At 47.0% G+C, this 144,179-nt stretch overlaps 1 protein-coding gene across 2 annotated transcripts; it reads right to left on the bottom strand.

Annotated features, from left to right (window-relative positions):
* Positions 1–27,265: 27,265 nt before the first annotated feature.
* Positions 27,266–113,940, bottom strand: CHST7 (carbohydrate sulfotransferase 7). 2 transcript variants are annotated; one of them, XM_086934197.1, is made up of 2 exons: positions 111,836–113,940; positions 27,266–43,348 (listed from the first exon to the last, which is right to left on the bottom strand). In XM_086934197.1, the coding sequence occupies exon 1, from the start codon at positions 113,457–113,459 to the stop codon at positions 112,128–112,130; it is 1,332 nt and encodes a 443-aa protein (XP_086790323.1). In that variant the 5' UTR covers positions 113,460–113,940; the 3' UTR covers positions 27,266–43,348; positions 111,836–112,127. The 2 variants fall into 2 exon arrangements, with proteins under 2 accessions (XP_086790323.1, XP_086790322.1); XM_086934196.1 differs by having other exon boundaries at positions 111,836–112,102.
* Between the last annotated feature and the right edge of the window lie 30,239 nt (positions 113,941–144,179).

Genomic DNA, 144,179 nt, shown 5'->3' with positions numbered 1-144,179 from the left:
GGGACAGTGCTATCTGGAGCAGCCCATTCACCTCCGAAGTAATTACCCTCAAGTCAGGTAAATATCTTTCCTTCCATAGCAAGCAAGTGAAGCAAGCCTAGTACATTTATTTTAAATAGAAGGATCTCACAGTGTTCTAACATCTCTTCCTGTGATACCAATGCGCATTGGTTATGCTAATTAGTCCCCCCACTTGTTTTTTTAAGACTTGTGCCCTGAGGGGGGGTTTAGGACACATGTCAGGCTTTTGTTTTAAAAACTGAATTAAAACTGAATGATGTGGCCTACTTTATTTCAGTGCAATGTTGTCTGACAGACTTTGTGGTGATCAAATGGATCTCGCTTCAGCTGCAGAGTGAACTGGCAGCATTGCAATGCATGTAAATGCAGTGGCAACTGGCACAGTCAAGCACAGTGGGGCGGCCACTGGGAAGTCAACAGACGATGGAATAGGTCAAATTAAATAAATAAATAAAACCTATTCATTCCCTCCTTCCCTACTCTTCTGCCACACCACACTTGCCTGCACCAGCCATGACTGATGTGTGCCACTCCAGGGAGTGAGGTCTAGGCAGAGAGTAGAAAAGACTGTTAGAGGCTGAAAGTGTTTATGGAGGATGCCCAAAAGAAGTGCTTAATTAATAATAATTTTTAAAAGAACAGGTGCCAAAGCTTTTATTACGTCACTTCTGCCAGGACTGGCTCTTGCCAGGGCGGCTGTATACCGGGACTGCTGAGTCTTGAATGAACCAACACACACCTCCTTCTTCCTCCACCCTTTTATTTCTGCCTCTGTCTCATTCTTGCAGGTTGTTTTTCATCTCTGCTTTATCCCTTTGTCTCTGTTTTCATACCTTCCTTGTCCCTTTTCTTTCCCCCTATTCTGCATTGCTCTCTCTTGCTCAAAGTTGGATGCTGAAAAAAATTCGTGGTCCCTATAAGTTAGTACCAGGGGCCACCACCTACTACCTCCGATATAAAGGAAGCACTGCCCACATCTGGAGTCAGGTCAAGAATGGACTAGTTGGAAGCACTGTTCGTAAGTTCGCCCCACGACGTTAATCATGTTGTCATTTGTGTTCATCGCCTTTATGCATTACTATATAATTGTATGCCACATTAAATGCAGACATTATTCAGTCAGGCAACAAGTTGCGCTTTACAGAGATGCTAATATAAGAAATAAATGTAAGGCGTGAGTTGCGTACATTGCTAGAAATTCTTCAGTTTGACACAGGCATGGAAATGCTGCTGAAAATTCCCATCATCAAACTCTCTCTTTTGCCTTTCCGCAAGATTGGAGAAACCCTACTTTTCAAGCACGTTGTTGCGGGATCACGATGAAGCATTTATTGGAGAGCAAAATGCGACAGCTTCAAATTGTGCGAACTAGCCACGCTTGCAATTCACATAGCTGCCCATTTGCTACTAGCACAAAATAAGCATGGCACATCAGTATATTTAAATGTTAAAATAAAACATATTGAATATTTAGGTTCAGGGCCGCATGCTCAAAGGATATCAACCTCGTCACAGATAAGAATGGCCTTCTTCATAGTTCTCACTTACTGTTATTTGCCTTCTGAGGCTCCCAGCACCATTTCCACTTGAATTCCATTCACTTAGTGCAAATAAAATTGTAGTTGCTCAATTGATTACACTCTCTCATGTGAGGGAACCTCAGCTGCTGAACCCCACAGTAGCATGAGCCAACTGCCCTTCATTTGTCCCCTATGCCATTTGTTTTCAGCCTATTATAAAGAAAGATCCGTCTTAAAAGTGTTTTGTTTGAGCACAATGTATTAAACAAGCATGAAAATTGCTACATTAAATGTGCACTTTTGTAATTTTGAAAGAAAACCTGGAATGTAAGGCATGCCCATACTTACGTAATTTAAAGAGAAACTATGCTTCCTTTCTGTGAAAGGCGGACCATCCCGGCACAGTTAATTCCCAGAGCTGAAATGTTTCGCTTTCGGTTTCACAGCACAGGAGACTCCCAGCCTCCCACTGCAGCTGAAGCATTTCAGCTCTTGAAATTGGTTTTCTTTTGAAATCACAAAAGTATGGGCACATTGTGCCCCATAGATTGGGAAAAAGTGAAAGGTTAGATTTTATGGTGGAGTTACCGATGGGCGTGACATGTCCTGGTGAATTACAGTGTATTTCATTTTTCACCATTGCAAGGCTGCCTGTTCCCATAGGACAGAATAGGGAGTTTGTTTATACCATCTTATAAACATAACTACCCCTAGGAACAAGGTGGAAAAATAAAGTTTAGTATGTCTGGACTAAGAATGTTAAAATGCATCTTTTAGTGAAGATGATTTTTACATTTAGTTTTTGACAATACAACTTTTAGAAAGTAGGTATTTTTAGCTTGGCCATTCTGTGTGTGTCTGTTGGGGTTGCGATTGACTGTCTAACTTTGGGCTCGAGGTTGAGCTTGCCCTCTGTTCAAGAAGTCTCAGGACCAGCAAAGACTTCAAGTTCGGCTGCCCTTATCACTGAGGACTGTGTGTTTTGCGCTGCAACGGAAGAAAAAAGAAATAATTGATGGACGGAATGCTGGACAATGCAAACCTTCCCCCCCAGTCACAAGGATCTGGGTTTAATCCATCATTCTTTTGCTCACCACATCACCCCAGTTTGGACCCAGCCATATGCAAATCTGTCTTGACCCTTAGTGGGCAAAAGAACAATGGATTTAACCCAAATCTCTTGACTGGGGGAAGAATGTTTGAATCATCCAGCATTCCGTCCCTCATTTATTGCAGATACACAACAGAAGAAAAGGCAACCCGACGCCGCTGCTGACTCTCTGTCCTGAAGGCCCTGCTGAGGGTACCACCGCACAGAAACCCTGGTCTCACTGATGACCCCACCGGACGCCACCACCAAGCTGCTGCTTGCACTGCGACCTGTGGGCCCACACTCCGCACCGCCTCGCTTCACACCTTTGACCTGGTAACCCCAACGACGACGCTTCACCCCAACATTGACACTGTTGCTTGACACGTGGTTCGAGGGCACGGGCCTTATCCCGCACCTCAGCCTTGGCCTACTGACACCGGTGCTAACGACTCCAGTTCGTCAGCAGACGACAGTAATTCAGCTACGACACCACTGCTTGCAACGCGACCTGCCAGCACTGCGACGAGCACCGCTGCACTTTGCACTGCAGCACCCGACGCCTGCAGACGCCAGCGCTCCTGACTTCAACCTTGTGGAGTTCTATCTGCAAAACGTGTGACTTCAAGGGCCCGACGACTCCTGCACCGACCTCCGGAACCAACGCCTGCAGACACCATGCTTTCGGAGCTCAACAAGAGGTCACAGACACCCTGAATTTCTAAAGGTTCTGTTTTGCGGGTGTTCCTAACACCGTAGCTGGCCCTCGACGCTGCGGTCGGCCAAAACTGTTTGGAATTTGTTGTTCACAATGCCGTGATAGCCCCAGACAGAGCTATCGACTTCAATGAACTTTATTTCAAGTTTATTATTATAATAACTGAAGATTTCTAAGTACTGTATTGTGGATTTTTATCGTTTTTAGTCTTATCTTAAGTATATAAAAATACTCGATATTTTTCTAAACTGGTGTGGTGTCCTTTTGTGGTGCTTACACTGTGTTTCTGTTGGTTATGTGCAAATGGTTTACACTCGTCCTCTAAGATAAGCCCTACAGTTTGTGCCAAGCTACTATGGGGGTGAGCAGGGGATATTTAGGAGTAAAACTCTCTTATCCTGACTAGAAGGGAAGGGTCCCTACTAGGACAAGGTGCAAACCATTGCCAACTAGAGATCCCCGTTTCTAACAGTGACATTTTCATAATTTCAGTGTAATTATGATTGACATTCAACGACTATGAGTGACACTTTCTCGCAAGCAAAAATCAACCAATGAAGATGAGGGAAACATATAAATATCAGAAATTACACCCATTTGAGCAACTCAATCTAAGAAAGTCTTAAAACTGCTGCAGAGCACCAGAAATGGAAGGACACTTACCCACATGACAAACAGACTGAATTTACAGCAAATACAAACCAGGCCTATTGGCATTCCCAATCCTTACTTATAGTATCACAGCCAAATCAGACTGAAAGCTCTGAATTGCCCCTTTACTTACCACTGGGCTAGCCTTTAAAATGCTGTAGACACTTCATATATGTTGCTTTCCTGTGCAGCCAGCCATTTTCCTTCCAGGACCCAGTTATCAATAGTGGAGTGAGACCTCTAGAAGAGGTCGACAAGGCTCCGGCTGGCTGGTGAGCGCACTTAAAAACGTGTGCGCTACGCCGTCAGTGGCAGCCTTGTTCTAACGAGACAAACACTATGCCCTGGGCTCCCAAAACAAACAAACAATCACAACCATAAGAGGCAAAAGAATCTCAAGGTATCCCCAAAGACTCTGGCAGCTCAAAGTCCACCATGTCCAGAATATGCAGACCCAGTTCTTGGAGTTAATCCCCTTTAGGCAATTTACCTCTATGAGTTTATGGTGCTAGCTCCTCTGCCTCCTCTTCTTGGTCCAATTACATCAGTGAAATCCCGCAGGGGCCAGACCTAGGCCTCACGTGAGAGCACAGCCACCCTGATCACTAGAAACAGGACAGGACGCACATGAAAAATAGACTGCTATACTACAGATTAAATTTAGGAATAGAATCTAGAATCCTCCACCCTCCCGACCCTGCGTACAGCTGTGAAAAGACACATGGCTACAGACGGAGACATGAAAAGTTGGACAGTGGGTGATAGGATTATGAAAGCCAAGGGGAAAAGCAAGGCTGTATGAATAAAGAAAGGACTACATTCTGGAAAAATCAATAAATGTAAACTGAATTGAAGGCAAAAGGGTTCCCTGTCTCACGGGTGAGGTTGCTTTGTTGAGACCGTGTAGGAGAAGATGAGAAGGTAAGGGTAGTTCACACATCGTGACACCATTGAGCAAGTGCAAAGGTCCCAGCTACCACTTACCTGACTTGGTCCTCTGAGCAGTCAAGGTCCTTTCAAACCCAGCTCCACGCTGCCGATGCACTCCTCATGAAAGCTTTCCTCCCTCTCTCTTCTCGTTTCTGTTTTATTGCCCGTTTATAACCTTTCTGCTCCTTCTATGCCGTTCTGTCACTTCTGCTTTGTTGCGCATTTCTAAACTTTGTGCTCGATCTGTGTTGCTCTACCACTTCTGCTTTCATGTTCATTTTTAGGTCTCGCCTAGCGACGCAGCGCATGCTCTGTCGTCTTCGCGAGATCTATTTTCATCGGTTTTATGGCAGAAGGGGGACAGGAGATGTGCACACGCCCGGACAGGCAATGTGCACGTGTACGGCTCCTGTCACGCTTTCACTTTCCTACTGCATGCGCCCGGACAACACTGAGCACAGCACCCACTTTAGGGACACTGCGCTTGGTTTATTAATTTATTTTTATAAACTGTAATACCGAGCGCGGTGCCCACTTTTGAAGCACCTGGCTAATTTTTTTCAAGTTCAAGACTAAGCGCGTCGTAAGTAGTCTCCAGCCGCCAGGCAGGTGAAGGACGAACAGGCATCTGCAAGAGCGGCCCCTCTGTTATCAACTAAGTGTGAGACTTGCCTCCCTCTTCAGATAAACGGAGATTAGCAACCATTGTAGGATTTCCTCATTAAAGCTCAGGGTGCAGGGGCAGGCAGCTGCAGTCTTGATACACATGCAGCAGCGCCGGGCTCCTGTAGTCCCACCACCCCTCCCAGTCTCTTTCAGAGTGAATCTGACCTTACCCCAGCCCTACCCCGCCCATTTCCACTAGATTCGGTCGTTGGCATATCATTAGGGCCACGCCGGTAACTTTTCATGATGCCGCCGCGCTTCATTAGGGCCCGCGCCAGTAACTTTTCATGATGCAGCCGCGCTTTAATTAGGGCACGTGCTGGTAAGTAATAGTGTACTCCACTGCACAGCACTGCAAGAATAGATACTTCATCTGTGGCATGATAAAGTCGCTTGACAGGAGTAGAAATGGGCAGTGCTTTAATTTTGCTTAAGGTTGATGATTGAGCGTTTGGATCAAATTTCAGCTTTGCGTGTTGAGTAAATGCATTTAAACTGGGCTTTTATGTCGGTGACTATGGACTGTGCTTTTGCTCAGCGTAACATTATAGGCAGAGATAGCAATTCTAGGCCAATAGGCAGCAATGAAGGACCACATTATGCAGTAGGGTTTACTAGATTCTGCGGCATGAAACACAAATTATGTGGCATAATGCTGCACATTGTGAGGCAGTTTGTTTTGCTATTTTGAATCAAATGCATACTGCCTGGGTAAAAGATATACATTGGTAGGAGTAGTTTAACAAGTTAACACAGAAATTAACTACTATAAAATGACCACTCAGCCTTTCCAGAGGGCCTGCCACTGCGCAGCGCCACTGTGGGTAGTAAGGCGCAATGTGTTTCATTCCATGTTACCTCTCTGTACATTCTGTAGCAACGGTGGGCGGAACAATTGGAGTTGGGCACGAGCCCTTCCAAATACTTTCACTGGCTAGGACTGTTCAATGCAAAACGAAAGCACCATAATGCGAAGGAACAATCATAACTGAACTGTCTCCTCCCAAGGAGCACAGGACATCTCGAGTTCTGTAAAAAAAGAAGATCTTCGTACAGGGTTGTTTTCAGTTCACCCATTACCCTCCTGTCTCCTCCCCAGAACACAGACACCAATGGCTTGTGCTCCCCCCTTAACACTTCACCCATGTGTAAACCTCTGGCTGAGGGTTCCAGCTGGAGTGACTCCTCCCCCCACACTCGCTCCACTACTGCAGCATACGGCGCTATGTAGCCAGAATAGTACCAAGTAAATCCCATCCACCTTCAGTGGGGTGCTCCGTCCCTACCTACACCCCTTTCAAAGGCCAAGGGTGTAAAGTCACTGCAGGGGGAGGTGGGGATGGGCGGGCTAACCACAGCTCAAGTCTCAGACACCAGGATGAAGGGGGCGGTGGGCAGTAGGAGCCACCCTGGAGGGGGTGGCCCAGCGGGGGAAGAGCTCACGTGCAGCACTCATAAGAAATTAAACTGACAGGGTGTCTCTCATAGGGCCGTGGCCACTGTAATTGAGGGTGAAGCTTAAAACAAAGCTAAAAATCCGTGCTTAGCATAATATGCCACCCCACTGGTATTTTGCTCCATCTGTCCATTGATCCAGATATATCACACAAATAACATCGTACCTACAACAAGCCAGGACTATTGGCTTTGTCAATGGCCGTAAGTTGCATATAATAAATAAGCAGCAACTATGACTTTGCAGTAAATAATACTAAAAATATGACTGGCTCTTGTGGGCAAGTTTGTGGTAAGATTAGAGGAGCTAACCTTCAAGCTGAGCAAACTGGTTCGAGCCTCACGGCTCAACATCCTGTGTTTCAAAAATGATATAACCTGCGTTGTGGAATGTAACTGGTGCTCATGTAAAGCGCTCTAAGTTTGCGCTATATAAAACTGAAAAATGAGTCGCTTTGAAGTTATATCAAAGGCAGTGACGAGTTGTATTATTGCAGAGTTGAGTTTTTTTTGGTCTCGTATTTTAAGCTATTGGCATTCTAAATGACAATGCCTTTTATTTATCTGTTTTTAAAACCAACTCATAGATAAAAGGTTTGTCATTTACAATGCAAGTAGCTCAAAGTCTCGCAAATGCAAGACCTATTGCATTGCAAATGCTTGTTAACTTTTCTTCTCGTTTTATGCCATTCTGCTATTTCTGCTTTATTCCACATTAGGGACTTCCCGATCTTTTTCTGCCCGCTTTATGGTCTCTTTTAGCCCCCCTTCTCCTGCGTGCCCCTTTAGCCTCCCTCCGCTTCTGCCGCGTGCCACCTGCCCAAGAGGCCAGTCCTGCTCTTTTCTGCTCCCACTACCCTCCTGCACCTCCTCCCACCACCCAGATCACACAGCACTCAACACACCTCACCCCGCAGACAAGACCCGGCCAACTAGCATGCATTCTCCTCAACTTGTGCTTGCTGTGGAAGCACATCTCATCACTACCCCCACACCAGATGTCCTATTCCTCACCAAAACATGGCTCAGACCCTGACATCGCCACCACTGTCCCGGAAGGAAATAAGATCTAACACGAGACTGCGCCAACTGACCAGGTGAGGGGCTATCAATCATCCACAAAGTATCATCCGCTGCACCACCACAAAGGACAACCATACCCCGGCCTCAGAACACCTGAACTTCCAGCTGTGACCAAACGAAAGATCCACCATCAAAGGAACCCTCATCTATAGCCCACCAGGACCAAGAACCAGGTTCAGCAACTTCTTCACCAATTTCATAGCACCCTTCGCCATCAACACCTCAGACTTCCTACTCCTCAGGATCCTAAACTTCCACCTGCACAGGCCTACCAACCAGAACTCAAACACTCAGCTTGAAGGCATCAGCCCCGACCAACTCATACGGGACCCTACTCACACTGCAGGACCCTCACTCGACCCTAATTTTACTTTCTGCAACAAGATCAAGTCCAGCCGCACCACACTACTCACCAGGTCCATTCACCACAGCATCCATTTCACAGTCTCCTCACCAGTCACACCCTCCTACAATCCCGAGCGGCCCTTGTTGCAGCTGGAACAAGGTCACAAACTGAATAAAATAACATCCTAGCCAACAACCAGCCAATTCCATCCTGCAACATAGCTTCAACGTAAGAAACTTCAACACCTGCACCAACACCATAGCAGCACTCAAGACCCCACAGAAGATCTAAGAACCACAAGAGGCCACTGCAAACATCTCAAAAGGATATGGTGCACCAGCAAGGATGACAGTGATAGAACTTCCTACATAGCGCCACTCAGCACATATCAACTACGTGAGACGGAGAGAAGAACCATAGTGGCTCGTATCGAAACCAGCTCCGACTGCATTAAAAACTCTTCACCGTTGTCAGGGAGTTCATCAACTCCCCTGCTGCAGAGAAAACTGTCATACTATCCCAAGACCTCTGCAACAGACTAGCCGATTTCTTTCACCTCAAGATCGACAAAATCTACAGAAACTTCAACCCCCCCCCCCCAACCTAAACCGTCAGACTTCACCAACCAACCAGACATCAGAAAACCCACACAGGCCCCACGACTGGAAGCACCTCTCTGATCAGGAAACACCACCACCATGCAAACTATCCATTTAGGGGCCCCACCACGTCTTCAACTTGGGAAGTCCCACAATCAGTTCAGCGCTCACCACCACCATCAAAGCCTCCATCGAAACAGCAACCCACACAAACGTGTGGAAACACGCAGAAGTCAGCACCTTTTCAAAAAACCTTCAGATAATCCCCACAAACTAAGCTACTAAAGACCCATCTGCCTACTCCCCTTTCTAGCAAAAGTGATGGAGAAAGTAATCAACCAGAAGCTCTACAAACACCTGGAACAGCACCAACTCCTGGACCACTCCCAAACCGGTTCCACAGCAACCATAGCACAGAACCAGCCCTGATAGCAGCTACTGACGACACCCGGACTATACTCGACGGGAAAGAGACTGCTGTTCTCATCCTCCTGGACCTCTCACTGGCATTCTACACAGTATCGTACTAGACCCTAATCTTTTGACTACACAACATCAATATCCAGGGTCCAGCGCTTAACTGGTTCACTCTCTTAGGGGAAGAACCCTCCGAGTGAAAGAACATCATTTGCGGCGTCCCTGAAGGCTCATCCCTCAGCCCCCCCTGTTCAACACATATATGACACCACTTACCAATACCGTTAGAAACCACGTCACCATAATAATTTACTACACAGATGACACCCTACTCATCCTCTCCCTCATCTTAAGATTCCAAAATCACCAGAACCAACTTCCTCCACTGCATGATAAGCGTCGTCACCTGGATGAAGGAAAATTGTCTGAAACTGAACACTGACAAAGCTGAGGTTTTGATCTTCTCCACAAAACCTTTCCCATGGGACCAGTCTTGGTTGCCTTCAGAACTTAGACCCATTCCCACTCCCACTGACCACGACAGAAGCCTTAACATTATCCTCGATAGCAAGCTTACCATGAAGCCCTACGCCGTCACCGCCTTCTGCTTCTATGTCCTTCACATGCTACGAAGATATTCAAGTGGCTCCCCTTGGACTCCAGCCGTACTGTCACTCAAGCCCTCGTCATCAGCTGGCTGGACTACAGCAATATACTCTATGCCGAGACCTCCACTCACTTTTCTACAGTCTCCAAACCATCCAAAACGCCGCTGCTAGACTAGTCCTTGACTTCCAATGCCGAACACACATCGCCACCTGCCTAAGAAGTCTCCACTGGCTGCCGCGTTCTAGAAGAGATGCCATTTCAAAATTCTCACCCATGTATTGAAGGCACTGCACAACTCCGGCCCAGCATACATCAACCACCGACTCCACTTACACCAACCCACCGGGAACCTATGCTGCGCCTTCCTCTCCCAGGCGGACACCCCTTGGATATGCCATGAAAGGACTGGAGACTGTTTCTTCTTCTACCTTGCAGCAACAGCCTGGAACAGCTTTCCCCTCCACATCCGGATCACTACCATCTTACTGGAATTCTGAAAGCAGACCTAGCTCTTTGACTAAAGCCCCGGTTTCCTTCCAGCGCCTAGATACCCTCCCGTGTAATTAGATGCGTTTTACAAGTCGACTTATTGATTGCTAGCATATCCTGGAAGGAGTCACCAGTATCCACTTTCCTGTATACGGTTTACTGAGGCAGCATACTTTGTCATTTATTTTTAAACATGCACACTGTATGACAAATGCCACGTCCAGAACGGATAATAAACGACTTAGAGGGTTTCTACACTGCATCACAAACTCAATAATGGTTCTACAGTACCTAATAATGGCTTCCCAACAACACTGACGAAATTCATCACTTCTGACATGCTGGCCTCCCTAAAAATTGTCAACAAAGGATCCTGAAGGAAGTCTGATTTATCTTCGGGTGTGGACAACAAAATGAAACATTCGAACACAGGGTAGGGAAAGAAAATATGCACTCAGATCAGTGGCGCTCAAAAAATATGAAAAGTTCTGGAGTGTTTTTGAATTGTAAAAAATACCTTCATAATCTCTAGTCTGCCTATATGCACTTTTCTTAAGCACTTCTGCACTTTATAATTACTCTTTGCACTTTATAATCATGTTACGGACACTCGATTATTGATTATTCATGTATAACCATATGCCATGTATTACATCAAATCTTTTAACAAATGTGTTCTGTAATGTTGATCTTGTTTTTATGAACTCTCAATAAAAATAATATTTAAAAAAATGAAACATCCATCAGTGATCAACATGTTAATACACAGTGAGCTTATGCTTTCGATCTGACAATACCACTATATGCGCTCATTACTCCCTGTATCACTTGCAGGCTGAAAAGCATGAAAGTCCAGGGACTTGAAGACAAGAATGGAATATCTAGCTAAGAGGAGTCCTGCTGGCTAGCAAGGATATTCGTATGCAGATGGCACTAGGAGCTCTCTGAGGGTCTCCTCTAGGCAGGACATTGACTGACAATCCATCCCTCACCATCAATTGACTATGGAGGTCCAGGTCTACTGCACACTTAGGGCCGTCAAGACAAAATCTGTATTCACCACCATTGCAGCAAACAGCAGTTTCAATAATTTTCAGCTTTTTACAGATAGCCTTCATTACAATGAGTCCTACTTTTTATTCATTCCAGTCCGAATTTACAAAGACGAAGAACCTCCAGATACAGACACCTATAAGCCTTAACTAATTTTTTACCATTATCCTTTCCCCCAAAGATTTTGGCAGGTGCTATACTGGGACAAGAAGGACAGGGGACTAGTATAAAGAAGATTATGTATAAGTAATCCAGGCATCACCGCTTCGTCTTTCTTTCACACCCCGTTTCTAATCTTAGGCACCTAATACCGCCACCAGGTTTTCAGTGTGGCGAGTTACATGGCATTGCCCGTTGGGACCGGCACCTAATACCGCCACGCCGTTTGAAGACCGTTGTTGGCCAGATGCCCCATCCTTTAACTAAAGATGATGTAATGTTATGTTATGTTATGTTATTGGGATTTGTATAGCGCTCGGCTGCCCCAGCAAAGGGGCGTCCCGGCGGCAGAAAAAGAAGAGAGCACCAGAGGAGAAGAGGTGCGGTTACTGAAAGAGGTGGGTTTTGATGGCTTTCCTGAAAGCCAGCAGGTCCTGCATGCCACGGATAGTTTCCGGGAGGCTGTTCCAGAGCTTGGCAGCGAGCAGGCTGAAGGATCGGCCGCCCATTCTAGCTAGATTGGTACGGGGAATGACCACCAGATGTTGTCCTTCTGAACAAAGTGACCTCCCAGGAATATACTCCGTCAGGAGGGGGCGCAACATCGGGGGGGAGGCGGTTTTAAGGATTTTGAAGGCAAGGCAGAGTGCCTTAAACTGAATCCTTTTTCCCACCGGGAGCCAGTGCAGTTTTTTCAGAGCTCCAGCCACTGAGGAGTGGCGGGGGAGACCTACCAACGCTCTGGCGGCAGCATTCTGCACTCTCTGAAGTCTGGTAGTTTCCGCCAGGTTAGCGCCCAGTAGGAGGGAGCTGGCATAATCCAGCCTAGAGAGGATCGTAGCTTGGACAATTACCTGGCGGGTGTGACAGTTGAAGAACTTCAGAATAGGTCTTAGATTGCGCAGGATGCCGAAGCAGGTGGCTGCGACTTTTTTGGTATGGTGAGTGAATTTCAATGCTGAGTCGACCCAGACTCCCAGGTTTTTTACACATTCCTTGGGCTTGGGAGGTTGGCCTAAAGTATCAGGCCACCAATTTTCGCCCCAGGATGCGGTGCTTTTCCCCAAGAGCAGTATCTCCATTTTCCCCGCATTAAGCTGGAGGAAATTCGCCGTCATCCAGTTGGTGATGTCAGTAAGGGTCTGCTTGAAGTGATGGGCCTCCAGACCGTTCTTACCATTGAGAGCTACCACCAACTGGGTATCATCTGCGTAAGATACTAACGTCAGACCACTCTGTTTAACCACTTCTGCTAGTGGTCAGACGTAAACATTGAACAGGGTGGGGCTCAGTGATGACCCCTGAGGCACCCCCTGTCCGATGTTGTGCTCTTTAGAGATGTAAGGGGGGGGTTGAGACTTTAAAGGATCTGTTGGCAAGAAAGTCTTTAAACCATCCCAGGGCCGTACCTGTGATTCCAACTTCCTCCAATCTCATCAAGAGGGCCTCGTGTGACACCGTGTCGAAGGCAGCACTGAGATCCAACAGGATCAGTGCTGCCGTTCCGCCTGTGTCAAGAATGGTACAGAGGTCCTCTGTAACACTAAGTAAGGCTGTCTCAGTGCTGTGACCAGCTCTAAACCCGTGTTGGGAGTCATCCAGAATGTTATTGGTTAGGAGGAAGTTGGTGAGGGTGGTGTTGACGTGTGCCTCTATGATTTTAGCTGGCCAGGGGAGAAGTGAGATGGGCCGAAAATGTTCAGGAAGGGTGGGGTCCAGAGTGGGCTTTTTCAAGATGGGGGATACCCATGCCTGCTTCCATTTAGAGGGAATTTTGGCCGTAGAAAGAGACAGGTTAATAATATTCCGTATCGGTTCCGTGACAAGCTCATTGGCTGCACAAAAGGTCTCGGGTTTTAGGGGGTCAGCCGGGGAGCCAGATTTTATTTTTTTACAGAATTTATGGAAACTCTCACGTTCTAGTGTGGGGAGGGAGGAAAGACAGGGTCTACTGGGGTCTAGAGTAACGGAAATCTGAGGGGAATAGGGGAAGGTCTTGTAAATTTTCTTTATTTTGTTGGTAAAGAAATTGGCCATGTTATTACATAGGTCTGGAGAGGTGGCGGCAGAAATGGTGGTTTTTTTTTGCAGTGAGGTCTTTTAGAATTTTAAAAACAGTTTTAGAGGCGTTGGTGCTACTGTTGATTTCGGTGGCACAATACGCCGCCCTTGTTCTACAGACATGACGATGATAGGTTTTTTGTAATTGAACATAATTATGCTTGAGGTTGGTGACATAATTTTTCCTCCATCCTCTTTCCGCCATTTTACATTCTTTTTTCAGAGTTGCTAATTCTGAATTGTACCAGGGGCTAGCCACATGGGCACGAGCCTTGACCCACTTAGCTGGGATCAGGGAGTCCAATGCTTGGGTTATCCAGTGGCAGAACTGGTCATATCCTAGGTCAATGTCGTCACTCAGGGGAGGGGGATTAGTCCTTAGGAGATTATGAAGCTCCTCCAAGCGGAGTTTTCTCCACGGACGCTTCTGGACTTGAGGGGTAGGTGCAGATGCGGGGGCGGGTTTGCAAGGCACTGTCATGATCACCAAATGGTGGTCTGTCCACGCCATAGGAATAGGTGTACCAGCAGTCCCATTCTCGATGTTGGAAAAGATGGGATCAAGGAGGTGTCCCGCTCTGTGGGTGGGGCCACTCACGAGTTGATTAAGCTGGAGGGCGGCAAGATCCGCAAGAAAGGTGGAGATTTTGGGCTCAGTGTCCCGGTCAAGGTGTAGGTTAAGGTCGCCTATGATCGTAAGATTGGAGGTTTTAGTGATGTTAGTGCCCAGGTACTGTAGGAGCGAGTTGATGAATGGAGTGTCCGCGCCAGGGGGTCTGTAAATCAAGAGGCCAGTTGCGCAAAATTGAGGGTTGGCTTTAATGGAAAATCTAGCACTTTCGCTGCCCCTAATGTCAGCTTTGATTAATTGGCAGGCGAGGTGCGATTTAGCTATGAGTGCAAGTCCACCCCCTCTTGAATTTCTATTCACGGTACATGTAGTGAACCCCATAGGAGTGGCCAGGTTGATGACCGAGTCCATGTCGTCATGGAGCCACGTCTCGTAATGAGGCCCACTTCAGACCAGATGAATAACCACACGTGTTTCTGGTGTGAGTGCCACATAATCCTACCGACTTCTATATTAGCCTGATAAATTAGAACGTATTGCTGACCATTGGGAGCTTACCTCCCCCACATTTTGAGGGGCTTTGGACAGGCCTGTTATTGTGACCTGGCCCGCTGCTCAGGTACCCCAGGTGCCCCAATTCTGCTGTTCGTCTCCGCCTCTGAGCCCTGAAGTAGGTGTGACCCACCCTGAGTTGGTCACCGCAACGCGTTTCGGCACGGCTGTCCCCTGACTCATACATCTACATCTTTTACCATCTGAGATATGCACACCTCCTAGGCTAACCTGTAGCTTCAAGTGCATTAGTCAACCATTGGCCATTTAGTATCTATGTCCATTCTGTAGTTGCAGCATATCAAGATTATCATTGTAAAGTTCTGGATATTGAGATGTATATTTAATACCAACCAACTCTTAGGAGCTTCTCGATGGAGTCAGTGGATGGCCATTGAACTACTTTGTTATGTGAACGAGTTTCCGTGAATCTGTGGTATGTATTCAAGGATTTAGTATGTGTCTGTTTTGCGCCTGGGTACTGTTTTCACCTATAGCATCTTCTATGCATAGGATGTGTTTGTTTTTTTATTGTGATATTTATTTAATGTCGTCCTAATGGGGAAAAATTTTGATACATGAAAATATTGAATAAAAATAATATTGTTATATAATACAGGTTTTTGAATGGTATGTGCTTCTGATTGTTTGTTCCCACGCGGCTCCCTAGTTTCTTCACTCTCAGGTGACTGGATTGACAGTTTCCCTTACTTTTTCATTTCCGACATACTGCTGATCCATTAAATAATTCAGGCAGTGGGTTGGTTTTTATTTAACTTTTTGAGTTAACGAATCTTAGGATACAACAAGCAGTGAGAAGGGCATTGATTAGAATTGCCTTACTCGGGCTGCTTCAAGATCTTCGGGTGGGGGCCTGAGACTGGAACGTACATTTATATGGGTCACCAGACGAAACATGGCCCGGAATGGGAGCTCTATGAACCCTCCAACAATGGCTGAGTGGCAGGCGGGAGTGAACTGGTACACCCAGCAGGAAATGCCTATTTATGCAGCTCATGACTGCCCGCAGAAACATGGGAAGATGTGGGTGCAATTGTGGGATTATCATGAGCTAGACTGGTCAGTGTGACTAATCTGCTATGTGATACAAGGGCACTAAATGGTGGAAATTGTTCAATTTTTTTTTGTGTGTCAGAAAAAAGAAAAATTGTTTATACGTTTTTGTTTTTAAATGGGTATTGATGCAAAACACATTCGACAGAAGTGATATTGCACCAGCAAAGAACAACAGGGTAAATAAGAACAGGAATCACAGCAGCGTAGCCCAGTACATCAGACTCACAAAGCTGTGCTCAACCCTAGAACCTGAAGACAGACAAAAGATAATGCTCTATTACTATCTGGTAATCTTCATTACTCCGGGTCCCGTTGTCCTCGTCCCATTCATAACAAAGTGGAGATGACCATCTCCAGACAGAAAAAAAACAAGAGGAATGCTGGGACCCCAATACTGCCCCTCCCACAGGGAGTACATAAGCAGTACTTACCCAGCATCCCGCCTGTACAACCAAGCCCAGACAGGAAGGCCGGCCGTCCGGGAGGGAGGGAGGTAGGGGCATATGAATGGGACGAGGACAACGGTACCCGGAGTAATGAAGATTACCGGTAAGTAATCGAGCATTACCCCCAAGTCCCATATGTCCTCGTCCCATTCATAACAAAGTGGAGAATACCAAAACAGAAATCTGGCAATCCGCACCCAAAAGCACACCCAGGAAAACACTACAAAAGCAGCAACCCAAGGGAGCACCGAGAAGGAGGGAAAGAGAGACCGCAGGAAACAACCTGCCCACAACCCAGAACAGGACAGCAGGGACAAGGACCGGAGACAAACAGAAGGCCAGGGCCCCAACAAGGAGGCCACAAACCAGAGAAACCGGAGACAGGGCAACCAGGACAAAGACCCAAAGGATACGCTTAAGCAACCCACCAGACAAGGCCGCCTAGCCCAGAACCATCGGGAAGGCACACAGGACCCAGCAGCCACACAGACACAGAGCAAACCGAGACAGCCCCAAAGAATGCCAAAGAAAGAAACGGCCAACAGAGCGCAGGCACAAGCACCCAGACCAACAAGGAAGGAGAAAAGCACAGGCCAGAAACCGGCCTACCTCACCAAACCGAAAGATCCGGCACCAGAGTCCAGAGGAGGAAAACCCACAAAACCCCGCAGAGGAGGCCCAGGAAGCAACAAGAGTCCAGGAGCCGAACAGGAGCGACAGCTGAACCAAACTGAAAGACAGGGAAGGGTAAAGACACCCTAAAACCCCAGGAGGCCAAAAAACCCCAAATGGAAGGAGGCCACCAACCAAACCAGGAAGGCCACCAAACCCAGAATAGCACGGGTAGAGGAGGCCAACCCAAAGACCACCGGCCAGAGACGCCCCCAGAATGAACCAGCCGATAGCCGACCAACAAAGGAGAGGCCAACAAGACCGGAAATCAACAACGAACAAGCCCAACAAGGGCGGGGATAGAGCCACCGGCCACAACCCCTAGAAAACCCCCAACCCTAATAGGGAGGGAATACAAGGCAGGACGGGAGTACAGAGCAACCGGGAAACCCCAGCAGCCCCCAAACCAGGCACAGAGGGCAGACAAAAAACAGGTGCCAACACGGCAGAGGACCACACAGGCACCCCACACCCAGGCCAAGAAAGCAGCAAGGGCAGGAGCAGCGGAAAAAAGACACGCCCCAGGGTGCACAGCATCCAGACTAAAAGACCACAAGACCCAAACCCAGCAACGCCGGAGAGGAGCCAGGAAAACAGCACAAACCAGGGCAACAAATGCCAAAGGAACCCGGAAGCCAGGACCAGAGCCCAGCAACCCAACCATGCAGGAGGACCCGCAGGCCCCACCAAACCCCAGAAGGATCCCACGCAGCACCCAGGCCAAAGCAAAGGGCAGGGGGGGGACAGGGAACCACCAGCACACCACCGCCGGAGCACACAGAAGGCCGGAAAAGAAACAGAGGAAACCGCCAAAGCGGAAGCTGGAGAAAGCAGAGAAGGCAGAGGGCCAAGCAACAGGAAAACTCCAGACAACCCGCAGCCAGGAGGGAGGGCCCCACAGAGGTAAGAGCACCACAGAACCGCACCCTAGCCAGAAAGGGGGGGGGCACCCAAACAGACCCACACTGGGAACAACGCCTGGGGAAGCAAGGAAGGCAGAAGCGAGCCAGGACACCAGAACCAGGAAACGCCCAGCAAATCACTACCAACAGCAGCCCGAATAGGGACAGCACAGCTAGAAAGCCCAGGAGGCACAGCCCAAGACCAACCCGAACCAGCAGGAAGCCCTCAGACCCAGAGCCACAGGACCCCTGAAGGACCCACCAGGACGTGGCCACAACAGCAGAGTACCCCGCCAGGACACAAAAGAGAGCCCAGGCAAGGAAGCAGAGCCCAAAAAGGAGTCCAACACGTAGGAGTAGAAAAGCCCCAGCAGACACCCAGCCAGGCACCCACCATGGGAACCAGACGAGACCAGTACAACCCAGGGAGCAATCACACCCAAGTGCAGACAGACCAAGAAGCCAACAGCACCCGGCAGCCCAGGGAGGCCAGGCAGGTACAAACCCGGCCCGACCACGCTCAATAACAGAGCAGACGAACGCAGGCTCAGACCAGGGAGCACGGCCACAGGCTACCGACCTGGAGAACTGCAGAACAGAAGAGGGGAAACAGGCGGCATGCCAGGACATGGCAGCAGCAAAAGACAGCAAGGCCCAGGCAGCAGCCGCACGAACCCCAGGGACCAAAAGGCGAACTGCCACCGGAAACACAAACGAGGGCCGGGGGGGGGGGTTAGGTTATGGGGTGAGGGGGTGACGCCAAGGAAAAGAAGAGCAGGCGCCCAACCACACCAGCCAGAAAAACCTCCGCCAGGCACCCCCAGGAGGTTCCAGCCAGGAACAAACCAGGCAGGAACTATGACAGAACCAGGAGGGGCGGTCAGGAAACACCAGAAGCAAGCGAAAGGCAAGCACAGGGAGAGCCGCCAGACCCCAGAAGCAACCCAAGCACACAGAAGGCCCTGGTACAAACACCCGAAGCCCCAGGCAGGAGCAAAGGAGAACAGAACAGCCGCACCCAAGGCAGCACGAGCCACCCAGGCGCAGACAGAGGGGGCAGAGCACCCCAGAGAGCACCAGGCACGACACCGGGAAGGAGCAAGAGGAACCAGGCGCAGCCCAGGGGTCGGGAGGAACAAAGCCAGGAGCCCCAAACGCCGCCCAACCATGCAGAAGCCAGAAAGTGGAGGGGAATAACCAGGACACACAAGCAGAGCAGAGGCCACAACACAACACAACAGCCAGCCCGCAGCGGAGGCAAGGCCACCAGAAAAAGGGCGGATGCAGCACACCCAAGGCCAGGTCACGACAGCCTCACCCGCGACACCCCGAGAAGAAGGGATGCAGAGGGGCAGCAAAGAAAAGTGGAGAAAACTGTGGCAGGCCAACAGGAACCCAGGGGAGTCAACAGGACTACCCCCCACCCTCCGCAGCTGCCCAAGGAGCAGGAACACCGACTCACCACCAGCTGGGGGCAGGGAGCTGCAGACGAGCCAGAAGCAGGGGGAACAGAATCACACCCCCAACAGACTGTCGCCGAAAAAGCGAGAGGCGACTACGACACAAGAGCAACAGAGGGCAAGGGGTAAGCAAACAGGAAGGGAGACACCAACAACACAGGGAACCCCAGGAGCAAGCACAGACAAAGCTAGCGAAAAAAGGAACCAGCCACCATAGAGGCGACAGGAACCCACGCCAATCCGAGGCAGGCCACCAAACAGAAAGAGTGAAAGCCAACAGCACAGAGAATCAGCAAACATACTCAACGGAGAGGAAAACCCTCCCAACAGTGCCCGAAAAGAAAACCCAGAAGCACAAGCGGACAGGAGCAGGGGCACCACCCGAAGAGGCGACCCAAAGGGAGGAGTCCCACGGTACGCCCTACCCCAGAGAACAGACGAGAGCAGGGGCCTGCACGTGGCAAGGCCGCAGGCCAGAAACAGAAACCCCAACCACGCAGACCAAGGAAGAGGAGCACAGAAACCTGTGCGGACGTCAAGCACCGAACCTGGAATGACAGTGCCCGACTATTTTTAAAACCAGGACAGCAGCGCTATCTATCAACGTCTGTGTGCTTTACATTAAGCACTCAGTGTTAGACGTCAAAGCCTAGACTCGGGCAGTTGGCACTACACGAACACTTGCAGTTTGTACATGTATTGATGCAGATACCACACAATAATGCAGAGAGTGTGTCCCAACCTAAACAGACCCTGGGCCAGCACCAGCCAGACATCCACGCTCCGTAGGCGAGGTGCGGGGGCTGAGAGCCCCAGAGAGCACCAGGACAGAGCAACCGCAGGCACACAGAAGCCCCCACCACCGAGCACGCACAGGAAGTACCAAGGCGCTCACAACCAGGGCAGCACACCCCGGGAACAGCGCGAGAGTACAGAGGCCTCAGCAGGCAACCAGAGAGGAGGAGAGCAGCCCCCATAAGAAGCCCCCACCGAGAGGAGCCAACAGAACGTGCACACACAGGGGCACTGTACCAACCCAAGGCACACTCGGCCAGGGCAACAAACCCCGGGAGCAGCGCAGGGTGCAATGTCAGCAGTAGGACACCCTAAAATAGGCGAGGACAGAAGTGGGAATGTAGCTCAGTGGCAGAGTGCATGCCTCACATGTATGAGGTCCCGGGTTCAAACCCTGGCATCCCCAGGAGTCCCTGTTGTGTATCTTGCCAAACACCAGAAGGCCAGCCCGCCATCATTCCAGGACCAGCACCAGCTTGCAAACAGAGGAGCCAGAAGAAAAAGGAGCTAAAATCATCCAGAGCGGGGGCCAACAGCACAACAATGCCCCCACCACCACCGGGAACAGGAACATCACATGCACACCCTGAGAAAGACTGGAAACGAACACTCTTCCGCAGCGCTCATCACCACACATTTGCTGGTCATGCAAGAAGGAAACAAAGACCCGCCAAGCAGGACTCACCCAGAGTGGGGGCCAACCCCAGGAACAAGGCCCCTACTCCAATCGTCAACACATCCAGAAGACCGGCAGGAGCCCATCCAGCGTGGCACGTCTCACCCGGCCAAGCTCGGGAAGACAAGGCTCAATTTTAGGAGGAGCCCTACACAGGCCATTTAAACAAGGCCTGAGAGAAGGAGGACCTTTGGTAATCTGCCAGGAAAAAGGGATCAAATAGTGGTCAGACCAAGTGACTGGCAGAGGGAGAGTCAGTACCAAGGGCAAACTAGAGCAAATAACATCTAACATGTGGCCACCACAATGAGTTGGGCAGACACATATTGTTGAAGTAAAGACGATTGTACCACAGCTAGAAAGTCATGCATGTCACTCCCATCCGTGTTAGCAATATGAATGTTAGTCTAAGAGAAGCAGAAAATGCGAATATCGCAGAGCCCTAGGCAAGATTCAGTTGGCAAGTAGGTTGGGGAAGGAAACAGCAGGTCCAGGAGGACGGTAAAGCAATTTCCCACCCAGACAGTAGTGAGGAGAAAGGTTGATGCAAAAATCGAGGGCTTCAATGTCAGGCGAATCAGTCAGTTCACTGTATTGACATTCCCACTCTTTTTTCACAACCAAAGCAACACCCCCGCCCCACCCTAATTTGCGATCAGCTCTAAATATCTTAAACCCGTTAGGGATAACCAGTTCAACAACAGGATTAGAGGAAGGAGTAAGCCAAGTTTCTGTTACAAAAAGAAGGTCCAAAGACTCATCTGTGAGCAGGTCAAAAATATCCTGATAATGCTTAGAAATGGAGCAGGCATTAAGAAGCACAGCCTTAACAGCACTGGACACATTCCCGCCCTCAGGCTCACCAGCAGAAACACAGCACCAACTCTGCCTTGGACGGAAAGGGGGATGAAGTGAAACCCAATCGAGGTCCAGCAAAGTTCATAGTGTCCAGACAGTCGAAGGTCAGTGGTTTCTTCTTGTAGAATCTTGTCCACGTAAATTCTCATGTCCTGTAGCCAGGTAACCCATTTTATACCCACAGGAGAGGGTTGGACAGATTCAGGGGACCCTCCTAGGGGAGGGGCAGGACAGAGGGGTGGCTACACCCACGCCCTTTGTCCAGTTTCGCGCCAGAGCAGGAGCCAATGGCTCCCAGAACTGGTTTGAGCTGGACTATGCACAGGGACACCAAATGTGCCCCCAGTGCAAATTTTCACGCACTCTGAGTGCACCCACCCAGCCCCAATGCACTAAACCCTGTCTGGGAGGTGGTCACACCTCCCTGGGACAGGATGCATATTGTGCTGCCTTCCTCTGCTCGAGCTTGGCTCAGCAGCAGGAGGGCAGAAATGTGTCTGACTGGCAGCATCCATTTTGTGCTGTCCGGGTCGAGAAGGCTGGCACCGGGTGGACCGGTGACCCGACGAAACTCGCTTCAGAAGGGTGGAATCAAACCTCCCACACCAGTTACTGGTGTGGAGGTATGATTCCAAGGTGTTTGATACCAAACACAATATGTTTATATGCAGCAGTTTGAGATAGCATTTACCGCGAGGTTATAATGCATCTCTACATTTATATCTGGCTGAGTCACAGATAACCCAGGAGAATGGTCTCCTAAGGCTCCAGAGGGGCTATGCTCATGCAGGGGCACCCTCTCACATAAAACTCAGCACCCTGCCTTCAAGATTGTTAAGGCCTGCTATAGGGGTGACTTATAAGTTTTAAGTGTAGTGACCATTAGATATAGTGAACCTATATCTAAAGTAAGCGTTGCAAGCACCATCTTACACAGGCTGCAGTAGCAGACCTAAAGTTCCATTTTACATGGCCTCTCATGGGTGGCATAATACCTGCTTCAACCCATGGGAGGCCTCTGGGGTACCTATGCCCTGGGTACATGGTTTACCATATACTAGGGACTTAAAAGGGTACCCCAGTATCCAATCTGGAGTGTACCAAAGTACATGTATGTCAATTAAAGGGAGAAAGCAGATAGGCTGGGGTCCTGATTAACAGGATCCCAGCCAGACTAGTCAAAAACAGTGAGACATCAAGCAAAAAGTGGGAGTAACCATAAGAAGCAGATCCTACTTTCCTACAATCACATTGCCTGGCAGGAGGTCAGAATTCTGTCTTGGCAGCAGCAGGCACGGAAAACAGCTGGCTGGTCAGCAGAGCACAGTGAAGCGGGGTGACCAGGTGGGTAACCTCTAAGGTCGCCACCTGGGTGCATGCCACATCACCCAGGGCATAAGAATTGTGTCAGGGGTGAGAAGGCACATTCTATTTGCAAGGCGGAGAGAAGGTGGAGAATCAGCTATGGTCCAGCTGAGTCAGAAGCCTATAAAATACTTCTGTCTAAATACAACGCGGACATCCTGGCGAGGAAGGCAACCTTTTATGAGGACAGTATTAAAGGGGCCGTGAACAAACAAAGGGAGACATTTGCAATCCTCAGGGAGCTAACGCAGCTGGAGGGGAAAATTCCTGCTACCGACCAATCGGACTGCGAAACCTTTCAGAAGTTCTTTCTCCAGAAAATGCAAGATATCATCAGGGATATTAGGGAGACCCCAGCGGATCCTCTTATGCCATCTTGCCCTGCTTTCCAGGAGCCGACAGGGATGCTGAATAGTATCCCAGGTTTAGATGAAAAGAGCCTGGTGGTCATTGCACGCCAAATAAAATCAGGATCTAGTACGGATCCATGCCCTCCGAGAATTTTTCAAGTGGCCTTGCCCGGCATTCAAAGTCAGCTGCTGAGCCTATTAAATGAGTCATTAGAAGTGGGCTATCTCCTGTCAAATTTGAAAGAAGCTAGGGTCACTCCACTCCTGAAAAAAGCAGGAGCGGATACCAAGATCTTAAAGAACTACTTGAATCTTTCCTTACGGGTCGGACCCAGAGAGTGCAGTTGGGAGATCAGCTTTCGGAGGCAGATGCTGTGGCCTGGGGGTGTACCCCAGGGGTCCGCACTATCCCCCCTGCTGTTCAACATCTACCTTCAACCTCTTGTGGAGTAGTTAATGCATAGGAACTGCCAAATCTTCAACTATGCCGACGATACCCAGCTACTGGTTCAGCTAGAGGACTCAAGGGAAGCGCAGGAATCGGTAAGGAATCTGCTTAGATTCACTGTAAATTGGATGACCAACAACCTCCTGAAAGTGAACGCTGAAGAAACTGAGGTACTGGTCCTGACCAATCAAGTAAACCCCTGGTGCGATTTGTTTTGTCCCCCAGAATTAGGTACTACACCTATTCCTGGAAAGGTGGTCAAAAGCCTGGGGTTGAAGATTGATGCAGACCTTTCCATGGCTCCCTAAGTCTCGGCAGTGGTTGGGTCTTGAACTGGGGTGCTCAGGCAACTCCGGAAGCTAGTACCCATTCTATCGGCCCCCACATTACAATCCATAGTGTCAGCCACAGTCATCTCGCGGCTGGACTATGGGAATGCCCTGTACCTAGGCCTTCATCAGAAGCTTTTGAAGAAACTACAGGTTGTTCAGAACGACGCAGCCAGACTGATCTACTCACTACCCAGGAATTCGCATGCAACCCCCTTGCTCTGGAAGTTGCACTGGCTGCCCGTTAAACTCAGAGTGCAGTTCAAATGTCTTTGCGTGTCCCATAAAGCCATTTTTGGTAATGCCCCGGAATATATCAAACAGCGTTTGAGGAAGCACATTCCAGGCAGAGCCCTGCGCTCGAGTAAAGCCTCCAACTTGTTCCAACCCAGATTTAAGTTAAAAACCAAAGGGGGCAGAGCCCTGTCCGTACTTCTCCCGCAAATCTGGAACAAGTTACCAGCCAGTCTGAAGGAGGACTCGCAATTACTGTCCTTTAGGAAGAACCTGAAGACCTATCTGTTTAAAAAGTCAACATCTACGCCCTAATCTGGGCCTGGGGCGGAGTGATTCAGGAGGCAGCAGGTTATGTACCTTTTCTGTGTAAGCGCTTAGAGACCAGTGGTGATTTGCGCTACAGAAAAATCTTTTAACATAACATAACATAACATTGATACCAAACTTGACATTTTAGGGGTATCATGATGGAGCTGCTGATCTCGAGAGTGCCTGGTTGGCAGCTCATGTTATCATATGGACCACGGATACTTTAGTAGTTTCCAATGGGGAACACCACTATAGAGACATATTGACTTGCACTTATATGTCCACACCTTTAATAAAATGCTCCCTGCCTCCTGTCCTGGGCTGAGGAGGCCTACCTTAGGGGTGCCTGACATATATTATAGGCTGTGCCTTTAACTGTGCCACACATGGTGAGGGCTGTCGGGTTCAAGCAGTTTACACTGTCCCTGCAGTCTTTAAAGGCGGGTCTGCTGTCAGTAGTTTGCCTCAGTCGCCCAGGGTGGCACAAAACAGTGCTGCAGCCCTGGGGAACCCTTTACCACCCATTTCCTGGGTACCCCTGGTACTATATACTAGGGACTTATAAGGGAGTAAAATCTTTAGCAATTTGGCATTATCGAATCAAACATAACAGTTTTGGGAGGGAGCACAGGCACTGGAGTCTGGACAGCAGAATCATAATCAGCATGCAGAGCAAAAAGTGGGGGGTGACTATACACAAAGGGGCACTTTCCTACAGTCAGTACCTACTTTTCTAAGTGCCCTGCAATCCATTGTATCAATAGACAACACGATAATGCATTTTGCCATTGGGTGAAATATTTCATGACATTGGTGAAAAGTAAATGCTGAAAACAACCATAGTTTGTCAAGGGCATAGAAGAAATACGGAACCACACCACGAATAAAGGTGACATGGCAAAGTCTTCTTCAATTGCAACAATATCCCCACATAACCAAACAAGTCAAAAATAAATAAACGGGATACAAAAAGTGAAAATAGATTAATACAAAAATCGTTCTGGTTAATCATCATCGCCAAGATGTTCTAAACTTCTCTAACCAAACATGTACTGAATATTGCCATTGTAGGTCAGTATCAGTGTAAACCAAGCCACCTATCTGGGTAAGCAATGGCCCAAAAGCAGCGAGCTCAGAACAATAAATGGGAACACACCTGCAGACCTGGAGTTAAGACATTAACAGAGCCAATACAAAAGCTGTTCAACAGTGACTTCCAACAACAGCCACAGGCCCACAACTGTACGGAGGTGGAGGAGAGGGCGGCACAGGGACTAATGTATGGAAGGGAAGTTTTTCTGGGAGAGTTCTACCCCGAGACCACTAAATACAGGAGACTAGCTCCCTTTGAGAAGGTGTGACCTAATTCTTACACGCAGCCAGTTTGTATTTCATATACTTGTTCCGCCGACAAATGACACAGTAAGAATGCAGTTCAGCTGTTGAAAAATGTTCAATGCGCCTCATACATAGCCTGCAATCCAAGCATTGAGGCATAGGCTGAGTGAGAACAATAAGCAGAAGAAAACGACAAATAAGCTACATGATTATTGGAAAAGTGAGGAACGAGGTCTCATTTTACTTGATTGCTGAACACAAGATTAGCAGCTTCCAGGCCATTGTTGTTTCACCCTCCAAGAGCAGTGAACTTCTACTACACTGGCAATTTTCTTTCACCCTCCAAGAGCAGTGAACTTCTACTACACTGGCAATTTTCTTTCACCCTCCAAGAGCAGTGAACTTCTACTACACTGGCAATTTTGTTTCACCCTCCAAGAGCTGTGAACTTCTACTACACTGGCAATTTTGTTTCACCCTCCAAGAGCTGTGAACTTCTACTACACTGGCAATTTCCTTGCTCACTGACCAGTGCTCCGTGACTGCTGGGTAAGAGGAGGGTTAACCATGAGGCCCCTTCCCTTTTTATACACTTCCAGGGTTAGAGCACAAACCATGTGGGTCCCTTTCTGCTGGAATACCCGGATCATGTGATTAGGTTAAGGCTGTCAAGGGGTCACTTCAGGAGACTGGTAAGCCCTGCGGATGTTCAGGAGTACCTTAATTTGTTATAGCAGAAAATGGCTTTATTTAGACACCTTGAGAAGTACTGAGAGGTGAAATTCAAACACCCACACAACACCATTTCCCACGGTAAACAATGATTTTCTAGGTATAAATCTTTCTAGTGCCTGCCCCCATTGCAACATTGGTGATCGCCCAAAGGGGTGAAGTCTTCGACATGTAAGTAAACTCACTTGAAAACTATACACACTACTACACTTGAGTTTAAACATATGTAAATATAACTATGCATGTATCAATGCTATTAACGGTTTAAATAATACACAGTCAACAGTATAAATTATTTTATTGAAAAATTGATTTAGTCTTACTACATACACATTGACTTATAGCATATGTACATTTGTTATTTACAAAAGTCATGAGGCAGATGGTTAACACGTCAGGGCTCCTTCAATACAAATTGAATAAATAAAATATGCTTAATCCGAAGGACAATACATAAATATATGCAAAGCAGAGTTAGTGTAATTCCATCTGTGTGTGTGTTAAGTCTCATTATATGGAAACCAAGCCAACTAATTACAATATAAAATATGTTAAGAGATGGTAAAGCTCTGACAACAAAATCCACTTTGATAACCATTTATGTGAAAAATTAGCTCCCTGTTCTTGAACGTTTGGCCAAATGTGTATGTATAGCTCGGAGTACAAATACTCCCCAATGCCTTCTAACCCTGCGGGGGTGTAGCACGTTTCCAGGAGGAGCTCGCTGGCTGTCACATCTCTGAAAATTACAATCCTTAAATGTACGCGCTCCGCCCACACCAGATGTTCGATCAAAGAACAGTTTATTTACAATTCATGTGTTACAACTGGCAACGCGTTTTGGCTGTCGTTCAGCCTTACTCACTTACATGGCATTTTGATGTTGCACCCCTTATTTTTGTGCAAAAAAACAAAGAAATCGAATCAGGGCTACACCTGTGTACAGATGTAGGTGCCATCTTGAAGTGGATAACTGTATAACAAAAGGTATATGTAAAACATTCAAATGTGCATATGACATGTTCTAAACATCACAAATATTGTGGATATGTACAGTGCAATCTTTGGTGCCTGAGTCTGACAGACCGAAACAAGGGTCACTTTGGTTGCCCATTAATGATAAAGTCTAGCATTTGTAAAACCTAATGGAGAAGTGTTAGACCCTAGTGTATCCCATCTTCCTGATAGTGGTACACTGATACCCAGAACAATCTAATGCAAAATATTGCTGAATGGTCCCATAAGAAAACCTGGGTAGGTGAAGTAAAAGCTAGTCAAGCCCAGATGGGCACCATGTGAACGAAGTGTCCTCCCTCCTATATGTTGATGTGTGTTGGTTACAATAGTCCTACACAATGACAGAATAAATCATGGTGGGCTAAGAAAAACTATAGATAACTGCCCGTTGGTCAAAACGTTAAAGTACGTTACTCCCAATTGATAGCATGCAACAGAAACCCTCAGCATCTTGATGGAATAAAATGTCTTCTCTAAATATGGGTGATTTCTACTCAATGCCCAGTGTCCCAGAGAAGACAGGGTAGAGTTCTGTAACCATGAACAGTTAGACTATCTCTCATGCAACGATCTCCATCACTGGTTCGAGAGTATTTACCTACGTGAAAGAACAAAAATAGATTAAAAATCTACATGCTCCTTGGTGTACATACACAAAAAGAATGTTCCGATATAATATGTCCCTATTCCCCCAAATGGACTGTCAGCTGCTCCTCTGTATGTAAACCCATGGGGTGTCTAGTCTCCAAGTCTATGACTCTTTCCTCCTTGGTAGAATGACTCTGTTGCCACCTCGCCTATTGAATTTCACCTATTCAATGGCACAGTATCTCAACAAATTTCTATCTCCAAAATGCATATTCAAAAAATGTCTAGCTAAAGGGTTATCATTATTATCGATCGCTGTCATGTGCTCCAAAATCGTCTTTGTAGCAGGATGAATGGTATTACCAATATATCTCCTCCCACACAGATAAACTAATACAGACACCACATTATTAGAGCTGCATGTGATGAATTGAGATATTACCTTTTAGCTGTTACTATATGGGAAAGGGTACGATTTAGTGATTTTACTATATTTGCAAGCCTTACATTTGCCACACGGAAAAGATCCCTTGAATTCATTAAAGGTGGTACTCTTGTTTCACACTCCTATTCATGTAAACTAATATGTCATTTAGAGAACTGCTTTTCCAGTCTGTGTTCCCAGGTTTGTCATTAATGACTGTGTCCAATATGTTATCACATTTCAGTATAATTCAATTCTTTTGAATAATCAGACCCAGTTTCATTGATTGTCATTTGTAGGTGGTAATGACGATGGTCTCATTTTCATCCTCTTTCATTTTGTCCTCATCTATGTTGTATAGTATTGCTTCACTATTGTCCTTATCTCTCTGAGCTGCCTTGTTTAGAATCCACATATGGTAATCGCTTTTCCTAAATTTAGGAAGCATGTTTTCTTTTTCTTTAAGTCAATTAACCTCTGTGTTACAGTTGCATATTGCCCTCAGCCGTTCACCATATGGAATACTCCATTTCAAAGGTTCTGAGTGACTCCTGAGAGCATGCAGCAAGTTATTGCCTACTGTTGGTTTCCGGTACAAGATGATTTTTAGTGTATAACCCTGTACTTCCACCAACACATCCAGGAAACTATCTCGTCGCTGCTTACTTCAAAAGTAAAATCTAAATTCAGGACATTATCTCTAAGTTGGTTTACAAAATCTGTATTAGATTCAATCGATCCCTGCCATATAATCAAGATATCATGAAAAGATATAATCAATGAACATAAATCATACAATGACATGTTTAATCTCTTCAATAGTCCCTGGTCCTCCCACCACCTAATAAAAAGATTGACAAAACTGGGGGCAAAACAAGTGTGCATCGCATTTCCTCCCATCATAAAGGAAGATATTATTTTTAAGACAAAATGTAATCATTTCCATAGGCATGTTAGTGTGTGGCAATTAATGTAGTGGCCTAGCTCTCAGAAAATACTTACACACTTGTATAGTATTGTTACAGATAGTACTGGTGTATATTCTACATTCATTGAGGATCATAAGAAGGAAGGCACTCTCCCAAATGATACCTTCAATTCTGGTAAGGAAATCTTTGTTGTCTTATGTAAGAAGGTAATGCCATGACACTTTCTCAAAAACTGATCCACATATTTCTAAGTGTTTTCCAGGGGTCCGTCCGCCCTTGGGAGAAACAATAGGTCTCCAAGGTGAATTTTTGCTGTCTTTGTGCACCTTAGGTAATAAGTATAGCACTGGTAAGCATGGAAATTCACATTTCAGATAGCTGAATTCCACGACCTAAGAAACAGAAAGAGAGCCAATCAGCCAATCATCGAGGTATGGATAGACTTGAATACCTTGAGAATGGAGAATACCCACCAGGGGGGACAAGATCTTTGTAAAAACCCTTGGCGAAGAGGAAAGGCTGAAAGGAAGCACCTGGAACTGGTAGTGCCGCAAGCCCACAGCAAAGCGCAGAAACTTCTGATCCGCCAGATGAATGGCAACATGCAGGTAGGCGTCCATCAGGTTGATGGAGGCGAGGAAACCCCTGATGCACCAGCTGTAGGATCAAATGCAGGGTCACTATCTTGAAGCGGCAATTAAGACTGTGCTGATTTACCCCCTTTAGGTCCAACATGGGGCGGAGGTCCGCTGTGTCCTTCTTCTGCACCAGAAAAGGGATGGAATAATATCCCCGCTCCAGAGGTGGAACCTCGATGACCGATGCCTTCTCCAAAAGAAGCAGGTTAAACGAACAGTAGCCCAACAGGTATTGTTTTAAAGACAATTATGCATGTATGCCGAAAGCATTACCGCAAAAGAAATAAGGAGAATTGATTCAAATTTAGATATTATGGTTGTTATTCATCATATATTTGAACAAACAATAGTAGGGAAGAAAAAACAGTTTAAGCAGCGTGGTATAGATTGAATCAAAAACAACCTAAAATTGCACTTGGTGCTAAAATATGTGCAAGTGACATAGATTTATTTATTTATTTATTTATTTCGATTTGTATAGCGCTATATAACCCAGGGGTCTCTAAGCGCTTGTCCAGTAAGCACCGCAGGAAACCAAAAAAAGACACTTCCCAGAAATTTATAGCCCTCCCCAGGCCTTCTGGAAAAGAACAGTCTTCAACCTCTTCCGAAAGGACAGCAAATTAGATTCTTTGCGCAAGTCCGCTGGTAGACTATTCCAAGCCGCTGGGAGGGTGTTCGAGATGGCACGACCGCCCACTGTCGCCAATCTGAAACGAGGTTGCATGAGAAGAGTTGCCTCAGCAGATCTTAGCAACCTGGCAGGTTTATATGGAATCAGGCGGGTCTTAATGTATCTTGGTGCCTTACCATAAAGAGATTTATGTGCAATGCATAACCCTTTGAAGAGCACCCTCTGCCTTACTGGGAGCCAATGTAGCTCACGCATAAGTGGGGACACATGCGTGCTCCTGGGTTTCTTATGAATGAGCCTAGCGGCATCATTCATCACCATCTGAAGTTTGTCTAGGAGTTTTTGGGGTAAACCCAAATAGAGCGAGTTGCCGTAGTCCAGTCTTGCAAGGATCATAGTGGAAACCGCCCGTCTCAGTGTGGAATGGGACAGTAATGGCGCAATTTTTCTAAGTTGACGAAGCAGGCCAACACAAGTTCCTACCACCGTGGTAACTTGTTTCCGCATGGAAAGCTTGTCATCCACATAGATGCCTAGGCTTTTTACAGCCACTGCTGGCTCCGGGGGCGGTCCAAGTTCCCTCGGCCAGAATCCATCATGCCATGGATTGCCAGCGATGGTAATAGGTAGAACTTCCGTCTTGTCCGGATTAATTTTTAGGGAGTTCAGCGACATCCAATTAGCTGTATGCTTCAAGATGGTTTGCAGATTTGCTGGCGCCCCAGGCGCATTATCCAATTGGATAATGATTTGGGTGTCGTCCGCATAGTTGTATACCTGACAATCCATTTGATTCAGGAGTGCAATCAATGGTTGGAGATATATATTGAATAACAGGGGCGACAAAGCCGACCCCTGAGGCACTCCACAAGAGATTGGTGTTGCAGTAGAGAGCAATTCTCCCAGCTGAACTCTTTGTGTCCTCCCTTGTAGAAAAGAGGCAAACCAGGCGTGGGCTGTGCCCTGGATGCCGAAGTCCCTCATCCGCGACAGGAGTTGTTTGTGACAAACGGTGTCAAACGCCGCGGAGAGGTCTAACAGCACCAGGGCGCCGGGTATCTTCTTGTCTGCCCTATTCCGGAGCTCGTCTATGATGGACAGCATGACCAGTTCCGTGCTGTGATTTGCACGGAACCCCGATTGGTTTGGTTCCAACAAACCGTTCCTTTCTAGATGGTCAGAAAGGTCGGCCAAAACATGCTGTTCCAGCACTTTGGCCAGGAAAGGGATCTGGGAAATAGGCCTAAAATTTTTTGGGCATTTCATGTCTGCCCCAGGCTTTTTTAGCAGAGGGATCAACCTTGCTTCCTTAAAGGCAGTGGGAACCTTTCCTGATGCTAAAGATGAGTTCAAAAGATTCAGCACCTCCTCTTCTATTCCTGGCATAGCCAGTTTGAAGACATCAGGGGGACAAGGGTCAGCTTGGGAGCCAAACTTAACTCTCCCAATGAGCAGGGACAGTTCCTCTTTCGTAATGGGAGGAAGGAAATCCAGAGGTCTATCCACCAGCTTTTTAGCCGACGTAGTTAGTGGGGGGCAAGCATGTATGGGAGTGCAGGCAATTTCCGAAGTAAGATCTTTAGATGGCGACGCAAGTGACAAGGTGGACAGCGTGAGCGGCCCAAGGTGAACAGTAGTGTAGATTATATACAGTGAGTGAAAGCATATGACTCAAGGATGATGTAAATTGCACGAGTGACTAGTTTTAAATTTACAATGAGTCATAAGAGAGTTGCGCCATGTTTTGCGCTGTATAGTCGACGGCGTTTCGATCCTCTTGAGTTGGGATCGTCTTCAGGATGGGGCTGTTCAATTTAGCGGGTGCTGCGGGAGAGAAAAAACAGATCAGGGCGAGGCAAGGGCGCAAGGATGCAGATCCGGTGCGGGAGCTAGCATAAAGAAGTGCGTAACTGGCTCATATATACGCACATGGGCGATGGTGATCTTGATGGGCTTGATTCATGTGAGAGGTGGCTAAAATTTGTGACTGGGAGGGAGGGCAGGCTGAAAGTTACGTCTGCCTAAGAAGGTGTCTATTGGGAGAGACTACGAGACAACCGGTAAGATAGGTGATCAGGCGCATTGGAGTTCTGGAGGGCGCAAGGTTGCGAGTGCATGATTAAGAGTTTGCGTGCTCCCCAATGGGGGAAACGAGGGCATGGCCGCACGGATGTAAAAATCTCAGATGCGGAGTAGGTGTCTAGGCTGGTACCAAACAGTATCTGGATTGGGTGGCCAAAATGGCTTGCCGCGCGGAAAAACAAATGGAACCGGCTTGTGTGACCAGGAGGGGCTGGCAGTTTGAGGAGGGAGAGCGGGATAGAGTGTCGCTCATACTTGTATGTGTCGGTAGTATGCACATAGAGTTGTAGCTGGGGTTTTCCAGGCAGAGGCGAAGGTTTTCCAAAAGTATTTGTACTGTGGAAAGTACATAAGATACATGTTAGCGGTTGGCAGGGTCCTGAGGAAGCTGTAGCGTGGGAGGTGGGGGAGAACTACTTACCGGGGAGCGTCAATCAAAGTGCCAGAGGTAAAGGAAACAGCATGGCGGGACGTCCGTGCGATGTCTCAAGGCGTCCGAAGGGGGATCATAGGTCCTGGGAAGTGAAGGTGGGATGTGAGTTACAGCATAAAGGTGCTGTGGAGGCGGGGAATCTCGAGTGAATGCGGGTAATTTACCTGAATTAGCAGAGGTCAGCAGCGGATCAAGTCGTCCGTAGGATTCAAAATTGGCATGTCCTGGGGGATAAAGGCAGCATATAAGGAACTGCGGGCATGGATATAGGGGCGGTATGGGTTGTGGGAGGGGGACGGGGTGGTCAGTTACCTGATTAAATCTTCCGACTGCAGCGAAGTCGATCCGGGGACCAGCTGAATGTGCGGCTGGGTGGGGTGACTGAACAGTAACTGGGGAAATACAGGAAGTACCTGGTCACATGGGTACTGACGAAACCGAGGCAGGCCAATCAGAGCGCGTGTGGGGAGCGGGCCTACTGAGAGGCTGTAGTGTCAGTGTGCTCAATGAAAACTTTATCGCTTGATGTCAAGTGGACAGAGAATGTAATAAAAACAATGCACATTACGTGCAGCAACATTGTCAGCGAAATTACAAAAACAACTTCATTAGATAGTGTTAAGGTGCACTCGCAGGGAACTTAATCACTTAATGTCAAGTGGACAATGGATGTTTTTTTTTTTTTTAAAAGCATTACGTATGATGTGAAGCCACAGTGGCAGCGCAATTGCAGAATGGATATCAAGAATTGCCAGTAATATTTGAGATATCACATGACCTATGAAACATTGGTCATGATAGTTGCTCTATGATGCTGAATGGTGGGGGGGGCGAGGAAAGGCAGGGGAGAAAGAGGAAGGGGAGATAAATGAATGAGCCTGACACTTGGAGAAACTGCTGAATGAGGACCTTAATATGAAACACAAAACACCACTGTATGGTGGAATAAATCCTAAGGCATTAGTGGCTTAACAGAAAAGATTGCACATTTAGAATGGTGCGAAAGGGGACGTGTGAGGCCAGACATGTGGATGGACTGAAGCCCAAGGTATAGAGGGAGGGGAGCACAGCCTGGGTAGCGAGTGTGGCAAATGGATTACTTGCAGAGGTCATTTAACTATGGGTAGGTATAGATTTAGGAAATGCGGTTGGTCATAGAGTATGAAGAGCAGGGTAACAGTTAATATGGGCCATATGTTGTTTAACAGCTCATGTTCCACTCATCGATCATGTTCAAGCCCTGGTTAATGGAGTCACAAAGAGAATTTTAATGTCGCCACCTCTCGTGGGTAGAGCTGGTTTCTCAATTACTTGCCACCTGATATCCGAATCGAGATGGTTGTTTTCAAGAAAGTGTGTGACCAGAGGGGCTGTGAGAACTTTGCAGTTGATTCTGCTCTTGTGTTGGATGATACGTTGTTTTATCATCTGCGTTGTTTGGCCAATGTAGATGAGTTCACAGGGGCAGCGGATGGCATATACTACATTCTGTGATTTACAATTAATGTGGTTCTTTAGTTTATACGTTCTGCCGCTGTAGTCTAAATCTTTCGTGTTAGCAGTCAGGTCGCATACACTACAGTTCTAACATCTGTAGTGTACCACAATGGGTTCCAGCCCCCAGGAGGCTGTGATGGTGTGTCTGTCCGTTGGTAGCTCAGGCCAGGTAATGGCGTGTATTAAATGGCTGGCTATATTGTTGCCTCATTGATAAGAGAAGAGTGGCGGTTCTTTGAATTATTTGTATGGGCGTAGCAAAGGCCAATTATTCTTTATGATTTTGGATATTTTGTTACTGTTAGGGCAGAATTTAGACACAAACGGTATCCGTTCCATGGATTTCTTTGTTTGTGGAGTCAATAGGTGGTCTCTGTGACAATACCAGGCCCTCTTGCGAGCTCTGGTGATCAGGGGTTTTGGGTAGCCTCTGTGGATGAGTTTGTCGGTTAGGGTAGCTGCTTCTCTGAAGTAGTCTTTGCGCCATTTACAATTGCGCCGGATGCGTAGAAATTGGCCATACGGGAGACCATCCCATAGGCCCCGTGGGTGGTAACTGGAGTGGTGGAGTAGGGTATTCTTCTCAGTCGGTTAGCGATATAATGAGGTACCCAGTTTGCCATCCTCTGCATGAATTGTAACATCCAAAAAAAGGTAGATCATTATTCTTACAGTCACTTGTAAACTTTAGGTGATCTTGTGAATGGTTAAGCCAAGTGATGAATGGGTTTAGTGATTCAGATGTGCCATTCCAGATAAGCAGGATATCGTCAATGTATCAACACCAGAGATTGATATTGGTAATGAAGGGATTAGTGGTGGTAAGGATCAAAGTTTTTTCCATGTGGTGTACAAACAGAATGGCGAAGTTTGGGGCAAAGCAAGCACCCATGGAGACGCCCTTGACTTGTAGGCAGTATGTGTCCTGGTATAGGAAGTAGTTGCCCTGCAAGGCGATGCGTAATAGGTCCATTATGAATTCTGTAGGAATGCGTGTGGGTTGTGGTCTTGTTAATAGGAGAGTCTTAATGACTTGTAGTCCTTCACTGTTTGGAATATTTGTGTAAAGGGACTATGCCCAACCCAACCATCATTTGTGTGTTGATGTCATATGGTTTATCCTCGATGGTGTTAATGAGGTCCATTGTGTCACGGATGAAAGTGTCTGTGATGGGCCCAAATTCTTTGATGATTGCGTCTATGTATTTACCCAGAGGCTCGAGAATGGATCCGCAGCCGGAGACGATAGGATGACCAGAGGGATTGGTCCTGTCCTTGTGGACTTTAGGGAGGACATAGAGAACCGGGGTACGCGGGTGAGGGTTATTCAAAAAGTCATGTTCTTTTTTGGAGATGATGTTTAAATCCCTTTCACGATTGGTTACATCTCATATTTTGGATTTGATGTCCATCAAGGGATCCTTGGAAAGGGGGCGGTAATGATCCCGGTTGGCTAGTTGGCATTTTATTTCTTGCTCGTATTTGTTGATATCTATAATTACTATCCCCCCGCCTTTGTCTGCTGGTTTGACAATGACTCCGGGGTTGTTTTTGAGGGAAAATAAGGCCTGTTTTGCAATCAAAGGTAGGTTGTATGGGACAAAATGGAACTCTGATTTGAGATCCATCACATCCTGCAGTACCAAGCAAGCATTAAAAGGCCAGGATTTCTGGCGTCATCGTGTGGGATGGGGGATTGAAGGGGGAGGGAGGATGAAAGAGTTATTTGCCTTGTGCGGTAGATTCCGGTTTGTCAGAAAAGAATTGCTTAAGTCTAATCCGTCTGAAAAATGTGAGTAGATTGGCTTCTAGTTCCAGGAAGTTATTCCGTTCAGTAAGGACAAAACTCAAACCACGTGACAGAAGTGTTATTTCCTCATGACTCAGTATGTGATCGGATAAGTTGAATATAGGTATGGATTGATCAAGAGGCACCTGAGAGTTGTTGTCATTTATTGGGGGGGGGTCCCCATTGGTAGTAACGGTTGTGTGTTTGACGTTCCCCTGCAAATTGAGGTTGGTATGGTCTTCCTCTGGTTGACCGGTTTAGAGGCTGGCTGCATGCGCCGCCTCGTCCAAAAAAACTAGGGGGGAGTAGGGGTTGTGGTCTGTTGGTGGTGCCTGAAGTACTTGGACCGTTGCCTGAGTCGGAGTCTTCAATTGAGGTATTGGAGGAATCTGAGAAAGTGATTCTTTGATTGTTCCGGAACCGGACCCAATTGTGTGTTCTGGGAGGGGTGTATGGTGTATTGAAAAATTTGTCACTGAGGTACGGATAAGTCTGTTCCACTTTGTAGTATTTGCTGTCTTTTTAAATCTTTGTGATCTTTTTATTTAGTTCAAATGTATTGAAGGTGGAGATAGTGGAATTAATTTTGTCCAAAAGGTTTTTGGCGTCCGTTATTGAAGAGTCTGCCAAAATCAGTTTCTCGAGATCGGCTATTTCTTCGAGTTTCAGGCGGCTGTGTTCGATTGCGGTATCGATCCCAAGGACCATCCAGTGACGGGAGCAGGTTGTCGCTAGATGGCTGAAGCTGGTTCGGAATTTAGGGTCTGGTGTGAAGATTGCAGGTGTGTTGCGAATTTGGAGACCCACAGGAATGACCCCGGATCTCCGATAGTCCGTGAGCATACGTGCGTGGAGTTCTGTCCTGATCTGCTTTTTTTTTCAATTTAAGTTTTTCCAATAGTACGCATGAGGTGTTAGGAGTGGTTGAAGAGGTAGGGAGAGTGGGGGGCCCAGAGAGGAGTGAAGGGCCACCCAATAGGGATTGGATATATTCTTCAGAGTAAGACAAAGTCTCCTTAGACATCCTATGTGTACTAAAAGTGGCACATGGACAAGACCTATATTAATTAGATCAAAGGGTGGGTACCACAGGGTTACAAACTCTTGCAGCTCAGCAGCTGCTCACAATCTTATATGAAATGACAGGAGTGTGAGACTTGATTCAAATTTAGATATCATGGTTGTTATTCATCATATATTTAAACAAATAATAGTAGGAAAGAAAAAACAGTTTAAGCAGCACTGTATAAATTGAATCAAAAACAACCCAAAATTGCACTTGGTGCTAAAATATGTGCAAGTGACTTTAGTGGCGACGCAAGTGACAAGGTGGATAGCGTGAGCGGCGCAAGGTGAACAGTAGTTTAGATTATATACAGTGAGTGAAAGCATATGACTCAAGGATGATGTAAATTGCACAAGTGACTAGTTTTAAATTTACAATGAGTCATAAGAGTTGCGCCATGTTTTGGGCAATATAGTCGACGGCGTTTCGATCCTCTTGAGTTGGGATCGTCTTCAGGACGGGGCTGTTCAATTTAGCGGGTGCTGTGGGTGGGAAAAACAGATCAGGGCGAGGAAGGGGAGGCAAGGGTGTAAGGATGCAGATCCGGTGCGGGAGCTAGCATATGGAAGTGCGTCACAGGCTCATATATACGCACATGGCCGATGGGGATCCTGATGGACTTGATTCATGTGGGAGGTGGCTAAAATTTGTGCCTGGGAGGGAGGGCAGGCTGAAAGTTACGTCTGCCTAAGAAGGTGTTTAGTGGGAGAGACTACAAGACAACAGGTAAGATAGGTGATCAGGCGCATTGGAGTTCTGGAGGGCGCACGGTTGCGAGTGCATGATTAAGAGTGTGCGTGCCCCCCAATGGGAGAAACGAGGGCATGGCCGCACAGATGTAAAAAGCTCAGATGTGGAGTAGGTGTCTAGGCTGGTACCAAACGGTATCTGGATTGGGTGGCCAAAATTGCTAGCCGCGCGGGAAAACAAATGGAACCGACTTGTGTGACCAGGAGGGGCTAGCAGGTTGAGGAGGGACGCGGGATACAGTGTCGCGCATACCTGTATGTGTCGGTAGTATGCACAGAGTTGTAGCCGGGGTTTTCCAAGCAGAGGCGAAGGTTTTTCAAAAGTATTTGTACTGGGGAAAGTACAAAAACTTCAAAAGAAGCAGAGCACCCTCCAATAAGGTAGCCCACTTCACAGGATTACGGGGCACAGAAGTCTCCTTGAACACCTGGGCTGAAGCAGGGCAGTGTGGTTCTTAACGTAATGACAGTCAAACACCGCTAGGGCAAGTTCAGTAAGAAAGCAGAAGAGAAAATAACACCAAAAAAACACTCACCTCTGACCGACAAGGAAACGAACCACAGTCGCAGAGAAAATAACAGGCCGTCAGGGTGACATACTCCCCACCCCTTTAGGCCTGCTGGGTAGGTAGCGCCATACTGCCACCTTTGTCAGCAGGCCATATCACTACATCATTGCAATTTGCTAAATTTTCCCATACCTTCCTCTGACTCAGAGATAGATTGTCCTTCTCTTTAAACCTAGTCCTTCTGATTCCTTATGTTCTCTGTAAGTACTTTCACAAAAAGTGTCAATAGCTGTGCAGGGGGATTGAGCATATAATGTGATTTGGGTTTAATATTACTCATGAAACATCTGTAATAAATGGTCCCAAGTTGCTAAGAATTCCTATACTTTATTGGATTCTATACTCACCCCTGCTCCAATTCATAAAAGTGTAAGAGCATGTCAACATCCCCAATATTCGGATTCGTCCCTTCTCCTAGATAGAGGATGGTCTTAGTATCTGTTCACATGTCTTTCTTTAAGGTGAGGTTTTTGTATTGAGTACCATCAATTGAGTATAGGTTACTTTTGTGTTTTGATCCCTAACTGGGACAAACATGACCAACTGGCGGTTTGATTATAGTTTTACTTAGCCCCGCATGTTTAATTATGGCAACATGTATGACTATTGTTACCAACAAACATATAGAAAGGAGGAAGGCTTGTTTACACTGTTCTAGTCGGGGATTGACTATGTTTTACTACCCTGGCTTTTCTTATTAGACCAACCAGCAATATTTCACATTGGACAGTTCCGGGTAGCCTGGAGACGTGATGCACTAGGGTAGAACATCTCCATAATGTGCCCACTGTGGCTAGACTTTGTGATTACTGGGCACCCAATATTACCCTTGAGTCAGTATGTCAGATTCTGCCAGCAAAAAGTATGATGTACACATTCACAGTATTGTTGATGTTTTAAAACATAGCTTATAAGCACTTGAGACATGCCTTTGTTATACTGTTCTCCACTACAAGATGGCACCCACATTTGTACCTGGGTGTAGTCCTGTTTCGTTACTGTCTCTTTGCACAAAATAATAAACAGTGTATAACATCAATATGCAATGTACGTGAGCAAGGCAGCTAAACAACCGAAACGCGTCATGGGATATAGACTCATACAGCATGGATTCAGAGCTCTGTTCTGCCACATCAACCCCAGCTTCTTAAGAGCTAATATATTTTCTTCTTTAGTGGTGACCCGAGTTAATTAGATGCTAACAGCTAGTTACAATTTTGTCTCCACCGTTGTGTAAAGAAAATGCAATATAAAAAAGCTGGACCTGCCTGTCATCTATCTTCTGTGGGCCTTGAACAGTTGGTTGCATCATGTCCATTTTTCAGAAGATGAAGTACTGTGCTTAGTTCCATGCGCAGATCAAACATTGTGTCTTACTGGTCCAGTCACGATCTCACAAGGTAGAAGGACTTATTGTATTTTAATAGATTTCGTATTGGCTGTGCATTGTCTCTCTAACAGAAACTCTCATCCTTAAAGTCTCTCCTGCGAGACTGTTATTCCTACCTGCGCATATCATAGGGCATAGTCTGGCATGCTTGGCCTTGTGGTGTTCATATTTGTAAATTAGGGCTACCATCAGGAACATTGAAAACCCTTACGTCAAGAACAGAAAAAGAGAAGATTCGTATCTTTGTACTAGGTGTAAGGATTGCATAATTTGCTCTTATTGAAATACACTGCATGGGTTTGCAAATTGGTGTTTTGTTCACAACACCCAAAATCAATACCTACGTACAATTTAGGATTTCTGCAACAGAGTGTATAAAAATTACCTTTCACAAAACAGTGGAAATAGAGTGCACATGCATTTTACACTTATCTAGGCATCCCTAGGAATGTACATGCACACTGCAGATACACTATGTGTCCATTTTATGACACACTGTTATTTTCTCTCCACTGACAACCCTGCGCACTTCTCAAGGGAAGCAAGCGTGTGCATGTACATATTGTCGCCACGTGAGAGGTCTACCATTTGAAGCTCTGAACTGAACACAATAGGTTGTTTCCAGTTCTGCATTAGGTGCAGAAACCCCAGGGGTGGCGATTAGAGGACACAAAATCTAGTAGTATCTTTCTGGCCACCCAATTGAAGTGTATTAATAGTGGCCAAAATAAGACCCACCATGGCCATTTCCTTATAAAACTGGATTATTGTGGAAATGGCTCTGCTCTCAAAGACTTCAGGAAAATAGAAAAAAAACTATTATAGTGTAGCAAGTTGAAAGGCTGGTCCAATCTTAAAAGTTATTTTGGTATTCGTTCCAGCCTATTATTGCTTTTATAGACGCTCAGAAAGGTTCTGACACCCTACATGTATCAGAACATCACGATTTGTATACATTATAACTGCAGGGGTTTCCACGCTTGTCTGCTGTGAGTTTGTAAAGTATTGGCTTTAGTTAAAAACATAAAGAAGCACAACTGAATAAAAGGAAACTGCTATCTATGTCACACCAGGGTGATAATGTTCTATGCAGTGAGTAAGACACTTTCAACTTTATTTTTAACACGGGCAGTACAATTTTAAACTAGGTATCTTTACAAGCCCAAAATAAAGCTAGAGGTTTCCACCTGTGTTTTGCTCTCACACCAGTTGCTGCATTCACGTGTAAAGTTTTGGGAATGGGCATTTTGGTCCTCATTCAAATTTTGCGATACTACTGGAAGGTTGTATCGCCTTGGCAAATGCAGCATTGCAGGGTTTCGTATATGGCGTTACCTCCCTATTTTGAATTCTGCAGCTAAGACTGAAGCATAATGCAGCAATATATATTGCACATTTTCCTTTCCTCTGAGTGTATTCCACTTTTCCCCCTGCACAAATGGTTGCCAGATTTAACCTTGGAAAATGTATTCAGGTGAAAACCCTCAGGCCTGTGCAGTTTCTACACACCAGGGGGCCGTGCTCTGAATCACAGAAGGGACATCACACGTGTTAGCGGTCCCTTCTGTAACAGCAATGCCCAGGGCGCGCACAAAGTGGGTGCACAAGCCCGTTGCATCTCTGGGGCACTGCGTATACCACGAGCCCGGCTGTAAGCAGCCATGTTGGAATCACCACAGGCCTCAGAATGAAGGCATTCATACTGCATATGCGACTATGAAACCAAGGGGTCCCAATTAGATTTGTGTGTGAACGGAACTCAGAAGACAGCAATGCTGGTTTCAAATGTCATTTTAGGATACAGCTGCGAAATGTTTCTCGTGTTTTAAATTACTTTTAAATACCAGGCATATAGTTGAAAACAACTAAAGTCTTACATTTTGTTAAAACCCATAAGACCATAGAGCAACGCACCAGTGTATTTTTGAGACGTACATTGCTTTAAGATCCACTAAATAGGTGAAGGAAGAGCGATACAACTCGAAACGGTCAGCCAGGGAATCCTTAAACGTGACACTGCGTTGTGATAATCATTGTGGCGTTTATGCGTGGCAAGCAGCCACATCACAGGAGAAAACGCGCGGCTGCAAAAAGACTGCAATTAAAATTCGCATCTCTAGAAAATAAATACTGTGCGCACTTTAAAATAGAAAGATGCTTCCAGAGACTGCCTCCTTGTCGTTTCTTTGTCTGTAAGACTGAAACCAGCTTCTGAGGAAGTCGCTGGGGGACTAGAATGCAAATTCCAGGTGCATTGTGCTCTGAGGTAATAGGCAAGCCGAGAATGAGATGCACAATTTACACAAAGTATGCGAGAAGCACACTTCTCTGAGGGCATGAGAACAGTACACACAAGTGGGATCTTCTGCTTTTTTTCCTCGTTGTGAGAACCAGTACTGTGAAGAAGCCACCGCAGATGTCTGTGATTTCCTTCTCTGAACAGAAATATATGGGACACGAAGAGTCCAATTTGCTGCTAGGAAGACGTATTCCTTCAGCCCGTATGTCCTTTCCTCCTTGGTGACGACATCATGCCTCGGTGCAAAGTATTTATTTTACCTGGATAGAAAAAGAAACAAATACAGTTATTTCCCTAAGCTTCTGCTCGAGTTATATAGCCCCCCCCCCACCCCCCCTTGAACATCCCCATGCATAGGTATCACCGAATAATCAAGTAAACCTTCCTAGACATGCTGTGGCGATAGCCATTGTGGATCTCAACGTCCCTTCATCCAGGGCACCCTCTGCAGTCCATCCCAGTGACCAAAAAACAGTGTACTAGCTGAAATTCCACTCAGCCTCGGGCAGGTGTGGAAGTTTGCACAACGTGTTTCTTTAAATTGAGGACACCGCTGCTTGCCACTTGGGGGCCTTATTTGCGGGAAAAGTACTTGGTTGGTGTCTATGCACCTACCAAGGGGCTCATGTCCCTAGTTCATTCTTCTCTACATCTGTGGTATACACCATGCGTCAGCACTTTTGACCAAGGTTTTTTAAATGAATTTATTTATTTTTTAAACTCCGGTTTCATTCTCTGACTGCGGAGTGCCAGGCCCCACATATGTCACCAGATCTGCTCTTAACAATCAATGAATAAAATGTAATCACTTTGCCTAACAGGTCGAATCCTACATCTTCATTCATGTGCCCAATAAGCTGGGTATTGTTATTGTAAATCTTAATGGATGTAATTCAAACCTACAAGTAGCAAGGAAAGGGGGTTTCAATGATGCAGCATCCTCTTGTTACGACTTTCACAGGAAAGTACTAATTTTCTGTGGTCATAAGTCAGTGAAGGGTTGCAGACTATCAAGGGCAGACGGGAATCATTCCCAAAGCGGAAGCTGCCCTTTGTGTGGGTACCAGCAGTTGGCATCCAAGAGAACAAGGAGTGGTCAAATGCCATTGCTTGCTCCCTCCACACAATTTCCCTTTTACACCATACAACAGTTCAACAAGGTAACTAAATATAGCCAAGCATAAGTTTACTATACATAAACCAACACATATTATATATATATATATATATATATATTTTTTTTTTTTCCACAGCTCCCTCACAGGAAACAAATGGGTCGCACTCCACGGGTTCTCTTTTTGCAGTTTTTTTATTTTTTAGTTACATTCCACAGGCAGATGTTCCGATCTACGCGTTTCGGTATTACAAATACCTTGCTCACGATCAACCGTGCTCTGCGCTACCCCTTCAAGATATACTGCATTACATTGTATTCAATACATCACTTCCTGTTTGGGGTCTGTCAGAGCCTCTAAGCTTTATGGGACATGTAGTTTTTTTGTCAAAGTGTCAACATTACTTCATATTGCCCAATTTGTTTCATATTTTACATTTCATTAATTACAAATAAAAGTGTTGTGACATACTGGTGATATTGGGATCCCTCTAGTGGGATTGGTTAGCGATGTGGTGGCAGATTTAACTCTATTCATGCATAAGCAGCTGCATTGTCTACTTCTGATATTTTCCCTCTAGTGGGATGACATTATATATATGGGAATCATGTTATAAGACCAGTATGATTGGTATCCATAGTAGTGTTGCATATTAATCATTGCTTTTTCTCTACACATGTTTTCACCAGTCACAAAAATATGAATATGTGTTGGGCACCAAACATTTTGTCAAAGCGAAACTCTCATAAATGTATGTAAAGTTCTTCAGATTGATTCAGCCCATAGGGCGTTAAGGTTCGTAGGTTTAGGATATGGCGGGATTCTTTTTGTCTTAAAATCCTTTCTCTGTCTCCCCCTCTTTCTTTTTTGGGAACACTTTCCAAACCAAAGAATTTTAATTGGCTCCAGTCACTTTGATGATACAGTTCCATGTGCTTAGCTATTGCATTAGCCTTGTCTTTGTGGATGGTAGCACGCACGTGTTCAAGTATGCGTTTTTTCAGTTCACACACTGTGCTGCCCACATACCTCATGGGGCACGGGCACTCCACGACATAGACCACATGTGTTGTTTTACACGTGATCAATTCCTTTATCTCCCAATTCTTTTTGTTAGACATTTGTACCTGTTTGGTTGGTTTGGCAATCTGACACACCTTGCAGGCATAGCACTTCACGAACCCCGTTGTTTTTAGCCAATCATCCTTTTTTGTTCTTTTAAAGTGGCTGTGGATTAAATGATCCTTGAGGTTCTTTGCCCTTCTGTAGGTGATTGTTGGATGTGGTCCCACCATGTCTTTCACAGTTTCATCCAGTTGAAGTATTTTCCAATTGCGTTTGAGGATGTCTGCAATCCTTTTGCTCTCATTAGAGTAGTCCATTATCATGCGTATGGGTTCTGATTCCTCTGTTGATTTTTTAGGTTTTCTCTGGAGACATTCCTCTCTACTTTTTTGGTCTGTTCTTTCCCAGCATTTTTTCACAATGCCATTGTTGTATTTGCGTTTTTCGAATCTCTTTGACGTTGCAGTGCTGTGTTTTTCCCACTCTTTGTTTTCGCTGCAAATCCTCCGGATTCTCAAGAATTCCCCGTATGGGATACTGCTGATCAGGGATTGTTGGTGGAAGCTGGTTGCTTCTAATGTAGAGTTGGTGGCAGTGCATTTACGATGCAATGTTGTGTGAATTTGTTGCTCTCGTATGTAGATCTCAGTATCCAGAAATACGATCCTCTCATTGCTTATGACATAGCTGAATTTAAGGTTTGGTATGCTGTTATTCAAGATGTCAAAGTATCTCTGGAATTCTTCTTTGCTGCCATCCCAAATGATGAGTAAGTCATCTATATATCAAGTCCAGCTTATTACTTTGTTCAGTGCTGTTTCGTTGCTGTTGCTCCACGCGATTTCCTTCTCCCACCATCCCATCGCTAAACATGCATAGCTGGGACTAAAGGAAAATCCCATCGCCGTCCCGCTGTTTTGGGAATATAGTTCATCCCCGAACATGAAGATGTTTCTGGTTAGGCAAATCTGGATCATATCCAAGATCATTTGGTTGTGGTTTGCAAATTCAATTTTTCTTTCTTTAAGAAAATAGTTGCACGCTGTGAGGCCCATGTCATTCCCTATGTTGGTATAAAGGGAGATGACGTCCATGGATACCAAATGGTACGTGTCTTGCCATGGGGTATTTTCAAGTTTCCTGAGCAGATCACTCGTGTCTTGTACATAGGAATCTAGGTCTAATACAAACGGATTTAAAAAGTGATCGATATAGTTGGCAATAGGTTCCAGGAGTGAGCCTTTAGCTGAGAGGATAGGGCGTCCCGGGGGCATTTTCGCGTGTTTGTGCAGTTTAGGTAGGAAATATATGGTTGCGGTTACTGGGTGCACTACCGTTAGATATTTTCTTTCTTCTTCATCAATTAAGCCTTTTTCTGACCACTCAAAAAGTCTTGCATCCACCATTTCCTTTATTTCCATGGTGGGGTTTTTTCTCAATTTGTCATAATACTTTGTATCTCTTAATTGACGATGCGCTTCCGTGATGTATGCCGTTTTTTCCAGTATTACCACATTTCCGCCTTTATCGGCCATTTTTATTTCAATTTGATTGTCTGCCGCGAGTTCCACGAGCGCCTTCCTCTCCAGTTCTGTTAGGTTGTCTTTGTATTTGATGTTCTTGAGTTTGTATAAGTCTTGGGTTACCGCTTCCTGAAAAAGATCAATTTTATTTCCAGGGGCCAATTGAGGGTAAAACTTAGATTTGGGTTTCATCCCGCTCAGTCCCGCACCTGTTTGTTTGCAAGCTTCTTCCAGGGCGATGTCATGATTCACATCATCATTTAAGTTTATCAGGGTCAACAGGGCTTCCGAGTCTTTGACTGATAAGGCTGTGTCCCTTTCTTGTGTGGGAACTTTGTTGGTCTTTCCAGTTTTATGCTTTTCCGCAAAGTATTTAGCTAGCTTTATTTTCCTGATATAGAGGTAAAAATCTATCCGGACTTGGGCTAAGTTCATTTTTATCTTCGGACAGAAGTTTATTCCCTTTTTCAGAAGTTGTTCTTCTGTTGTCGATATTGCCCTTTTGGATAGATTGACCACCTGTAATTCGTCCTCTATAGGTTCATCTTCCTGCGCATGCTGCGCGTTTCTGTCCCCACTTTTGTTCCTTCGTTGCTTTTTGCTCCTTTTTCCTCTCCTTTTTGGTCTTTTTGGGGCCATCTGCGTCCTCTCCCTCTCCCTCTTTGTTGTTGGCGAGGGGGTAGATTCTGCTCCCACTGTTTTTGGTGCAGTACCAGTCGCATGTCCCCTAAAAAAGGCTGCTGTCCTGTAGCGGCCGATGTTCCAGGCTCTCCTTCATTGTTCTCCGATATCAGGGAAGATGCGCTGCTCGATAGACTTATAGAGCTGGTGCTCAGTACTTGTTGTCTCATTTGATCAAACTTTTTTGAAAATGAGAAAATTCGACCTTCTGCGTAATCTGTTGCATCCCTGATAAATTTCTGATGCTTGCGTTCTCTCACAGTGTCTTCATGCTTTTCAATTTGTAGCTCTAGTTCTTCCTTGAACTTTGTCATATCGCCATTTAGCTTCAAAGTTGCCAGCTCTTTCTCCATTTCGTGCAGTTGTTCTTTTACTTTTTGTAGGCCGATTTCAATATGCTTGACTAGAATTGCTACTAGTCCCAAAGATGACTGTAAGATGAACTCTCCCCATTCTTGTAATAACTCATTAGAGCTGTCTTGGTGACTCGGCATGAGCATGATCCTTAAACCTCTTGGTACCCGTTTTACCTCTAGGTATTCCTTTAAGGTGATCAATTCCCAAGATTTATTTATTTCCTTTCTGCTCAGTTTCTCCCAGTTTTTTAGTTTGGATTTAATGTCCGTTTTAGCTTGCACACTCGCTCCGCCAATTTCCTTTTCCACAGAGCCCTTCTCAAACATTTGGCGTAATAGATCATTACGTTTCGCTTCCCTTTTCTCCATCTTGCTGCCTGTCCGGTTTCTCAATTGTATCTCGTTGTTGGTATTTTCTACTGCACACCCGTGTACTCCCTTAGCAACAAACACAGTGCGTTTAGCTTACGCCGCTTATTTCAACAATGAACCTCTATTGCGGCAATTAACCTTGCGTGTTGTTGGTTTATGGGAATCCGTGAAGCTGACTTTACCGATTGCATTCAGTAATTATTAACAATGTTGCCATCCGTCTTCACACACACGCTTACCTCGGAAGCTCGTTCACAAGCGGAGTGTGACTAACTTCTCCTCTTTTCCTCGTCTCTTGTCAGCGGTCGCTGTTCGTGGCATTTAAATATTCTCCATGACTGGTTCCTTTTGCCACTCCGACAGCGCTCGATACGGGTGCGGCGTCCTGCAGCTGAACCACGCTGCTGATATATTTTCCACAGCTCCCTCACAGGAAACAAATGGGTCGCACTCCACGGGTTCTCTTTTTGCAGTTTTTTTTATTTTTTAGTTACATTCCACAGGCAGATGTTCCGATCTACGCGTTTCGGTACTACAAATACCTTGCTCACGATCAACCGTGCTCTGCGCTACCCCTTCAAGATATACTGCATTACATTGTATTCAATACATCACTTCCTGTTTGGGGTCTGTCAGAGCCTCTAAGCTTTATGGGACATGTAGTGTTTTTGTCAAAGTGTCAACATTACTTCATATTGCCCAATTTGTTTCATATTTTACATTTCATTAATTACAAATAAAAGTGTTGTGACATACTGGTGATATTGGGATCCCTCTAGTGGGATTGGTTAGCGATGTGGTGGCAGATTTAACTCTATTCAGAGGCGCTAGAGGGTGCACCAGCTAATGGCCGCACTCTAGTGAGGCTCTGGCTGCCTGGCCAGAAGGATCCTTAATTAATCCTCTTATCCTGCGGGCGGACGCCCAGAATTTGCAGTGCAGGTCCACCTATCCGAGCTGCACCTCCGGTCCAACTTTGGAGGGAATACGACGTCAGATGCCGAAGTTGCGCTGCTGGGAGTCCTGACCGGTGTGCGCTGCTGGTCCCCGCCGCTGAGGCGTCCGGACACCTGACCACGCGAGGCCGCGGCTCTCCACGAGGCGGCTGGGCCTCGGAGCTGAGGGGCCTGTGTCGCTGACGGAGGAGTCTGCTGAGAGCCCTGGTGCGGCGCCGGAGGTGAGTCACTCCCCCTGCGAGGTCGCGGTGGTGCGCTGGGGCGCTGCTTACTGCCTCGGCGGGCCGCTGCAGGACTGGGTGACCCTCGCAGCGCCGGCCTGAATCTGCCGAAGGGGACGGACATCTTCCCGACATCGCGCCTCGGGGCCCCGCGGGTGCCCCTGTTCTCCTGCTGCGTCCTGGGAGTGGGACCCTACGAGGCATCAACACACCCCCGGAGGGCATAGATACTGCCCAACCTGTGGCCCCTGCTTCCTGCACTTGGCGCTTGGGCCTCCAACCACGTCCTTCGGCCTACCGCCACCCCCCCGCTACCTCGCCCTGGACTCCAGACCTCGGAGCCTGACGCTGCTCCTCATCGTATCGCCCGCAGCTCTGTCATTGATGCGGGGGCCCTGAAGGGTGAAGGAGTGGCTGCCTGTGATTCCTCTGCCCTCGAGGAGCTGATACCGCCATTTCCGCGATCGCTGCGAGTGGGGCCGTCTGGACACGCCAACTGGGTCCGGAGCAGTGGGCACAGACATTGGCACCGGCCGCCGTGCCCGTGAGGGGCTCACAGCTAAGCCACGATGGGCAAAAATGACAATAAGCAGCCCAAGCTCTCTTTCGAGCCAGCAGCTGCCAAGAAACCGTTACGCAGCATGGCGGGGACCAGTGGAGCCTCGAACCCGTCGGGCACTGAACCCCCCTCCGCCCCCTTGGCCCCGGAACTGAGACTGATGATGGAGGAGATGCGGCAGGGCTTCGCCACAATAGTCGACAAGGTGGACCGCTTATCATCCCGAATGGACGGGGTTGCACAGAAGCTGGAGGTTCATGAGGAGCGCTTGGGGGAGGCGGAGAGGCGCATCTCTACCTCGGAGGACACGGCCGCTGCCCACGATACGCGCCTCACTAGAATGGACAATATCCTGAGAGTTATAGCGGCGAAGAACGAGGAGTTGGAGGCGAGGAGCAGACGCAACAACATTCGCGTCACGGGGGTTCCGGAATCTACCAACACTGGGCGCATGGAGGACTACGTGGAGCGCATCCTCATCACGGCAGTGGGTAAGGAGGCCTTCTCCAGCCAATTTATTGTGGAGCGGGCGCATCGCTCCTTGGGCCCGGTCCCCAAGCCGGGGGCGCAGCCGCGGCCCATCATCGCCCGGTTGCTTAACTACCGGGACCGCGACACGGCACTTCGCGCAGCCCGCACGCATCGGAATCTAACTTGTGACGGCGTACAGTTCTCCCTGTATCCGGACTTTACGCCCATGGTGCAGGACTAGCGTAGGAAATTCTTGGACGTGAAGAAGAAGCTGAGGGACTTGCAAGTGGACTACGCGCTTCTGTACCCAGCGCGTCTCAGGGTGACCCACCAGGGCAAACAACACTTCTTCGTGAATCCGCAGCAGGCCGAGGACTATGTTCGAAAACTGCGCACTGCCAGAAGGGGCAGACAGGATGAAAGGGAGGATGAGGCAGACGTGAACCCTGCCGAGCACGAGGAGTCCTAACTGTGTCCTTGTATACATTCGACCACTACCTCTGACGGATGGTACAGCGGCTGGACCTAGTGCTATGATGCCTGCTACCGTCGGGGTGGCCCGGCCCTGCCGGAAGTAACATACTTGATGGGCTTGCGGTATTGTTGATTACTGTTGAAAGACACCTGTTTTTTGTGCATTTTCCTTGCCCCTCTGCTGGAGGTGCTCCAGGACTGGACGATCCGACAGCGGGACAGAGCCAGAGATAAACAGCGGTTGCTCCTGGGATGGGCCTCATGTACCCTTTTTGATGTTTCTGCCGGTGTGGAGGGAGGAGTTGAAAGGGGCTGACTTGCAATATGGGCTATAACCTGCAGGGATCACACATGCCAGGCACCACCCCACCTTCTCTGTCTTCCCCGTATGGTGCACGAGGGTCGAGAGGGGAGAGTTGGGGTGATTGGGTGCATTCCTCTAGTGTCCTTAGGAGGGGATTCCCCAAAAGGTTTTTCTATTGTTCTTGTGTGTTGGGGTCGGGGTGGAGGGGGGGGTTGCGGTACTGGCAAGATTGGGTTGCTTCAGTGGGCGGGGGGGGAGCTGGGAGTCAGGGGGGGGGTTGCTGTGCATGGAGGGAGGGGTGGGCACTGTTTGTTGGGATGCGGGATGTTGAAAGCAGAACTGTTGTTGCGGAAGACTTTAATGACAAGTGTGCAGGTACTGGAGTTCGTGTATATGAAAGTGTGGCTGCTTATAGGCGGAGACTGTTCTGGACAGCGGAAAGATTTGTATCAGGTGCATCTAGATTGAGGAGTGCAGCATTAGCCGAACGCTCCTTTCAGGGATACTGTGACCAACACAGGTGATGATACGTCGAATACTGTCTCAGTAATGTCCTGGAATGTCCGTGGCCTTAATAACCCCCGCAAGTGCAGGAATGTGATTGCGTATTTAGATCGACACAATGTGCAGATAGCTATGCTCCAGGAAACCCACCTAAATCCGACTGGCATTCCCAAGTTTGCGAGCAGATGGGCGAATGTGAGAGAGTTTTCCTCCTATTCCACGTACTCTAGGGGGACTGTTATTTTAATCAACAAACGGCTACCGTTTCAGAAGCTGGGAGTGCGGGCGGATAGAGAGGGGAGGTATGTCATCCTTTGGGGGCGATTGGGCACTGATGTCATAATGCTTGTTAATAGTTATGCGCCTAACGTTGACACTCCTGGTTTCTTTTTGTCACTGTGGGGCCATGTACTGGAAATTGAAGCCACTCACATACTTTGGGGGGGGGACTTCAACCTATCGTTATGTCCCGTAGCGGATAGATCGGACGGTAGTGCACAGTACAACACTAACGCCAGGGATACACTTCAGGGCATTCTGGCAGAAGCCGGGCTAGTAGATAGCTGGAGGCACACACATGCATCAGTTAGGGAAGGCACACACTTTACGGCACATGCACGCTCGTGGGCAAGGATCGATTATTGCTTTGTCTCGCGGGGCCTCGCTGGGGGAGTTGTCCGTGTGAAACATCTGCCTCGTACCTACTCGGACCATTGTCCTGTTTTGGCAGTCTTGGTGATGCCGGGGTATGCTAGGGTGCGGCCGCCGTGGCGGCTCTTTCCCTCGGCCTTGCTGGACCCTGTCTTTAGGCAAGAACTGGGAGAGGAGATTGAAGCCTTTTTTCCGAGAAACAAGGGATCGGTCGACAAGGTCGAAACGATCTGGGAAGCCTTTAAGGTGACAGTGAGGGGGATCACGATCTCCAAAAGTTGCGGTATACTGAAGGACATAGTGCGCACATTAACTAAGATCGAAACAGAGCTTAAGGCGCTGGAGGCAGAGATGATCAGTAACCCCAGCCCTGACCTAGCGGGGAAGTTCAGGGCTCTTTTGTCGACCTATGAGGAGGAAGCGGCCAGGGAAACAAAATTCCGGGGCAAATACTGGACGGCTAGGCGCTACTGTGAGGGGGACCGTCCGGGAAAGGTGCTGGCTGCTCTCACAAGGCACCAGCGCTTCGCCACCCATATCCTGGAGATCTCTGATGGGGAGGGTAGGACTTACCAGGATTCCCAGGGGATTCAGACCATCTTTTTACAGCACTACCAGCGCCTATATTCCACGCAGCAGGTAGGTGAGGTGGAGTTCGGTACTTTCCTGGATGACATCGCACTCTGCTGGCTTAGCGATAGCCATAGGGCTTTCTTAGGATGCCCGTTCGAACTGGATGAGATCAGAGAGGCGATCATGTCCCTTGGCAATGGCAAAGCGGCGGGGCTGGACGGCCTACCGGCCGAATTTTATAAATGTTACATCGATATAATGGCGCCGGTGCTGAAGGAGGTCTTCGAGGACTCGCTCGAGGTAGGGATACTTCCGAGCTCCATGAGAGAGGTAGCGATCACGTCACTTTTGAAACCGGGAAAGGATCCGAAGGACACTGATGCCTATCGCCCTCTGTCACTGTTGAACTGCGACGCGAAGATCCTCGCGAAAGTGCTGGCGACCAGGCTGTCCCTCCTTATGAACACCCTGGTGCTGCCGGACCAATCTGGCTTTGTCCCGGGGAGGGCCACATCCCATAACCTACGCACACTGTTCTCCCTGATACCCACCATCTCGCACGACTTGCCGGTCGCTGCCGTGTTTCTGGACGCCACCAAGGCGTTCGATTCGGTGGAGTGGGGTTACCTGATAGCTATTCTGAGCAGGATGGGGTTCCCCCGGATCTTCATAGCCTGGGTGCAACTGCTCTACACCTCACCGGTCGCCAGGGTCATCGTCAACGGGGTGCTTTCGCGCAGATGCCGATCACGAGGGGGACTCGGCAGGGTTGCCCCCTGTCACCCCTTCTTTTCGCCTTAGCGATAGAGCCATTGGCTTGCAGAATTCGGCAATTGCACAAGGCCAGTGCCTTTAACTGTCTTCAGCGGCAGATAAGTATTTCCCTCTATGCAGATGATGTTACTTTGTACGTACGTCACCCACAAGAACACCTTAATTCGCTACTGAGGGAATTTGTGGCGTTCGGTGGCATGTCCGGGGTACATATAAACTGGAAGAAGTCGCAATTCTTCCCTCTCACGGTATCGGTAACCCGGTTCCCGCTGGATTACCCACTGGAATGGTGCAGCTCGGACTTGAGGTACCTGGGCATAGAGGTGTCGCTCGATAAAGACGTTACTGTCCGGTCAAATTACGGGGTGGCTATCTCGCAGTTGACTGATAATGTGTCCCGCTGGCGGGCCTTGCCGATATCGATGGCAGGGAGAGCTTCCCTGATCAAGATGGTCGTCCTCCCGCGGTTCTTATATCTATTCCAAAACATTCCCTACTACCCGGGGGCCTATTTTTTCAAACGGCTCCGCTCTGAGCTACTGCGCCTTTTCTGGGGTGGTAAGCAACCACGCCTTAGCTGGAGGGTCTTAACGCAGCCATACGATAGGGGCGGATTCGATGTGCCCGACATGGAATTATACTATCTCAGCGCTCAGGCTCAACACTCCTATCACTGGGTTAACCCCGCTCCCTTTATGCCACAGGTCGCTGCTGAGGACTGGATCGTTCATCCGCTCCCGCTCAAGGGCATGCTGATGGGACTGATCGGGGATGTTGAGACGCCCGCTACCACCGTCACCTGCACTATTGATGCCTGGCGGAGAGTAACTAAACTGCTGGACGCCCCCATGCTCTATTCCCCGGCACTGCCCCTTGCATATCACCCGAAACTTTCTCTCTTAACGGAAAACGGATTTCGGTCCATGTGTAAACGCATACACCTTCATACCTGGGGAGACCTATTTCAGGACGGAACGTTCCGTACCAAGGAACAGCTGTTCCAAACTACTCCTCCGACGCCCATGGAGGTGTTTTATTATGTAAGACTCCGGCAGGGTATGCGCGAAATACTCCCCAACTTTCCGGAAGAACCTGGGACGATACTGCCATTGCATGTCATGCTCGTCTCCGATGGCAAGCACTTAGTATCTAAGCTATACGCCGCTATACGTGGGCAACGCCCAGTGATACTGCCGAAAGCCCGGACTAACTGGGACTCTGAACTGCCGTCTGCACTTACGGATGAGCAATGGAGCTATTGCTGCGCAGTCACGGCTAGGATTTCCTCCAGCTGTCGGTTGAAAATTATTCACTATAAGTTTGTGCAACGCTATTTTTATACCCCAGTCAGGAAACTTCGATTTCATCTTTCAGAGGATGATAGGTGTGCTAGGTGCCGGGCGACTGGCGCGGACTTCCTTCATCTGGCCTGGGAATGTGGAGCCATACAGACTTATTGGGAACAGGTGCACGCCGCACTCCAGGTAATGATTGCTGGCCCACTACCACTGGAGCCAATAGTGATGCTACTGGGGTATACCAAGCAAGTGCCCAAATCGGACCGCAAATTTGTCGACATTGCGCTACTCCTCGCTAAGCGGAGGATAGCCTGTAGGTGGGGGAGAGGGAGAGCACCAAAATTTAAGGATTGGCTCGACGACCTCACATACTGCCAGGACCAGCATGGCGTTTACGCGGAACTGTTACCCGCCCGATGCGCGCCTAGCGATTTTTGGTCCCCCTTACAAGTGTACTGGTTGTCTCAGGCGACGCACAGCGATTCCTCTGGAGATGACGAACCGGTCCCGAGCCAGTGAGCGTGTAGGTTGCTGCTTACCGCATTCACCATACTACTTCACACATGGTTAGAGGTAATTTACACCACCTGCATTGCATTGGGTAGCCGTGACAACTGTTTCGGACTGATATGGAGGGGGCTGGGAACACTCGTAGGCCTGGTGACACTGTTTTAGGGGGGGACCTCTCTTACTCATCCGAATCTTGGGATTGCGATAGTCGGCGCACGCACTGTTGGCCACACATACTCGTGGCTGTAGGTGACACTTGCGAAGGGGAGCGGTGAGTGCGGCTTCGCTCTATGGTGGGTCCTACATGTCCCTATACTAAGCGGTGGATGCGATGCTTGGCAGGGGTGCACACGATCATCGTGCGGGTGGTACAAATGCTGCACGTAATGGCATGACCGGCTGACTGGACAGATCACGGACGATTGAGGATTGGTGGGTGATGGCGGCGCCGCCCCTGATGGCAGGCCCTCATGCCTGTAAGCGAAAGGGTGGTGGGGGTCATCCGCCTTACACCCGAGACTGTAATGGGGGGATGGATCCTTGTATACTGGTGTCTCTTTGATGTACATATGAAGCTGTACCTGTGATGTACTTGACCGAGTGAAGCTGCTTCCTCTTTCTGGAATGTACCACGATATTTGTTGTAATGAATTGCAGATGCTGTCACTGTCATGTTTTTTTGTGCTGAACGCAACTAATAAAGGTTTAAAAAAAAAAAAAATAAAAAAAAAAACTCTATTCATGCATAAGCAGCTGCATTGTCTACTTCTGATATTTTCCCTCTAGTGGGATGACATTATATATATGGGAATCATGTTATAAGACCAGTATGATTGGTATCCATAGTAGTGTTGCATATTAATCATTGCTTTTTCTCTACACATGTTTTCACCAGTCACAAAAATATGAATATGTGTTGGGCACCAAACATTTTGTCAAAAATGATGTCACTGAGCATGTCATGAATGATGTAATATGTGACATCATCAGCAGTGGATTGCGGGTGCGCGATATATAGTTAGTGCATCTAACTATATATGCGAATTTCAATGGTTTTGTGCGAGTAAAATAAGGTTTTGAAAATGCTAATCCCTAACTATATATGGTCTATAACCTATGGTTTTTTCAGTGAATTTTCAAGGTTTTATAAATGCTAATTCCTAACTATATATGGTCTATAACCTATGGTTTTTTCAGTGAATTTCAATGGTTTTTTAATAGCAAATATTAAAGCTGTAAAATGTATTCTTTTTTTTCTTTCTCCAAAGTACGCTCCCCGGTTTGCTTACTGGTGCGCGTACCGGGCGCTCCCCCCGCGAAATTTAAATAATGTTTTTTTCTTTATTTTTGCATGTATCAGCATCCTAATCCCCCCTCCGAGAACCTAGAGGGTCACAAAGTGTCTACCGTGCCCCCTTCTACCCATTCCGAACATTGTTTGTCCTCCATTTTGTGTCTCAATTCTACCAATACTCAAAATGGAGGACTCCCGTAACGCTGCCGGTTCGCGTACCGGGGAGCGCACCGGTAAGCGCTCGATAAAAAAAGGTGGGAAAGTAATTTACAGAAAAACCACTTCAGACACTTTCATCAAATATAGAATAGCCCCTACTACATAGCAGTCTCTACCATTTCCCCAAATTTGATGGAATTTCATTGTGAAAATTAGGCTGTAAGCCTGATTAAATATCCTGAGGTAAATTACCTAACCAAAACACTTATGAAGTGTTAGAATTGACAACCAATCAAAATGCTACTTTCAATATCTTCTATTATTTCATGACATTTGATTGGTTATGTACCTGAATATATATAAAGAAAGAGAGAGAAACACAGCCATTTTGACTACTACTTCTTGAAGTACATATCAAGTACATTTCAACTGATAACTTAAACTTCTATTTGAAAGGTAAGATGTTATTTTAAAAACTGAAGTATTTTCTGTACTGTAAGTTAATTAGGAAAACATTTTCTGATAGTTATATACTATCCCTCTGTAATACTTATAGAAAAAAATAGACTTCTCTGTTTTAGTTATGGATGGAGTTAGACTTGTCTTGTATAATTAAGAATTGACTTGGACTTAATCACATAAATTTTTTGATATTTCTACTTCCAGTTTGATACCATACACTGCCCAACGAAAAAATCACTGTTTAAAAAACCAAACTACCTGTCTGTACTTAAACCCAACAGTGCCCTATCTGTACTGATATATTTTTTTTTAATTCATTTTACAGCATAGAAATGGAAGGAGAGCAGAAAAATAACGTGGAAATTGTTGCAGTATGCAACCAAGACACAGAAAATGATTCAGAATTCTTTGATGAATCAATGGACATAGAACTTCTGCAATGTGTTGAAGCTGTGGATTTCTTAATTGAAAATGAGACAAAATCTGACCAAGAATTATTAGAGGTTCTTTTTAATTTTGAAAACAAATCAGAAAAATAAATTTCTATATAATAATTCAAAAATTGTTTGAGACATTATTCATTTTTATATGTATTTTTTAAACTAGTAGCAAATTGATTTTAATGTAAAATCAGACTTTAAATATACTGTGCAACTTTAAGTTTGCTCATAGTTACTTCCTTTCTTCCACTATATCATCTCCAATGTGTATTTAACATCTCTTTATCATGTCCTGCCTCCATTGTGTTTCTGCTTTCCTGACCGACTACGCTATGAATTCCATATACCTCAATAACTTCTGAAACAACCTGCAAGATATCTACAAAGGAAACAATGTATTTTTATTTTTAGACTCTGCATTGGTACCTACATGTTGGTACTTAAATAAAATAAATAATAAAAAAACAAAAATAACATACAATATTTGAACATTCTTTCATCCTATTTTCCCAATATTACACTTCCCGGACCGCTTCCCGGTTCGTGTACCGGCAGCTAACCGCGCGAAAAATTCAATTTTTTTTTTATTCCAACATATATGAGCCTCCTCAGCCACCCTCAGAAAACCTAGGGGGTCAGGATACCTCTCCCGTGCCCCCTTATACCCATTTCCCACATTGTTTTTCCTCCATCTTGTGATTTAATTAAAACGAAACACAAAATGGCGAACTCCCGTTACGCTACTGGTGAGCGACCTGGTTCGCGTACCGGGAAGCGCTTCTAATGCGAAAAATCAAATTTTTTTTATTAGCCCCACGGGACCCTTTAATAACCCCAACATCATTCCTAGGGGGTCAAGAGGGGTCTACCTTGCCCCCTTTCATTAAATTCCCCCTCCGTTTTTCTACTCCTCTTGTCTCTCGATCCTACCGAGAGACAAGATGGCGGCCGGTCCGGACTGTTTAGAATGTTGACGGACACCGGAGAGCCAATCAGCTTCGCGAAGTTCCGTTACGCGTCAGGTACGCGAACCGGAGCGCTAACCGGAGCACTGTCACAGATATATCTGTTTTTTAAAACGTTAATTTCTCAAAATCCTCTGGAGCACATATATTGAGACATAGCAAAGGCACGGGCAAACCATATCTACAATTTTGCCAAGTTTCGTGTAAATCCATTCAGCCGTTCGAGCTAAAAGTGAGTCCAACCGCCCTATGGAAAACTCAATGTTAAAAACGCGTTTTGGGACCGACCTTTGTTCTCGGCCCCCCTTGACGAAACCCCCCCCCAAATTTTCAGGGGCTGCTCAGAAACAAAATGCAAGAAAAACGGTCTCCAGTAGGTATATATAGTTAGAATTTTCAAAAATCCCATAGGAAAAAATCCTATGCCGAATAACTTTGGCGTTTGTGGACGAAACCCCCCCCAAATTTTCAGGGGCTGCTCAGAAACAAAATGTGCCATTTCCCTGAAAATTTCAGCCAATTCCGTCCACAAACGTCAAAGTTATTCGACATAGAATTTTCAAAAATCCCATAGGAAAAAATCCTAACTATATATACCTACTGGCGACTGCCAGTAGGTATATATATATATATATATATATATATATATATATATATATATATATATATATATATATATATATATATATATATATATATATATATATATATATATATATATATATATATATATATATATATATATATATATATATATATATATATATATATATATATATATATATATATATATATATATATATATATATATATATATATAGCTTGACAACACATACATTCAAGGTAAGTAGATGTAGAGCTAAGAATAGTTAATCTATACTTACTCACCTATATATACTACCTTCTCAAGATCTTGATCCATGTTATTAAGGCTAGGATATTATGGAACCGGGTTATATCCCATGCAATATTTTCACATACAACTCAAAAAATTAATTAATCCTTTGTTGGAATTAAGGTGACTTTGCGAGCCTAGTGTAATGCAATGCCTTGCTATCAGCTGCTAGGTGAACAGTGAGTAGCATGATTCCCACCCTCCTTTCTGTGAGGATACAAAAATGTCTACACTTGAACAATTTTCCACTCTACACCACTACAACCTACACTGCATCACTCTTTGGCACTTTGCTCCACGCCAATGCACTCTGCTCCACGCCAATGAATTCTGCTCTACTTTACTCAAAACCAATGCACTGTACACCAATCTACTATACACCAATGCACTCTATGGCACTATATTCTACACCTTCCTGTCTCCACCGCTGCTGTACCTACAGTGCACTAAAGCCTGCAACGGAGGAGGCAACAGAAAGACCTCCCTCTAGCTGCTCCAAGCTCGCCTCACACCCTTTAGCTTCCCCCAGCAGTAAGTCAGAATGCAGTCACCAGCTGGTCTCCAGGTGGATGCAACCAAATCATGTAGACTCCACTAGGGCAACCATGCCAGGGGACTGGAGTGGGAGCGGCCGTGCCAGGTCCCAGTGCAGTTTGCAGCCTTGCTCCTTTCTGGGGGTACTGCTTCACCACTGACGCTTCATTGGAGACCACAACCTTAAAATGTAAATCCGTATTTGTAAAGGGCGAACTAATCAGCCTTATGGGTCTCAAGGCGCTGGGGGCCGTTGTGGAGGATCAGTGAGCTATTGCCCAGTCACATGGTGCTGAGCTGGGCTGCTGCCGGGGATCGAACCATGAGTCCTGTGCTCCGAATTCAGCTGCCCTGGCCGCTGCACCACACCTCTCTTGCTACCAAGGAGCCAGGCACTATTTTTAAAGGCACAGCACCCAACACTAAGAGTTTATACCAAAGAGCTGACACTTATACCTGCAGAGGGTGGCCTACTGAGAAGAAACTCCAATTGCTAAGTGCCCCTTCATTTGAGCGCCCTAAGGTCTGAGCAAGGGTCTCTAATCAAATTAGGTCAGAAAGCCCATTCCCAGCAGGCCAGCCAGAAGAAACACACTGCACAATCTCTCAAAGCAATGCACTCTACCTGAACTACTGAGGACTCTAGACAATAGAAATAGAAAAGGGGACAAAAGAGCAGCATGGAGGAGGCTTAATAAACAGGACCTACAATTCCCAGGAGAGGCTCTTCACCCCTAGTTCTCCATTTCACAGCTTCCAAAACAAAAATGTAAACTAAATTCAGCTTCTTGCAGGATGCAGGAGTGTCACTCTACTCTAGCAGCAATGAGGGCTTAACAGGGCTAAAGACCCCTCTACAACCAGAAATTATTATTTACTCCGAAAAGTGTGCTCCACCCCAGCAGGGTGTTCTACCTTAAGCCAGAAACTAAGCTCATGGACAGAAAGTAGGCGAAGAGGGTAATAACCAACCATCCCAATGCCATAATAGGTGGAGAGTCATCAACTCAAAAGAAGGAAAAATATGGAAGGGGGCGAAAGAAAAATTGACCTGAGCCAGAGAATGATATATCACTCAATCAAACCTGCTTCTCGAAACTAACTGGTACCACGTCAAACATAATGGCCCTATCAGTCCTAATCGATGAAGCAAATTAAGAAAAAAGAAAAAACAGCATCCACTGCATCTGTGTTTCAGCGATTACAGGTCAGCCTTTCGACTACGTCAATCGGCAGATATTATGGTGAAGCTGGCACCCTGGAATATCCCATCTGCCCTTTAGAGCCTACTAATCATTTTACACACCAATACGTGGGTACAGATCAAGTTGAGCACAGAATCTCATCTATCTAGACACATCCCAAACACCAAAGGACTGAAGCAGGGGTGCGTATTGGCACCCACCTTGTTTAACCGCTTCCTTGCAGACCTAACACCATAGCTAAACATCAGTAACTTGCACAATACCAAACTAGGAAGGATGTTTCTCTCAAACCTTTTCTATGCCAACGATCTGGTCCTAACAAGCTGCACCCAGGAGTGGTTACAGCACCTACTTCTCAATGTGCAGGAATATTCTGGAGGAAATGGCTTAGCCATCAACTTAAAAAAAAAAAAAACCTAAGGCAATCAATGGCGCAAGGAGAAGGCACCTGCTCTGTTTCCTGGACAGGAAGCAGCTCGACAAGGTGGAAGAATATAAATATCTGGGAGTTATTAGTGACAAGGCTGGGTCCATCACCCCACAGAAGGAGGCAATGAGAAGGGAAGGAATCGCACTAGCCGTTAGTTTTAAAAAACGCAGGAAGAAATGATCTGGGCCAACCATGACGCCATTCCCATGCATAGTTTATGCAAAATTAATGCCTACCATAGCTAATGAGAGCAAAGCTGTGAGAGGAACGGATGCAAAGAACTTGGATAACATTTTCACCAAAATGATCTTCAACCTTCTCGCCAACACCTCACCGGCACAGAGAAGGCTGGAATTTGACCTCCAAAGGCAAACCTTTGCTAGGAGTGGAGCCCATATTAATAGTTGGAATAGAATCAGGAAGGCAGCCTCCAATACCTTGAACTCCCACCTATGGAAATAACTACAAACCAGAGACTCCTGCGCAGCCAGAGGATATCTCAAGGAGTCCCGAACTAAAACCGGATTAAGCAAACTGCAAGAGACTCACCAGCGAGCTGTGCTTCAAAACACTAGAGAGCAAAACCATTAAGTCAGTCTCCATGCATCAGGACAAGGCTGCTTCATTCAAAAGAACCCCTCCTGAATAATTACAGAACACCCAAGCCCAAAGTAATCATATCTTGACGTAGGGTACAGTAGCAGTGTATTAGAGAAATTCCTAAAATATTGCTTCGGATTGCTCCCATCACAATTGCACTTACCTCCGTGGCAAAGAAACACAGGCCAGAGCAGGAGCCAATTATCCAAAGAAGGAGTAAAGGACTTGTCTCGCCTAATACATACCTACAAAGACCCTATATGGGACCAGAGACTACTTTTAAAAGCATTGCTTAATCAAAAACAAATCCGCACACGAAGCAGTCTGAGCTGGCCTGCTTCGTCTGAGTAGATTAATGAACTGAAGCTTAGTGAAGTTCCACAAAAGAGTGGAAAGGAAAATGGCGGCACTAGCAACCCTGCCGGGGCTGGACACCCCGTCCCAACACTATTAGGCGCCTTCACCCCATAGACTATTGTATACACCCAGCACTTTAATTAATTTGAATACTGCTGCTTTCCGCAACAAAGATTGCACTAGCAGGAACCTGCCCAGAGAAGCTTTCTCTACTCATCGCTTCTCATGCACTTCTTGTCCAACAGACAATTGCACTTCTCACTTATCCCCTACCTGCAATGCCAATCCTTGTGAATTTACACAACAGTATCCAAAGGTTTACATAGACAAGGGGCCAGCACCCACTGAATAAACTGCCCAGGCTACATCTTGCCACTAATAGGTATGAACTTGACACCCAGATAGACTAGCCCTGAGCCCAGCTCACATCCCCGAAGTTAGAAATTTGGGGAAAGAATGTATTGCTGTAGGGGGTATGTAAGTGAGGGGGACCATCTCTAGCATGCACTTTAGTTACTGTTTTTCCACTCCTTGCAGTAATGAGTCACTGCATTTTTTGCACATTTATTTTAAATTGCTGAGTTCCAACTTGACATACTTATGGACACTAGGAACCCCACCTAGAAAATTGTGTTATAAAATCAAAATGTGTCAAGAGCTCATCTGTGCAGGGTACACCTTATAAGAACAATGACTTGGTAGCATTGGTACAGCACATACAGGAAATTGTAACTATGATGTATTTGACATTGTACAGCTATTCGTGCTCTTTAGTGTTTTAATTTTACTTAGCAATGTGCTGTTATTTCATGCTTTTTAGTGCCTTTACTGTTTGCAATGGTTTTAATTAATTGAGTAATATAAATAATAATAAACTTGAACCTATACTCTACAACATTTTAGCCCACTGCACTTTACGCCACTCTCTTCTACTCTGCAACACTGCTCTCTATGCCACTGCATTCTACGACAGCCTACACTGCACTCTACTCTGCACAAATGGTCTCTACGCTTCTACACCACTCCACTCTGCACACTCCATACCACTCTATTCTGCAACACTGCACTTTCAGTCACTCTACTCTACGCCAATGCATTCTAAGCCACTCTAATCTACTCCACACCACTTCACTCTAGAATACTCCAGTCTATGCCATTGCACTCTACACCACTCTGTGCCATTCCACTCTATGCCACTTGGCAACAACCCTGCGCCACGCCTTTCAACGCCACTGCATTCTACATCAATCTACGCTGCCCCACTGCACTATAAGCCACTATACTCTACTCTCCCACACTCTACACCACTGCACTCTCCCCCACTCTGGTCCACTTGCATAGATTAGTGGTGCAGAGTAGAGTGTACTCCACTGCACTCTGCACCACTACACTATGCCACTATAATTTACTGTGCAACACTGCACTTTAGAACACTGCACTCTATGCCACTCTACTCTAAACCACTACACTCTTCGCAACTGTACTCTATCCTGCGCCACTCCACTCTACTCTGAAACAATAGCTTCTATGCCACTGCAATCTACACTGCATCACACTGCTTTGCAACACTCTACACTATGCCACTAAATTCTACACCACTCTACTTTAAACCACTCCATGCTACACCAATGCACTCTACACCACTTTACTCAAAACCAATGCACTCTACGCCACTGCCCTCTACGCCAACTACTCTGAACCACTGCACTTCATGCTACGACACTATATTCTACTCTACACCACTCTACTAGATACCACTGCACTCTATGACTCTACTCTGCAAGACTGGACTCTCTCCCACTGAACTGTCCACCAATCTACTTTGCACCACTTCACTCTACACCACTCACATCTACCCCCACTCTATTACAATGCTCTCTATGCCCCTCATCTACTCTGCCCCACTGCACTCTACTCTAAGCCAATGAACTTTACGCCACACTACACCTCTGCACTCTACCCTGCAGCACTCCACTCTATACAACTTCACTATACTGTGAAACAATCTACTCTATGTCACTGCACCCCACCCCAACCTGCTCCACTCCATTCTATAGCATTGCACTCTACGTCACTGCAATCTATCCTGCACCACTCTGTCATTGCACTCTACACCAATGCACTGTACCCTACTTTACTCACAATCATTGCACTCTATGAAAATTTACTCTGCCTCACTGTACTTTACGCCACTTAACTCTAGGCCACTCTACAACACTACACTTATTGACACTCCACTCTATAACACTCTACTTCATTAAATTCTACTTCACTCTACAACTCTACTCTATGACACTCTACAACACTACTCCACTCTACGCAACTCCTTCTACGCCACTCCTATTCACTTTAGCCCACTCTATTCTGACACACTACTCCACTATGCCATTTCACTCTACCAGACTACTCCACTCTATGCCACTCCACAGCAATCTACTTCCCTCTACATCACTCTACCACACTCTATTCTACCCTACACCACTCCGCTCTGACACTCTACTCCAAACCATTCAACTCTACAACCCTCTACACGCTTCCACTCTAGGACCCTATTTTCCCTTTACGACACACTCCACAACACTAAGCCACTCACTCCATGACATTCCACTTCACTCAAATCTACGCACTCTATGCCGCTCCATAACACTCTAATCTACTCCAAGACTCTCCACTTTATCACACTTCAATGCACTCTCCTTTATGCCACTAACTTTTAGCCAGGCTAACAGCGCCCACACTTGTGTACAACATGGCTAAAACATATTGGAAAAGCCAATTATTCTTGCATAGATGAGACCTGTTGGCATTGCCAATGCATGTTTTATGAAGGTCCTCTTCTCACTTTTTTTTTATTTTACCACCTGCACCCCACGTTGTCCAATTCCACAATGTGGTGTAATGACCAACGTGTGGTACATGCAGCAAAAGGCCTGCACAATGGAGATAATCAACCGTGTATTTTAGACTTTAGCTGATTGTTAGATTTTGGCATGTCATCAGAGATAACTGATTATTCTTGAGTTTGGGAATATGCATGAAAAATACAAAATTTGTGAGGTTCTAGTGGGATCCGCTGGATGGGTACATTTCCCATGGGGAAAAACTTTAAACAATTTTGGATACATGCATTTTCTAACAGGTGCTGGAACTTCAACACATAGGTTTACGAATTAACAGACTTTATGTCCAAAACGTTGCGCTACATGCATTTGTACAGTCCTGTAGCACTTGCGGCCCCATGTAGGCAAGCTCCTTAGCGTTCCACGTAGGGGTAAGTAAGCACTATATGAATGTTGCAACCCAATTCCGACCAGCTGGTGTCAAAGTGTTCGAGGTTGGACGTGGCTGCATTTCGTTTGTTTACGAGTCACTCTTATAGGTAGCAGGCCAGGTCCGAGACTATTATCAGAAGTGTGCAATGAAGCGAGAGAAGAATACCCGGGGCCATTTATTTCCTTCTGCTGAGGTGCTCTATGCACATACATTCATACTTATGCCCATACATTACAAAGTCAGTAGCTTCGTAGGTGGACAGCATGTATCGTATACAAACTTTGCATACAGATACAAACAATTTTTTATTTATTTTTGCCCCAAAATACTGTAGTCCCAGGGGGGAAAACGATCTGTCATTTGCTCTTTTATGGGTCTTATTGTTTTGGTATTGTGTTGGTAACTCGGATCTTTGCAGAGGTCAGAAATTCAAGGGAGTTTTCTTTTTCCTGAGGGTTTAAGAACCTTTTCCTGTGTGTAGCGAGCGGGATATGGTTTGAAACGGCACATTACTTATTTGTGACGGCTCATAAACGCCTCTTCATCAATGTTAGCAGTATCTCTCCATAGCACGCGCAGGGTTATCTCGTGAACGCTCTCTGCTTCATGTCTATCCTGTCTGCCGCACAAGTGTTTTTTTTTTAAACCTGCTTATCTTGCCCCAACAGCTGGGAAGTGGCGCTGGTGAAGTTGGAACGCTAAGATGTGTGTCTCTGATCCAGAGACAGAAATAGGGCACTTGAGAAAGGACACTGCACACGGTTACTAAGAACGACGGCATCTTATATCAATTTTGTAAAAGTAATTATGAATAATAATACATAACACAAACCTTCCACAGGCCCTATTTTTAGGCAAAAAAGCGCCTTATTTTAGCTTTCTCTCGCTTTAAACTCCCTGCAATTCTAAGTCTATGTGAGTTAATGGAGAAATTACATTCTCCTGACTTATATTTCTATATTTCCCTCTTACCAGCAAAATATTTAGGCTATTAAATGGCAGATTTATCAATTTAGGAACAACTTTGGAAAAAACTGAAGTTCAGTCACTCAGATTTTTTTAAATAGTTGCTCAAACTGACAGAATAAGTGTTCTTTAGCTCTTTGCAAGATCAATTACGACGTACGCCCTTCCCTCTAAAGCTTGTTATTAGGAGCATCGGATGAATTTCCATACTTTTGTACTGATGTCCCTTCCTATTTGGGTAGCAAAATAGAGAAAATGTCCCACGCCCCTCCCATAAGTAAACTCGAGGAATGGAGCGACCTTTCACCACTCCGACCTCTTGACGGCCTGTTGAGGAACTTGTTTTTTTTGTTTAAAAAAAAAAAACATAGTACATAACCGATCAAGTTGACCGCAATTTCCATAAGAAGTTGACTAAAAGGCCTTATGTTTTTGCAAGCAATTCAATTAACACGAGTACACATTACGACGTGACCTGCTATCCTTCACGCCTTCCTTTCATTTCCTTCTATATTTCATCCTGTCCAATCCAGTAGATATTTAGACTTATTCGGAGACTGAGAAGATACATGGAAAGAGCCGAAAAAGAAAATCAAAGGTTACACAGATCCCACAATGTTAAGTCTTTGACAACAGAGATAATCCTTGGGTTATTTATTTTATTTGGGTGTTTGAAATTGTGCAGATTTTGCTCCACAGACCAGTGACTCAGTTTGTGAGTGTAAAAGCTATGTCCATGTTTTATGAAAGGTACTCCGGATTAAGCTATCGTGAAGCAGTGAGTTTGAAGGCAGCTTGACATCAACTGCACCTCTTCCCTTTCCATCGCTATCTCTTGAGCTCTTAGTATTCCCTGCTCCACCTTTCCACATTTGCATCAGACAAGCCCTGCTGAACTGCTAACCATGGAGCAGCATGTGCCGCCTGCAATGCTGGGAGTCCCAGGAGCCTTCCAGAGTTATATCCAAAGAGCCCTCCTCTCAAGACTGGCATGTTCTCCTTTCTCACAGGTTTAGGTGATATTAGCAGCCACCTCGGCCCATGAGACACTAAGGGCGTGGTGATGCAGTTCCGGAATCTAGCATCGAAGGCCATACTCAGAGGGTGTTGAAACACAAAGATGCATGCAATTCTGTTTGAATCCCTACTGTGTAAAATACGAGTTCCACAAGGATCTATCGTCTCATCTCTACTCGAACATACACATCTAAATCTTATCAACAGTTTTAAACTCACTTGTTCATTGCAACTCACTTGTTACTTGCAGGCACTACACAGATAATTCTCAAACTGCAAAACTCTAAAAACCCAGGAACATCAACACTTAACACCTAGCACATAGCCGTAGTACAATGGATTTAGTAAACCCGCCTCCAACTGAATGTTTCAAAAACTGAAATACTGACCTGCGGTGATTGGATAGAGAACATCTTTCTAGGCAAGTGAACTGATACCCCACCAAACAGAACCGCAAATGTGAAAAATCTCAGACTTTTCTTTGACTTTAAACTTTTCATGAAAACTCAACTGGACAGGCTGTCCAAATCAACTTTCTACACAATGAAAACACAGACGCATCTTTTCACATCTTGGATTTCCTCAAAATGTACAAGCGATATAACCCATCCTCTCAAACTTTGGCTATGCTAAAGGACTATTCAAAAATACTATACCTTAGGCCTTCCTCTCGACTATCAGAAGGCTACAAAGAATCCAAAACTCCGCAGCAAAGGTACTTCTAAACGTAAATAGACAACCTCACATTTCTCTTATCATGAAGGCTCTACACTAGCTCCCAAATGCACGAAAATCCCCTTTCAAACTACTGTGCATTACATGCAGAGCTAATAATGGCAAAGGACAAACATTAATTCGAGCAAAAATCACAATATATTCCTAACCCAGAAACCTACCTTCTAGACTGGCACTTTGCTTAATAATTTCTCCTTAGAAAACCATTGATGGTTTTACTTTACCCATGCAAACGACTAAACTTTGGAATCCCTTAACTGCAAAGAACAGAATCACTTAGTTTCGAAGGTTGGTTAAGTCCTAGTTATCCCTAATCTGACCCATTAAAGAATCCTCACATTCTCATTTCTTCCCTACAGAAAAATACCCTCCAAGGGCGTCTAAGAAAGAAACTGCTAACTCTGCAGAACCGCTTAACAAACAACTCCTAATATCAGGGAGAGCCACATCCCCCCGTGAAACTCAAACACAAGTGCATATTTACACCGTGTGGGGAGCAGGCCTCTATTGTACTGTGTTTTATTCCCGGATATGTATGAGATGGTCAATGGTTTGTTTGATGTTTGAGGTCTATCTCTATGGCTGTAAAGGATAACAGTTCATGGAAAACCAGTAACAAATTGATATTTAAAAAATAAAACAAAATGGTATGACCAACGTAAACCCCACTGGCTGTGAACTCCTCGAAATTTTAATAGACATACCTACTAAACCACTATCCAGATATGAGTAATCCCACAAAAACAAAGTCAAAAAATGTCAATAATGTTCAATTTCTATATATAAAGAAAAGAAAGTATCAACCTCACCAACAGCCAAACAGAGCAACTTATATCACCTACCTACAGGTAATTACCTTTCAGACTTTCTTTCTACTTCCTCCAATTGCACCCCCTCAACACACCAAAAACACTCTTTAAAAATAACCTGACCTAGCTAGTGAATATTCACTCTCCTGGCTCTCTATTTGAATGATACTCTCCTTGCAAGCCGCTTCATCCTCTGAATGCCTTAGTGCCTCAGAATAACCCTTATTTCAAACGCATGCTTCCTTCCTCTCCACTAAACTTCAGTAAACCAACCATAACTCTCCTTACAAATCAAACACTCCTGAGTAACCATTTCAGCAAAGGCAAACTTGACTAACCTACCCATCCCGCTTCCATTAATTACAATGCATTTTTCTGTTTACCGCTCCTAGCTATGTGACAATAACTAACCTCCTCCTCCCTATTTCCTCACTATTTTTTCCACTTACATTAACTTATTCTTATAATTGCACATACCTCCTAATAACTTAACACATCACTTGAAAATGGAGGACATTTTTCAGATTCCTAAAAGCACAAGCCTAACCCAATAACCAACAAATTTACAACAATAAGTAATAACCACTTGATTAACCACCAACATTGGGCTATCGAGTAGGGTGCCATCTGTTATAAAGCTCTTCCATGCCTCGTCAGGGGCAGTAAGTGCTATTTAAATGCAGTTACAATAAGTAGGGCTGCACTTGCTTATTCCTCACCACGCATCATCCATACAATTAAAATTGACCCCAAGGCTCAGGCTGCGATACAATGCTTAATCTGCTTGCAACTTACTCCCCTGCTTTACTTGTCAAAAGGTGCATCGTTATGGGAAGCGAAGCCCCCCCCAAACTCACTCTGGAAGGCCTTGCTGCCACACCAGCTCTACGTTCTGTTGGCTGGAAAGCAGAACGCTCTCTGTCCGCATTTTGAGTGTTGTGGTGCAAAGCAGTATCAGTTCTTTTTAGGTCTGAGTTTTGTAAGTGCAGATGTCACAGATGTATTGCTATCAGTATATTAAGAGATGTTTGGGTTCACAGTTTTCAAAGACTGGCTTTCTTCAACCAGCTTCTTTCAGACATTGGCTTAAACCCTTGTCAATTAAATCTAGGCTCAGCCCTATGGAGTATGCAACTCTCACCTAATATTTTATTTGCCGTTTGTATGTATCCTTCTGCGTCCACTTCTCGCGAGACTATGTTCCATCTATATCCCCTCTGTACAGTCATGCTGACTCGCACCTGTGTCTCTTGCCTTAAAGTGCTACTACTGCATGAGTTTGCACAATAATCCCAGACCGTTTGGCTTTGCCAATGCCTGTTTTCACTGCTGTGATTCATGGAAATAGCACAGAGGAACCAGTACACTGAATGATGAAAGAAAGATCACTGCATTGCCGGTCCTCCTTTTGCCATATTCCTTTGTGAAAATAAAACAAGTACTGAACCTGCCAGACCAGGACAGTACAGGAGGTGGCAAATAGTTTTCTTAACATGAAATAAGTGCTGGTGGTGCTCACTGGCATAAATGATATGCTGGTGGTTTTCATTAAAACCTGGCTTGGCTTGGCTTTGCTCTCTTGGACAAATCTTGGACCCTACTGATCTAAACGGTGCCCTGCATGTCTAAATTAATTCGAACAAGGGGTGGTGCTAGTGGATTTTCAATACAGCGGGTCGGTGATGGTTCACACTTCCTTGAAGGGCTTGTCTTGCTTTCTTTGCAGGGAGGTTAACAAGAGTGCTGCTTGTATAAAGCACAACTGTATTTGCAGTGAGGATCACTATATAACAGAGCTCCTGTTGCAGCTTCTGACGCTGGTTGGTCTTTCTTTTCAGTGAGTTCCAAAGAGGGTGGATTCGTTTGACTGCTATTGCAGGGTGAATAGAAAAGCTCCAATCATCTGATCTGGTGTAAGCCCGCACGGGTGGGGGGTTAGGAGCCTTAAATGGCAGGGTGAGATGTCCCTCATACAGCAGCAGTGCTGAACATGAGCTCTGGCAAAGCTTGTGAGGCGCCAGTTTCTGTGTATGGAAGGAAAGGGTTGCAGCACAAAGTGGGCTGCACATTGCAGATTTGGGAACCCATGTATTTCCATAGATGCTAATAATGAGGAATGAGCAAATGGACCCTGTGAACATTTGTTACAGATCATTTAGAATTCTTGGACTGTTGCCTGTGCAGGATTGTGCACTACCGGTACCCAGGGTCCTACCGTCCATCACATTTGACTTTACTGGTGGAGGTATATTGGGACAAAAATGAAAAAATATAGATTTATGCATTGAAAACGGATAATTTATGAGGCAGTACGTGTATCTCCAGGACTTGCTAAATTCTGGCTCAGTAGTTGGTGAGTCATTGAAAGCAGCCACACTTGGCAGCGCTCTCCGCCACTTTGTGCATTTATTTTGGTCTCCAGAGGAGGAATGACATGTTTCAACTTTTGCCTTGGATCATTTCCAAGTCTAGTTTCTTGATTTGAACAAGTCAATTTCAGCAACAACCCCAAGAACGCAGTTCCGGTTTATTTTGGACTGCATTTTTTGGGGGGAATAGAATGCGACGGCCGCTTCAACAAACTCCTGTTCATTCCTGGAAAGGGGAAACTGAACCATGTCGCTTAAGGGATGTGATGCGTCTGTGTTCGTGATGAGAATTGGAAGAGAAAAGCCTGGTCTGGCAACATGCCCAGCAGACTGAGTTCATACAGCCGAGTGACTAATTTCTGATAACCTTATTCTTAACTGCTGGCTAAAAGCAGGCGGTAGTGTGGTTATCAATTCTGGATATGGAGGCATCATTTAAAATGGCCCGCAATTTCCGATTGGGTCTGTAATTGATACTACCAAATATATTTATAACATTACTGGCCAAATATAGATTACAACTTTCGCTGGAAAAGTAGGACTTCTAGGTTTTCCCAATAAGGTTGACCTGGAAACAACAATTCACGTGGTCAATCCCAATTTCAAATCAAAAAATCTCCTAGAAGTATAGTATTCATGCAGCTCAAAATTGTCGACAACGCAACATATGAAACTGGGTGCGGAATATCGATGCAGAACGAGCCCCTTAGTGTTTTGTAGGTCAACAGCAGAGGTAAGGTCAAGTATAGTTTGGGAAAGTAGGTATTGCAGTCCCGATAGGCAAGGCCTTGGTAAAACAAATATAGAAACGGCTGTGCTCGACTCCTTACTGCGAGTAATTCCAGGTTTGTACCAACATTAAATACAGATCTCAACTCTTTAATGTTAAGGAGGTGCATGGGCAGAAGTGATGCTCCAAAGAGCACAATGTATGGATGTATAAAACCTACTTGCTGATACCACTCTGGATCTCTAGGGGCAGCAAAGCAGCAAACTATCTCGGCCCTATGAATCAATCAATTAAAAGACTTGTAAAGTGCAACTACTCATTTGTAAGGGGGGCTGGGGCAAATGCTGATCTGTCGCAGGCATTGTGGTTCACTCGAAGAGCCAGGTCCTGAGTTCCTTCCTGAATAGGAGCAGTGTCGGTCATTGCCTTAGGTGGAGAGCCAGGGTGTTCCAGGTCTTTGCTGCAAGGTAGGAGAAGGATCTTCCCTCGGCCCTGGTCTTTCAGGTATGTAGGATGGCGGCCAGGGCTTAATGGGGGGAGCGGAGGTCTCTGGGGGTGCGCGGAATGCGAGGCAGTGGTTGAGGTATGTAGGTCTGTGTCGTATGGGGCTCTGCAGGCATGTATGAGGAGCTTGAAGGGGATTCTTTTGTTGACTGGGAGCCAATGGAGGTCCTGCAGATGGTTGGTGATGTGACTGTGGCTGGGGATATTGAGAATGAGTCTGGAGGAGGCTTTCTGGATGTTTGCAGTTTCTTGGGGAGTGTTTGGGTGATGCCGGCGTAGAGTGCTTTGACAGTCAAGTCTGCTGCTGATGAGTATATGGATGACAGCATTTCTGGACTTAGTAGGGATCCACTTGAAGAGGTTTCGGAGCAGGCGTAGTAAGTGGAAGCAGGATCATGCGACGGCATTGACTTGGCGGTTCATGATGAGAGAGCAGTCCAAGATGATGCTGAGATTTTGTGCGTGGTCTGTGGGTTGGGGGAGGGTGGATCTAAGATCTGCGGGCCACCTCGAGTCATTCCAGGCAGAGGGGGAGGAGCCCATGACGAGGACAACAGTCTTCTCTGAGATTAGCTTGAGGCAGCTGTCCTTCATCCAGGTGGCGACACCCTTCATACCTTTGTGGAAGTTGTTCTTGGTGATTGTGGGTTCGTTGGCGAGGGAGTGAATCAGCTGGGTGTCGTCGGTGTGGAAGAGTGTGGCTCAGGGAGGAGCCCTGAGGCACACCACAGTGGGTTCAGAGTATAACAGTGGCAGTCTGACTCTCTGTGATTGGCCAGAGAAGAAGCATTCCAGGGCTGTTTCACGGATGCAGGCATCGTGGAATCTTGTTCTTAGGGTGTGATGGGAGACAGTTTTGAAGGTGGTCAAGATTTCCAGGACCATGAGGGCTGTAGTTTTGCTTCGGTCGAGGAGGGTGCAGAAGTCGTCTGTGGCTGCGAAGAGGGCGGTCTCGATCCTGTGATTGCTTTGGAAGCCAGACTGGGAGATGTCCAGCACGTGGTTCGCTTCCATGAACATGGAAAGTTGAGCATCGATGGCCTTCTCAATTGGCTGGAAAGGGGAGCAGAGAGATAGGTCTGAATTTCTTGCAGTCCTTCGGGTCAGCAGAGGGTTTCTTCAGCAAGGGGTTGATCGCTGCATGTTTTCAGTCTTCCGGGAACGTGGTGGAGTTGATGGTGCAGCAGAGCTCGGGGGCAATGGGGCTCTATTGAAGATGTGTTAGCAGGCAGGGGTCTGAGGGTGATCTGAGTAAATGCTCTTTATGATCTTGAGGATGTAGTCAGTGGTGAGGGGAGTCCAGCTGATCAGGGTCTGCTGGTGTCTTTGGGTGAGGTGGTTGCAAGTGGGGTGAAAGCTTCTTGGGTATCAAGGCCATTGAAGTGGTCATAGATCTCCTTAATCTTGTAGTGGAAGAAGGCACTGAGGTTGTTGCAGAGGTCTTGGGAGGGTGGGATGTCCGCTGACCCTGATCTGAGTTTGGCGAATTTTTGACAACGGTGAAAAGTTCTTTGCTTCTGTGTGTGTTTGTGTTGATCCTTTCTTGTAGGGCTGCTTTCTTTGGTTTTCTAATGAGATGGCGATGTGCGTTGACAGCGGTTTTGAAGGCTGAGCGGTCTTCCAGGGTCTTGCTGCTCCTTCATCTCTTTTCGATCTGCCTACAGGTGTGTCTTGACTCATGAAGGGGGGGGAAGAGAATCAGCTGTCTTTTTCAGAGTGTGGTTTGCTTTTTGCTTTCTTGATGGGAGCCAGTGTGTCAGAGCAGTTGGAAATCCATTGGTGGAGTTTGCGGTTTTGTTGAAGAAGGCGTAAGCGGTTCTTCTGTGACCTTGTTCCAGCTTCTGCATGGGTAGCCGTGTGTGTGGTGGTGGACTGTGGGTTTGATGAAGAAGTGGACGCAGTGGTGGTTGGTCCAATGCAGTTCAGAGGTGTGACTGAAGGACACGTTATTGCTGGCAGAGAAGGTGGGGTTGTGTGTGTGTCCTGCTGAGTGAGTTGGAGAGGTAACACGCTATCTGGGTTCGGGAGATCTGTAGATGAGGGTGCCGCGGAGGGTGGTGTCCGGGTTGATCTGAACCTGGAAGTGGAGGTGCTCCATGTTGGTAACGTGGTCGTCTGAGTGGATCATGAGGCGGAGGGTGCTTTTGTGCACAATGGCTAAGCCTCCACCCGGTTTGTTGATGCAGTCCTTGTGAATTATCTTGTAGCCATCCACGATAGCAGTGACAATGTCCGGGGTGAAGGTGGAGTTCATCCAGATTTCTGTGAGGGAGACAACGTCGGGGTGAACTGAGTCAATTAGGTCCCAGATCTCCACGGCGTGTTTGTAGAGGGACAGTGTGTTGAACAGGATACAGGTGAGGGAGTCGGGTCCACGGTGTTTCGTTCATGCTGTGGGTGGGGCTGGAGTGCGGTGGAAGGCGAAGGTGCAGCAGCAGTATCAGCAGAAAAAAGGGCCCTGGTGTCGTTCGGCAATCCCCAGCAGCAGGCGGTGTGGTGTCCAGTGTTGAGGGCGTGGTGGGGGCTGGCGTTGTAGCTGTGGATGGTATAAGGACAAGGATCTGTGGTGCTGGGAGCAGCACAGGCGTCTTTGGCGCACCTGTGACGTGGCCACGCTGCAGTATCCATTGAGTAGTGGAAGGGGAGAGGGCTGGACCGCAGGGAGGCAGGAAAAAGGGAAAGCTGAACTGGAGGTGGTGGGGCTGTGGGGTCGAACAGCTGCTGGGAAACAGCGAGGAAGAGGTGCAAATGCGATAGGAGTGAAGAGTGGAAAATAAGCAGAAAGTGAAGAAAGTGACAAAAACCAAAAACGCAGAGGTGAAATAAAATGACAGAAGAACTGAAAATATGAAATGAGGCAAAAAGGGATCAGGAGGGGAAGCAGAGAGAAAGATCAGTTGAAGGTGGCAGTCCCAGTCAGTGGGCCCCAGCCATGTGTGTCAGCAGTCTCTGGCAGATATTCGCGCGTGTGTGAACGTGTGTGTGAACATGTTTGGAAGTATGCCTTGGTGCGGGCGGGGATTGGCGGTGTGTACCTGCCTGTGTGTAAAACATGCACTGTTGCACCAGTTCTTTAAGCGAAGTTAGGAAAATACACCTAGTAGTGAAGTTTAACAAAAATACATTTTGAAAAACGTTGCCAACTTTGAAAACGTGTAGGTAAATTACTATCAAGTCAGCACATTTGTGATTATACTTTGACAAGAACATGTGAAAAAAGTGTAGATTGTCAAGGTCAGAAATTGTGGGTGGATATGTTTTGAAGAACTTGAAAGTAGAGCTTATAGAAGCAGCTGTGTAAAGCAGCGATATTTCTTTCCAACTACGCATACTTCAGGAGTAGATATAGTGCTGTGAGGGTTGGACTGGCGGCCCGTATATAGCCATATATAATTTAAGGCCTGCCCATTGCCCATCAACCGTCCTTTTATGGTTCTCCTTTCATTCAGGACAAGCTTCAACACTTTGTTACAAAGAGATCTCTCAGGTCTACCTTAATGACGGAGCGGAATGCCAAGAGAGAAGGGAAAATCAACTACTAGTGAATGTTCAATAAGACCACAAGACCTGGCTCTTCCCAAACTACAAGTAATCATCCTAAACAATCATTGATCTTCCAGTCCAACTCAGGGCCAACACTACAAAAACAGAGGGCGGATGCAGAGGGGGCTTTAATTCTCCACACCATACGCTTACCAAGGCCCTGTGCCCCTTATGTCAAATGTATTTAGACATTTGAACTTCAAACATTCCCACCATTTTCATTAATGAGGACTCAGCTTATGTGGCTGTAATAGTAGAGAGCTTCAGATGCCTTATTTTCTCTTTATTAAAACTTAGAAAGAGGTGCGTATGACACTTGCCAAAAATAGAAGTGATATCTTGAGGACTCTCCATTGCTCTGGCACTAGGACTCACAGTAGCTTCTGAAACACCAAAATCTTTAATTCACAGAACATGTATCCCACCTGTGACCTACGCCCTGAATGGACAGGTAAAATCGAATTTGTGCAAAATACTGATACTGAAGCAATATTTTTTTTAAAAAAAGAAAAGACTAGACCACTAGATCTAAATGATACGCAGCATGTTGTAATACGTCAGGCAAGGTGCTTAAAAAATCTTGCCAAATACATTTTAGTACTTTGGACAATCCATTTAATGCTGGAGGTACAGTCAGCAAACAGATGTGGAATAAAGCAACTGTTTATGATGTGAGTGAAGTCATCTATGATGTGAAATGATGTGGAAAGTAAAAGGAATGAGGTTATGTCATCTCTGACACCTTCTATATAATGTGCCTTTTCTGCATGGTCACTATGGATTTTTCACCTTTCTGGCCCCTACATTTTTCCTCTCTGTATATCTCTGCACTTTGCTCCTGCTATGCAGAGATAACGTGTGTGTGCTCCTCCTTTCAACAGAGTAAAATTGGCATAATTAAATTATCTATACATCCCTATTATATGGCGAAAAAGTGTACTCCGGGCCTGCAAGTTAAATGTCACCAGTGAACTGCAGAACCCTTTGTGCCATCCACTACAGTGACATGAAAAGATTACTGCAGGCCTAGAATCTGTAGCCTGGCTTTGCAGTTTTGAACTGCAAATGTGAGCAAAATGACTACTTTTGACAAGCTTTTAAATATTTATAAGCCACCACTAAGTAGGTCTTATTGCCCATAAGACAGGGTGCATGGTATTTAAAAGTAGGACATGTAAAAGTTTAATGTCATACATACATGTTCTCAGAGTGAAAAGGCCCCAATAACTATTTTCACTGAAGCAAGGTTGGCTGCTCCATAGGAAACCACTCGGAGACAATATTAAAAACTGATACTATATCTCCGCAATTGGACTTTCTAGACAAAGTATACAACCAATTTAATAGTTATTAAAATCCAATTCAATGCAAAGTTGGATTTTTACTAACTATTAAGAAAAAAGTAACTTTTTGAAAGTTACCTCTCACTGCCTGTAGACCCCCAGATGCTTATCTGCATTTTGCTCTTCCATTTCAGCCAGCCAGTATTTAGCATTTGAATAGGTGTGAAATACTCCCAGGAACAAACAGGCTAGCCTGAATTGGCAGAGATGGCCCGTCTAAACGTGAAAGAATATGGAGGGTGGGACATGGAGCATCTTTTTGACAAGGGAGTGTCAAATCCTGCCTGACCGGTCTGCTGAGGTTTTTCATATAAAACTTGGGGAGCAATTGAAAGAAACCTATCCCGTCACAGGCGAATATTAGCTGGCACATGGGAAAGGCCCTTCCTTTGTATTCCCCCATCCACAGCCAAACAGGTTCTAGCCACATAATCACAGTGGGCCTCTTTTTGACATTAGTGTCAAAGCCCGCTTGACAGGTCTTCTGGGTTTACATATGTCATTTTGGACACACTGCAAAAGAGGGGGAAAAGGATGCCAAAAAATTCTTGTGTATTAACTGTCTAGTTGCTGAACTCCTATATTTTATTCTACCAGACTTCTGTCACTGGATTAATTGGGGTCCCATGGCTAATTCAAGCTGGATTTTAGTATTAGATGTAGGAGGACACTAAGATTACCATGGTACCACACACACACTTACACACACTTACACACACACACACACACACACACACTTCAGCCCTTAGGGCCCAAGTTTAATGCAGCTGAAGAACCATTACCATTTTGAAAATGTCAACTGGACATGTCCTGGACCGGGCTATTGGCTTCTGCATGATACCCAGTGAGTCTCTAAGCAACTCTCCGGAAGTCCTTGTAGGACTTTAAAAGAATATGGCTGTGTTGGATTGGGACTTAAAGGAAAAAGGTCAGAAGGTAAAATCTTTAACCAGTGTGAACTTGATTGGTGTATCCCATCCTGCTCCATTGCTGTCAGCATCAAATTGTACCTAGGTTCAGGTCTACCATGACTATTGACTATTATTGGCATTTTGTGCTTCTTGGGGCTATTCCTACTTTAAACATTCATCTCTGTTTTCCCTTATTGGATTTTCGGTCTTTTGCTGTCTTTTTGTCTATTAAATTTTACAGTATTTTTCCAATTTGTTTTGAAATTTTTATTGTTTTGCATTTCAACTATGTAACAGTTTTAGAACGGCATAGATATTTTACAGATTGCCTCTAAGTTAATTCTGTCTGCTATGTGCCATAGCCATCAGGTGGGTTTGGCTGAGATTAATTTAGTGACTTTAGGGCTCACTCTTCAAAGGATTGCGATTACTACTTGAGGAGTGTACTTACTCCCTCAACTAGTATTCTTCCCTACAAATATCAAGTTAATCCTGGCACAGCACACCCACAGCAACCAGACTTTTTTCCTCCATCAGCAATAAATGTGAAGAGGAATAGTTTGATGTCACTTGTGATGCTTTGCTGCCGTGATATTTAAATGTCAGCAAAGATCACATTGCTGATGTAATTTCTAATGTCTTCAGTGTTCTAGATAATAAACGCAGCTTCAATTATACACAAAGGAAAAACATTACTACTACTTGTAGATGGAAAGCCAGTTATTATACATAGAAATGCAGTGTTTTACATGCATTTGCACACTAACTATGGAAAGGAGACTCTGCATGGCCATATTAAGATATTTTATTAATTTAGTTTGTTCAGAAAAACACCTTTAGGTGGCCTTGTGGCCACTTTACATACATAGGATCCATGAACTGACTGCAAGACTATACCTGGGTATCTGAAACGGGTTTTAGCATATGATCCAGGCATATGACTGTGATACACAGGAATAAACAATGTATGTAGGTTCACGAGGTTGTACTTGTCAAAGGTGAAAATACAGAGACTTAATCTGCCTCATCAGCCTCATGATTTCTACAAAATATTAACAATAAAAACACATACATTTATTGTCTGTCAGACAGCCTTCTTCGTGGATTGGTCTGATCAATGTTCATCCACGTAAAGCATTGGGCCAGCCCTCTCCACTTTTTTGCGGTCTTGCACTGAGTGGACCAGTAATAAACCTGCTCACCGATGCATAACGGACTTAAAAGGCATGGACTTCATGGCCAGGGCTAGAGAGCCTACGCTGATGGGTCACTCCTTTTTTATACTTTCAATATGTTTCCAATTTGTTTTGAATGTTTCTTATGTTTGCAAAAGTTCAAACATTGCACACCCTCCAGGGACAGGCATAGAGGCTTTAACAATGCTTATTTGTTCTCTGCAGCCCCAGGTGCCGATTTCAGCAGTGAAGGGGTAGAAAAAAAGCAGCAAAAGATAAAAATATGAGCAACTGTAAGAATATTAATAAATACAGCAGACAAAATTAATTCTGGTCGCAAGAAATAAGGCAACAAACGCATTATTCCTCCGAAGGGAAAAAAATGGTTACAATTTGAAAACGTTTTATATGAAGGACACATCAGACAAATTTACCAAGAAACGTGATCCAACCCTTAGATATTTGAATAAAAACACTAGGGGGTCTTACATGGCTGATGTGATTGCGGACCCTTGGCCTTTTAGGCCCAGAAGGACACCCATATGATGATCTCAAGTGACTTAAAATAGCTTACCTAATTATGGAAGCTGACAGAGAAATGGAAGGGTAAGTTTGGGGGTGGTGGGGAGAGGGAGACTTTGTTGCCGGTTTCTTGGTGGAATGCCCACCTAAATTCTGTACGCTAAAAACTCAGTTAAAACTATTGAAAATAAACCTTTGAAAACTATTAGTAAATATAAGCTGTGTCAATTTCATCAAGCTGGTGATGCTTCTCTATACCCACAGATTTAACCCCATCGCTGCGGCGGCTATTCTGCCGCAGCGCTAAGAGGGCGGGGAGGCCGCATGCTGGTGACAGAACTGCTCCGTCACCAGCCGCGGTTGGGCTGTGCTTGTGACGGAGCGGTTCCGTCATGGCCCCGCCCGCCTAATAGAACAGCTGGTGCTCAAAGTTTTGCAGAGAAGAGAAAGGCTGGCACTTTCGAGGCCACCGAACACCAATGCTGCGTAGACTCCATTCTACCTCCTGTATCTTTCATCCACCACTAGACAGTCCAAGTTTCTTTATCTCAATCTACCAGGTTCGTTTTCATCCTTTTTAGGTCTCGCCTAGCGTCGCAGCGCATGCGTTGCTCGCTCTGCATGATCTATTATTATCGGGGCGATTTCAGAAGTGGAGTTGAAGAACCGCCCATGCTTTTTATTGGTGCGCTTCATCCTTTATGGTAAACGCTGGCCTCCGATTGTAAGTGAGGCTTTTTAGTGACCGCCCGGTCTCCTTTAGGCCCCGCCCTTCCAGACTCTATCGTTTGCTTGGGGCGTTACACCCACGGTCTCTATAAGTCTGCGAGTACTCTTTCTTTTTTTGTTTTTGTTATTTGCAGCGCGCTTGTTTATTAAATTTATTTGCCACATGGCCCACTTTCACAGTGCTTGTTACTTCACTCTCTCGAGCAGGATACGTAATGTCATCCTCTAAACACAGGGTTCACTGTACTCGGCTGGCTCCTTTCCAGAACCACTGTGCTCTTCCCCGCCAAGGCTGTGTTTTCTGGGTTGTAGCAATAGCGGCTCTGTTCTTCAAGCACCCCATATACGTCTTGCTAGGTTTTCCCTGAAAGTACTTAGTATAATGTTAATTTTGGGAATGTACCTGCAGCGTTTACTGTTATTTGCAGCGTGCTTGTTTATTAAATGTATTTGCCGCTCGGGCCGCTTTCACAGCGCTTGTTTTCTAAGCAATAATCCCTTCTTGGGCAGCATCCGACTCCATACATGATTCAAAGTTTATCTGTACAGCACAGATACTGGATGTACGGGCACACATATTTTCTCCATATTATGCGGCTCACCCCCTTCACGAATTAGAAATGGGCTCAGCTGGATGCTGTGGACAGAAAATTGCTCTTCGGAAATGAGGTAATTTCCAGTAGATCCCTTCACATCTTGAGCGGTTATGACGTTGAGTCATAGTTCAATGGCTGCTTGCAGGTCGTGTTTTAACTGTATTAGAACTTTCCTTGTTACCACCAATTTTATCTGCAAGGAACGACCGCAAGGTTGACAAGCTGCGACAAACGTGACAGAAGTTTGAATCCCACCAAGGCCAACTCCGCACTTAAGCCGTCAGAGTCGAAAACCAAGCGCCTTACCTGTGATAGTAGTTACACCTGTTTGCAGCGGTTTATCGGCAAAACTGATCTTAAGTGCTTGTGTTTATTATTGTTTTTCCACTGCACACAAATAGCACTTCGAAATGCTCGTAACCTTAATGCAGGCCCTTGGAAACTGCCCAGCAAAGTCCCGCCCTAGGGATGTGAGCAACGTTCGGCCTTGTGACCCCCTGTAGATGCCCCCTTCAGCCTCCACCCTAAATCCCCCAGGTCCTCTTGCTATGCTGTGGGGTCTGTAATTAAAGCCCACTGTGTTGCGCTCTACTTGTCTCTGTTATTGCTATCCTTTCCCAGTCCCTCCGCCCAGAGGACTCTGGCACCCCGCACTCAGGGGCCATTTCCCCGACCCCTTCATATGCAGATGTTCGCACCTCGAGTGGCTGTGGGTGGGGTCCTTCCAGGTCGGACCTTTTCCATGGCCAAGACCACCTGCCTGGGAGCTAGCATTGACCAGGCGGTTCAGCTGAGAGGTAGAGGAGCGGGCGGGGGTTTATCAGCTGTCCCTGTGCTGGACTTACCTTTTCTCCTCTTTTCCTTCTTTACAGGGGGGTTAGTGACTGCCTCCCCCTTTAGCCACTCACTAAATATTCTGAGTTCCGGGTGCGCAGTTAGGAGACTTCCTCAAAAAGCTACAGCAATCACTCCCAATGGGCACCTGTGCACAGTGCCCTTAGGTACACCTGTCAAACTGTACAGCGCTTAGAAGCAAACCAGGATGGACAGCAGTCCGCACAGCTCAGTTCTGAAACTCTGCAGAACAAGCATTTGCAATGCAATAGGTCTCACATTTACGCAAGTTTGAGCTATTGGCATTGTAAATAACAATGCATTTTATATATGTTTTAGTTTTTAAAACATAAATAAAAGGTATTGTCATTTATAATGCCAATAACCTATACTTGCCTAAATGCGAGACCTATTGCATTGCAAATGCTGGTTTTCTTTTACTGTTTTTGCGTCCCTCACTTCCTCCTAATTGCCCCTTTCTGTGTTTTTCTCTTTCTTGCTCTGGGTCAAAGTCTGGTGAGGAAAAATAAATGCTAGTCACCACAAATGACTGCCAATGGGCCTTACATGCAGCTACTGGTTCACATAAACCTGGCAACCGCACGCGAGAAGCAGAATTCTCACAGGACAGGGTCAGATGCGAGTAGATTATTACCTGCTATACTATTCTCTACAGTCCTCTCATCTTACATCACCACCTGCAACGTACGGTACAAACTGCTAAGTGTTTACCACTTTAATCACTGTACCCAGATGTATTCAATTTCAGGCATCTCTAGAGATGTGCGAACAGATACCACCTGAAGTGCTTCCAGGATCCCAGTCGAAATTGAAAAGTAACAGTGTCAAATTCCTGAAACTCTACCACACCTCCCCATTACCTGTTTTTTTACACGTATTCACAGGTTTTACCATAAAATAACTGGGTTTAAAAACATCAGAAGTTCATATGAAGATATTTTTAAAGAATGTCGTCATGTATCTTCTCTTCTACCAATATGGTATGCTATGGTGCCAATGTATCCTTTAAGAGAGGGGTGGTCCCCTGCTCTGTTGAAGTTGCTCCTTTTATGTCGAGGTCCAGGATGGAGGATACTTTTCAGAAGAGCAGACGTCTCTGGCACCAAATGCTAAAACATCTACCCTGCAAGTAGGGTCGGATTGGGGTCACAATTCGGCCCGGGCACTCCCAAAAAAAGTGCCCAAATTCCTGGGTCACGTCTGTTCATGAAACAGCATTTGGCTAGTCTCATCTAGCTAATTTTTGTTAGATAACAAGTTTGATAAATTATGTATTTTAAAGCTCATAGAGCCAGAAAAATTGGTGAAAACTAGAAGCACTACATTTTGGCATTGAAATAAAGTGGCCCAAAGGCCACAACTCCAGATATGGCTATGTTTGCCACCGGCCTGTAGTTTAAAATGTGGTCTAAAGCTTCTTTAATGATCAGACACTGAGTTAAAACTAAGCAAAGTAAGAAAAGCCATGTTAAGAAGAAATACAGACGTTTTTCATTATTGAATAAAGAATCCTCTCATTAATTAGTTCCAGCCTTTGCAGATTCTTTAAAAATTAGCAAACAGAAGGTTATATTTTTTTTATTGTAGTTCTATGCCGGTGGCAAAGATAGCCATATCTGGAGTTGTGGCCTTTGGGCCACTTTATTTCAATGCCAAAATGTAGTGCTTCTAGTTTTCACCTGAGGAGAGCATTCTAGACGTGCTGACGCCGGATTGGCTGGAATTTGGACTATTTACAATGACCTGGATATGTTAGTAAAGTGACAAGTCCTTCTATCGATTAAGCTCTATGTTTCAATACTACTCTATGGATTTTTTTCCCTATACTATGCTTAGGTTATTGTTATATTGCTATATTGCTATGTTATGTACAGTGGGACTCCCACTTCGACGACGGGGAATATTCAAGAATGTGAATCTATGAAAGACACCCCAATACTGAAGAAATGGTGTATTGCTGACAAACACTTGATTCAATGGATCTTGTGTTGTGCTGATAGCGGAAGGTGGGAAGTGGACTCAGAAGATTGTTTTATGTATGCAAGGCTTGTTGAGTAATGTCAATAAAATTACATTTTTGCTATTCAACTGCAGACCTGGTCTCTTTTTAAGATATGTGGGAATGCTTACATTGCTTGGCATATAATTAGGGTATTCTAATAACCATACAGCCAATACAATAACTATGAGACTGATAACAAATGAAGATATTAGGTGGGGACTAGACCAGCCTTAACTGACTGGTAGCTTGTGAGCTACTGGTTGCTCTCCTGCTGCCTCAGTAGCTATCCTGCGTGCGCCACAGACTATACATTTTGAAACGTCAGCTTGGTGGAATATATACCAAATATAAAGAAGTGTGTATTTGAGATGTGTTTTTTCTGAACTCCTAAAACGTCATAAAATGCCTGGAAAAAAATATTTGCGTTTCCAAAATAATTGCATTTCCATAATAATGTTAAAGATAATATTTGAGTGATAAATCGCATGGTGTTGGGGGAGACTTACTACTAATATTACCTTAGTGCCACAAGCATTGCAGCTGTGGCTATTATTTACTATGTATGTAAAGGTATTCCAAAATAACAGCACCTTTGTTTACATTAGTGCTAGTAATGCTGCTTTGCACTGAGTGGAGCACAGCTGGTAAACTTGCATAAGGAGGTCGCTAATATAATCTTGTTTCATGTAGTCACTATTACAACATTAATAACATTAGTAGCTTAGGATAATCTTTCTTGATCATAAGTAGCTCTTGTTACAGAAAAGCCTGGAGACTTCTGGACTAGACTCGTCTAATAGAGGAAACAGGGATGTGTGATGTGAAATGTTCACTGTGTTTTATATTAAGACTACTGAGATTACTAAATAAATACCATCATTCTGATAACTTTTATTTACGAACATGGCACAATAAATCTCTCTTTGTTGTATAATACTATCAACTGTGTGTCTGCTATTCCTAGGGCCGGGATGGAGAGCCACAAATAATATACAGACTGTGGAAAGGGCTACAACCCTATTGCACAATTCTGACAGGTGGCGATTGAGAAGGAAGGGCTCCCATTGGTGGGCACCCCTACCTTTCACAAGCAGCAGAGAAAACAGTGTTGTGTGGAATGTCTCGCCATATCATCACTGACCACTATCATTAACTCCGGGCATACATACACCACAAAAGATCCCATGATGTTTCTGCTGGTCTAATCTAAACAAAGTGCTTCCCGTGGGTTGGTCATAAGATTTCACATCCACCTATATCAGAGCTAAAAAAAAGTCTGAAAAATATTACAAGACCTGTAGATCTAGTGGCTTAAATAATCTACTCAACCTAACTGTAATGCCCTTGACTCATAAACGTGTCTCAATTGTGTGATCCTACGCAAATAATTTATTTAATGGAATCGCCTTTTTCTTTATTATCACATACAAGAGCACCTTCAAATATAAGAATTCAGCATGTATGGTCTACAAAAACTCTTGTGTGATTGAGTTAATAGACAAAACGTTTGCTCCATGTATAATAAAATCAAGTTTACATGTAGGGTACGCATGACCTCTGACTTGCTTCTCAGTTCCCTACTAGCACTGAAATCAGGGAGTGGCCGGAATGTTTCTCAGTTCATATTTGAAAACTCTCCCTTTTAAAAAATATATATTTCTAGAGCATGAAGTGGTGGCACATGGTAATTTACAGACAGGCATTTTCCATTGACATGGCCACAAAAAACTTCTCACCGACATGCAGTTTTGCTGATAAAATTACATAGCCTACAAACGATAATGTGAGAAAATTGGGTTTCAGCATATATATATTCTTTTCACATTACCCAATTAAAGTATTGTGATTTGCTTTGATCCTATTAAAATCTTTGTTTATTTCTCACTTCAGAATTACAAAAAATGCTATCTAAACTACTGAAATATATTTTGAAAGATTTGTACAGTTCATTTACAAGCTATTTAAATGCTGTGTGCCCTACACAATTGTGATACAGTTCACTTTACAAAATGCTCTAACTTTGCAGTCAAAGAAAAGAAATTAAGCGCCAAACTACAATAAGCATCCGTTTGTAATAAGACATAAGCTCTGTCTTTAAACACACAGCAAATGTGACAAGATAAAACCAAGATTTAAACGCATCTTTATTGCGCATTCACTTTCTGAACAGAACACCAGTTTTTTGCCAGAAAGAGCGCTCACCAGACGGGCCAGTAGCCTTAAAAATAGCTCGTCCGGATAAAATCTAATTCGCCATAGCAAGTGGACGAATAGATTTCTCGAGGCTTGTACAGGAAGGTGGCCACAGAGGCTACTATCACCGGTTTGGAGGACTATTCTCTTGTTTCCGTCCCCCTTCTGCCCTCCTATCGGGAGAGAAATAAACTTAGAGAAACAGTAATTCTTTCGTCCAGCGAATTAATTTTATTTATAAAGTTTTATATAGAAGAAACAAGTTCCCGAAGGATATCAGGAGCGCTTTACAAAAATGATAGAAGGAAGGACATAAGAGCAATGACAACATCGAGTAAGAATAAAAAATAAAAAAAAGCTAAGTGATGAGGAACTATATTTTAAATGAAGACATTGATGAATAGTTAATGTGCAAAATATTTGAATTCCAAAAGATTCATCGAGCAACCGCTTCATTCTATGGGACACGTTCTGTAAAAACACATAGTTAGGAAAAGAAAGTGTATTCGAGAGAAGATGATGCCACCTCACCAATAATACTGTCTGATGATCACTAACTTAATTTGAGATCCTATCTGCCAGTCTCCATTAATTTGATCCACGTTTGTTATGTGCCTTGTATGCAAGTGACATGACTGGTTTCTTCCAAAACAGTCTATCGAAAAAGCCATTCAAAAGGATTGAATTCCATCAACTATTTGCACAGGAAGTTGAATCACTGGATTTCCCATCATCCACCTGGAGAGAAGGGACATCACTCCCTCCCCTCCCAGGATTTACTTAATGGTGGCTACAGCTCTGGCGCCAAAGTCAAGCACATCTGTGCCTGGACTGTGCCCAGCGCCAGGAACCCTGGTCCTATTGCTCCGACCCTCGGTGCCCTCAACTCTGGTCCCTACTTCCCATGCTTCTCCTTGCCACATCATATAATACTGAGGGAGCTGATTCATGCGCTTATCCATACCCAGGATTCACTGCACTGACAAAACCTAGTATCCCATTCTCTCACACTCCTGCAACCACCCACACAATACTCCACACTTGCATATGAATGCTCCTCAACACCCTCTCATTCATCAAACAGGCCCGTGAGATCTTTGACCTGCTGCACGACAACTACTTTTCCTCCCAAAAACCTGGGGAACCACGCATCAGCACATGACATCACCACAGACATTTCCCTTTGCTACAAGATTGACAGGCAAGACAGACTTAACAAGCCAGGAGGCGAAAACACTATTCTCCAACAGAACACCATCAGCTGCACCACAGACACACTATCCTCCAATATGGAACACCTTTCATTCCGGCTCCATGTCACAGCCGACTACACCCCAAGCAGCACTCTCTTCTATACACTACCGGGTTTATGCCCCAACTTCACTGACCTCACCATGGACTTTGTCGCAGTACTCGTTCTCAAAGCTAGCAACCATATCCTACTTGGAGACCTGAACCCCCATCTGAAAGACCACACCGACCCCAACTCAAATGTACTCAAATACAGCGGCAGATGGCATGGATCAGGGATAGCGGGGGATTGGGAAAAATAATAATATTACACTCACCTCTTCACGGCCGCAATCCCTCCTCTGTTGTAACATCTACCCTCAACTTCTCTTCATGACAAGTCCCGGAGGCACGAAACACACAGGCTCCCCTAAGTCAATCACAATGCTGCTATCACCAGCATGGCAGCAGCGTCATAATTGGTCTGAGTGCCGTTGTTCGGTGCTCAGACAGAGGCCAGTGCATGTTCTCCACGCAGGCTGTGCAATACAGCCAGATGGAGAACATGCTAAGTGCACATGACTGATTGGCAGGCCGAAGATGGCTGGCTACACAGTCATGCGCACTTAAGAAAGTGCCTACCCCTTCACCCCCTGCAGACTTTAACAACAGCCAATCCTCGCCCGCTCAAAAATAGCTTCAGCACAGATAAATAAAATCATAACACAATGTTATTTTATTTTTCCTTTTTTGCACTGCTGAAAAGCAGTGCAGCTACGCTCCTCCGCCACTGCTTAAATACCTTTGAAACATGGGCCTAACCAACAAATAAAGGTACCTATTTACAATGCAAGACACTTCCTGGACCTTATTTTCACCACCTTAGACAACATCAGAGTAAACGAGTTCACACCTGTCTCCTGGACAGACTATGCCCTCATCAAGTTCAGCATCCCAGTCCCGCAAAGACACACACACACCCCACCAGACCAGCCCACTGAAACAGCATCAGTGATAAGGACTGGAGCACCACTCTTAACACTCACAGAACCGAACACAGATACAGCCTCCCCAAAGTCGTCAAGAATTTCAACAACTGCATATCTCCCTGGCTCCCCTCAAACACAGCAATACACCAAGATCAAGATACCGTTGGTACACGGAGGAGCTCAAGACTGATGAAACACCACTGCAAACAATTGGAACGCAAATGGAGAATGGCCCAGGACAATGCAGATACGTGCAAATTCAAATCCATCCTGTGAAGCTACCACCAAATGATCCAGACCAAAATGCACCATTGATGCTAGCAGCAACAGAAGCAAAGAAATATTCAGCACTGTGAAGGATTTCACATCATCAATGTACGACGCCAACTCAATCATTGTCTAGCAGGGCATCTGCAACAATCTGTCTCAATTGTTCAGCAACACGATCATCGCCATTAACAGCAACTTCAACCCGCAACCAGGCCAGACAGACCTCACCAAATGTCTCCTGATGGTATTCAAAGAACCAATGCTAACCACATTGCCTGTCATCACCCCAGAAGAAGCCCCCACAACCATAAAGTCCATACATTCAGGGGTCCTATCAGACACCTGCCCCAAATATACCTACTCTTGAGGACTGCAAACCATCATGCACCATGCTCACAACGATTCTAAATATCTCCAAGTATTCTGTGACTTTCCCAGATGCTTGTAAATACACAACCGTCCTCTATTGATGAAGAAACCCTCCACATAACCTTCAGCACTACACCTATATAGTGATTTTCCAGTTATCATTCCCAGCCAAGTTCTTGGAGAAAGTCATCAGCCATGCCACTGAATAACTCAACGACCACCAACTCCTTGACACCAATCTATCAGGAAACAGTACTCGTCGCTGGCATTCACATGGCTTTGCAGCGCTCATCTTCCTGGACCTCTCTGCATAGTTTGACATGGTCTCCCACTCCATCCTTAACCAATACCTACGCGGCTTCATAATCCAAAGATACACACTCCGATGGATCTGCTCCTTCATGTCTGGAAGTACCCAGTCAATCAGCCTGGCACCATACACCCTGAATGCAGGCAACCTCAGCTGTGGAGTTCTACATGGATCTTACACTGAGCCCGACTCTCGAAGCATACATGATCCCTCTAGCCAGTATCATTTGCTTTCACAATATCAATGTGATCTCCTTTGCCACACAACTTATTCTCCCCCTCACGGACAAGATGACCAGTGCCCGGATCAGGTTCAATGCTTGCATGACTGAAATTGCCCAGTGGATGAAGACCAACTGTCTGAAGCTGAACACTGACGAGACAAAAAACGTGATCTTCGGGACAGCAATTCACATTAGGACTACAGCGAGTGGCCAACAGAGCTAGGACTGACACTTGCCCCACCACCCATGCCCAGACACTCTGTGTCTTGAACAATCCGGACAAGACCACCCAAGACAACACAGTCACCACCTCATACTTCCATACCCTTAAGATGCGGAGGAAGATTTTCAAATGGCTCTCAACCATCACCTAGAAAACAGTTACACAGACCTTTGTCACAAACGAGCTGAACTAGAGGAACATCCTCTATGCTAGGATCAACAAAAGACTCACCAGAAGGCTGCAGACCATTCAAAACTCTGTGGCCAAAATCACTTTCAACCTCGCTCACATCGCAACACACGAAGGAGCTTTACTTGCTAACCATAGACAAGCACAATTCAAACTTCTAAAACACACTTTCAAGGAACTACATTGTCCATCACACCTCAATCGCATCTGCTTTCACAAACCTTCCAGACTCCTACTTGCACACATCCAACGCATACGGAAAACCACACCTGGTGGTCGAGCCACCTTCTTCATCGCTCCTAAAACGTGAAACATCCTGCTGCTACATATAAGAGCCTACTTATCACTCCTTGATTTCGGCAAGTAGCTGAAAACCTGGCTTTTCAAATAGCCTCACTAGGTCCAAGGTTTGGATAGACTCACACCTGCTCAGTCCCCAGATACCCTCCCGGGTGATAGTGAGTTCTACAAATTAGAATAACACAACACATAACAAGTTTACTTTATTCATTACTTTCTATCAATAACATTAGTCATTTAATATACTTAACGTATTCCCTTTCATCCGTTTTCAAACCTTTAAGTATGAAGGAGCTCTACTTCCTCTATCACCAATACCCTATGCACGTTCTAGTTCCCAAACAAGATTCTGTTATTAACAGCTTCAATGTGTCACATCTTAATGTATTAGCAGCCTTGCTACATCTCTCATTAGCCTCTGCCAATTCTCCCTCTACCAGTCCTTGAGCTTTTTCCCTAGTAGAAGTCTTTCTGTACTATCCAAGAAGCACCATCTTCTCCTGCATTACTATTCTCCATTCTCCTCTGCTGTCCTTGTTACCATCCTCTATACAACTTTTCATTCTTCAAACCATTCCCATATCACTTCCAGGCTCCCTGTATAAGTAAATAAGAGTTGCTACATTCTAAGAAACTTTAAAAACACCCCGCTCCCGTACTACCCGACAATTAATATGCATGCACTCTGCAACCCCTCCAGGTCAATTTCCCACCAGCATCAATGCACCTTTCAACACCTTGCTACCTGTCATTCACTTGCCAGCATGTATTTACCCTCTCCTTATCTGAGCACCATTGCCCCATTACCAGCTGCCTCTTGGATTCCCTCCGATGCACTATCCCTATCCTTCACATATATTGATAAAGGGCCATTAAGTATAGACAAGAGTCATTTTTAAGGACAAATAAGAAAAAAAACACACAAAAGTAGAAATTCTCCGACGGATTCTAGACAGTCCTCATAAACAGGTACAAGTATACACATGTACCACCTTATCAAGTGATAGGCCCCTATCGCTCCCCGACTTACATGATCGAGCCCAGCCTTTTTCCAAAACTGCATTGAAACATGATGCATTTTTAGTTTTCTAGTCTACTTTTCTTGCGAATGGTTCAATGGCATTCTTATCAATTCTTCTGCTCGTCTGGCATCTGGAGCATTCTGATTTTACCACGTTTTTTGCAGCTGCCCGAGGCCACCCGGTGGCCATCAAGAGGGCGGCACCTTAGTCGCCGGGGGGCTCCCCCCCGCCCCCTTTCCGTGCAGATACTCCCTCCTCCCTCGGGCAGGAGGGGTCCAGCAAGGAACGGGGCTGGCCCAGTGACGTGCTTCAGGGGGCGGCAGGCCGGGTGAGGGGTACTTAAGTCCCCCTCGCCAGGTTCAGGCCTCTTTGCCGCCCCTCGCCACGGACAGACGGTCAATTAGGACGCACTTCCCCTCCCTACCTCTTACCCGTGCGCCAACTGGGGGTGGGACTGCTTGAACTTTATAATGTTTTCATTTTTCGTTGCAGGCGGAGTTACAGGGTGATCGGGAAGCAGAGAGGTGCAGCGGTGTACCTCAGCAGGCACATAGGGGTGCCAGAGCCTAACACCTGGACTTCATGGGAGGTCCGGGTACACGTGTCGGCACCTCAGTAGTCCTTCGAGCGGTTGTGGGCCTGTACAACCGGGGGTTGCCTAGTTGCGCTCCGCCCCTCGGGGCGTGAGTCTAGTTAATTAACATATGGGGCAGCACACAGGTGGTTCCACACTGTGCTGCCCGGCTCATCAGGCGGGCAGGTGGCGAGAATGCGGCCTGCCCTTGGATTGCCCATAAGATAACCCATCTTGATTACATATGTTGTATGTAATAAATCCTGCAGCATTTTCTTTCCAACCAAACACTGTGTCCTGTGTATTATTCCATGTTTGTAGGGTATCCATGTGTGGGGCGGGGGGTCCTGTTGCCATTAGGGGACTATGTTGGAGTCTACCTTTTCACTACTGATGTTAGGGAACTACTTTTCTTTTTGCATGTTTGTGGCATTTGAGCTTTAGCACTCGAGGGGTAAGTATATCCTGCTCTTTCCCCCTCGTGAGTCACTGTTCTTCTCCCTTCCCCGTCTCTCTCTCTCTCTCTCATCCCCTGCTTCCTCAGCCATTTTCTGTTTGCACCAGACCCTGTCTCCATATCACCCTCTCCCTCATCGGCCCAGTTTGCTTCCGATGCCGTGCACTGCTGTCACTGGCTGTTTCTATCCAAACACCTCAGCCACGCTCTACTGACCCCTGCTTATATAACCTTGCACTCTTTTCAGGGCTTTATGTAGGCCGGGTGCCACCTAGTCTCAGAACCAGTATTAATTAAAAACTGACATTGCGAAGGGTCACTCTTGGGCCATGGATTCATGTACTTAACTTTAATGGCAAAAAAACACTTATCTATTTCTGATCAATTAATGTAAAAATGTTACAGTAATTCACGTCAGAAATTTCATGTTTTATTTAATCGTGCATTCCCCAAGAGTGTTAGTTTTTTCCAGAATATTGTTTCGCGCAATCACATTTTTTCCTGTTTAAGCCACGCCCCCAATTACATAGGCCATGCTCCTTTAAGAGACCCACACACAATTGCTCATCCCACAAAGCCTGCCTATACTTGAAAAATGGTAGCACAATCATTGACAAAGCCAAGAGCAGGGGGCAGCGACCTTGGAATGCTATCTGGGATACTGCCAAGAATGCAGTCACATTGAATCCTGCACAACACGTCGACGACCACTGCTTGGTTTTGCTATACCAATCCACAATGGCTGTCCTGTTGCGCGTCATTGTGCTTGAAGTTGATGGATAGGTCATTGACCTCTCTTTTTAGGTCTCGCCTGTCGATGCGCATGCGCATCGAGCAAGCGAGACTATGGGGGCTTATCCACTCTTTATCCAACTTGCAAGGAATCGTGGCGATTCCTTGCAGTGCCCGTGACTTTTAAGCTCAATGCGCATGCGCATTGAGCTTAAAAGCGCGTGCACATGCCCCCAGCCGCCTGCCTTGCCTACTCTCCCGCCCCCTCACTTCTTGATTGCACGGCCGCTAGGCCGTGCCTCCCCTACTCTCCTCCTCCTACTCTCCTCCCCTCGCCGTCTGTTCCCGCACTCCTCCCACACCCCCGCTCCGCCCCCTCCCCTGCCTGCCATGTCGTGTCGCATTTCTCCTCCCCCCTCCCCACAGCAATGCCCTCCTAACAACACACAGTGCTCCCTGATGCAACGTAATTATCCGTCATCCGTCACTGCTGAAACCACATCCTGATATCCTTTTTTGTAGTTTCGTACTAAAAATGCAATCATGGTTATTATTCGTCTGTTGTAGTTTCATTCATTAATACCGCTCACCACTGTCAATTTTGGAAGAGCCCTCCCTCACTTACCGGGCGCATGCCCAGATGGTAGGTATTCCCGAGGCAGATCCAGCATCCAAGCGCCCGCAACTGATGCGCCGTGACTCCTTTCATGGTGCCCTGTGTCCCCACAGGCATAAAGACCGGCGTAGGTACCTCCCCGTGAGGCAATCGCAGCTCGCATGCCCGGGCTTTGGATACCCGGCATTCTGCTAGCACTCGTAGAGAAAGCGGCGCTGCTGTGCTAGTGGAGGCTGCCATGCTGCTACGGATGCGACGTCACCGGAATGCGATGGAAACCACAGAAAACAAGCACTGGCAAACCCATAAGATTGCACCGTTTGGGACCTTTTAGTTTTGCCAATGGTTTTTAGCCATGGTTGTCGTGAGGTCTCGTGACCTATCAATGCGCACCGCTCTTCCACAGTACTGCAACCTACACCCTCCCTCACCCTCACTCACCCTCAACCCCTCACCCTCACTCACCCTCAACCCCTCACTCACCCTCACTCACCCTCACTCACCCTCACCCTCACTCACTCAACCTCACTCACTCAACCTCACTCACCCTCACTCACCCTCAACCCCTCAACCCCTCACCCTCACTCACCCTCACCCACCCTCAACCCCTCACCCTCACTCACCCTCAACCCCTCACCCTCACTCACCCACCCTCAACCCCTCACCCTCACTCACCCTCAACCCCTCACCCTCACTCACCCTCAACCCCTCACCCTCACCCTCACTCACCCAGTCCAGTTTTACGCCACTATATCCCTTTTATCATTCACAATTCTGACCGTAATCTCTCTATTTTGTGTGGTCAGTTTAGAGTGCCTCAGGAGTTCTGCAGAACACCTGGGTACTCACCCTCACCCTCACCCACCCTCACCCTCACTCACCCTCAACCCCTCACCCTCACTCACCCTCACTCACCCCCAACCACCCTCAACCACCCTCACTCACCCTCAACCCCTCACCCTCACTCACCCTCAACCCCTCACTCACCCTCACCCTCACCCTCACTCACCCTCACCCTCACTCACCCTCACTCAGCGCAACCACAGCATCTTCACTAAATATATTTAATAAACTTTAAGCTATTGGCAATATAAAATAAAATCCATTTTATTTACGTATTAATTATTAATTGTTTTTTAAAGCCATTGATTTTTTTATATCAATACATCTAAGTCACATATAAGTCCCGGTAATACAAAACCTGTTGCTTTACAAATGCTAGAGGTGTCACATTTACAAAAATTATAACTATTGGCTTTGTAAAGAAGAAAGCTATTAATTTAGCTATTTAGAAAAAACAATACATAAATAAAAAACAAAAAAATAAATAACACCTATAGCTCAAACTTTACTACTGCGAGACCTATTGCATTTCCAATGCGTGTTTGTTATTTATCACTCTACTGTTGTTTGGGGTTCACTATATGTGGTGTACTCATAATTTTTTATTACAAAATGGGTATCACTTGCGTTTCAATAGCGTCTACAGCAATATTTAATTCTCCTAATTTGTTTTCACGGTATGACAACTTAATTTATTAAGCCTTTTAGATTTATTACTATGCCACTAGTGTTAAATGTGATGTCTCCAAGTTCTACCCATGTATATTAATCGGTTTCATTAACTTAATTTAATAAATTATCCTTTTTAAAAACATGTAATATGTCCATCTGTGTTTAAACCATACTTAGGCTCCCTGGGCTTCGAACTCCCTCAACAGATTAGCATCTCAGTGTAACGCAATTTTATTTTTCCACCCCTTTAAACAGATTTATTGCCAAATACATACCCGTGTGAAGTTTGAATGTGCCCTTTTAAAGTCAAATAACTTCGTGCACTTTTTAACGGTGGGAGTCGTTTTTGCACGTGGAAGGGGGCTGGGCTGTTATGCCTGTTTGTTTACAGTAAAGTCTTATACTAAAATACAACTTTCCCAAATGTTACTGGAAGTTATTCTTTAAGTCAATCAGGTGTGGGAATTTCCCTGTAACAAGGTACTATGCTCAGTTTCTCAACTATTTGCAGTAGTCAGAGACTTTGTGTCTTTTCCTGCAAGATACATACTTGCCATAACAAGTCAACTCTGTAAAAATGCACAGAGTGCACACATAAATATGTTACATTCGCACAACTTCGAAATGAGTATCATTTTAATAAAAAGATGTAGTGCAATCATTAAGTAGACAACACAAAGCTGTTAAGAGGTATCTATCTGTGATCTGCCTGTCATACGTTTAAATCACTGTAGAACCTACTGTGTGTTTTATCCCATCAGTTTCACGTCTCTGGCCCTTAGCTAAATGTTGGCTTCTAATAAGCTATGGGATCAAATTCAAAACATCACGTATCGCACAAATCTATTGGTGGCCCAGTTTTAATCACCCATATTCACAAAAGATATACTTAACCCCCCACCCCTTATCAGTTCCAGTTTTCTAGTGGGAGACCATCGAAGGCTGCAATTCAACTCAAGTATTTTACACAAACAGCTGAACAGCTTCGCATTTCACACAGTAAAGTAGGAATGTCCCATTTTATGTCTTAGCCTATTTCAATTTTCATCTATGCCAAAAAGCCTTTGTCGCTAGGAAGCTTTTTATATAATTAACAGAAATGCATCATAGGTCAACATTACAGTACTATTATTAGGTTGATAGTAATACCTGATTTTTAAAGAGCAATGCAACTGCAAAATGTAGCAAAGGCCAGAATAATGGCCAACACAAAAGATCTTGGAAAGGGTCAGGGCTGCGCTTGCACTGCAGACTGGTTAGGCAACTTTTCTGAAGTATTCTTCTATGAAATTACTTTCTTTAATAGGAAAGCCTACATTTTCTACCAGTATGCTAGGTGACAAGTTTAGTAATTAATACAGGAGCTGATGTCTAGGAGGTGTTCAATGTGACAGTGGATCTAGGTGCAATATCTAATTTCAGAGGCTGGCTCAAATTCAACGTGGAAGGTGCGCCTTACACACAACACCAGGCAGCATATAAATGGACGAACTCAGCTCAGAGGTCAAACCTTTTACAAAAGTCTTATTCTAATTCAGGTCGGCTGAAATACAAGACCCAGGGCTTAGTGGTAGAACTGGGGCTGTAGGGGTGAATTGGAGTCTTATCCCCCTAACTTTTTGCATGAGCCACGTGGTTCGGTGACCATGGAGGGATGTCATCTGTAACTTCAAAGGAACGGGTAGTTAGGACTGACCCCTCCTTTGTTCCTTTGAAGTCAGGCACACCTATCTGCAGGGTAAATGTCAGTAGGAAGGTGGGTCATATTGGTATCTATGGCAAGAGTGCAGAGTAAGGTAGTTGTAGATGCCCTGCTTGCTTTGGAGGAGACAGGGAGGGTCAACCACCTCAAGTCAAGGCTGCTGGAGCAGGCATGGGGCAGAGGATGGAGACAGACCCAGAGGCAGTCAGTCGGAGGAATAGCAGTGGAATATTGGCCTCCTCTCCCGCAAAAGTAGAGGGAAGCTTGTGATGAGCATTTCGGGAACAGGCAAGGAGGAGGAACAGGCGCCACCGGCTGGGTAGCCCTCCAGGGCTGAGAGGCCCGCAAGGCATTGGTGATTGAGGGTAAGACGGACACCCTGAAATTGCGCCCATTGCTAAGTATAGGGAAGGAGACGCAGTGCTCTGGGAGTGAGTTTAGCGCAAGGTCCGTGAGGCTGTACTCCGGGGTGGAAGCTGCAATGGGAGAGGTTGAGGCGGGTAAAAAGGAACACATAATGGAGAGCACTTTACCGCATCTAATGAAAAGGTCCGACACACTGTATAACTGGAGATTGCAGTGCGTGTTCGCCAGTTGGCGGTCTATGGGCCTGATTACGAACTGAGGTGTTATTTAATGCCCCATATAAATAATTATAACACAATGTATTTTATTTATTGGATGCAATAAATAACAGCTATTATGAGTATATGGGGAATAACATGCGTCTTTTGGTGTGTAACACACCAAAAGCAGCACGATACAGTAAATATTGTATATTTTCCTCTTGTTTAGGTAGGTATGGACTCAGGCCCGGTTCTAGAGGGTGGGCCGGGTGGGCCGGGCCCACCCAAACTTTGGCCTGGCCCACCCAAACATAACCCTTGGCCCTGGCAGTGACGTCAGCAAGGCCAGCAGAATATGGCCACTGCAAGTTAAAACGTTCTTCGAACGTTATCTTTCTTTAGGAGTTGCGTTATTGGGCCTGGGCTCGCACCCCCAATCACGCATCTCCTATTAGGCAGGTGGGCTGTGTCCCCGCCGACTCGTGCAGGTACATTAGGGGCACTGCGAAGGGGACAAAGCCTTTCGTTGGAACTGGATTTGTGGATAATTAATTCTTTTCTGCTGGAAAAGAGGAGTTTGTTTTGCCGTTTCGTTTTCCTGACCTTCCTGATCCCTTGAGCTGTTTGTTTACCCGATCTGGCCGTGACAGAGTTCATAAGGAGCAGGTAAGAGAATGTGTGGCTATTGTGTTTTTTAAATCTGTAAGAAAGACATACTTAGAACGCCGTGTTTATTTCATTTTCATTTACATCGTGTGTTTAAATCGTTGGTATCATTCATGAGTGTTTCTGCAAGGATGCACGACAACTAAATGTCCAAATAACCTTGGGGATTGTTGATCTTGCTGGAGAGCGTTCTTTTTTTTGGTTTGTAGTATTTAAATGCAATAGAACTGTAGTTAACGTGGATAGCTCAGTGGGTTACTGCCTTTTGTCACAGAGCTCCTTTGATACACAGGACAGTGTGATCAAAGACGTGTATACAAACCAGAATGGTATAATTAGATTTTTTTTGTATTGCTAGTTAGTTCGAATTTTCCCAGTATTTCATTATTCTAATGTTGCAATACAGAGTTTGGGCAGATATAATTTCTAATCAGTACAGCCAACCACTGGGGTATGCTTTAAATCCTGTGTTTGTGGTTCTCCAGACCCAACCCTCTGAATACATATTGCCACCAGCAGCATGGATGAGATGTGATTCCTACACCTGGTAATCTTCATTAGCTTATGTGACATTCCCTATAGGCTGATTTGGATACTTTTATGAATCATTGTGTCTGCATAATGTGTGTGTGATGTACAGTACTGTGATACCCTACACTACGAGTAGCGCTATACAAGAAATAAAATGCATATGAGAGAGGGGCTATGGAGTGATGATGGGCTCTGTTGGAGGGTGGCAATGAGGGAATCCGAGGGGGGCATCATGAGGGGTGGAGATACGGAGAGATGGAAGGCACTGGTGGAGGTTGTTTGTGAGGGAGTCTGAAGAGGAGGTCATGGGGGAGGGGCTTTGGAGTGATGAGAGGCACTGGTGGAGGGTGGTAGGAAGGGATTCTGAGGAGGAGGTCATAAGGGGGAGTTGCTTTGGAGTGATGAGGGGCACTGGTGGAGGGTGGTAGGGAAGGACTCTGAGGAGGTGGTCATGAGGGGGGTTGCTTTTGAGGGATGGGCACTGGTGGAGGGTGGTAGGGAGGGAGTCTGAGGAGGAGGGCATGAGGAGCACTGGTGGAGGGTGGTAGGGAGGGAGTCTGAGGAGGCGGTCATGAGGGGGTTGCTTTGGAGTGATGGGCACTGGTGGAGGGTGGTAGGTAGGGAGTCTGAGGAGGAGGTCATGAGGCAGAGGGGCTTTGGAGTGATGAGGGGCACTGGTGAAGGGTGGTAGGGAGGGAGTTTGAGGAGGAGGTCATGAGGGGCACTGGTGGAGGGTGGTAGTGGGGGAGTCTGAGGAGGCGGTCATGAGGGGGGTTGCTTTGGAGTGATGGGCACTGGTGGAGGGTGGTAGGGAGGGAGTCTTAGGAGGAGGTCATGAGGCAGAGGAGCTTTGGAGTGATGAGGGGCACTGGTGAAGGGTGGTAGGGAGGGAGTCTGAGGAGGAGGTAATGGAGAGGGGCTATGGAGCGCTGAGGGGCACTGGTGGAGGGTAGTAGGGAGGGAGTCTGAGGAGGAGGTCATGAGGGGAAGAGGCTACAGAGAGATGAAGGCCAGTGTTGGAGGATGGCAATGAGGGAATCCGAGGAGGGGGAGGTCATGGGGAGGAGCTACGGAGAGATGAGTGGCACTGGTGGAGGGTGGTAGTGGGGGAGTCTGGGAGGAGGGTGGCAATGAGGGAATCCGATGAGGTCATGGGGGAGGTGCTTTGGAGCGATGAGGGACACTGGTGGAGGGTGGCAGTGAGGGACTCAGGAGGAGGTCAATGGGGGGACGGGTTATGGAGCGATGAGGGGCACTGGTGGAGGGTATTTGTGTGGGAGTCTGAGGAGGTGGTCATGGGGAGGGGCTTTGGAGTGATGAGGGACACTGGTGGGGGGCAGGTAGGGAGGGAGTCTGATGAGGAGGTCATGACTGAAAGGGGCTAAGGAGAGATGACGTGCACTGTTGGAGGGTGGTAGTAAAGTTGTCTATCGAGTAAGAGGTCAGTGGTGGGACACCAATAAATACTTTTGCACCGGCGCTATAATAGACCCTGTAATGTTTTTGCTTATTTAATTAGCAGTTGGGTCATTAGGGCCACTGTGTAACATAGTTTAAAGTGTGTGCTAATTATATTTACTCTTATATTCAGGGTTTTCAGTTTGAAGGTGATTTTACAAATCTTTTTAGTGGGGAATGGAGAATGAAACCAGGTGGTGCCTGATATGGGGCTGGGGACCAAGGTTAGCTGTGAGTTAAGGTGCACGGTAGAGAGATTGTAGAAAATTGATGATCAGGCCTGGAAGGGAGTGTACTGCAGAGTCTGGGGTCAGATGGAGGTATTAATGAAGAGAGATTCTCTCTGAAGGCTGGCAACGAGGCAGGCTGAGTAGTGTTACTTGCCTGATACTCCCACCTCAGAAACCTCCTCTGCCCATCAAAAGGACCTTACATGGGATCAAAACACTTTTTGAGAGTGTTAATGATTAGAAAGAGATTTGGAAAATAATGGAGGGCCCTGAATCTCCTGTTATCCCCTTCTATCACACGCAGGAGTACAGTTTTTTTTATTTGTAGGCTACCTCCAGAAGCGACACATTGAGCCCGCAGTGGCCCACCCAAATGCGCCCTTGGCCCACCCAAACAAAAATTCCTGGAGCCGGGCCTGTATGGACTGCACACATGTAATGCATGTTGGGTTACTTAACGCATCCGATAATTATTGGATACCTTAAATAAAACCAAATGTGCAATTCCATTCCGGGCGTAAACAGGGGTTCAAGCATGGCACGGAATTTAACGAGTCACTCATAATAAGGCACTCGGTGGTGGAGATGGGCAGGGCATTGGTTACACAGGCTTGTCAATCGATTTATCGGCTTTGCAACGGAGGCCCGGTGCGTTGAAATAGAGAGGGGACAAGGCTGCAATCCTAGCAGGGGAACCTGCTTGTCCAGAGAGCAGGAACTGAGGCGTTACGATGACCAGTGGGTGGAGAGGAATGAGGATTGAGTGGCAGCACTGAAGACAAGACAAGAAAGGGCCTGAGCAAGTTTTTAATGGGCCCCAGGTACACTGTGGGGCTGTTCAGCCGAATAAAAGAATGGGGGAAGCAAGGCTGGACAAAGGGACCGGAAATAACGACAAACACACGCAGCTTGGGGCATGTATTGCAGCGCATGTGCCTAGGGGTAATGCGGAGCTATTCAAGCTGCCTAAGCGTCGCTGGGTGTGGGATGGTGAGGCCAGGTTTGGGGATGGGGACGTTCAATTCAATTGCAGGGAACGATTTTAGCTAGCCAGGAAGGAAATGGCCAGATTGGACCCGCTTGGCAGAGACAAATATCAGAGAAAGTCTTGTGCAGCTCAAGACCCTGCACTGAAGGCAGAACTTGCATCAGTACAGCCAGCTGTGGGACATCGGTGGTGAGGAGGGTGGAAGGTTATCCATCCCCTCGAAAACAGGATTCCTACCAATAATTGTATACTGCTTACTTTGGTGATGGTGGTGGAGGTGCCAGTAAAATGACATGTCCGATTGCAGGATGCCATTGTTTGATGAACAGGTTTGGGCCAGGAGCCCTGATGGTGAAGTGTGATATAAAGTCAGACTTCAGATTATTGTCGGTACATTCCACTGATTTTTAATTGCTGGGGCTTCAGTTTTCAGGTTTCTTATTTGTGGATAAAGCTCTACCTATTGGGGTGTTCATTTCTGGTTCATTGTTGGAGGCATTTACTACCATTCTGCAGAGCTTGTCTAAGTTTGTAATGGGTACATACTGCATGACTCACTACTTGGACGAGTTTTTCACTGCACTGTCCTCTGAATGTGATATCTTGTGGGGCGAATTTGCAGTCTTGATGCATGATTTGGGTATGCCTTTCGCCCCGGATAAGACGGTGGGGCCAAATTAGATTTTTTACTTTTTGGGTGTTGAATTGGATTCAATTAAAATGGAAGTGAGGATGCCACTGGAGAAAAAGAAGAAACTGACAGACCTACTGGAAAGAATGCTAACAAAGCAGAAAGCGCAGGTGAAGGACATACAAGTGCTTCTTTAACATTTGAATTTTGCCTGTAGGGCAGTGAGTGCAGATTGGGTCCTTTCGGGATTAACACTTCCGCATTACATGCTGGGGTTGAACGCAGGGGCGAAGGCTGATTTGAGAGTATGGCAGCCATTTTTGAGCGACCCCAACAGTGTTCCCTTGGCGGGGGAAAGGGAGAAATGAAGCATAGTGGTCATTGGAACTGTTCTTGGATGCTGCAGGTGGTTCGGGTTCTGGCTTTTGATCATATCAGAGTTCAAACTAAGTGGTTTGGAAAAGGTGGTATGCATTGGCAAGAGTTATTGCCAACGTTCGAATTGTTGGCAAAAGCATCCCCATGTCCAGGTGTTTCGGTTATTCATTTGGGGGAGAACGATTAAGTGAAGTTAAATGGGCTGGCCATCTTGAAGGCCATGAAAAACGTTGAGCACTTTTCCCCACAGCTTTCTGGCCAAGTGGTGTGGCTAAGTGACCACCGGGTGGGGGCCCTGGTCCAGTTGGGCGGGGTGGCAGGAATTTCAAAGGACAGGCAGTTAGGACTGACCGCTCTTCCTTTGAAGTCAAATACGCCGGCCACCAGGGAAAGTACAAGCTTTTCCCTCCCTCCCACTTGATGCTAGTGATTTCCCAGGGTTTGCCTTTGAGGTGAGATTTGGTTTATTTGGTCTTTTTGTGGAGACTGGTTTTGCTGCTTCTTGAGTTTTTAATCTGTTTTGTTGTTGCTGATGAGCAGGTGAAAAGGTGGTTGCTGGACAGGAATTCAAGTTTTTTTGAAGAAAGTTGGTTACCTTTAGACCTAGGTTGAGATGCGTGGGAATGGTGGACAGTTTGGAAGTTAACAAGTTTAGAGTATGCGTGGTGATGTTTGGATGGGTGTCGCTTGGAGTGATGAGGGTTTGTGTTCTAGTAGTACATGTTTAACAGTTCTTTAGGAGAGGTGGTGGTGGCTGCTTAGGTTGTTCAATGTTTAACGATGGCGGGGTTTAATTTAGTTTGTTGGCATGTTGCCAAGGGTTGCTTTATCTGAAGTTTGCACCTGTCCCAATAAAGCAGCCTTTCACAATTTATATCAACCGATGCAGTTTCTGGCTGCACCATCCCACCCAAAAGATAGACTCTAGCTTTCGTCCTTAGTCTACTAACTCAACCACTGCGTCTTTTGGCAGCTTAATCACTATTTATTTATTTCAAGGGTTTTATATAGCGCTGCTGGACCCTGGAGTATCAGAGCGCTTTACAACAGAGTTAGACACAATAAGATAAAATAGCAATATATGCGGAATTAGCAAAGGGATACAGTATTGCAAAAAGTATATGATATGGGGGGAGTAAGAGACAGGTACAAATTAAAAATAGGTGAAACAGTTAACAGGGGAGAAGATGTTGAATTCAGACAAGGTGGGGGGGAGGGTATAAGGGTAGAGAGAGTGGACATGCTAGGTACCCCAATATTTGTTGTGGAGAAGTAGTTTGAGTTCTTTTTTGAAAAGAGGGTAAGAGGGGTTGCAGCGAAGGTTTTTGGGGAGTGAGTTCCAAATGGTAGGAGCATTACCAGAGAATGCACAGGATTGAGTTTTTAGACAATTAAGTCTGGGTGGGATCAGGAGAAGGGAGTCGGTGCTTCTCAGGGACCTGGTGCAGCCTGCTTTTTTTTGTTTGGTTGCAAGGTAGGCAGAGGTGTTTTGATGAAGAGCTTTGTGGGTGATACAGGCAATCTTGTAAGAGGATCTTCCTTCAATTGGGAGCCAATTAAGATTTTTGAGGACGGGCGATATGTGGTCAAATCTTTTACAGTCAGAGATAAGTCGGGCAGCTAGATTGAGGACAGATTTAATCTGTGCAAGATGGGTATTAGGGGTGCCGGCAAGGGTGGCGATAGCATAGTCAATCCTGGAGAGGACTAGCGATTGGACAACGATTTTGAAATCATCAGCTGGAATGAAAGGTTTGATTTTCTTGAGGTTGAGAAGGGTGAAAAGAGCACTTTTGGCGGCATTATTAATGTGGGGTATGAGGTTGAGATTCTGGTCAGTGCTGATGCCAAGGGATTTAACAGAGTTAGAGGTGGAGAGGGAGCAATTGAGAGCTTTGATATCATTGATCCAGATTTGGATGGGAAGGGTATTGTTTTGGGGGGTGAAAAGAATGATTTCTGTTTTTTTGTGGTTCAGTTTGAGATGGTTTAGATGGAACCAGGCTTGTACTTTAGTTAGGGTGTCGTTGAGGTGAAGGATGTCATTGTGGGATTTGATCTTGTAGTATAATTGGGTATCGTCGGCATAGAGATGGTAACTTATTTTAGCTTGTTTGAGAATGAGGGTGAGTGGTTCCATGAAAAGGTTAAAAAGGGTTGGGGAGAGGATGGAACCATGAGGGACCCCGAGTGAGACAGGTTGAGGATTAGAAAGGAAGTGGCTAAGCTTGATTTGCTGTGATCTGTTTTGAAGGAATGAGCAGAACCATTTGTGTACAGTGCCTTCCAAGCTAAATCGATCTTTGAGGGTGTTTAGAAGGGTGGGATGATGGACAGTATCAAATGCCGCCGAGAGGTCAAGGAGGATCAGTAGTGAGGATTCACCATTGTCAAGGGAGCGATGAATGTCATCTGTGATATTTAACATTGCAGTTTCTGTACTACAACCTTTTCTGAATCCGGATTGAAAAACATCAAGGATATTGAAGTCGAGGATATGGTTCTCAAGTTGTGATAGGACACATTTTTCCAGGGCTTTAGAAAGGAAAGGAAGGTTAGAGATAGGGCGTAAGTTGTTAAGGTCATTTGGGTCGGCAGAGGTGTTTTTCAGGATTGGAGAGATTTGACCAAGCTGAAGGGAGGCTGGGACGCAACCAGTGGCAAGGGAGGAGTTGATGATATTGGTCCAAATAGGGGCAATAGTAGATTTGAGGTCTTGGACCAAATGGGCGGGAAGAGGATCTTTGGAATGGGAGGAAGGTTTGAGTTTAGTCATGATGTTAATGATCGATGACACTGAAACTGGACTAAATTCACTCCAAGAAGCATTATTTTTAGTTATGAGTCTATTAGGAGAGAGGTCTGAATGCGCGAGAGCAGGAAGGGTAAGAGATGGGTCGAGGAGAGTGGGAAGAGTTGACGAAAGAGATAAAGGGGTGTTGTGGAGGGTGTGTTGAGTGTGGGAGGGTTGGAGAGAGGGGGGGGCGGGAGGAGAAGGATAGTTCTATCTTATTGACTTTGTTGCTAAAAAAGCTGGCGATTTCTTCGCATTTGTCAATAGAGGCAGATATTTTAGGAGGGCCAGTAGAGGTTTGTTTTTTAACAATGCTAAAGAGTTCTCTAGGTCGGTTTTTAGCTTGGTCAAGTTGTGACCGGAGAAAGGATGCTTTTTTATTGTAGATGTGTGTTTTGTATTGGACTCTGGCAGTTCTGAGGAGGGTAAGATTGTCATCGGTGGGATGATTTCTCCAAACACGTTCAGATTGTCTTAGGGATCGTCTTTCATTATTAAGTTCAGAGTTGAACCAGGATTTGGGAGGGTTGTTTTTTTGTTGTTTGAGTTTAATTGGGGCAATTTCGTCAAGGGCTTGGAGAATAGAGTTATTATGATAGTTGGTTAGGTCATTAGTACTGTCAGAGAGAGGGAGGCGAAGTAAGCAGGTTTTAATTGTGGATTCCAGTTCATCAAGAGGGATAAGGTGAAGGTTGCGTGTAGATTTCTTAGGTAGGGTGTTGATGGGGCGGGGTGATTCGTGGGTTTCTTCACGTGGACGAGGTAATAATGGTCAGACCAGTCGATAGGAAGTATACTAGAGAGGGAGGATAGATCATTGCTAGTTATGATAGCATCTAGGGTGGAACCTTTATTGTGAGTGGGAGAATGGCAGAGTTGGGTCATGTTGGTGATTTCCATGGTATTCTTAAAAGTGATAATAGCAGGGTCATCAATTTGGTTCCAGTGGACGTTGTAGTCACCAAGGAAGATATTCTTAGAGTGTGATAGAGAGGATTGGATAATGAGGTCAGACATCTCTTCAGTAAAAGAGATACAATTTCCTGGGGGGTGGTAGATGGTGTGCAGCCGAGTGGTGGGGGAGTCGTGAATAAAGAGATCTGCGCAAAGGTATTCAAAGGATGAAGGGCCTTGAGACTCGACAAGCGTGATGTTATGTTCAGTTTTAAAAATTAGTGCAAGTCCTCCTCCTGTTTGCTTGATTCTATCTTTCTTGATGATTGAGTAACCTGGGGGAATGAGCAAGTCGAGGATCGGAGTGGAGTGGGCGGTGAGCCAGGTTTCGTTTAGGAACGCTATGTCGATGTTTTCGCTGAGGATCGTTTCTGCAATCTCAGTGGCGTGGCGGGAGGCGGATCGGCAGTTGATCAACATGCAATGTAGGGGAGAGGGGTCAGGATGTTGTGTTGAGGGACAGGGGGGGGGATAGTTCTCAGATGCTGGGGAGGTCTAGGGGATTTCGTAAGAAGGGGGAATCTGCTTGTACCTAAGAGAACAGGGATAGGAGATTGATAAGTGGGGTGCATAGTGGAAGTAGATTGAAGAGGAAGTGGCTTAGTGGCTGGGGGTGAGCAGGGAGCGGAAGGTAAGTTAGTGGGAGTTATAAGTTCTGAGTTTGTTAGGCACGTATCCATTTGAGGATAGTGGGGCGTGATGGTATTATGGATTGGAATGATTGGGGAAGGTTGATCAGGTGTGGAATTGGTGGAGGAGCTGTTAGGGAGCGGGTGAGTGTTGTTTATGTTAGTAATCATGTTAGGGGGAAGAGGGTTGAAGGGTTGGGATTGAGATTGTTGTTAATGAGTGGGGATATGGTGTATTGTGAGGGAGTCGGAGAATAGGTATGAGTGGAGGCGATGGCATTAGTTAGGAGAGAGATAGCGTTTCTGAGTGAGGAGAGTTCTGAAACGAGGGATGAAAGGAGAGGTTCGCTGTAAGGGGGTGTTGAAGTGTGGATTGGATTAGGTTGAGGGGGGGATCTTTATTGGACAGTGGGAGTGTATAGGAGGTGGATGTGGGAGAGGTATAATTATTGGGCGAGTAGTTAAGAGGAGGTGGCTTGGGGACAGTAAGAATTGGCGTAGATAGAAGATTGTGTGTAATTGAGGATAGTAAGGGGGTGAGAGAGGGGTAATGTTCGAGGGGGTGTGGGGCAGTTAAGGAAGTTTGTGGGTTGCATGAGTGTGGTGTGAGGGGACGAGGAGAGATCAGAGATGGGGTGATATTGGAGTCATAGGAAGGGAGGTGCGTATCAGAGTGTGATATTGGAAAGGGGGGTTACCGGGGGGTGAGTGGTAGAGGGCGAAGGGAGGGGGGGTAATGAGGTTGGAGGGAGGAGAGGAGGAGGGTAAATCTTGAAGGGGTGAACGGAGTGAGGGGGGAATGAGGGAAGAAGGTGGTAAAATTTGGGATGAATCAGAGAGACGAGAAGAGGGAGCAGGGGAGAAGATGTAGTTATAGGAAGAGAGGTGCGTAGTAGGGAGTGTGAAATTTCGACTGAAATGGATTACAGACTACCCTGTACAGTGGTTTTTGTTGCACTCTTGAAGAGTAAAGTCAGTTGATTAGATGGGGGAGATATTTAAGTTTCACCAGTGACTAAATACTTTAGAGGCTGTAAGTACTTCAATGTGCATAAACAAAGATGCAATAGAAGGAATGCTTGAATGAATTTCAGCCACTGGCAACCGCTCGGGCTGCATTTTAGACCGTCGTTTATTTCCCACTGTGCCATTCTGGACAAAGACCTGCCTTATGCAAATCAGTTTTGTTCCTGTCCAAACCAGATTATAACCAACTGATAAGCCGTGTTAAGGATGAAACAGGTATTTGGTAGCTTACGTTCCTGTTCCAAAAGAACTTGGCCTGGCTCTTTGGTTGGCCTGTTCCTATTGGGGCAGGGTCAAGACAGATTTACATATGGCTGGGTCCAAACTGAGGTGACATGGGGTGCAAAATAATGATGGACGGGGATGCAGCCTCAAGAAATTACCAGTGGCAAAGATTAATTCAAGCATTCCATCCATCGAATTTTTATTTACCTGCCTGTGGCAACCTAAGTGAGACGGGACGGGACAGCCCAGATGTGGATTTTGTGCACACTATGCCATTGGAACCAAGTGGTCAAGGCCGGAATGGCCATAGCTGGCACCGGGCAATCCCCTGGTGCGCCGAACGGGTGGGGGGGCATTTTTGAGCCCCTGGGGGAGGTCGTTTTTGCTGCAAAATCGGACCTGTAACAAAAGCGGCCGAAAACCGTACCCGGCATACCTGGGCAGCACCTCCAACTCCCCCGAGTGGGGAAGGGGGGGCGAGCACTTTGCCAGGGCCGGTGTGGTTCCCGGTCCGGTTCTGCAAGTGGTGATGTTTGGTGTAGCCTGGTATGATGAGTGTTTGTGCTCTAGTGGGACATGTTTAAGAGTTTTTATGGGGAGGGGTGGTGGATGCTCAGGTTATTCAATATTTAGTGACAGCAGGGTTTTAACTTAGTTTTTGCATAGTGGCAAAGGTTTGTCAATGTGCTGATAGGAATGTTGCAGCACAAATACATATTCTATACACTAGCGAAAACCTCAAAAGAGGAAAATGTGGAGGCCAAACAAAACAGGACTTTTTCAAAAGAGACTGTGGAAACATTTACTTGAAGAATCAAGAGTATTTCCTGAATGCCCATAGTAAAATACTCCCTAATATTTCAGTTTACAGAAAGTTATGATGTGAATAAAAATCAGAAAAGAAAAAGACTTCAGAGACGGTCATAACTTACTTACGGCAAGGGTTAAAAGTATGCGTTATTTTTGCGGGCAACACAATTGTTTTTTCTATCTCCAATCCCTTTTGTATGCTCTGCCCCCACCTTTGCCTTGTTGGATGATCTGCTTGTCATCTGGTCTTCTATCCATCTATTGGTGTTAATGTAATATTGTGACTATATGTAGAATTGCGAATGAGATTTGTTGTATGTGTATGAATGAAGAATGTGTCTTTATGAGTGCGAGATTGAATGGTAGATGTGGGACTGTATATGTTTAATATTTAATGCATGTGTTTTACTTGATGTTTACATAATGAAATGATTCTAATGTCTATCTAATGAAATGATCCATAAACTTTGGTAGCATCTTTGCACTTAACCTTGAATTCAAAGAAGAAAAGAAAAAAATGAAAAAAAAATAATAAAAGTAACTGTTCATATATCATGTTTTTTGCTCCTTGACTGTTTGGGTTGTTCCGTCTTCTTGGCCAATATTAAGGACCCTTTATAGGGCAGTGTGCAAAGAAATTCTGGCAGGATTCTCTTCTGTTCTCATTGATTATATAGGCTTCTCCCTCCGTGAACCTGCCTATATCCCTTTTGGGGGGCCTCCTCCTGTTTGGACTTCAAAATAGGCAAAGCCAGCCAATACTACTACAGACCCTCCTTCCTCCTGGGTCTATAAACGGTCTTGTCGCCCCCATTCAGTGAAAGGCAAGGGATCTCTAATAGCCCAACACACCCAACTACCACGACGTCACACTCCTCTCACCAAACAAAGGTGGCTGACTGTATTAAAAAGTGAAATGTGGGATCAGAAATATTGTAGCCCTTATCCCACTACTCACCGCACATCCCCTCTCAGCATGCAGCCTCTGAGAACCAGCTATATGGTGAGTTTCACATTATCTGCCTTCCGCACATCTGATAGGATTAAACAACAACAGATCTTCTGCCTCTATTAATGTAATGCAATCATTCTCAAATATCGGACCACAGACCGACCGGAAGAGCCAACAGTTATGAAAACATCAACAAAAAAGCAGCACAGCTGTACGCTGCACCAAACGCATTCATCTGAGAATAGGGAGAGAAAAATATCAAATCAAGTGCGTGTCAGAAAATGTTCTAATATTAGAAATAAACAAGTTGAAAAGGTCTTTAAAAATGGGAAAAAAAAAGAACATACAACATAATGCTCTCGTTTACTTGCACTGCCTTATCAAATGTATGCTTCTCACAAACAGTATATTCCCCTTTCAGTGTTCTGCAGCTCTAAACGTCCAATGGCACACTCCACAACCAACTTAGAAGTAGAGGGAATAGTTGATACTGCATGTACAAGGGGAACATATCAAATATCAAAATGTTGTCAACTGTAACACCAGCAAGATGAAAACAAAGCGGCAAAGTAATCTCAACACTGAACATAAGGATAGCTCCTGTTTTGGGAGATGGTGTGGCGTAGGCAGAGTGTGTGAGCCAAGGTGGAGGCCATTAAATAAGTACTAAACTCAAAAGTGAGTTTGCTATATCACCGTTAATTATAAGATCTGTGGTACTCTATTCTGTACAGTGCACATTGTTCTAGCTCTGTGCCATGGTGGTTTTACCTTTAGTGCATAACTGGATTTGAATATTCGTGCAATAAGTATTACCAAAGATCAAATGATCCATTGATGGAAAATTTGCCAGATACACGGATTACTCTTTAATAGCAACACTACCAAGCACTTTGTACTGTAAAGGCAGTTGGAGTGATTTAATCCCTAAAGCAATCCAGTTTTACCAAGCGTTCTGTTATTCACAATCACAATCCAAAACATACCTTTTCCTACCCTGGTGGGAGTCGTGCAAAAGCTGTGTTCCAGAATCAAATACTAAATTCCAAGTGTAGGTCACGTCAAAATGCGGCCTCTATTACACTTTTTAAAAGACAATTCATACAACATTTTCTCACTGTGGCTTGTATGTTATAATCAGCCTTGAGAACATTTTTTCTTTGTTTACCTTAGTGCTGCTGTAAATCACCCAACTGAGAACTCTACTTCAATGGTAAGGCGAAACCAGAGGGTGTGATGTTTCCTTGAGATTAAAGTTATTATAAAAAAAAAGTCTGCATTTATGCTCACTCGCACCAAATCCAGCTATTGGGTGTCGACGTGAAAGGCCGGCCTTCCTTCCCCAACCCCTGGCTAGACTCTGTGCTTACTTGACTGTACTTTGAGGGGGCGAGTATAATCTCTGATGTCCTGGAAGTTGGCACTGCCGCCAGTCTCACCCCCGCGTGCCAGGCTGCCCTTCAGTCACCAGTGCTCTCTCTGGGGCTTCGAGGATAGGACAGCACCGCCATGGCACCATGGCAGGCCTCCTCCACCTGCTCCACCTGGCGCCTACTCAGCCGCTCCCTCCACGCGCCCACGGCCTCGCGCGCATCCCGGGCCGATATGAGGAAGGGCTTGTCGGAGGGGTAGCCAGGCCCGCGCGTCATATTGAGCGCGAATTCCTCCAGCTCCTGCATGGGGGCTAGACCCGCAAAATGCAGGAGGCGTCCCAGCTGCTGGCCGGGCTCCCGCACCAGGTCCTCGTACCGCAGGCTAGCGTAGCGGCGGCGCAGGGCCTCGGGCAGCGGCGGGTGCGGGCCCGAGGAAGAGAAGAGGATGAGGTCCCGCAGCCAGGCCTCGCAGATGACCTCCAGCGCGCGGCTGAGGAAGGCCTCGGCGCGGGGCTGAGGGCCCCGCGGAGCCGCGGGCGGCGGCAGCAGCAGGCGGCGCAGCGGCTCCTCGCGGTGGTGGCTGCGCAGCACCTGCACGCTCTCGCGCAGCAGCGCCTGCTTGGACTTGAGGCGGGAGTTGTGCACCGCCCGCGGGTCGCGGAAGAGCTGGATGAGGCGCAGGTTGAGCGCCGGGTCCCGCAGCAGCGGCAGCAGCACCCCGGCGTCCATGAGCCGCACGTCCTTGATGACCACGGCCGGGGAGCGGCGGCACTCGGCCTCCAGCTCCCGCAGGGGCCGCGGCGGGCAGGCGCGCCGGCACTCGGCGCCGTCCAGCAGCCCAAGCCGGGCGCGGGGCCGGCTGGCGTTGGGGCAGAGGGGGGGCGAGCAGATGACCTTGTTGGTGTTCCAGCCAAAGATGTCGTGGGTGGTGAGGTTGGTCTGTTGGCTCCGCGGGCCGGAGTAGTAGAGGCGCAGCACGGAGAAGTCGCACAGGAAGAGGGAGCGCAGCATGTCCCGCAGCGCGCCCTGCAGGCTCTCCGCGTCCCCCGGGTACAGCGCCTGCCACAGGTGCCACATGGGCTCGTACAGGTAGAACACGTCGGGGTGCTGGTTGAAGAGCTCGCCCAGGAAGGAGGAGCCCGTCCTCCAGGTGGCGTGCAGGTAGATGTGCTGCTTGGTGGGCTCCCCGGGCCCCTGGCTTGGGTCCCCTGTGACGCTCTCTGGTGGCACTGCCCCCTCTCCATCCTCAATGTTCCAGATAGGCAGGCTGCCCTCGAGGCTGGGTGGGCAGTGATGGACAAGGGGCTCCTCCTGCTGCCCACCCCACCACCAGCTATTGTACCCCAGCAGGCCGGGCAGCAGCAGTAGAAACAGGCTGTAGAGGGTCAGAAGCAGCAGGTACCTGCGCTGCCTCTTCATATGTGCTCCCCTCGCAGCCTGCTTTGGGCAGGGATAGTGGTGCTGATGATGGGAATTCAGCAAGAACTTCTAGTCCGAAAAATGCAACACAAAATAAAACTTCATCGCAGCTGCAAACTCTCAGTTTTTCACTTGACTGTATTTCGCATTATCCCTTACAAAACGTCACATATTCCACAACAACTCCTTCGGCAAACGCAAGTTTCCCTCGTTCTGGAACAAAATCTCTCTTGTGTGTTCCCAAATGTTGGCACGCGCGACATAAATGTTGGCACTTCTTGTCGGGCAGCGCCCTCCTCCGCAGACTTTTGTGAGAGTTTTGCCCCTGCTCCCGGGGCCGTGGTGCGCCTCTCCCCAGCAGTTTTTTTTTCCTCTGCTTTTCTGAGTTCTACCCAGCCTCCTCCGGAGTCTCTGCGGCGCCTCTGGCAGCACTCCTCATCCCAGTCCCCAGGCTGGACTCTCCACCTCCCCAGCGGCGCGTGCCGTGCCTCGTTCGAATGTTGTGACTCGCTGCCTCCTCCAGGCTCTGCGTCCACTCCGGGCTCGTGCTCCTCCTCCCGCCGCGCGCACACGCCCACAGCGAGCTCTCCTACAATGGCTCCTCCCAGTTAACTCCGAGTCCTACTCGCTTTCCCCGAAGATGGGACTTTTTTTTTTTTAATTTTATATTGTGAAGCGCTCTGACACCTTCGGGTACAGTGCGCGCTATATAAAAACGCATAAAATAAATAAATAAAATACACAAAACTCACAGGAGGGGCAGTTTACACCGAGATAACTCCCCCACCAAGTCCACATAAAACTTTAATAAGAATAAGCGGTTTTTGCTACAGACTACATGCTGCTGTGTATGGGGTTTAGAAGAACCGAATCTGCGTCAGCTCACGGGATTAGCTAACTCGGGAAAATATGCACTCCCCGGAAGGGAACGTACTGACACTTCTCAGGAGCAAATAGGTACTCTAAATAATAAGTACCTGCACATCTTTCTCATTACTTCCCCTTTTAGATATGTGCTTCGTTTCGTTTACCTCCTTCGAAGTAAGTAATTGTCAGTGCAGACAGTCATGTTTGTTTTTATTAGTCACAACCACTCTCTCGCATTCATATGTTGACACTGGTTGTTATTTTTGTGCAATATGTAAGCAATTTCCTCAAGTGACAATGCTGACTTATTTAAGAAGTAAGCAGAAGTGGATTTGCTGTTCTGTCTCTTCGCGCTCGCACACATCTGACAGGCACGGATAATTTGCAGGACAAAAGGGATAACGAGTGTGCAGATCATATCAGTGGTCATCACGGAAACACGTCCCTCCTAGGAACAACAAAAGATAACACCCTTCCAACGCACGCCCTACACTGTGTAGTGTTCTACCAGTGTAGGCAAGTGCTCCAGAGTAATAAGAGCTATACACGACAGTATAGTGAATGGGAAATGAGGCTTATGAGCCCATCGCGCAATAAACAGACCAGGCAGTGTCAGCGTAAAAGGCCATTTTATTAGACCAGAACTGCGTAATCTGTACCTAACAGTAAACATAAACAGGTAATAACATCAAACCCCCACTCACACTCCCCTCTCACTCGTTTCACTCGTTCCACCTCATCACAAAGCCCTAGAAGCTTCATACCATGCTTTCTTCCTGCCCCTCAATCACTTGTCATCCAGCCCACTCCTTGCGTCCTGCCATTCACGCTTCTATCCACCATACGAACTCCCCCCCCAAGGGATGGGTGTGCCCACTCTTGACCCCCTTGTCCCTTCAAGTACCGCCTAAAGCAGCTCTGGCCTAAACTGGCAACGCTACAGACCGACCCAAAATCACACCTCCAACTGCCGGGTTGGTGGGTGGCCTTTCTTGAACCCTCCCGATGGTGCCAGGCACAGGAAGAGGAAGTTCCCTTCCTCCCCTGCACCTATATACCCACCCCTAACTCCTCCCCTTCCCCTACCTGGCCTATCCTGCGCGAATGACCCCGGGGGAAGACTAGTCTGCGACTGTGCTTCCCCCGGGGCCCGGCATTGCGCAATAAACAGACCAAGCAGTGTCAGTGAAAAGGCCATTTTATTAGACCAGAACTGTGTAATCTGTACATAACAGTAAACATAAACAGGTAATAACATCAAACCCCCACTCACACTCCCCTCTCACTCGTTTCACTCGTTCCACCTCATCACAAAGCCCTAGAAGCTTCATACCATGCTTTCTTCCTGCCCCTCAATCACTTGTCATCCAGCCCACTCCTTGCGTCCTGCCATTCACGCTTCTATCCACCATACGAACTCCCCCCCCCAAGGGATGGGTGTGCCCACTCTTGACCCCCTTGTCCCTTCAAGTACCGCCTAAAGCAGCTCTGGCCTAAACTGGCAACGCTACAGACCGACCCAAAATCACACCTCCAACTGCCGGGTTGGTGGGTGGCCTTTCTTGAACCCTCCCGATGGTGCCAGGCACAGGAAGAGGAAGTTCCCTTCCTCCCCTGCACCTATATACCCACCCCTAACTCCTCCCCTTCCCCTACCTGGCCTATCCTGCGCGAATGACCCCGGGGGAAGACTAGTCTGCGACTGTGCTTCCCCCGGGGCCCGGCATTGCGCAATAAACAGACCAAGCAGTGTCAGCGTAAAAGGCCATTTTATTAGACCAGAACTGCGTAATCTGTACCTAACAGTAAACATAAACAGGTAATAACATCAAACCCCCACTCACACTCCCCTCTCACTTGTTTCACTCGTTCCACCTCATCACAAAGCCCTAGAAGCTTCATACCATGCTTTCTTCCTGCCCCTCAATCACTTGTCATCCAGCCCACTCCTTGCGTCCTGCCATTCACGCTTCTATCCACCATACGAACTCCCCCCCCCAAGGGATGGGTGGGCCCACTCTTGACCCCCTTGTCCCTTCAAGTACCGCCTAAAGCAGCTCTGGCCTAAACTGGCAACGCTACAGACCGACCCAAAATCACACCTCCAACTGCCGGGTTGGTGGGTGGCCTTTCTTGAACCCTCCCGATGGTGCCAGGCACAGGAAGAGGAAGTTCCCTTCCTCCCCTGCACCTATATACCCACCCCTAACTCCTCCCCTTCCCCTACCTGGCCTATCCTGCGCGAATGACCCCGGGGGAAGACTAGTCTGCGACTGTGCTTCCCCCGGGGCCCGGCATTGCGCAATAAACAGACCAAGCAGTGTCAGCGTAAAAGGCCATTTTATTAGACCAGAACTGTGTAATCTGTACATAACAGTAAACTTAAGCAGGTAATAACATCAAACCCCCACTCACACTCCCCTCTCACTCGTTTCACTCGTTCCACCTCATCACAAAGCCCTAGACGCTGCATACCATGCTTTCTTCCTGCCCCTCAATCACTTGTCATCCAGCCCACTCCTTGCGTCCTGCCATTCACGCTTCTATCCACCATACGAACTCCCCCCCCAAGGGATGGGTGTGCCCGCTCTTGACCCCCTTGTCCCTTCAAGTACCGCCAACCAGTGAACCCCCTGTAGGGCGGTTCACTGCCCCACCCCCCCTCAAAGGGCCTCCAGTCCACTCCACGCACGCCAGCATTCATTCCCTGCGACACCAGATAGCCTCATTCCACAACTTGCTCACCACATCTCTCATCTCCATCATGTAATAGGCTTTGCCCAGCTGGGACAAGTGCACCCCGTCGTCCCTAAAAACTAACGGTTCCTCAAGTCGAATCCCTTCATGAGAAATCACTTTAATGTCCTTGTCACCACAGTAAAGTCTCATAGCCCTGTTGAGCTTCCTTCGTGCCTTTTCGAAAGCCTCATGCTTCATTGCCCCTCTCCACACTATTCTGGGGAACAACTCAGTCCAGGCAATGCAGGTCCCTGCAAGCCTGGCTTTCAACACATCCAGGTCCCGTTGCATGAGTTGTAAAAGTGCCAATCCTGACAGCTGCACCAGGTCGTTTTCCCCCAGATGTATGATCAACAAATCAGGTCATCCCCTCTGTGGGATCATCTTCGCGAGCCAGGGCAGTAGTGCCCCCCATCTCATGCCACCTTTGCCCCACCATTGTACCTCGTGCAAGTGTCCTTTCAGTCCCAGGTTACGGCCGTAAACCTGTTGCTCCGCAAATTTGGATGCCCAATGCACGAAGGAGTGCCCAACAATCCATGTCACCGTCTTACTGCCCGGTCCACCCACGCAACCTACGAAGAAAAAGATGTTAGAAACGGGAACAACAACCAGAATCAATCAATGCCCTGCCTGGGACCACCTCACTTCCTCACATACCTCTCGCAACAGCGTGACTTCCATCTCCCAATCCTCCTAATCCTGTCCCAGGACCACCCCAACCTGGCCGCAGCTGTCGCAGCCCCAATCCGGAAACAGTGAGTCCCGAAACCAGATGCATCCAGGCCTAAACGTCGCAAAGCCTTGCGCAATACCGCCAACAGCTGGCCTGCCGTCATTCTCGCGCCAGAAGCATGACAAAAAATCTCCCCACGCGTCATGCTCACCGTCCCCAGGAAAGTTTGCCACTCAACCACCGGGCATACCGCCCCACCCCCCAACTCATTCAGCCAAACCCACTTACCCCTACCTAACTGATCAGTCTTCGAGCACCGCAACCAAATACCCAGGCGACCTCCCTCCATCCGAATCTCCTCAAACAACCTGCCAGCCAGTCTCCTCGTACCCAACAACTCAGACACCCGGAACGCCCTTAAAAACATCCACACCATACACAAACGGAAAAGGCCAACCTCAAACTGGTCGTAACAACATTCCGGCAACACCCCAACCAGCCGGACCAATAGCTCAAAAGTAACTGCCTCCCGCAGCCTGCCCACCCCACTCCCGCGCTCCCTGCCCCAACCTCGCAACATCCGGCCCACGATCACATCTTTGGTCGGATCAAACCCCAAAAACAGGACACAGTAAAAGGATATTCCCGCCAATTTACCAGAAATTGTAGCCGCAGTCAAACCCCAGTCAATACAAACCAACACAAAACGTCTCAGCCCCTGTCAGACATCAGACTCAGCACACACCACACTATCCAGATTCCAGCCCATGAAAGCACTAAATTCAGACCATGCCAAGCGATATGTCCTCCTTGTGGTCTCAGCAAGTGAACCTTCCACCAGACCAATCATCCTCACTCCCCCAAGGCCCAGAAGCCGGCCAGCAGCTCGGTCTTGCATGTGTCCGCTCCCGGTGCCAGGTGCCGGAACCGCTGCCACTGCGAACGAGACAAAGCATCCGCAATGTCATTATTCGCTCCAGGGACATGCTTCGCCTGAAACACCACATTCAACCGCAAACAAGCCAACATGAACCTCCTCAGCAGCCGCAGCACTCTCAGGTCCCTTGCCCTCTGATGATTCACCAGCTCCACCACCGTCATGTTTGTGAGAAGTTGGCCTGGTATATAATGCTCACTAATTCTTAGTGATCACTTTGTACCATGCCAAGCAACCCTTATGATGATGGTTGTAATTCAACCTTGTAGACCAGTTATCCCAGTGGTAACGTGGACAAAGCAGTCTTAGGCTAAACTCTGAAAGGCATGTGAAGCCAGCTGTATTACCATACACAACCCCCTTGAATACCAAATGAAAGGGACACCACACAGATATATATTGAAAATATATATTGATTTATTAACTATAAAATCCCCTGGACTCTTTATGAGCACAGAAGCACAAGCGTTAAATCACAAGACAGTTTAAAATACACAAAAGTTGCACAATATGGATGAGCCCTAGGGGCCACCTAAACCATATACTAAGAAAGTGGTATAAGAGATACCAATAGGAAAGGGAACAGGCCTAGGGCCTTGGGAATCGCTGGAGCTATTCGAGACTAGCAGTGACTAAGTCGGGAAAGGCCCGCGGGACTCGGGTGCAGTGTTCAAAGTGCACGCACTTTCCAATGCAAAGTCTATGGTGCGTAAAAAGTACAAAGTTAGAAAGTTAGGAACCTTCCGAGTGACCTACGAAGCTGAAACTTAAGACACAGGCCCTTGAGATGTGTACCAGTGTAGGAACACTGGCGGAGCTGAGTTACCTCACCCACACGAAGCGGGTGCACAGGGTTGAAGTAGTGTCGGGTTTCGTCACGCTGGTCGATGGTGCTTGGAGCTGAAGATGCTGCAGGCGGCTCGATGTGAAGAGTTCCGGTGGATCCAAGGGTGGATCTGAAGTTGTGAAGACCTGAAAGCAGAGGGGACAATGTTCAAAGTCACTAGCCAGTGACTACCGTGGAACCAGATTGGAACCAGGCGATGTCGGGTGCAAACAGGCGTTGTCAGGCAGCTTCTCTCTGCAGCCACGTGGACACCGGGGGTCGAGGACGTCCAGGAGTCGGTCACGAGCTGTCCCACGCAGGCTTCTCGCTGTTGGCGGTGTCGGCGACCTGATCGGAGCAAACAGGCCTTGGCTAATGCAAGCCACGCAGGAATCGAAAGATGCTTAACACTCGGACCAGCAAGGTCAGAGCGAGTGCTCCTTTTCACAGGAGCTTGGGTGAGTCTGGAGCAACCAGACCCGCTGTGTAGTTTGTCGTTTTCGTCGCCAAGATGGCCGCTGACCACGTGGCTAGTGGCCGGGATGGCGCGTCGAGTGGCACAATGCAAAAGGGCCCCACGCAGATCGTGGAGACGCTGGGGGGCTGATCTTCGGTGCAAGGGCTGCTCGATGGTGGGGGTTCTCAGTCCCCAAAGCACAATGTCGAGGATACCTCAGAAGCTGCGCAGTCAGCTTTTCGAGTGTCTTCCAAGAGGTCCGGTCCCACGTCACTCGGTGCCTCCACGGGTCCCTTCTTTGCAGGGACTGTGGATCGGGCTCTGAGAGGTCTGGGAGTTGGGTTCTTGTCGGGCTCTGGGCTCGGGCTCCGGCGGGAGGCGGCAGCAAAGCAGACGTCGAGTTGCTGGTGGGTACCTGTGTTCACAGGGTGGCCACTCCTAGGCCACAAGGGAGATTCTCTTCAGTCTTCTGAGCAGCAGAATGTCGAAGTCCACTCTTCTTCTTTGTTTAAAGTTGATTCAGGATGATCTGCTGTGCAATGGCACTGCTCCCACTCTTATTCCCAATCTGAGGGGTGGATCACCTACTAGGTCCCTCCTCTGGGAGGAACCAGGAAGGGGGGCGGTCACACCCCCTTTCCTTTGTCCAGTTCCACGCCAAACCTGGGTCCGGAAAGTCCCAGGACCGGTTTGGACTGGCCTATGCACGGGGACACCTTGTGTGCCCCGGGCATGTCTCAATCTATTCAGCCCTGTCCTACCCAATACACAAAACCCTGTCTGGGGTGGTGCTCGCACCTCCCAAGGCAGGAAACCCTTTGTCCAGGCCCTCCTCGCTGGAAGGACTCCCAGCAGCAGGAGGTCAGACTCGTGTCTGTGGTGGCAGCATCCATTTTGTGATGCTGAGGCTCTGGTTAACTTTAACCGGGGTTAAGGCTACACACATGTCGTGTCCCTCTAGAAGGGTGGAATACTATCCCCGTCGACAGAACTGTCGAGGGGATAGTATTCCAATTCGTATGACACCTTACTCGACATCTTTTGATAAAGCCAAACCAAAGATAGAATATAACCGCGAGGATTATAATGCACTTAAGAGTATATGGTATGGCAATATCCCGGAACAGCTTAGGGAGTGGTTCCCGACAGCTGCAGACAGGCTCAGCTCATGCTAGAGCACCATCTCACATATTTCCAAGCACTCTGCCTCCAGGATTGATGAGGCCTTCCATAGGAGTGGCTGATAGGAACATATGTGTCCAGTTTAAGGTTAGATATAGGGATACTATATCTAAGTAAGAGGTGATTACACCAACTTACCCCAGCTGAGTGATCAGCCAGTTGTGTCAAATATGGAGGCCAGGCCAGGGGTGGCACAATACATGCTGCAGCCCCAGGTAAGCCTTGGATGCACCTATGCCCTGGGTACCTAGGGTACACTGTTACAGGGTCCAACAAGGTGAACCAGTTCCAATTGTGTATGCACCTAAGGTACATGGAGTCCATTTTAAGGAGAGAGCAATCAGCCTGGGGCCCTGAATAGCAGCATCCCAGGCCAACAATGTCAAAAACCAGCTAAACACCAGGCAAAAAGTTTGGGGGTAACCATAGTCAGATATCCACCTTCCTACATAACCCCCCCCAAACGAAAGGAGATAAGGCTATCCTTGTCCAGGTAAGCCTATATTGCCTAAATGGCCATATAAGGAAGTACCAGCTCTGGCTTGGTAACCCCCTGTGTCATGGTCCACTAAGCAATCCCTCACCCTAAGGGTATCTGAGGGTCTCCACCATAGGGAATCTCTACCTGTGGTGTGTCTTTGCAAAGTTAAAGGCTGATGTTGGGATGGAGTACTGAAGTGAGATTCCTCTGTAGGACTCAGCTTCCTCCAATCACTCTCCACCATGTGTGCCTTTCTTTCTTTGACTGAGTTGCACTGTGCTCTCAGGGTCAACCTCTGGCTACCTAAAGCTGGAGGCTGGGTCCCTTTGGTTGGCTTACTGGGGGGACAGTTCAGGTTTGGGCCCTTAGGGTCCCAGGTTTGGCTGTGCCCAACAATATCCATCTGGGGGAGGTCCCTAACTACTTTTAAGGGGGATCCCTCAGGAGTTTGTAAAGTTTTCACCTCACTAGGGCTACTAGTTTTGGTGCCCCTAATCTGTTGATGGGGGTGCTTTATTTGACAGGGGGCCCTTTGGGTCTCACTGTCCTTCTTGTCCTCGGCAGCCCTGGGCTGAGTAAGGCAAGGTAGAGAGGGGCAGGTTACCTGCTCCAGACTGGGTCCCACCTGAGAAGGGTCCACTGCCATCAGAGGCTCTGTCAGGCCAGGCCTAACAACCTCTGGGACAGTTCCTTCATCAGGGGTAAGATCAGTTCCCTGAAGAGACTGATCCTTTCCTAAAGTCTGGTGGGAGGGAGATTTCTCTTCCTCCTCAATGCTCTCAGTTTGGGTGGAGTGATCCATCATTCCAGGCTTCACTACCCATGTATCAGTTTGAGTTTGGGCTGTGGCCATCACAGACCCACCAACCTTTTCAGGAGGAGACTCAGTTTGGGTATGGGCTGTTACCAGTACAGCCCTGCTACTCTTTTCAGGAGGGAAGTTAGCTAAAGATGGGGCTGAGGTTTGCTCAGCCCTCCCAACCTTTTCAGGAAGGACATCTTGGATTGGGGCTGTAGCCATCACAGCCCCACTAACCTTTCCATGGAGATTTACCATTCTAGAATGGGTTTGTTGTTCAACCTCAGCCCAGGTTGAGATTTCCAAATCATTACCTAGTAGGCAATCTACAGGCAAGTTTGCTGACACTGCCACTCTCTTTGGGCCAGTGACACCTCCCCAGCTAAGATTGACTACTGCCATGGGATGATTGGTTTCTATGCCATCAATGTTTGTCACCTGATATTTGGCATCAGGTAAAAGTTGCCTTGAGGGGACTAGACATTCAGCCACCATGGTGATGCTAGCCCCTGTGTCTCTGAAGGCCTCCACTTTCATGCCATTGAAGAGGGGCTCCTGTCTATACTTGCTCAAAGTGTTTGGGCAAGCAGTGAAATTGGCAAACCCCATGCCAGTCTCATAGACAAGAGTATCTGAGTCAGGGGACCTGGTTAGGCCAGAGTCCACCTGTCCTCCAAAAGTAAACCCACCCAAATTCTTGGGGGTGCCCCCACCACCTGGGGGACCACTGCTAACAGTGACAGGAGGTGTTGGAGCCTTCCTTACCTGGAGGTATATTCTCTTTATTGCCATTTTTGGGACAACAGCTGTCTGTTTTGTAATGCCCAACCTGTTTACATGTATGACAATAAGGCTTTTTCTGGGTTGAAGAAGTGTCTTGGGACCCACCCACATTCTTGGAGTTTTGGGGCCCTGGGGAAGTCTTTTCCTTACTTTTATCCCCACCCTTCTCTTGAGGCTTGGTAGTCTCTTTCTTTTGGTCACCATCCTGGTTCTTAGGCCTGATCCTGGTTCTGACCCATTTGCCTGCCCTCTTACCCAATTCTTGTGGAGAGGTTAGATCAGAGTCAACCAGGTGCTGATGTAGAAGCTGATTTTGACAATTACGTAAGATTTGCTCTCTCATAATTAAATTATACAATCCTGTATAGTCAGTAACCTTACTTCCCAGCAACCAGCCCTCCAGAGCCTTAGTGGCACATTCAACAAATTCAGACCAGTCCTGAGTCTGTGTCTTCTGGGTGTCTCTGAAAATTAACCTGTACTGTTCAGTGGTTAAGCCTAACCCCTCAATCAGAGCACTCTTCAGGACCAGGTAGTTTCTAGAATCCCCATCACTAACTGTGAGGAGTCTGTCTCGGCCTCTACCTTCAAAGGAGAGCCACAAGATTGCTGCCCACTGCTCCTGAGGGATCTGCTGTACTCTGCAGGCTCTCTCAAGTGCAGTCATCCATTTGTGGATATCATCCCCAGCTTTGTAGGGGGCACAATCTCACTCAGGTTTCTGGTATCAAAAGAACTGTCTTTATCCTTTTGGATATTGCTGCCACCAGTGGGTTCTATTACCCCACTCTCTCTAGGCTGTCTTGCTCTAGCAAGTTTCTCTTGGGCCAGGGCAACCTCTAACTCTTGTCTCTGGATCCTCAATTCAGCCTCTCTCATTTTGGCCTCATGTTCCCTTCTCTGAGGGCTAGTCATCTCCCTTCTGGAGTGACCATGAGAACCTCTAGAAGCATGGGAGTTGTTAGAGTCACCTGAGTGAGTCCTTCTCCTCCTAGGCTTCTGGTTAAGTCCACCTGGGGGTCTGAATGGGTTGTTACCAGATTCAGTCCCAAATAGGCTTAAGTTAGTCTGGTTCAGTCTGCTGACCAGCACCTGACTAGTTCTGTCATCATCTGACTCACTGCTCCCCCCTTCTGTCTCTTCTTCCTCTTCCTCCTCCTCATCTACCTGAGGAGCTCCAGTGATGGGGGCTTCCTCATCTACCAGGATTATAGGGACAGGGGCTTCTGCAGTGTCATCCTCTGAAGGATGGCTTCCTTCAGCATTCCCTGTGGGGTCTGCCTTAGAGGACTTTAGAGTCTCAGACTGGTCCAAGATCTCTCTAAGGTGGTCTGTAGTAGGGGAAGGCCCTGTCTTCAGACCCCTTAAGACACAAAGCTGTCTTAATTCCTTAAAGGAAAAAATAGCAAATTTGGACGGTGCCCTTGGAGGGTCACTCTCACCAGAGACATTCCCAGTGGAACCCTCTGCTCCAGACATTGCTCTAGTGTGAGTGGATATGTTGCAATCTACCTACACTGGTGTTTACCTACTAAACCTATCTAGTAGTTGTAGTCAGGGTGTGCTACTCCCTTTCCTCTACAACAACTAAGTTCAGTAGAACTTAAGTATACTAGTCTTGTTTTATATGTACCTAACAGGTACCTGTGTGATCTTTCAAATTATAATCTCAAAGATTGCAATGGTAAAACAACAGCAAGCTCAGATCCCAATCCGCTGCTCACCAATGTGAGAAGTTGGCCTGGTATATAATGCTCACTAATTCTTAGTGATCACTTTGTACCATGTCAAGCAACCCTTATGATGATGGTTGTAATTCAACCTTGTAGACCAGTTATCCTAGTGGTAACGTGGACAAAGCAGTCTTAGGCTAAACTCTGAAAGGCATGTGAAGGCAGCTGTATTACCATACACAACCCCCTTGAATACCAAATGAAAGGGACACCACACAGATATATATTTAAAATATATATTGATTTATTAACTATAAAATCTCCTGGACTCTTTATGAGCACAGAAGCACAAGCGTTAAATCACAAGACAGTTTAAAATACACAAAAGTTGCACAATATGGATGAGCCCTAGGGGCCACCTAAACCATATACTAAGAAAGTGGTATAAGAGATACCAATAGGAAAGGGAACAGGCCTAGGGCCTTGGGAATCGCTGGAGCTATTCGAGACTAGCAGTGGCTAAGTCGGGAAAGGCCCGCGGGACTCGGGTGCAGTGTTCAAAGTGCACGCACTTTCCAATGCAAAGTCTATGGTGCGTAAAAAGTACAAAGTTAGAAAGTTAGGAACCTTCCGTGTGACCTACGGAGCTGAAACTTAAGACACAGGCCCTTGAGATGTGTACCAGTGTAGGAACACCGGCGGAGCTGAGTTACCTCACCCACAGGAAGCGGGTGCACAGGGTCGAAGTAGTGTCGGGTTTCGTCACGCTGGTCGATGGTGCTTGGAGCTGAAGATGCTGCAGGCGGCTCGATGTGAAGAGTTCCGGTGGATCCAAGGGTGGATCTGAAGTTGTGAAGACCTGAAAGCAGAGGGGACAATGTTCAAAGTCACTAGCCAGTGACTACCGTGGAACCAGATTGGAACCAGGCGATGTCGGGTGCAAACAGGCGTTGTCGGGTAGCTTCTCTCAGCAGCCACGTGGACACCGGGGATCGAGGACGTCCAGGAGTCGGTCACGAGCTGTTCCACGCAGGCTTCTCGCTGTTGGCGGTGTCGGCGACCTGATCGGAGCAAACAGGCCTTGGCTAATGCAAGCCACGCAGGAATCGAAAGATGCTTAACACTCGGACCAGCAAGGTCAGAGCGAGTGCTCCTTTTCACAGGAGCTTGGGTGAGTCTGGAGCAACCAGACCCGCTGTGTAGTTTGTCGTTTTCGTCGCCAAGATGGCCGCTGACCACGTGGCTAGTGGCCGGGATGGCGCGTCGAGTGGCACAATGCAAAAGGGCCCCACGCAGATCGTGGAGACGCTGGGGGGCTGATCTTCGGTGCAAGGGCTGCTCGATGGTGGGGGTTCTCAGTCCCCAAAGCACAACGTCGAGGATACCTCAGAAGCTGCGCAGTCAGCTTTTTGAGTGTCTTCCAAGAGGTCCGGTCCCACGTCACTCGGTGCCTCCACGGGTCCCTTCTTTGCAGGGACTGTGGATCGGGCTCTGAGAGGTCTGGGAGTTGGGTTCTTGTCGGGCTCTGGGCTCGGGCTCCGGCGGGAGGCGGCGGCAAAGCAGACGTCGAGTTGCTGGTTGGTACCTGTGTTCACAGGGTGGCCAATCCTAGGCCACAAGGGAGATTCTCTTCAGTCTTCTGAGCAGCAGAATGTCGAAGTCCAGTCTTCTTCTTTGTTTAAAGTTGATTCAGGATGATCTGCTGTGCAATGGCACTGCTCCCACTCTTATTCCCAAACTGAGGGGTGGATCACCTACTAGGTCCCTCCTCTGGGAGGAACCAGGAAGGGGGGCGGTTACACCCCCTTTCCTTTGTCCAGTGCTGCGCCAAACCTGGGTCTGGAAAGTCCCAGGACCGGTTTGGACTGGCCTATGCACGGGGACACCTTGTGTGCCCCGGGCATGTCTCAATCTATTCAGCCCTGTCCTACCCAATACACAAAACCCTGTCTGGGGTGGTGCTCGCACCTCCCAAGGCAGGAAACCCTTTGTCCAGGCCCTCCTCGCTGGAAGGACTCCCAGCAGCAGGAGGTCAGACTCGTGTCTGTGGTGGCAGCATCCATTTTGTGATGCTGAGGCTCTGGTTAACTTTAACCGGGGTTAAGGCTACACACATGTCGTGTCCCTCTAGAAGGGTGGAATGCTATCCCCGTCAACAGAACTGTCGAGGGGATAGTATTCCAATTCGTATGACACCTTACTCGACATGTTTTGATAAAGCCAAACCAAAGATAGCATATAACCGCGAGGATTATAATGCACTTAAGAGTATATGGTATGGCAATATCCCGGAACAGCTTAGGGAGTGGTTCCTGACAGCTGCAGACAGGCTCAGCTCATGCTAGAGCACCATATCACATATTTCCAAGCACTCTGCCTCCAGGATTGATGAGGCCTTCCATAGGAGTGGCTGATAGGAACATATGTGTCCAGTTTAAGGTTAGATATAGGGATACTATATCTAAGTAAGAGGTGATTACACCAACTTACCCCAGCTGAGTGATCAGCCAGTTGTGTCAAATATGGAGGCCAGGCCAGGGGTGGCACAATACATGCTGCAGCCCCTGGTAGGCCTTGGATGCACCTATGCCCTGGGTACCTAGGGTACACTGTTACAGGGTCCAACAAGGTGAACCAGTTCCAATTGTGTATGCACCTAAGGTACATGGAGTCCATTTTAAGGAGAGAGCAATCAGCCTGGGGCCCTGAATAGCAGGATCCCAGGCCAACTATGTCAAAAACCAGCTAAACACCAGGCAAAAAGTTTGGGGGTAATCATAGTCAGATATCCACCTTCCTAAAATGTTGTCCACATGGAAGAGCACAGATCTGTTCCGAAATTCCTCCCCCCACACCTCCAAAGCCACCAGTAAAGGGAAAAATTCCAAGAAAGCAATGCTCCTCCCTTGCTTGAGCCACAGAGCCGGCCAGCTCTCCGCACACCACCTTCCGTCCCAGAAAACACCAAACCCAGCTGATCCAGCTGCATCAGAGTAAATTTGGCATTGCCAGACCGCCCTCTCCTCATCAAAATCCAGGGACACACCGTTGAAGTCTTGCAAGAACGTAACCCAGGTCCTCAAATTTGCCCTCACTCCCATGGAAATCCTGACTCTGTGATGTGGAAGCACTGCCCCCGACATGGCCATGCCGAGCCGCCTGCAGAACGTCCGCCCTGCGCGCACTACCCTACATGCAAAGTTAAGGAAACCCAGAAGTTTCTGAACCGCTCGCAAAGGAATCCGCTTCTCCCCAACCGCCCAGTCCAGACAAGCCAGTATCTCCGTCACTTTGGCCGCAGGGAGGCGTGCTGTCCACTGCACCGAGTCCAGTTCGATCCCCAGGAACGTGAGGCAACAGCTGGGACCAGCCGTCTTCTCCGGCACCAGAGACACCCCAAACTGGAGGGCCATCTCCTGGAACCGCGACAGGGCCCTGCCGCAATCCCCGGAACCAGCCCTCCCCAGGAAGAGGAAATCATCCAAGTAGTGAGTGACCTCACGGCACCCACTGACTCGCACCATGACCCACTGCAGGAAAGTGCTGAAGAGCTCAAAAAGAGCACAGGATATGGCGCACCCCATGGGCAAAACCTTGTCCACGTAGATGGCCCCCCAAACTGCATGCCCAAGAGCGAGAAATCCACCAGGTGAATAGGCAGTAAATGGAAGGCTGACTTGATGTCGCATTTCGCCAATTCAGCCCCCCTCCCACACATCCTCACCAGACGGATCGCATCGTCCACCGATGCGTAGAGCACTCTAGAATCTTCTTCTGCAATAAAGTCGTTTACCGACTGGCCCTCCGGCCAGGATAGATGGTGTATCATCCTGAACTCCCCTTCCTCCTTCTTCGGTACCACCTCCAACGGAGAGACGATCAAATCCTCCAAAGGCCAGTCAGCCACCCTTCCTTCCTCAACTTAGCAGACACTACACTCGGCAATTCGGTCGCAGATCTCAAGTTATCGACCCAACGGCGCTCCCTGGGACCCTGATAGCCCACTCGAAAGCCCTCCGTGAAACCCCAAAAAAGGCGCGCCGCCGCCTCCTGATCCGGGTAGCACAAGAGCCACGGGGCCATCGCCTCCACCCTAACCGGTGTAGGCGCCCTTTGGTCCAGGGTGGCTCCGCCCCCTCGCGTTCCGCCACTGCTCCGAGGGCGTGGTGAGGGTGAGGCACTGAGTAAGGGCATGCTTTCCCCCGCATTTTGAGCACGCGTGTTTGAACTTACAGGGATACCGGGAACAATACCCCTTGTTGTAGCTCCAACAGGCCCCCGTGGAATACCCCCCTGGCTTGGACTGCTGCCCCGAGACGATGGAGTTGGGCACTGTTCCACCCCCTGCCCCGCTTTGGGCGGGACGCGGCGGACAAGACAGGTACACGACCGGTAGCCCACTGGCCGTGTGCGTGGACGCAGTGGAATGCGTAGACGCCATCCACTGCACCCACAGTTCCTGATCAACCTCCCCCAACACTTTTCCGGATTCGCGCTGACCCTGGCCCTAAACACCTCATCGTAGCTCAGCCAGACAAAACCCCCAAACTGAATCTGGGCCTTACGAATGATGTCCATGTATTTGAAAAGCGCTATCGCCCTGTCCAAATACCTCTGGCAGTAAACACTGGCATAAATAAGGAACGCTGACGTCCAGTTCTCCATAGTCACCGGCACCCTGGGGCGCCTCGTCAGCTCCCACTCCTCCTCCTTGGACCCCTCCTCCGCCTGCACTTCTCTGCGTAGTAACTTAAAGACATCCACAAATTCATGCTTCCAAATCCGGTCCTTGAGTTTCTCTGACAGATGCGAACCCAATGGCATAGCCAGCCCCATATATGGCAGTTTTTTAGGCACCTTCAGCCCCTTCTCCTCTTTCCCCTCACCTTTGTCCGTCTGCACCCCCAAAGTCACTGACTTACCGTCCACCTTCTCACCATCCGCAGGTGGACCGCCCGTTGGCCTCTCCCTCTCCCTCACCGAACCATCGCCAACTCCCACCGACCTGCAAGTCCTCTTACGCCCCTCCCCACCCCGGGGACCGTCATCCCAGGCCGCCCACCAGGCTCCCTCACCTGTGAGTGTCTCGTTCTGTTCCCTGGGTCGTCCTCTGGGCACTGACACCTGGACCGCCGCCGTCCTGGCCTTCGTCCTCGTCACTGCCGGGGCCTGCAAAACACCAAGGTCGCTGTTGTCCGCAGCGCCCCCTACGCCTTCCAAGTCATCCCCCACCTCCCCGTCCTCCAGCTCATCACTCTCCGCACCATAATCCAGCTCAAGCACCGGTTCCAGATCCGCCCGCACACTCTCCACCTCCTTCACAGCTCTCTTCACACCCTTCTGCACAACCCCACGCACACGCATGCCGGTCTCCACACGTGCCGCAGGAGGGACAGCCACCGCAGACTGCCCTACTGCTTCTGTCCTGCGTATCTGAGCCGTCTTGCGCCCACCAGGCACCCCGGGCTCTGCCGACAGCCGCCGGCTTGGATCCCCTCCCGCCCCTCAGGTCGCTCCAGCCTGAGTGGGCCCCAGCACCATTGGGCCTCAAAGCCGTCCCGGCCGTCCCTACTCCTGCCATGACCCTCTGGGGGGGGTGGACCTGCACTGACTTCCTGGCCCTGACTCTCCTCAGTTCATCCTCCAGCTCAGCTTCCCTTTCCTCCTCAGAGGTCGGGCTGCGCGGTCCCTCTATCTCATGGCCCCACAAAGCACCCACTCTGGCCCTAGTCTGCTCGGCCCACCTGACCTTCTGGATCCTTTCCAGGATCCTCTCTCCCCTGGCCCTGTCCTCCCAAGAAGTGGCGCCCCAAATCTACTGGGGCGGGGGTGGGCAGTAGCCGAAGAATTCAGCCCCCGGGGGAAGAAACCCACCTGTGGAAAGCCAGGGACCCAACCAGGCCCCCCACCCGCGGAGACCAGGGCAGATGGCGCCCCCCGGCCCCCCATGTCCCCCACCGCCGCCTGCCTCGCCGGGGCAGGGGTGCCTGCCCTGGAGCTGGTGGACAGGTCGATGGGGGCCCTCAACATTCTGCCCCACGTCCCCCCTCCCAGCGTCCCCAGTCAAGTCAATCCCCAGGAAGGATGGGTCAGCCTGCCCTTCTAACTCCGGGACCCCAGGACCACCCGAGGCCCCCTCCGACACAAAAGCCCGCCCAGAGAGGATGCCTACCTGTCCCTCACCCTGCGCAGCACCGGCCGGCCCATGCTCAGGCCCTACGAGCTGGGGCGCGGGAGGCGCGGCCTCCACAGCAGCCCCTGAGGCCCCAGGCAAAACCTCAAGCGGGGGGAAGGCCCGCGGGGGCAGGCTCCTGTGCTTCCCGCCCCTCGCCGGGTCCCTGGGCGCTCCGCCCCCCTCCGCTCGCCGCCATGCCCACGCACGTCAGGTTCGTCCTCCTGACAGGCCACGATCGCAGCCTTCACCCCAGCCGAGGCAGCGCGTGTGCCCCTGGTGGCCCCCACCCACGCCTGGTCTAAAACTCCCGGCTGAATGAGGTCCTCCCGCCCGGCCCGCGCAAGTAGCAACAAGGCCTCCCGCACCTCTTCTGCAGAGACGCCCGACATCCTGCCAAGTGTCACGCTTCCGGCGTAGGAATCGAGCTGGCTGCCGTGAAAACAGCCCCCGACGCCTAACTAACTGACCAAAAGACCCAAAACTGCGCTAAACTGCCGAAATAACTCGCACTAACTAACCTCCCTTTCTTGAACCCTCCCGATGGTGCCAGGTGCAGGAAGAGGAAGTTCCCTTCCTCCCCTGCGCCTATATACCCACCCCCTAACTCCTCCCCTTCCCCTACCTGGCCTATCCTGCGCGAATGACCCCGGGGGAAGACTAGTCTGCGACTGTGCTTCCCCCGGGGCCCGGCACTCCCCATTTTCGCCTGAAGCACAAACCTCAAGGCCCCTTGAAGCAAGCTAGTGGTTCTTGTGACAGATGCCCAAGACGGAAGAAGTTGGTCAGGCTGATCCGGGTGTAAAGGGCTCGCTGCTCATACGTTATGCTGGGGAAGACATTCAGAAACTATTGCAGACCCTGATAAAAACGAGAGGGAATGATGACTTCGATGTGGTGCTGTGCAACCTTAACGCTTTGTGATGCATCAAGTTCAGTAAAAAGAGGGTGAATGCATGACTATTTCCTTGCAAAGGCTAAGAGAAACAGCGCTTGTACGGAACTCAATCCAGGCAAGAAGAAGAGAGCTCCAATTGTAAATGGATGCTAATCCTCTGTCCTTCACTAGTTAATACTAAGAGAATCACAAATGGGCCTGAATGCTACCCCGCCCATGTGAAATGCACAAACTGTGACATGCTCAAGCCTCCAAGATGGAAGTGGTTTGCCTTACATACAGGGCTCGAGTCGGGGGTACACGCAGGTACATGGCGTCCCTCCACTATTTTCACAGGGTGGACGCCGTCTACCCGCCTAAAAGTTGGGCACCACAGAAATATGCTGATCTTGTCCCAGCGGGACACGTTCAGCAGCACCTGCACGTTGCCTGCTTTCCATTCCCCGCAGCAATGTGCAGGCAGCGAGGGAGCCTTTTTTCACCTCTAGCTGGACCACAGTTAAGGGGCCATCCGACCTCCTTTTTTTTGTCTATGCTGACTGGGGGCCGCCTGTAACCTTACATTTAAATGTAAAAGCCACAGAGGGAAACAAAGGCACACACTTCTCTTCACAGGTGCTTAAGAGAGGCATGCTTTTGCGTTTGTTCTGTCCCTGTATATAAATGTAGATACTGTAAGAGTGTCAGATGGGTTAGTCTGTCCCAGTATTTACACAAATATTATTAAAAGCAGTATTTTATTTCTTTTATAGCGCTACGTCGTGATGTCATGAGGTCATTTGCATATTGCCTTACATGGTCAGTTCCCCCACTTCTTTTTATAGGACTTGCGCCCTGCTTACATGCTTAATAAAGATGAGCCGGATGCAAGTCCCTTTGAATATGCAGAGACGAGCGATCATATCCTGCCGTATCCTGGAGCTCGAAGTGACTCCGTTGTCAATGGCTCAGAGAGAATGTGTATACTTTAGAGGAGATACCTCTAATCTTGGTTTTTGTTCTGCATAGGGGTAGAAACAAGGCTGACTGGGTACAGGTGCAAGTGCCATTTCATCTGAATAAATAGGATGAGGAAATCTTCCTAAGGTTTTTCATAGACGAGGAAGCAAAATCTGGGTGCTCTCAATCCAGATGATGTGAATAGGTGCAAAACCTAGATCTTAACACCTAACACAAATCACTAAGTAAACTCTTGGATCAGAATTAATTCCCCCATCTATAACACAACCAAAACTGGCACAAACATACACTAAGATTTAGTCGAATGAAGGCACCAAACCACTTTCATTGGGAGGACATTTAAAACGCATGATCTGAGGTCGATGACTGTCAAATTCTGGCACTTTGATCAGCTGCAGTATTGCTGAGACTCTAGTTAATACAGGTCACATATTTTTTTTGTTTACATTTGTTTTATTCCTTTTATAGATTAACAGAGGGTAATACATATGCATGTACAATCTCTAGAGGCATTGTTAAAATATATAGTTGTAGCTTCAGTGCGTTGTGAACAATTGGAATGTTGGCATCCTTTCTGCTGTCTAAGGTCTTCGTGCAGGCAGATACTAATTACTGCTGCATATGATGACAGTCTGCACGTTTGTACATGACACAATAGGGGAGGTTGGAATCGGGCAGGTAGAGAGGGAGGGAGGTGGGATAAGAAGAGGGGGGGGGGTGTTAACTGTGTGAACTTGCCCAACAAAGGTCCCTGGCATTCCTGGTCTCTGTCATCCATTAATACAGTATATTTTGAGAACAAGGGTACCCCATAAAGCGAACCTGGGGTGGGTATGTACTTTTAGAAAAACAATGGTTCAGGGATGGCCTGATAAGGTCCTAAAGAGAGTAAAGCAAATAATTAATTAACGCTGGGGAGCTAGAGATGTATGTTCATATGGAATCTTTTATTTAATTTCTTTTTTTTTAAATTCTCATAAAGTTTTTCAGGTGCTCAAATGAGTGACAAGGTGCAGAACGTGACACAAGTGAACATAGTGAAAAAAACGAAATGTCACACAACAAGAAGGCTAAAAACCACAGAGATATATACAATGAAGTGGGGGTATTTCATTGGGTAGGTCGACGATGTTTCGATCTGTATGAATTTAGATCATTATCAGGACTGATGAGCCTCCTGAAACTTAGGGTAATTGAATACGACAGAAAAAACTTTTTGAAACAGGATAACTGGTTTATCCGGTAGTTTGCTTAGAAGAGGGTCCTACTGGAACTGAGTATATTTAAAAACGTAGTTTTCCAAGGGGTCCGAGTAGCGGTGAGAGCAGCTAAGCAGCCTACAGCCGCCTACCCGCCGTGATTGATTCTAGGCGACCACCACACCTGCAAGTTATCCTCTTCTATAGCGACTACAGCGCTACTCGGACCCCCAAGAAACACTCCGTTTTTAAATATACTCAGTTCCAGTAGGACCCTCTTCTAAGTCAAATTGATCAAGCGCTACTCGGACTCCTTGTTAAACTACGGTTTTAAATATACTCAGTTCCAGTAGGACCCTCTTCTAAGTCAAATTGATCGAGCGCTACTCGGACCCCTTGGAAAACTACGGTTTTAATATACTCAGCTCGAGAAGGACTCTCCTCCAAAACCCAATTGATCAGCGACTCTAACTCCAGACATAGTTACTCCTTTGGTTCTAAAATTCTCTCTGGCAAACTACCGGATAAACCAGTTATCCTGTTCCAAAAAGTTTTTTCTGTCGTATTCAATTACCCTAAGTTTCAGGAGGCTCATCAGTCCTGATGATGATCTAAATTCATACAGATCGAAACGTCGTCGACCTACCCAAGGAAATACCCCCACTTCATTGTATATATATCTCTGTGGTTTTTAGCCTTGTTGTTGTGTGACATTTCGGTTTTTTTCACTATGTTCACTTGTGTCACGTTCTGCACCTTGTCACTCATTTGAGCACCTGAAAAACATTATGAGAATTGTTAAAAAAAGACATTAAATAAAAGATTCCATATGAACCTAAATCTCTAGCTCCTCAGCGTTAATTAATTATTCGCTTTACTCTCTTTAGGACCTTATCAGGCCATCCCTGAACCATTGTTTTTCTAAAAGTAAAAATCCATTAATACAGGTCACACTCATTGTGCGGGCTGAAATACATCCTCTTGGCAATATTTACAGGTCTGGAATATTTCAGCATGAATAGTCTTCATCTACACATTGACTCTAATGTGCAATCCTTGGTATTGCAGCATAGGAGACTCCCATTCCATATTAGATGGTAGATGGATAGGAAGGACCCACCCAGCGTTCTAACAGTAGTAATCACCCCCAAGACCACACAACTTGGGGGGTCATTATGATAGCGGATTTTCCGCATCCTCGGGGCCGGCGGAAGCCACCGCCGGCCCCGAGGATGCGGAAAATCCGCAGCGGACTGACCAAAGACCCACCGCCAGATTAGGATGGCTGGTGGGTCCTGGTTTCCGTCCGCAGCTTTTCCGCCGCGGTCGGATTACAACCGCGGCGGAAAAGCTCTAATATGGTGACGGTGTCTTCCAGACACCGTCCACCATATTAGGATGTGCAGTAAAGTATGCTTTTCCGCGGCGGGTTTTCCGCCGCGGAAAAGCATACGGAACTTCACTGCGGGGGCCCGTTGCGGGCCCCCTAGGTGAAGGGGGGTGGGGGGTGCACATAGGGGGTACCTATGGTACCCCCTTGCATTTGCATGCAGAAAGCGGCAGGCACCGCGCGGTGCCTGCCTCTTTCTGCATGCAAATGCAATGCGTGCCTGTTTAACATTGTCGCGGGTGCAGCTTGAAGCTGCACCCGCGGCAATGTTAAAAATAGAGGATGTGACCGCCAGGGTGGCGGTCACATCCTGATTGCACAGGAGGGAACTCCGCATGCCATGCGGAGGTTCCCTCCTGCTCTGGGGTCGCTGACGGACGCAAGTCCGTCCGCGATCGTAATCAACCCCTAGGTGCCATGAGAATCTGCATTGATATGAGCCCCCCAAACAAAGCTATCAAGAGGGAAAAGTGCCCAGAAATGGTGACCAGCTGATGAATGCCAACTGCGCAAGGTGGATGCCCAAGCTAGATCCAAACCAGAAGTTTTCAAACTTTTGTCGGCTGAGCCCCCCCATCTAAAACTTTTTACACGTCGAGCCCCCCCACCATCACCACCACCTGACAAAAAAGTTCTGGAAGCTGGTACTCTGCATCATTGATGGCCCTTCTCTCCTGCAGCGCCCAGGTCGTATAGGGCAAATAATATTAAATAAATTAAGAGGTTTTAGTAAACCGAAGTTTTGTTAGTGTTTGTGCTTATTCTAAAGTTCAAATGAAAAGTCTCCAAGAACAAATTAACAACAAATATTTACATTGGAGCTTTATTTTTCACATAAAACACAAAATTTAGGATAGATTAGCAAAAACACTCTCAAAACACAGGTGTTGGGTGTGCCTGTTTTTCTCCACAGAGACAGTCAATGTGTGGATGGAATCTTGCTTCTGCCATCCTTTGGTTGTGCTCCACTTCCAGTCTTGAGCAGTATCTGGAAATGGGAGTGCTCCCAAAATGTTGTAATACATTTTTTTAAGTTTTGTATAGTGCGAGCATGACCCAAAGGTATTAGAGTGCTTATAGGAGCATCTTTTACATTACACAAGCACACATTCATTTTTTGTAAGCACAGGGAGATTAAGTGATTTGCCCAGAATCACAGAATTTTGAGCAGACACCAAGAATTAAACCTGGGGGGGGAGGAGCCAAGATGGCGACCGGGACGGACGTGTAAGCTACAGGCTCCGCGAGCCGTCCGATCCTGCACCGAAATCCTGCCGCGCATCCTGATTATCCCGTGTCTAACTACAGACACGCGAATGCTTAAGCCACCGGTGCTCTTTTGAGACCTCTGCCGATCGCCTACTCGGTGAACTCGCGCTGTTTACCGACCCCTGAAGCCGACCCGGGACCTGGAGCCGATCGCCGACCTGAAACGGCCGGGCGCCGTCAGCCGATCACGCTCACAAGACACTAGATGGGACGAGAGCGCTCCTGATCGCGGAAACGAACCACATCGCCCCTTTCGAACTGGTAAGGCTCCTGGCTGGATCGCCCTACTGACACGATACATGGGAATCCGGCCCACATTGCCTTCCCCCCGGTGAGCCTGGGGACTGCACGGAGTCCATCTTGGGGTGCCTGCCCTGCCACAACTCGTCCACGTCGCTGCTTGGATGGACAGCGTTCGTTCTGCCTCGGCCCGGACCTGTGTGCTGCCTGTTTGTCGGTGGCCCCCACTCTTCTAACTCCCGCCTGTGTAGTCGCTCCCCTACCTTTACCGTGAGCCTGCTGCGGGGGTGACCATGACGTCCCCTCCCGTGTAGAGGGAAGATGGCGGACTCCTCGTCCTCAACGGGAAGGATCCTACCTATGCCTGACCAGGTGACCAACGGGGGGGAGCGCCCATTCTGTATGAGTCAGCCAGCGATGGGACGGGAACCGACCTGCGGCGATATCCTGACTGCCTTGCTTGACTTGCGGGCTACATGGCGGCGACAGACCTACATATTGGAACAGCGGATAGTGGGAGCTACGGAAGGTCCGACACAACTGCATTTGACTGGCCCCTTGTTGCCGCTGACTAACCCTGCTCAGGAGACGGTGTTGCATTGCGGGGCTGTGAAGAAGCGATCAGACCTTGGAGATACAGTTGACCGTTTCGCTTCTGGCGAGGCTACTGTTGCGAGGCCGCCCTCCGATTCACTGCCTGATACTGTTGCCACCGGCTTAACATTGTTGCACCCTTCAGAGACTCTCCGGGCGATGACTTCCCTCCCTGCCCTCATGGTGACTTTTTCTCCGCGCCTGCAGTGTGTGAGTCGTCTAACGGAGGGGGGGGGGGCGCCCCACCATTTGTGCACTGCTAGTGATGTCGACTGGGGGCGATCGCATCTTCCTCCTCTTCGCCTTCCTTGCTGGAGGAGGCCATTTTGTTCCTTTGTCTGGCCGGTGAGGAGTGTACGGCGGTGGACATGTTTGGAGGTATTTCGGCGCACTGGCCAGGGCTGAGGATGCTCACACGCTAACTTGCCGACTGACTGGTGACGACCTGGCCTGTAATGCTATTTGTTGTGAATTGCGCGCCGGGGGGGGGATGTTTTCCTTCTTTCACGACCGCAGTTCTAAAATCCTCTTGTTAGTCTTCGTGGAATTTTGAAGCTCCGTATGGGGTAGTAACCATTGAATTGCTCGCGAGCCTGGAGAGCTTGATGATTGTTGGCTCCTCCCCACCTCCTTCATTTTTGGGGAGTCATAGACTAGTTTGCACACTCGTCTTCCTCCCTATATGTCAAATGTGACGCTTTTTCTTTTATGCCTTTCTTCCGACCCTCGGACTTCACTTTCTCTTCCTTTTCTCTCCCCTTTTCTCTTTTCTTGCTGCATTTCGGGTTTATGGGGCGACAGACACTCTGCTGGGGGGGGGGGGGCAGGCCATAGCCTCTGCATGTGTGTAGGGTGGGGGGTTATATTTTAGGTTTCGTTAGTTTCTATGGTGCCTATTTATGATCTCTTTATAATTCTCTCTTTCCTTTTGTTCTGGGTCTGTACTGGGGGTTCGTCAGGAGTGGGTGGCGCTGTGGGTGGTATGCAAATGCGGAATGATGCTCCTGTTGTTTAGCACTGTGCCGCCATATTGCTGGGTGTTTATCACTACTGCCATATTTATTGCTGCCTGCATGTGTTGTAAAACGGATTGTATGGACTCAGTTCTCCTTTATTCACTTTTTACCGATTTATGTTTAGATCAAAACTTTAAAAATTAACCTTCACTGCTCCTTCTCCTTGGCGGCATGATTCAATTTAGTGTAACTGCTATTACTTGTTGCTATACTGCCTGATACCGCTGGGGGACCTGGATTGTTTGCATCTGTGCTTAACTGTTTCGTGGCCGGCCTGATGGTTGTAGGCCCGTATTTGTTCCCTTTTTCATGCACAATAAAGGTTTTCAAAAATAAAAAAAATAAAAAAAGAATTAAACCTGGTTCCCCAGCTCTACAGTCATCAGCACTGGCTGTTGCGCCACATCCTTACCCCTAAACAAGATATCAGAAAAAAGGGTGCCACAAAACATGCTTTCTGACACGATTGAAAAATCCATGATTATGTGGAGTATGACCAGGTGTTGCCATGTCAGTAAGAGGCCAGCCACAGTTTTCCAAGAAGGCCAAGGGGACACTTACATCATGCACATGTGATATAAGTGATTCAAGAGGATATAAACATCTTTATTCTCTAGTAACATCAAGAGTCCATTTGTTGGCATAGTTGGCTTATAAAGAAGATTGCCTTCCAAAGCTTCAGAAATAGCTGCACAATATTTTTTTTTTATTTGGTCTACGAAAGAAGTGAGGACAGATGGTAGGCACACTTCACAATATTTATTATATCAGTCTTGTGGACTCAGCTCTAGGGATTGGAACATGTCATACAAGCACCAGCGACTTTAATCAAGGCCAAATTCATTTTTCGTAAGTCACTGGTAAATTAAGTGATTTTGCCCAGGATCACATGATGTTGAGCTGAAACCAGGGCTCGAACCGGGGTGCCCAGAACCAAAGTCAGCACCTATGGCATTAATGCCAAATCCTCTCCTCCTTGAAACATCCAAAGTTCCCACTAGTAGTGGGATCAAGGGGAAAGGAGCAAGGCTTTAAAAAATGTTACAAAAAGCTTTTTCACTCTTACCTGCCAGAGAATGGAATCTTCAGGAAGGATACAACGATTGTAACTTCCTTGCATTGAAACGTACTTCCGATGTGAGAAGCAACATGGGGTGCAACTAGACCCGAACTTTCGGGGGGGGACTAACACTTCCAGCCAAGGCTGTCCCTAACACTGATCGCACACCTGAAGGGGACAGGTGAGTGAAGTGTCACATGAGCAGGGTGAGTAAGTAGTGTGTTTGTGTGACTGCAGGGTGCGGTACAGGGTGAACTCGTGTGACTGCAGGGTGAGGTACAGGGTGAACGGCGCAAGAGCATTGTGATTGCAGAGTGCAGAGTGATCACTGAGAGTGCAGAGTGTGTGGTTTGCACAAGTGACCACAAATAAGTGGAGGGAGAACGGTGTGAGTTCATGGTGAGTGGCATAAGTGCAGTGTGGTCACTGTGAGTGCAGGGTGAGCGAGTGGTATGAGTACATGGTGATCAGTGTGACTACATTGTGATCCCTGTGAGTGCAGAGTGAGTGTGAAAAAGAAGGGCGAGAATGAGGAGTGAGTTGTCTGAATGCAGGGTGCATTCCCAGACACAGTTGAAGTTACTCAGCATGTTATTGAGGCTTGGCATAAGGGTTGAGATATAAGTTAAACTATTGCTTTTATGGCATTATTCAGGCTCCAGGGATCGAGGGTGGAGGAAATAAATATTGTGCTTATCCTGCACCAAACTTCCAGTCTTGCGATTAGCATTGCCAGCTCTTTATATTGATGCCCCAGATGGTACAAACATAAGCAGTCAACTAAAGCCTATTTTCAACACTTATCTGTGCATACTTGGAACAACACAAATAAATAGAAAGCATTTTTAATTTTGTTCTAAGGCTGCCTGAATGATCCATGACTGGTAAAATTAAAGGGAATAAAGATTGAAATGTCACATTACAAATGAATACATACTATTTTATTTATAACTCTATTTAGTGTCAAGACAAGGCCTTTGCAGGCTCTTTAAACAACACATGGCTGGCATTTTTCTTCTGGGAACCCTACTTCTTATATTCCTATCCATAAGATGTATTCTCACACTAAGGCAGTAAAATCCAAATGCAAGGAATAGGCAGTGTAGGGTCCCAGGGGGTACTGGAACCAGAAAACAAACCTGTGTAATCAGTTTACAAAGGTATGTAAATATATACATGGCCTTTAAGAGGCGTGCAACGCCCATAGGGCTCAGAGGGTTTCAGCCACCCCTCCCCCCATCAGATAGCCTTTCCTTAAGTTTTTATGACTTGTGAGATATGTTATGGACACAGATTTTATCATCATGTTAGAACTGACAGTACCTAAATCGGTGGCGGCAGCCATGTCAAATGCCTTAAAAAATACAGGACCTCCTGTCTGACTGGTTTGGACTCGCAAAGTGTCTCAGTACGGACACACTCTCTGGGTGCAGGAGGGTCCCCAAAGTGTGGATCAGAGATAAGAGATAATTGGAGCAAAGGCATACTCTTGACAAGTTACAGTTGCGAAAACACCCTCCAAATACTCCCACTTGTATTTCCATTTTTGTTTGATATAGGCCACCATTACTAATATGGGGTCAGTCCGCCACTCCATGTGTGCAGTTGCATGTTTGCCAATTGCTGCACCCTCCTGTTTGTTCCAGCCTTCCGCATGGTAATAAAATAGCATTGAGCCTTTATCTATGTTAGTTCTGTTGAAGTACATTTTGCACAGGCCGGCTAACGAGGCCTGCAGTCACGGTCTCAGCTCACTGCCACTGCAGGAGCACACTGCCTGCTCCACCCCTCTGAAGAGCCTGGGTCACAGTGCTGTGCCTGCTTCCAATTCGAGGGACACCTTCACAGTGAGTCCGACTACTTCACTACATGCAGCACGGAACAGGAAGGAGAGGATAATTAACATGATCTGCTTTTATTATTTACTGTTGAACTCTACCCAAAGGTATTGGCGTTTTACATGAGCACCAGCAACAATAGACATGCACGCATTATTTTCTTGATAGGCACGGGAAAATTGTGATTTGCATATGAGCCGAAGCCGAGTCTCAAACCCCAACTCCAAAGTCGGCAGAGATGTAAGGGCAGTGACCTAGTATAAGAAATAAATCTACATTGCTGAGTTTTTGTTGCTGGTATGCCACAAAAACACGGCAATGTAGTTTTCATTTCTTGCAGAGATGTGAGCATAGTGACGTAGTGCAAGAAATGAAATCATCATCGCCATGTTTTTTTTGTTGGTATGCCACAAAAACACCGCATTGTAGTTTTAATTTCTTGCAGACTTCTTTTTAACAGTAGCCAGGACATTGTCCATGGAATGCGGAGGTACTACACATAGAGAAGAGAAGCCAGTGAGAGAGAGGATAACATTTAATGTGTTTCCTTGATAACTAAAGAGCAAGCTACTTACTCTTTCTGGTGGATTCAAATTTAACTGCTGATTCCTCACCTTTAGATGGCACTGCTTGGCTTTGTGACGACTCTATGCCGCACCAGAAGGGCCTATTAGAGCCTCACATAAATGCAATCACATGCGCTGATATCAGTTACTTAATATTGTTTCTACCCTGCTTTCAGGTGTGGAGCATTTAGCACAGATTCCAGGTAGCAGTGTGTCAAACTCGAATTTGGAAACCTATTAAAATGATTGAGTCTGTTCCACAGAACAGGGAGGTGGTAGGGCAGTGGGTAGTCTGCGGTGAGATGGAGCATTCATCGTACCCCCGTCCCACCCCCCCCCCCCCACACAAGCCGTGGTCGGGTGTGTCAGCCCATGCTGAGACAGCTTCCAGGGCACACACACAGACAGTTTTTGAGCTGCCAGCCGCACCCAAGTACTTCACAGGTCTTTAAAAGACCATTCACGTGTTAATGAGGTTTTGTTTTGTTTTTTCACCTCCTGGTGCCCCTGCATCTCCACTCTGACTATGGCCAGGCTGAGACACGCAACTGGCTCCTGGAGGCAACAATGGAAGAAGAAGTGGTGGTGTGGAGTGCGCGCCCCCCCCCTGCGCCTCCCAGGTGGGCGCGCCCCACAGTTTGAAGATCTATGCTCTAAGGTTCAAAAACGTGCCTTGGTATGCACAAACGCCTCAGCAAGGGCTCTTGGACACATTTTGCACCCTTTCCTGGGTCTGTGGAGTCTGTATTGAGCCTGTAAACTCTCAAATGCTTTGGCTTGTATTGGATCTTCTGCAGGCTTTGCGGGAATCTGGTACTTGATCCATGGCATCAACAGGGGGTGCAGCAATGTCCCACACACCTGTGTGGGTTCACAAATTCAAATTGGGTCCCACAAACAACAAAAATAAAAATAAATAGGCCAGCCTCATCTTGGTTGTTCAAAAGTCATTCACAGTGGTTTGGGCACAGACTCTAGCCGAAGGCCAAGCTATGCAGTCAATGCCCTTTGTGCATTGTTTTGCCTGTATACAGTAGGAGTAGGCTCGCAGCTTCACTAAGCCCTGCACCCAACTGTTGGATGTGTTGTATGATGAACAACTTGCCAAAACCTCACTGAAAAACCCAAGGTCATAGTATAGTTATGATTCGTTTTGGTTATAACACTGTACTGTATGCTTAAAAAACCTCAGACATTCACTTCAAAAACACAGTTAAAGTACAGTTATGGTTACATATTTATTACGTTACAAGTTTACTTTGAGGTGGTTATCTTGAGTTAACTCTAAAAGGGTGTAAACAAAGGGTAATGACTACAGTATGTGAAAGATTTAATAACATTGTTTAGTTGCCTACAGTAAAAGGAAGAGAGCAATGGTTATGTAGTTAAGAATGTAGAAAAAACAGCCTTCACATTTGTAAAAATACATTCTGTCCGTAGAAGGGAAAGATTGTTCTCTCCAAAAGGTGCAGCTAACAATGGGACCTGACTAGACTTAGAATGTTTAGGTATTGTTCACATTTCAGATTTTTGGTAAAGCAATGGCAAATTGGCAGAAAATTGGAATGATGTGATTGTCTGGCCGCTGTATTTATCACATAATGATGGGATTATCACGCTTGCCATGTCATTTTCTGCATAATGTGCAGATTTCAACATAATTAGTTGGTTCTCGGTCAGATGGATCAAAATACTACTACCAGTCAATGTGCTGCATAATTCGACATAATTTGCCTTTACTTGCCGCATAATTTGGTCCTCCATTGCCATATAATCAAATTGGCCATACTAATGTTAAAGCATTGCAGAGTGGTTTTAGGTGGTCATTATATTGATGAGATCCATGTTTCACAGAGGCTTGTAAAACAGTTTCCATATTTGAAGGGCCCCTGTGAAGGAAGGGTTTTATGCACTGCATTTTGTGCAGTAAAAGTCCCCAAATATGTGTCCCTTTGTCCCTTAGATTTTATAAAACAGCTTTGTGAACAGTACTGGTACCCATACTTTTAATGCTACCGAGAGCGGTTCACAAACTTTGATAATAAAGGACGCATGGTGTTTCTAAAAAGCCGGATGAAGGCTGCCAACAGAGGAAAAC

The sequence above is a fragment of the Lissotriton vulgaris genome, chromosome 8 (assembly GCF_964263255.1).
Source record: "Lissotriton vulgaris chromosome 8, aLisVul1.2, whole genome shotgun sequence".
Classification (NCBI taxonomy): Eukaryota; Metazoa; Chordata; class Amphibia; order Caudata; family Salamandridae; genus Lissotriton; species Lissotriton vulgaris.
This window is presented reverse-complemented; position numbering and strand designations above follow the sequence as displayed.

Coding starts and splice junctions, on each gene's coding strand:
- CHST7 (XM_086934196.1), bottom strand. CDS start 32,600: ATGCCAGGAATAGAAGAGGAGGTGCTGAATCTTTTGAACTCATCTTTA.